Here is a 144179-nt window from a genome sequence, read left to right as displayed (position 1 = left end):
GGGTGAGATTTACGGTTAGGATGAGGGTGAGGGTTAGGCATAGGTTTGGAGTTAGGGTCAGGGTCAAGGTTAGAGTTAGGGTTACAGTTAGGGTGAGGGTGAGGGTAAGGGTTAGTTTTAGGAGTAGGCTTAGGAGTAGGGTTAGACTTAGGGTGAGGGTGAGGTTGAGGGTCAGATTTATGTTTAGGGTGTGGGTTAAGTTTATGGTTAGGGTTAGGGTGAGGCTGAGGGTGAGGGTTAGGGTGAGGGTGATGGTGAGGGGGAGGGGGACGGAGGGTGGGTTTAGGGTGAGGGGTAGGTTTATGGTTAGGGTGAGGATGAGAGTGAGGGTGAGGGTTAGGGTGAGGGTGATGCTGAGGTTGATGATTAGGGTTTGGGTGAGGTTTAGGGTGAGCGTGAGGGTTAGAGTCAGCGTTGGGTTTAGGGTGAGGGTTATGGTGAGGGTTAGGGTTAGGGTTAGGTTGAGGGTTAGAGTTAGGGTTAGGGTGAGGGTTAGGGTTGGGGTTTGGCTTAGGTTGAGGGTTATGGTGAGGGTGAGGTTGAGAGTGAGGTTTAGGGTTTAGGTGACAGTTCGGGTTAGGTTGAGGGTTAAGTTGACAGTGAGTGTTAGAGTGAGGGTGAGGATTAGGTAAATGGTTGAGGGTTAGTGTTAGGGTTAGTGTGATGATTTGGGTTAGGGGTATGGTTATGGTGAGGGTAAGGGTTAGGGTTAGGTTTAGTTTGAGGGTGTGGGTTAGGGTTAATGTGAGCGTGAGGTTTAGATTTAGCGTGAGGTTTAGAGATTGGGTTAGGGTTAGGGTTAGGGTGAGAGTTAGGGTTAGGATTTGGATTAGAGATTAGGTGAGGGTGAGGGTGAGGGTTAGGTTTAGGAATAGGGTTACGGTTAGGGTTAGGCTGAGGATGAGGGTGAGAGTGAAAGTGAGGGTTAAGTTTAGGATTAGGGTTAGGGTTAAGCTGAGGGTTAGGGATAGAGTTAGGGTTAGGGTGAGGGTTAAGTTTAGGGTTAGGTTTAGGGTTAGTATTAGAGTGAGGGTGAGGGTGAGAGTTAAGTGTAAGGTGAGGTTTAGGGTGAGTGTGAGGTTTAGGGTTATGGTGAGGGTGAGGTTTAGAGTTAGCATTAGGGTTATGGTGGGTTAGGTTGAAGGAGAGGCTTAGGGTAGGGTTACGGTGAGTGTGAGGTTGAGGGTTAGGGTTAGGGTTAGGGAGAGGGTGAGGGTTATGTTGAGGGTTAGTGTTAGGTTGAGGTTGAGGGTAATGGTTAGTGTGAGGACTAGGTTTAGAGTGATGGTTAGGGTGAGGGTTCATGTAAGGGTTAGTGTTAGGTTTAGGGTGAGGGTTAGGATTAGGATATGTGTGAGGATTAAGGTTAGGTTTAGGGTTATGGTGAAGGTAAGGGTTAGGGTGAGGTTTATGGTGACAGTGAGGTTTAGGGTTAGCATTAGTGTTAGAGTGATGGTTAGGGTGAGGGTTAGGGTTAGGTGAGGGTTAGGGATAGGTTAAGGTTTAGGGTGAGGTTCAGGGTTAGGGTTAGGTTTAGAGTTAGGGTGAGTTTGAGAGTGAAGATTTGGTTTAGGATAAGGGTTAGGGTTACGGTTAGGCTGAGGGTTAGGCTGAGGGTGAGGTTGTGGGTGAAAGTTAGGCTGAGGTTTAGGGTTAGGGTTAGAGTTAGGTTTAGGTTTACTTTTAGGGTTAGGCTGAGCGTTAAGGTGAGGTTTAGTGTTAGGGGTAGGATTAGGTTTAGGGTGAGTGTTAGGGTGAGGGTAAGGGTTAGAGTGAGGTTTAGGGTTAGAGTGAGGTTTAGGGATAGCATTAGGGTTAGGGTTAGTGTTAGGGTGAGGTTTAGGCTTAGGGTTAGATTTAGGGTGAGGGTGAGTTTTAGTGTTAGCATAAGGGTTAGGGTTAGGTTTAGGGTGAGGTTTAGGTTTAGGGTTAGGTTTAGGGTGAGGGTGAGCGTGAGGGTTAGTGTTAGGGTTAGGGTGAGGATTATGGTTAGGGTGAGGGTTAGGGTTAGGGTGAGGTTGAGGGTTAGAGTTAGGATTAGGCTTAGGTGTAGAGTTAGGCTTATGGTAAGGGTGAGGGTGAGGGTCAGATTTTGGTTTAGCGTTAGGTTTATTGTTATGGTTAGGGTTAGTGTGAGGGTGAGGGTGATTGTTAGGGTAATGGTGATGGTGAAGGTGAGGGTTAGGTTTAGGGTGAGTGTTAGGGTTATGGTTACGGTTAGTTTGAGGTTGAGGGTGAGGGTCAGGGTGAGGGTGATGGTGAGGTTGAGGGTGAGGGTGAGGGTTAGGGTTTGGGTGTGGGTTAGGGTTAGGGTTAGGATGAGAGTTCGACTGAGGGTAATTGTTAGGGTTAGGGTGAGGGTAAGTATTAGGGCGAGGCTGAGGTTTAGGTTTTGGATTACGGTTAGGGTTAGGTAGAGGGTTAGGCATAGGGTAAGGGTTAGGGTGAGGGTTTTGCTTAGGGTTAGGTTTAGAGTTAAGGTGAGGGTGAGGGTGAGTTTTAGGGTCTTGGATTAGGGTTAGGGTTAGGGTTAGGTTGAGGGTGAGGGTTAGGGTTAGTGTTAGGTTAGGGTTAGGCTTTGTGTTAGGGCTAAGGTCAGGATGAGGGTTAGGGTTAGGGTTAGGTTTAGGATGATGGTTAGGCTGAGGGTTAGGCTTAGTGTTCATGTGAGGGAAAGGGTTAGGGTGAGTGTTAGGGTGAGGGTAGTGTTAGGATTAGCCTTAGGGTTCGGATGAGGGTTTGGGTGAGGTTTAGTGTTAGTGTTAGGGTTAGGGTTAGTGTGAGGGAAATGGTGATTTTAAGGGTTAGCGTGAGGGTTAGAGTGAGGGTGAGGGATAGGGTTAAAGTGAAGGTAATGATTAGGGCGAAATTTAGGGTGAGGTTGAGGGTTAATGTTTGCATTAGTGTTAAGGTGAGGGTGAGAGTTAAGGCGAGGGTTAGGGTTAGGTTTAGGGATAGGGTGAGGATTAGTGTTAGGGTTAGGTTTAGGTTGAGGATTAGGCTGAGCAGTATGGTTAGGTTTAGGGTTAGGGTGAGGGTTAGGGTGAGGGTTATGTTTAGGGTTAGAGTTAGGCTGAGTTTCAGGGTGAAGGCAAAGTTTAGGGTGAGGTTTAGGGTTAGGTTAAGGTTTAGGGTTAGCATTAGGGTTAGGGTTAGGGTGAGGGTTAGGTTTAGGGTTAGGGTGAGGGATAGGCTGAGGGCTTAGGGTGAAGTTTAGAGTTAATGTGAGGGTTAGGGTTAGGGTTAGCGTTAGTGTGAGGATAAGTGGTAGGGTGGGGGTTAGGCTGAGAGTGAGGGTTAGGGTTAGCGTTAGGGTTAGGGTGAGGTTGAGGGTAATGGTTAGCCTGAGGACTAGGGTTAGGGTGATGGTTAGGGTGAGGGTTCGTGTTAGGGTTAGTGTTAGCGTTAGGGTGAGGGTTAGGTTTAGGATATGTGTGAGGATTAAGGTTAGGGTTAGGGTTATGGTGAGGCTAAGGGTTAGGGTGAGATTTATGGTGATGGTGAGGGTGAGGGTTAGCATTAGGGTTAGAGTGATGTTTAGGGAGAGGGTTAGGGTTAGGGTGAGGGTGAGGTTTACGGTTAGGTTTAGGGTGAGCGTTAGGGTTAGGGTGTGGGTTAGGGTTAGGTTTAGGTTTAGGCTGAGGTTCATGGTTAGGGTTAGGGTTAGAGTTAGGGTGAGGTTGAGGGTGAGGATTAGGTTTAGGATAAGGGTCAGGGTTAGGGTTAGGCTGAGGTTTAGGATAAGGGTGAGGGTGAAGGTGAGATTCAGGGTGAGGATTAGGGTTAGGGTTAGGGTTAGGATGAAATTTAGGCTGAGGGTTAGGGTTAGGGTTAGGGTGAGGGTTAGGTTTAGTCTGTGGTTTAGTGTTAGGATTAGGGTTTAGGTAAGGATGCGGTTAAGGGTTAGGGTGAGGGTGAGGATTAGGGTTAGGGTTAGGGATAGGGTCAGAGTGAGCGTTAGGTTGAGGGTTAGGGTTAGGTTTAGGGTTAGGGTGATGGGTAGGGTAAGGGTTATTGTTACTTTGAGGGTTAGGGTTAGGGTGAGGGTTAGGGTTAGTGTTAGGGTTAGAGTTAGGGTGAGGGTGGGGGTGAGGGTTAGGTTTAGGTTTAGGTTTAGTGTGAGGGCTAGGTTGAGGGTGACAATAAGGGGGAGGGTTAGGGGGAGGGGGAGGGTTTCAGTTAGGATAGGCGTAGGTTTAGGGTTAGGGTGAGGGTGAAGTTTAAAGTGAGGGTTAGGGTAAGGGTTAGGTGAGGCTGAGGGTTTTAGTTAGGAAAGTCTTAGGGTTAGGGTTAGGGTGAGGGTTAAGGTGATGGTGAGGGTTAGGGTGAGGGTGAGGGTAAGGATTACGGTGAGTATTAGTGTTAGGGTTAGGGTTAGGGTTATGGTGAGGGTAATGGTTAGAATGAGGTTTAGGGTGAGGGTGAGGTTTAGGGGTAGCGTTAGAGTTAGGGTGAGGGTTAGCGTGAGCGTTAAGCTTCGGGTTAGGCTTAGGGTGAGGGTGAGGGTTAGAGTTAGGGTTAGGTATAGAGTTAGGTATAGGGTTAGGGTGAGGGTTAGGGTGAGGGTTAGGTTTAAGTTTAGTGTTAGGGTGAGGGTTAGGTAGAGGTTTAGTGTTAGTGTTTGGGTTAGGGTTAGGGTGAGTGTTAGGCTGAGGGTAAGGGTTAGAGTGAGGGTTAGGCTGAGGGTTAGGGTTATGGTTAGGGTTAGGGTGAGGTTTAGGTTGAGGGTGAGGGTGAGTGTTAGGTTTAGGATTATGCTTAGGTGTAGGGTTAGTCTTCGGGTGAGGGTGAGGATGAGGGTCATAGTTAGGTTTAGGGGGAGGGTTAGGTTATGGATAGGTTTAGGGTTTGGATGAGGATGAGGGTGAGGGTGAGGGTGATGGTGAGGGTGAGAGTGAGGTTGAGGGTTATGTTTAGGATGAGTGTTACAGTTATGGTTAGTGTTAGGGTGAGGGTGAGGGTGAGGATTAGGGTGAGGGTAATGGTGAGGTTGATGTTGAGGGTGAGGGTTACGGTTTGGGTGAGGGTTAGTTTTAGGTTTAGGGTTAGGATGAGGTTTAGGCTGAGGGTTAGGGTTATGTTTAGGTTGAGGGTAAGGATTAGGGTGAGGGTTAGGGGAAGGGGAAGGGTAAGGATCAGGTTGAGGGTGAGGGTTAGGATTAGGATTAGGGTTATGGTTAGGGAGAGTGTTAGGGATCGGGTTATGGGTAGGGTGAGGGTTTTGGTTGTAGTTAGGTTTAGAGTTAGGGTAAGGGTGAGGGTGAGGTTTAGGGATTGGATTAGGTTTAGGGTTAGGGTTAGGCTGTGGCTGAGGTTGAGTGTGAGGTTGATGGTTAGGGTTAGGGTGAGTGTGAGCATTAGGGTTCATGTTGGCGTTACAGTTAGTTTGAGGGTTAGGGTTAGGTTTAGGATTAGGCTGAGGGTTAGGTTGAGGGTTAGGGTCTGGGTTTGAATGAGGGTAAGGGTTAGGGTGAGGGTTTCGGGTGAGTGTGAGGGTTAGGCTTAGGGTTAGGTGAGGGTAAGGGTTAGGGTGAGGGTTAGGATGAGGGTGAGGTTAGGGTTAAGGTGAGGTTAAGTGTAAGGGCGAGGTTTAGGGTGAGGTTGAGGGTTATTGTTAGCATCAGGGTTACTATGAGGGTGAGGGTAGGGAGAAGGTTAGAGTTAGGGTTAGGAATAGGGTGAGGATTAGTGTTGGGGTTAGGTGTAGGGTGAGGGTTAGGCAGAGGAATAGGGTTAGTGTTAGGGTTATTGTGAGGGTTAGGATGAGGGTTAGGGTTAGAGATAGGGTTAGGTTTAGGGTTAGGTAAGGGTGAGGGTTTGTGTTAGGGTTAGGGTTTGGGTGAGGGTGAGGGCTAGTGTTAGCATTAGGGTAAAGGTTAGGGTTAGGGTGACGGTTAGGGTTAGGGTGATGTTTAGGGTGACGGTGAGTGTTAGGGTGAGGGTGACAGTGAAGGTGACAGTGACGGTGAATATTGGGGTTAGGGTTAGGGTTACGGTTAAGGTGAGGATTAGGGTTAGGGTTACGATTAGTGTAAGGGATAGGATGAGGGTTAGGGCGAGGGTGAGGGTGAGGGTTAGCGTTAGGTTTTGGGTGAGGGTTAGGGTTAGGGTTAGGGTTAGGGTGAGGGTTAGGGTTAGGGTTATGTTGAGGTTTAGGTTTAGGATGAAGGGTGCAGTGAGGGTTAGGGTTGGTGTGAGTGTGAGGGTCAGGGTGAGGTTTTCGGTTAGGTAAGAGTTTGGGTTATGGTTAGTTTTAGAGTTAGGGCTAGGTGTAGAGTGAGGGTTAGGGTTAGGGTGATGTTTAGTGTGAGGCTGAGTGTTAGGGTGAGGGTGAGGGTTCAGGTGAGGGTTCTGGTTCGGGTTCGGGTTCGGGTTAGGTTGTGGGTTAGGGTTAGATTTAGGGTGAGGGTTAGGCTGATGGTGAGGGTGAGGGTGAGGGTTACGGTTATGTTGAGGGTTAGGATTAGGGTTAGGATTAGGGTGAGGGTGAGGGTGATGTTCTAGGTGAGGGTGAGTGTTAGGGTGAGGGTTAAGTTTCAGGTTAGCATGAGGTTTAGGGTGTGGGAGTGGGTTAGGTTTAGGGTGAAGTTTAGGGTGAGGGGTAGGGTTAGGGTTAGGGTTACGGTGAGGGTTAGGGTGAGGATGATGGTGAGCGTTATTGTTAGGGTAAGGGATAGGGTTAGGGTGAGTGTGACGGTTAGGGTTAGGGTTAGGGTGAGTGTTATGGTTAGTTTGAGGTTTAGGGTGAGGTTGAGTTTGAGGGTCAGTGTTAGGGTGACGGTAACAATGAGGGTGAGGGTTAGGGTTAGTATTAGGATTACGGTGAGTTTTAGGTTTAGGGTTAGGGTTAGGGTGAGGGTTAGGGTTAGGATTAGGGTTAGGGTTTGGGTTATTGTTAGGATTAGGGTTAGGGTTAGGGTAAGAGTGAGGTTTAGGGTTATATTTAGGGTTAGGTTTAGGTTTAGGGTGAATGCTATGGTGAGGGTGTGGTTTAGGGTGAGTGTGAGGGTGACGGTGAGGGTAAGGGTTACGATTTGGGTTAGGGTTAGGGTAAGGCTGAGGATGACAGTGAGAGTGAGGGTGAAGGTTAGGTTTAGGGTTAGGGTGAGGGTGAGGGTGAAGTTGAGGTTGAGGGTTAGGTTGAGGATTAGGGTTAGTGTTAGGGTTAGGCTGAGGGTGAAGGTGAGGGTGAGGGTGAAGATTAGGGTTAGGGTTAGGGTTAAGGTGAGGGCTAGCGTGAGTGTGAGTGTTACAGTGAGAATGAGGGTGAAGGCGAGGGTTTCGTTTAGGTAAGAGTTAGGGTTATTGTTAGGGTGAGGATTATTTTGAATGTGAGGGTTAGTGTGAGGGTTAGGGTTTGGGTGACTGTTAGGGTCAGAGTTAGGGTGAGGGTTAGGGTTAGGGTTAGGTTTAGGGTTATGGTGAAGGTGAGGGTTATGGTGAGAGGTAGGGTTAGGGTTAATGTGAGGGTTAGGGTTAGTGTGAGGGTTAGGGTTAAGGGTTAGGGTTAGGGTCAGGTTGAGGGTAAGGTTTAGGTTGAGGGTTAGGGTGTGGGTGAGAGTTAGGGTTAGCGTTAAGGTTAGGGTGAGGATTAATGTGAGGGTTAGGTTTAGGGTAGGGTTAGGGTGAGGGTGAGGGTAAAGGTGAGGGTTAGGTTAGGGTTAGGGTTAGGTTTAGGGTGAGGGGGAGGTTTAGGGTTAAGGTTAGGGTGAGGTTTAGGTTTAGGGTGAGGGCTACAGTGAGGGTGTGGGTTAGGGTGAGTCTGAGGTTGAGGGTGGGGTTTTCAGTTAGGTAAGGTTTAGTCTTAGGTTTAGGGTTATGGTTAGGGTGAGAGTAAGGGTTAGGGTTAAGGTTAGGTTTAGAGTGAGGTATAGGTTTAAGATTAGGCTGAGGGTGAGGTTTAGGATGAGGGGTAGGGTTAGGGTTAGGGTGAGGGTTTGGGTTAGGGTGAGGGTTAGGGTTAGGGTGAGGGTGAGTGTGAGGGTGAGGGCTAGGTTTAGGGTTAGTGTTAGGGTGAGGGTTATCGTGAGGGTTAGGGTTAGGGTTAGGGTAAGTCTTAGGGTTAGGGTGATGGTTAGGTTTAGGGTTAGGGTTAGGGTGATGGTGAGGGTGAGCGTAAGGGTTAGGGTTAGTGTGATGGTGAGGGTGAGGGTGAGGTTATAGATTAGGGTTAGTGTGAGGATAAGGGTTAGGTTGAGGGTGAGGCTTAGGTTTAGTTTTAAGTTTAGGGTGAGGGTTAGTGTTAGGGTTAGTGTTAAGGTGAGGGTTAGGGTGAGGGTGAGGGTTTGTGTTAGGGTTAGGGTTAGGGTGAGATTTAGGGTTTGGATTAGGGTTAGGATAAGGGTTAGAGTTAGGGTGAGGGTTATGATTATGGTTAAGGTTAGGGTTAGGTTGAGGATTAGAGTGAGGGTTAGGGTTAAGGTTAGGGTTAGGGTGAGATTTAGGGTTTGGATTAGGGTTAGGATAAGGGTTAGAGTTAGGGTGAGGGTTATGATTATGGTTAAGGTTAGGGTTAGGTTGAGGATTAGAGTGAGGGTTAGGGTTAAGGTTAGGGTTACGGTGAAGGTGAGGGTGAGGGTTAGTGTGACGTTTAGGTTTAGGGTGAGGGCTACGATGATGGTGAGTGTTCGGTTGAGTGTGAGCATGAGGGTGATTCTTTCCATTAGGTAATGGTTAGGGTTATGGTTAGGGTGAGGATTAGGTTGATGGTGTGGGTTACTTTCAATGTTAGGGTTATTGTGAGGCTTAGGGTTAGGGTTAGATTGAGGGTTATGGTTATGGTGATGTTTAGGGTGAGGCTGAGTGTTGCAGTCAGGGTGACTGTTGGGGTGAGGGTGAGGTTGAGGGTTAGGGTGTGGTTTAGGGTTAGGTTTATGGTGAGAGTTAGGGTGATGGTGAGTGTTAGGGTGAGGGTGAGGGTTAGGGTTAGTGTTAGGTTTAGAGTTAGGGTTAGGGTTATGTTTACGATGAGGGTTAGGTTGAGGGGTAGGATTAGGGTTAGGGAGAATGTTAGGGTTAGTGTGACGGTTAGCATTAGGGTTAGAGTTAGGGTTAGTATGAAGATAAAGCTTATGGTGAGTTTTAGGGTGAGCATGAGGGTAAGGTTTATCGTTAGGGTTACGGTGAGGGTTAAGGTTAGGGTTAGGTTTAGGGTGAGGGTTAGGGTTCGGGTGATGTTTACAGTGAAGTTGAGGTTTAAGCTGAGGGTGAAGTTGAGTGTGAGGTTTAGGATGAGGGTGAGGGTGAGGGTGAGGCTGAGGGTGACCTTGAAGTTTAGCTTGAGGGTGAGGATGAGGGTTAGTTTTAGGGTTAGGGTTAGGGCGAGGGTGAGGTGAGGATTAGGGTTAGTTTGAGGGTTAGGGGGAAGGTGAGGTTGACGGTGAATGTTAGGGTGAGGTGACAGTGAGGGTGTGGGTTAGGGTTAGGATTAGGTTTAGGGTGACTGTGAGAGTTAGGGTTAAGTTTAGGGTGAGGGTGAGGTTGAGGGTAAGGGTTAGGGTTAGGTTAGGGTGAGTGTAAACTTTAGGCTTAGGGTTAGGGTAAGCATTAGGTTTAGGGTGAGTATTAGAGTTAGGGTTAAGGTGAGGTTTAGGGTTAGGGTTAGGGTAAGAGTTAGGGTTAGGGTTAGGGTTAATGTTTGGTTTAGGGTGAGGGTTAAGGTTAGGTTTAGGTTTAGAGTGAGGTTTAAGGTTAGGGTTAGGGTGAGTGTGAGGGTTAGGGTTAGGTTTAGGGTTAGGGTGAGGTTTAGGGTTGGGGTGAAGTTTAGGGTGATGGTGAGGGTTAGGGTGAGGGTGAGGTTGAGGGTTAGGGTTAGGGTGAGGTTGAAGGTGATGGTGAGGGTTATTGTTAGGATTAGGGTTAGGGTGAGTGTGAGGGTTAGGGTTAGGCTTATGGTTTCGATAAGTGAGGCTGAGTGTGAGGGTGAGGGTGAGGGTTAGGGTTAAGGTTATGGTTAGGGTGAGGTTTAGGTTCAGGGTGAGGGCTACGGTGAGTGTGAGGTTTAGGGTGAGTGTGAGGGTGGGTATGAGGTTAAGGATTACGAATTGGGTTATGGTTATGGTAAGGCTGAGGGTGACCGTGAGGGTGAGCGTGAAGATTAGGGTTAGGGTTAGGGTTAGGTTAAAGGTGACGGCTAGCGTGAGTGTGAGTATTAGGTTGAGAATGAGGGTGAACGTGAGGGTTTCAGTTAGGTAAGAGTTAGGGTTATTCTTAGGGTGAGAATTAGGTTGAATGTGAGGGTTAGTGTGAATGTTAGGGTTAGGGTGAGTGTTAGGGTCAGAGTTAGGTTGAGGGTTAGGGTTAGGGTTAGGGTTAGGATTAGGGTGAGTTTACGATGAGCGGTAGGGTTAGGGTTAGTGTGAGGGTTAGTGTTAGTGTTAGTGTTAGGGTTAGGGTTAGGGTCAGGTTGAGGGTAAGGGTTAGGTTGGCGGTTATGGTGAGGGTGAGGGTTAGGGTTAGCATTAAGTTTAGGGTGTTTATTAATGTGAGGGTTAGGTTTAGTGTTAGGGTTAGGGTGAGGGTGAGGGTTAGGGTGATGTTGAGGGTTATTGTTAGGATTAGGGTTAGGGTGAGTGTGAGGGTTAGGGTTAGGATTAGGGTTTGGTTAAGTGTTAGGCTGAGTGTGAGTGTGAGGGTGAGGGTTAGGGTTAGGGTTAGGGTGAGGGCTAGGGTTAGGTTGAGGGTTAGGGTAGGGTGAGGTTGAGGGTCAGGGTTAGGGTGATTGTGAGAGTCAGGGTGAGGGTTAGGTTTAGGATTAGTGTCACTGTGAGTTTTAGGTATACGGTTAGGGTTAGGATTTGGCTTAGAATTAGGATTAGGGTTAGGGTTAAGGTTATTGTTAGGGTTAGGGTTAGGGTATGAATGAGGTTTACGGTTAGGTTTAGGTTCAGGGTGAGGGCTATGGTGAGGGTGAGGTTTAGGGTGAGTGTGAAGGTAAGGGTTACGATTTGGGTTAGGGTTATGGTAAGGCTGAGGGTGACGGTGAGGGTGAGGGTGAAAATTAGGGTTAGGGTTAGGGTTAAGGTGACAGCTAGAGTGAATGTGTGTGTTAGGTTGAGAATGAGGGTGAACGTGAGGGTTTCGGTTAGGAAACAGTTAGGGTTAATGTTAGGGCGAGGATTAGGCTGAATGTGAGGGTTAGTGTGAATGTTAGGTTAAGTTAGAGTGAGTGTTAGGGTCAGAGTTAGGGTGATGGTTAGGGTTAGGGTTCGGTTTAGGATTAGGGTGAGGGTGAGGGTGAGGGTTACGATGAGTGGTAGGGTTAGGGTCAGTGTAAGGGTTAGGGTTAGTGTGAGGGTTTGGGTTAGGGTTAGGGTTAGGGTCAGGTTGAGGGTAAGGGTTAGGTTGAGAGTTAGTGTGATGGTGAGGGTTAGGGTTAGAATTAGGTTTAGGGTGAGGATTAATGTGAGGGTTAGTTTTAGGGTTAGGGTTAGGGTGAGGGTGAGCATTAGGGTGATGGTTAGGGTTAGGGTTAGGGTGAGGGTGAGGGTGAGGTTTAGGGTTAGGGTTAGGGTGAGGTTTAGGTTTAAGGTGAGGGCTACGGTGAGGGTGTGGGTTAGGGGGAGTCTGAGGGTGAGGGTGAGGATTTCTGTTAGGTAAGGATTAGGGTTAGGGTTAGAGTTAAGGTGAGGGTAAGGGTTAGGGTTGGGGTTAGTGTTAGAGTGAGGTTTAGGTTTAGGGTTAGGCTGAGCGTGAGGGTTAGGGTGAGGGGTAGGGTTAGGGTTAGTATATAGGTTTGGGATAGGGTGAGGATTAGGGTTAGGGTGAGGGTGAGGATGAGGGTGAGGGTGAGGGTTAGGTTTAGGGTTAGGGTTAGGGTGATTGTTTTGTGAGGGTTAGGGTAAGGGTTAGGGTAAGTGTTAGGGTTAGGGTGAGGGTTAGGTTGATGGTGTGGGTCATGGTAAGGGTTAATGTTAGGGTGATGGTGAGGGTGAGGATTAGGGTTAGGGTGAAGTTTAGGGTGATGGTGAGGGTTAGTGTGAGGGTGAAGTTCAGGGTGAGGGTTAGAGTGAGTGTGAGGGTTAGGGTTAGGATTAGGGTTAGGGTTCGGGTTCGGGATCAGGTGAAGTTTAGGTTGATGGTGAGGGTTAGGGTGAGGGTGAGATTTAGGTTTAGGGTTAGGGTAAGGATTAGAGTTAGTGTGAGTGTTATCGTTAGGGTTAGTGTTATGGTTAGGGTGTGGTTTACGTTGAGGGTTAGGGTTAGGGTTAGGGTTAGGTTGAAGTTGATTGTAAAGTTTATTGTGACGTTTAGGCTTAGGGTGAGGTCTACGGTGATGGTGAGTGTTAGGGTGAGTGTGACAGAGAGGGTGAGGGTTTCCTTGAGGTAAGGGTTAGGGTTATGGTTAGGGTGAGGTTTAGGGTTAGGGTGAGGTTTAGGTTGAAATTTAGGTTTAGGTTGAGGGTTAGGGTGAGGGTGAGGGTTAGGGTAAGGGTTCGGGTTAGGGTTAGGGTTATGTTGAGGTTGATTGTGAGGTTTAGGGTAGGGGTTAGTGTGAGGTTTAGGTTTAGGGTGAGGGCTACGGTGAGGATGTGGGTTAGGGTGAATGTGAGGGTAAGGGTGAGGTTTTCAGTTTGGTAAGGATTAGGGTTAGGGTTAGGGTGAGGATTAGGTTGAGGGTGAGGGTTAGTTTGAGTGTTAGGGTTAGGGTGAGGGTTAGGGTTAGGGTTAGACTGAGGGTTAGGTTTAGGGTGATGTTTAGGGTGAGGCTGAGGCTTAGGGTGAGGGTGACAGTTCGGGTGAGTGTAAGGGTGAAGGTGAGGTTTAGGGTGTGGTTTAGGTTTAGGTTTATGGTGAGGGTTAGGGTGACGGTGAGGGTTAGGGTAAGGGTTAGGGTTAGGGTTAGGGTTAGGGTGAGGGTTAGGGTTACAATTAGGTTTAGGGTGAGGGTTAGGTTGGGGGGTAGGGTTACTGTTAGGGAGAGGGTTAGGATTAGTGTGACGGTTAGCGTTAGGGTTAGACTTAGGTTTAATATGAGGATAAAGCTTAGGGGGAGTTTTAGAGTGAGCATGAGGGTAAGGTTTATCATTAGGGTTAGGGTGAGCGTTAGGGTGAAGGTTAGGGTTAGGGTTAGGGTAAGTATTAGGGTTAGGGTGAGGGTTAGGGTTAGGGGTAGTTTGATGGTGAGGGTTAGGGTTAGGGTTAGGGTTAGTGTGAGGATAAGGGTTAGGGTGAGGGTTAGGGTGAGGGTGAGGGTTGGGTTTAGGTTTAGGGTTAGGTTGAGATTTAGGGTTAGGGTTAGGGTTAGGGTAAGGGTCAGAGTTAAGGTGCGGGTTAGGGTTAGGGTTAGGGTTAGGGTTAGGATGAGGGTTAGGGTGAGGGTTACTGTTAGGGTTAGGGTTAAGGTGAGGTTTAGGGTGAGGCTTTGGATTAGGGTTAGGGTAAGGGTTAGGGTTACGGTCAGATTTATGGTTAAGGTTAGGGTTAGGGTTAGGGTGAGATTGAGTGTGAGGGTGAGGGTTAGTGTGAGGTTAAGCTTGAGAGTGAGGGCTATGGTGATGGTGAGGGTTAGGGTGATTGTGAGGGTGAGGGTGAGTGTTTCCATTAGGTAAGAGTTAGGTTTATGGTTAGGGTGAGGTTTATGGTTAGAGAGAGGGTTAAGATTAGGGTGAGGGTTAGCGTGAGGCTCAGAGTTAGGGTGAGGGTGAGGGTTCAGGTGAGGGTGAGAGTTGCTCTGAGCGTGAGGGTTAGGGTGTAGGTTAGGGTTAGGTTTAGGGTGAGGGTTAGTGTGAGGGTGAGGATTAGGGTTAAGGTTAGGGTGAGGTTAAAGGTTATGTTTCGAGTGAGTGTGAGGGTTAGGGTTAGGTTTAGAGTAAGGGTTAGTCTGATGATAAAGGTTAGGGTGAGGGTTAGGTTTACGGTTAGGGTAAAGTTTACGGTTAGGTTGAGGGTTAGGGTTAGGGTGATGTTTATGGTGAGGTTGAATATTAGGCTGAGGGTGAGGTCGAGGTTGAGGGTTAGGGTTAGGGTGAGGGTGAGGGTGAGGGTGACGTTGAGGGTTATGTTTAGGGTGAGGGTTAAGGTTAGGATTAGCATTAGGTTTATGGCTAGGCTGAGGGTGAGTGTGAGGGTGGAGGTTAGGGTTAGGGTTAGGGTGAGGGTTCGGGTTAGTTTGAGGGTTAGGGTGAAGGTGAGTTTGAGGGTGAGGGAGATGGGGAGGGTGACCTTGTGGGTGAGGATTAGGGTTAGGATTATTGTTTGATTAGGGTTAGGGTTAGGGTTAGGTTTAAGGTTAGAGGGAGTGTGAGTTTGAGGGTTAGGGTTAGGTTTAGGGTGACTGTGAGGGTTATGATTAGGGTTTGGTTAAGGGTTAGGCTGAGTGTGAGGGTGAGGGTGAGGGTTAGGGTTAGGGGGAGGGTTAGGGCTAGTGTGAGTGTTAGGGTGAGGGTGAGGGTGAGGGTCAGGTTTAGGGTAATGGTGACACTGAGTGTGAGGATTAGGGTTATGATTAGGGTTAGGGTGAAGGTGAGGGTTTCGATTAGGTAAGAGTTAGGCTTATTGTTAGGGTGAGGATTAGGTTGAATGTAAGGGTTAGGGTTAGGGTGAGGTTTAGGGTTAGATTAGGGTGAGGTTTAGGGTTAGGGTTAGGGTTAGGGTGAGGGTGAGTTTTAGGGTGAGTGGTAGGGTTAGGGTTAGTGTGAAGGTTAGGGTTAGTGTGAAAGTTAGGGTTAGGGTTTGGGTTAGGGTCAGGTTGAGGGTAAGGGTTAGGTTGACGGTTAGGGTGAGGGTGAGGGTTAGGGATAGCGTTAAGGTTAGGGTGAGGATTAATGTGAGGGTTTGGTTTAGGGTTAGGGTTAGGGTTAGGGTGAGGGTGAGGTTTAGGGTGAGTGGTAGGGTTAGGATGAGTGTTAGTGTTAGGGTTAGTGTGAGGATAAGGTTTAGGGTGAGGGTTAGGGTGAGTGTGAGGTTTAGGTTGATGGTTAGGTTTAGGATGTGGGTGAGGTTTGGCTTAGGGTTAAGGTTAGGGTGATGGTGAGGTTTAGGGTGAGGGTTAGTGTTAGGGTTAGCCTTAGGGTGAGGGTAAGGGTTAGGGTAAGATTTAGGGTGAGGGTGAAGTTTAGGGTTAGGGTTAGGGTTAGGTTTTGGGTGAGGGTTAGTGTGAGGGGTGGGGTTCGTGTTAGGTTGAGGGTTAGGGTTAGTGTGAGGGTTATGGTTAGGGTTGGGGGTAGTATGAGGATAAGAGTTAGGGTGAGAGTTAGGTTGAGTGTGAGGGTTAGGGTTAGCATTAGGGTTAGTGTGAGGGTTAGGTTGAATTTTAGGGTTAGGGTGAGTGTTAGGGTTAGGGTTAGGGTGAGGGTTAGGGCAAGGGTTAGGATTAGGGTTAGGATTGGTGGTAGGGTGAGTTTTAGGGTTAGATTTAGTGTTAGTGTGAGTGTTAAGGTTAGGGTTAGAGTTAGGTTTAGGGTTAGGTTTAGGGTTAGGGTGAGGTTATGTTTAGGGTTAGGGTTTGTGTGAGGGTTAGGGTTACCGTTAGGTTTAAGATGAGGGTTTCGGTGAGGGTTAGGTTTAGGGTCAGGGTTAGGGTTAGGGTGAGGGTAAGCGTTAGGGATAGGGTTAGGTTGAGGGTGAGGGTGAGGGTTAGTGTTAGGGTTAGGGTAAGTGTGAGGGTGAGGGTGAGGGTGAGGGTTAGGGTTAGGGTTAGTATTAGGGTGAGGATGAGGGTGATAGTCTGAGGGTGAGGGTGAGGGTGAGGATTAGGGTTATGGTGAGGGTAAGGGTTAGGGTGAAGTTTAGGGTGAGGGTTAGGTTGAGGGTGAGAGGTAGGGTTATCATTAGAGTTAGGTTGAGGGTGAGGTTTAGGATGAGGGTTAGGGTGAGGGTTAGGTATAGCGTTAGGGTGAGGGTGAGGGTTAGTTTTAGGGTTAGGGTTAGGGTTAGTGTGAGGGTTAGGGTTAGGGTTAGGGTGATGTATATTGTGAGGGTGAGGGTTAGTGTGAGGGTGAATGTTAGGGTGATGGTGTGTGTGAGGGTTAGTTTGTGGTTGAGGGTTAGGGTTAGGGTGAGGGTTATGGTGATGGTGAGTGTTAAGCTGAGGGTGAGGTTTAGATTTAGTGTTAGTGCTATGGTGAGGTTTAGGGTTAGGGTTAGAGTTAGTGTGAGGGTGAGGGTGAGGGTTAGGGTTAGTGTTAGGGTGAGGATGAAGGTGAGAGTTAGGCTGAGGGTGAGGGTGAGGGTGATATTTACGGTTATGTTTAGGCTTAGGGTGTGGGTGAGAGTGAGGGTGAGGGTGAATGTTAGGGGTAGGATTAGGGTTAGGGTTAGGCTGAGGGTGAGGGTTAGCGTTAGGATTAGGTTTAGGGTTAGGGTGAGAGTGGGGTTGAGTGTTAGTGTTAGGATTAGGGTTAGGGTTAGGGTAAGACTGAGGGGGAAGGGGAGGGTGAGGGTCATTGTTATGGTTAGGGTTACGGTTAGGGTTAGGGTTATGGTTATGGTTAGGGTGAGGTTTAGACTGATGGTTATGTTTAAGTTTAATGTGAGGGTTAGTGGTAGGGATAGGATTAGGTTTATGGTGAGGGTTAGGGTTAGGTTTAGGGTTATGATAATTGTTAGGCAGAGGCTTAGTGTTAGGGTTAGTGTGAGGGTTAGGTTTAGGGTTAGGGTAAGTGTTAGGGTGAGGGTTAGGGTGAGGGTGAGGCTCAGGGTTAGATTGAAGGTTAGGGTTAAATTTAGGTTTATGGTTAGGTTTAGGGTGAGTGTTAGGGTGTGGGTAAGTGCTAGGGTGAGGGTTAGGTTGAGGGTGAGTGTTAGGGTTCGGGTGAGGGTAAGGGTAAGGGTGAGGGTTAGGTTTTGAGTGAGGGATAGGGTGAGGGTTTGGTTTAAGGTTAAGGATAGGGTGAGGATTTGGGTTAGGGTTAGATTTAGGTTTAGAGTTAGGCTGAGGGGTAGGGTTTGTTTAAGGGTGAGGTTTTGGTTTATTGTGACTGTTTGGGTTAGGGTTAGAGTGATGGTAATTGTTAGGGTGAGGGTTAGGTTGAGTGTGATGTTTAGGGTTAGAATTAGGTTTAGGGTTAGTCTTAGGATTATTGTTAGGGTTAGGTTTATGGTTAGGGTTAGGGTGAGGTCGAGGGTTAGGGTTAGGGTTAGTGTGAGGGTTAGTGTTAGGGTGAGTGCTAGGGTGAGGGTGAGATTTTGGTGGAGGGTAATGGTGAGGGTGAAGTTTTTGGTTAGGTAAGGGTTAGGGTTAGGTTTAGGGTGACTATTACGGTTAGGTTTTGGGTTAGGGTTATGTTGAGGGTGAGGGTGAGGGTGAGGGTTAGTGTTAGGATGAGGGTTAGGGTGAGGGTGAGGGTGAGGGTGAGGGTGAGGTTTAGGGTTAGGGTTAATATGCGGGTTAGGATTACGGTGAGGGTTAGGGTTAGGGTGAGGGTTAGAATTAGGGTAAGTTTTAGAGTGAATTTTAGTGTTAGGTTGATGTTTAGTGTGAGGGTTAGGGTGAGCGTGAGTGTTCAGGTCAGAGTTAGGGTTAGGGTTAGGTTTAGGGATAGGGTTAGGGTGAGGATTAGGGTGAGGGTGCTGATGAGGGTTAGTGTTAGGTTTAGGGTGATGGTTAGGGTGAGCGTTAGGGTTAGGGTCAGTGTTAGTTTGCGGGTTAGGGTGAGGGTAAGCGTTAGGGTGAGGGTTAGGGTGAGGGTTAGAGGTAGGGTTAGCATTAGAGTTAGGGTGAGGGTCTGGGTTATGGTGAGGGTCAGGGATAGGGTTAGGATTAGGGTTAGTGTGAGGTTTAGGGTTAGGTTTAGGGTTACTGTGCGGATAAGCGTTAGGTGAGGGTTAGGATCAGGGTGAGTTTTAGGGTTAGCGTTAGGGATAGGGTGAGCGTTAGGGTGAGATTTAGGTTCAGGGTTAGGGTTAGGGTTACGTTTAGGGTGAGGGTTAGGGTTAGGGTGATGTTTATGCAGAGGGTGAGTGTTAGGGTGAGAGTTAGGGTGAGGGTGAGTATTAGGTTTAGGGTTAGGGTTAGGGTTAATTTGAGGGTGAGGGTGAGGGTTAGGATTGGGGTTAGGTTTAGGATTAGTGTGAGTGTTAGGGTGAGGATGAGGGTTCGGGTGATGGTGAGGGTTAGGTTGTGAGAAAGGTGTAGGGGTAGGGTGAGGATTAGGGCTAGAGTTAGTGTTAGGGTTATGGTTAGAGTAAGGGTTCGGGTGAGGTTCAGGGTGAGGGTGAGGGTTAGTGTTAGGATTAGGTTTAGGGTTAGGGCGAAGGTTATGGTTAGTCTGAGAGTTAGTGTTAGGGTGATGTATATTGTGAGGGATAGGGTTAGTTTAAGGGTTAGGGTGAGTGTGAGGGTGAGGGTTTCGGTTACGGTTATTTTTAGGGTGAGGATTAGGTTACGGTTGAGGGTTAGTGTTAGTGTTAGGGTTAGGATGAGGTTTAGGGTTAGGATTTGGGTGAGGGTAAGGGTTAGGGTGATGTTTAGGGTAAGGGTGAGTTTTAGGGTGAGGGTTAGGGTTCGGGTGAGGGTGAGGGTTAGGGTGTGGGTGAGGGTTAAGGTTAGGTTGAGTGTTAGTGTGACTGTGAGGGTTAGGGTGAGGGTGAGGGTTATGGTTACGTTTAGGGTGAGGTTTAGGGTTAGTGTGAGGGTTAGAGTCAGGTTTAGGCTTAGGGTTAGGGTAATTGTTAGGGTTAGTGTGAGGGATAGGTTTAGGGTTAGGGTGAGGGTGAGGGTTACAGTTAGGTAAGGGTTAGGGTTAGGGTTAGGGTGAGGGGTAGGGTTAGGGTTACGGTGAGGTTTAGGGGAGTGTGAGGGTTAGGTTGAGGGTTAGGGTTACGATGAAAGTTAGTGTTAGGGTTAGGGTTAGCGTTAGGGTTTGTGTGAGGGTTAGCGTTAGGGTGATGTTTAGTATGAGGGTGAGGGTTACTGTTAAGGTTACCCTTAGGGAACGAATTAGGGTTAGCGATAGGGTTAGGGTGAGGGTTAGAGTGAAGGGAAGGGTTTGTGTTAGGGTTAGGGTGAATGTTAGGGTTAGGGTGAGGGTTAGGTTTAGGGTTAGGGTTAGAGTGAGGTTTAGTTTTAGGGTGAGGTCTAGGGTGACGGTGAGGTTTAGGATGAGGGTAAGAGTGAGGGTGAGGTTTTTGGTTAGGTAAGGTTTAGGGTCAGGTTCAGGGTTAGAATTAGGGTGAGGGTGTGGGTTAGTGTTAGGGTTAGGGTGAGGGTAAGGGTGAGTGTTAGGATGAGGGTTAGGGTGAGGTTGAGGGTGTTTGTGAGGGTGATGGTTGTGGTTAGGATTAGTGTGAGGGTTAGGGTTACGGTTAGGGTTAGTGTTAGGGTGAGGGTGTGGGTTAGGCTTAGGGTCAGGGTTAGGTTTGGGGTTTGGGTTAGGCTGAGGGGTAGGGTTAGTGTTAGTGTTAGGGATATGGTGAGGGTAAGGGTTAGGGTGAGTTTTAGGGTTAAGTTGAGGGTTAAGTTTAGCGTTAGGATTAGGATTAGGGCTAGGGTTTGGGTGAGGGTGAGGGTTAGGGTGAGGGTGAGGGTTTGGGTTAGTGTGAGGGTTAGTGTTAGTGTGAGAGTTAGGTTTAGGGTGAAGCTTAGGGTTAGGGTAAGGATTAGGGTGAGGATTAGGGTTAGGGTAAGGGTTAGGGTCAGAGTTAGGTTTAGGGCGAATGTCAGGGTGAGGGTTAGGGTTAGGTAGTGGGTTAGGGTTAGGCTGAGGGCTAGGATTAAGGTGATGTTTATTGTGAGGGTGAGGGTTAGGGTGAGAGGGAGTGTTAGGGTGAGGGTGAATGTTCGGGTTAGGGTGAGGGTTTGGCTGTGCTTGACGGTTAATCTTAGGGTGAGGGTTAGGGTGACAATGAGTGTTAGGGTGAGGGTGAGGGTTAGGTTTAGGGTTAGGGGTAGGGTTAGGGTTAGGTTTAGGGTGAGACTTATGGTTACTGTGAGGATAAGGTTTAGGGTGAGGGTGAGGGTGAGGGTGAGGTTTAGGGTTAGCGTTATTTTTAGGGTGAGGGTTAGGGTGAGGGTTAGCATTACGGTGATGCTTAGTGTTAGGGTGAGTGTTAGGGTTAGGGTGATGTTTAGGGTGGTGTTGATGGTAAGTGTGAGGGTGAGGGTGAGGGTTAGGGTGAGGTTCATTGTGAGGGTGAGGGTTACGGTTAGGTTTAGGGTCTGGTTGAGGGTGAGAGATAGAATTAGTAATAGTGTTAGGGTTAGCATTAGGCTGAGGCTGAGTGTCAGGGTGAGGGTGAAGGTTATGGTTAGGGTTAGCATTAGGGTTAGAGTGAGGATTATGGTTAGTGTGAGGGTTATGGTTATGGTTACGATTTGGGATAGGGTGAGGGTAAGGGTTAGGGTGAGTGTTAGGGTGAGGGTTAGGGTTAGGATTAGGGTGAGGTTTAGGGTTTGGGTGATGTTTAGGGTGAGGTTGAGGTTTAGGGAGAGGATGAGGGTTCGGGTGAGGGTGAGGCTGAGGGTGAGTGTGAGGGATAGGGTGTGGGTGAGGATTAGGGTTAGGGTGAGAGTTAGCATTAGGTTTAGGTTTAGTGTGAGGGTGAGGGTTAGGGGAAGGGTTAGGGTTAGGTTGAGGGTTAGGTTTAGGGTTAGGGCGAAGGGTAGGGTTAGGGTTAGGGGGAGTTGTATGGTGATTGTGAGGGTTAGGGTTGGGATGAGGATGAGGGTTAGGGTTAGGGTTAGGGTTTGGTTGATTTTGCGGGTGAGGGTTAGGTTTAGGATTAGGGTTAGGGTTAGGGAGAGTGTTAGGGTGAGTGTAAGGGTTCGGGTAAGGTTGAGAGTTAGGGTGCGGGTGAGGGTTATGTTTAGGGTCAGGATTAGGGTTGGGGTTAGGGTTAGTGTTATGGTCAGAGTAAGCGTTAGGGTGAGGTTTAGTGTGAGGATGAGGGTTAGGGTTAGTGTTAGGTTTAGGGTGAGGGTTAGGGTGAGGTTTAGTGTTTGGTTTAGGGTTAGGGTTAGGGTGAGGGATAGGGATAGGTTAGTGTTAGGTTTAGTGTGAGGGTTTGGGTGAGTGTTAGCGTTAGGTTTAGCATTAGAGTTAGGGTGAGGGTGAGGGTAAGTGGTAGTGTTAGGATGAGGGTTAGGGTGAGGGTGAGGGTGAGTGTGAGGGTTAGGGTTAGGGTTAATATGCTGGTTAGGATTACGGTGAGGGTTAGGGTTAGGGTGAGGGTTAGAATTAGGGTAAGTGTTAGGGTGAATTTTAGGGTTAGGGTGATGTTTAGTGTGAGGGTTAGGGTGAGCGTGAGTGTTCAGGTCAGAGTTAGGGTTAGGGTTAGGTTTAGGGATAGGGTTAGGGTGAGGGTTAGGGTGAGGTTGCGGATGAGGGTTAGTGTCAGGTTTAGGGTGATGGTTAGGGTGAGCGTTAGGGTTAGGGTTAGTGTTAGTTTGCGTGTTAGGCTGAGGGTAAGCGTTAGAGTGAGGTTTAGGGTGAGGGTTAGGGTGAGGGTGAGACGTAGGGTTAGCATTAGAGTTAGGGTGAATGTCTGGGTTAGGGTGAGGGTTAGGGATAGGGTGAGGATTAGGGTTAGGTTTAGGTTTAGTGTGAGGATAAGGGTTAAGTGAGGGTTAGGATCAGGGTGAGGTGTAGGGTTAGCGTTAGGGATAGGGTGAGCGTTAGGGTGAGATTTAGGTTTAGGTTTAGGGTTAGGGTTAGGTTTAGGGTGATGGTTAGGGTTAGGGTGATGTTTATGGTGAGGGTGAGTGTTAGGATGAGGGTGAGGATTAGGTTTAGGGTTAGGGTCAGGTTAAGGGTTATGTTGAGGGTATGGGTGAGGGTTAGGATTGGGGTTAGTTGTAGGGTTAGTGTGAGTGTTACGGTGAGGATGAGGGTTCAGGTGATGGTGAGGGTTAGGTTGTGGCCGAGGTTTAGGGTTAGGGTGAGGATTAGGGTTAGAGTTAAGGTTAGGGATATGGTGAGGGTAAGGGTTCGGGTGAGGTTTAGGGTGAGGGTTAGGGTGAGGGTGAGACATAGGGTTAGCATTAGAGTTAGGGTGAGGCTGAGGGTTAGGATGAGGGTTAGGCTGATGGTTAGGGATACGGTTATGTTTGAGGGGGAGTGTTAGGGTCAGGGTTAGTGTTAGGATTAGGTTTAGGGTTAGGGTGAGGGTTATGTTTAGGCTGAGGGTTAGTGTTAGGGTGATGTATATTTTGAGGGGGAGGGTTAGGGTGAGGGTGAGTGTTAGGGTGAGGGTTAGGGTTAGATTTAGGGTTAGGGTTATGGTGAGGTTTAGGGTTAGAGTTAGTGTTAGAGTGAGAGTTACGGTGAGGTGTAGGGATAGGGTTAGGTTGAGGGTTAGGGTGAGTGTGAGGGTGAATGTTTCGGTTAGGTAAGTGTTAGGGTTATTTTTAGGGAGAGGATTAGGTTGCGGTTGAGGGTTAGTGTGAGTGTTAGGGTTAGGGTGAGGGTTAGGGTTAGGATTTAGGTGAGGGTTAGGATTAGGGTGATATTTAGGTTTAGGGTGAGTTTTAGGGTGAGGGTTAGGGTTCAGGTGAGGGTGAGGGTTAGGGTGTGGGTGAGGGTTAGGGTTAGGTTGAGTGTTAGGGTTACTGTGAGGTTTAGGGTGAGGGTGAGGGTTCAGGTTACTTTTAGGGTGAGGTTTAGGGTTAGGGTGAGGGTTAGGGTGAGGGTTAGTGTGAGGGGCAGGGTTAGGGTTAGGGTGAGTGTTAGGGTTAGTGTGAGGGATAGGGTTAGGTTTAGGGTGAGGGTAAGGGTTAGGGTGAGGATTAGGATGAAGGTTAGGTTTAGGGTTAGGATGAGGGCTAGGGTGAGGGTGAAGGTTAGGTTGGGGGTGAGGGTTTCGGTTAAGTAAGGATTAGGGTTATGGTTAGTTTGAGAGGTAGGGTTAGGGTTATGGTGAGGTTTAAGGGAGTGTGTGGGTTAGGTTGAGTGTTAGGGTTAGGGGGAGGGATAGCGTTAGGGTTAGGGGGAGGGTTAGAGTGATGGGTAGGGTTTGCGTTAGGGTTAGGGTGAGGTTTAGTGTTAGTGTTAGGTCTAGGGTGAGGGTGAGGTTTAGGATTTGGGTGAGGGTGAGGGTGAGGTTTTTGGTTAGGTAAGGTTTAGGGTCAGGTTCAGGGTTAGAATTAGGGTGAGGGTGTGGGTTAGGGTTAGGTTTAGGGTTAGGGTTAGGGTGAGGGTAAGGGTGAGGTTTTTGGTTAGGTAAGGTTTAGGGTCAGGTTGAGGGTTAGAATTAGGGTGAGGGTGTGGGTTAGGGTTAGGGTTAGGGTGAGGGTGAGGGTGAGGGTGAGTGTTAGGATGATTGTTAGGGTGACGATGAGGGTGTTGGTGAGGGTGAGGGTTATGGTTAGGATTAGTGTGAGTGTTTGGTTAAGGTTAGTGTTAGGGTTAGGGTGAGGGTTAGGGTTAGGCTTGGGGTGTGGGTTAGTCTGAGGGGTAGGGTTAGGGTTAGGGTAATGGTGAGGGTAAGGGTTAGGGTGAGGTTTAGGGTTAAGTTGAGGGTTAAGGTTAGTGTTAGGATTAGGATTAGGGCTAGGGTTAGGATGAGGGTGAGGTGAGGGTGCGTGTTAGGGTTAGGGTTAGTGTTAGGGTTAGGGTTATGTGAGAGTTAGGTTTAGGGTGACGCTTAGGGTTAGGGTGAAGGTTAGGGTCAGGGTTAGGTTGAGGGTGAAGGTCAGGGTGAGGGTTAGGGTTAGGTAGTGGGTTCGGGTTAGGCTGAGGTGTAGGATTAGGTGATGTTTATTGTGAGGGTGAGGGTTAGGGTGAGGGGGAGTATTAGGGTGAGGGTGAATGTTCGGGTGAGGGTCAGGGTTAGGGTGTGCTTGAGGGTTAGGCTTAGGGTGAGGGTTAGGGTGAAGGTGAGTGTTAGGGTGAGGGTGAGGGTTAGGTTTAGGGTTAGGGGTAGGGTTAGGGTTAGGGTTAGGGTGAGACTTTTGGTTACTGTGAGGATAAGATTTAGGTTGAGGTTTAGGGTGAGGGTGATGTTTAGGGTTAGCGTTAAGGTTAGTGTGAGGGTTAGGGTGAGGGTTAGCATTACGGTGAGGGTTTGGGTTAGGGTGAGGTTTAGATTTAGGGTGATGTTTAGAGTGATGTTGATGGTAAGTGTGAGGGTGAGGGTGAGGGTTAGTGTGAGGGTCATGGTGAGGGTGAGGGTTAGGGTTAGGTTTAGGGTCTGGTTGAGGGTGAGAGATAGAATTAGGAATAGTGTTAGGGTTAGCGTTAGGCTGAGGGTGAGGGTCAAGTTGACGGTGAAGGTTAGGGTTAGGGTTAACATTAGGGTTAGAGTTATTAGGTTATGGTTAGTGTGAGGGTTATGGTTATGGTTATGATTAAAGATAAGGTGAGTGTAAGGATTAGGGTGAGGTTAGGGTGAGGGTTAGGGTGAAGGTTAGGATTAGGGTGAGTGTTAGGTTTTGGGTGATGTTTAGGGTGAGGCTGAGGGTTAGGGAGAGGATGAGGGTGAGGGTGAGGGTGAGGGTGAGTGTGAGGGTGAGGGATAGGGTGCGGGTGAGGATTAGGGTTAGGGTGAGAGTTAGTGTTAGGTTTAGGTTTAGTGTGAGGGTGAGGGTTAGGGGTAGGTTTAGGGTTAGGTTGAGGGTTAGGGTTAGGGTTAGGGAGAGGGGTAGCGTTAGAGTTAGGGGTAGATGTAGTGTGATTGTGAGGGCTAGGGTTAGGGTGAGGGTTAGGTTTAGGGTTAGGGTTAGGGTTTGGATGAGTTTGAGGGTGAGGGTTAGGTTTAGGAATAGGGTTAAGTTAGGGTTAGGGAGAGTGTTAGGGTGAGGGTAAGGGTTCGGGTCAGTTTGCGAGTTAGGGTGTGTGGGTGAGGGTTAGGGTTAGGGTGAGGATTAGGGTTAGGGCAAGGGTTAGGGTTATGGTGATAGTTAGGGTTAGGGTGAGGTTTAGTGTGAGGATGACGGTTACGGTTAGTGTTAGGGTTAGGGTGAGTTTTAGGGTGAGGGTTAGGGTTTGGTTTAGGGTTAGGGTGAGGGTGAGGTATAGGGAGAGTGTTAGGGTAAGGGTGAGGGATAGGGATAGGTTAGGGTTAGGGTGAGGGTTTCGGTGAGTGTTAGGGTTAGGTTTAGCATTAGAGGTAGGGTGAGGGTGAGGTTTAGGTTTAGGATTAGGGTTAGGATTAGAATTAGGCTGAGGGTGATGTGGAGGGTGTGGGTTTCAGTTTGGGTTAGGGTGAGGGTTAGGTTTAGGGCAGGGTGAGGGTTAGGGTTAGGGTTAGTATTAGGGTTAGGATGAGGGTTAGGTTGAGGGTTATGGTTAGGGTAAGGGTTAGCATTAGGTTTAGGATGAGGATAAAGGTCAGATTGAGTGTTAGGGTGAGGGTGAGGTTTAGGGTTAGGGTTAAGGTTAGGGTTTGGGGTAGCGTTAGGGTAAGGGTGAGGGTTAGGGTATGGGTAAGTGTTAGGTGCGGGTTAGTATGAGGGTGAGGGTTAGGGTTACGGTGAAGGTAAGTTTAGGGTGAGGTTTACGGTGAGGTTGATGGTTAGGTTTAGCATTAGGGTTAGGTGAGGGTGAGGGTTATGGTGAGGGTTTGGTTTATGTTTAAGGATAGGGTGAGGATTTAGGTTAGGTTTAGGTTTAGGGTGAGGGTTAGGTTTAGTGTGATGGTTAGTGTGATGGTGAGGGTCAGGGTGAGGGTGAGGGTTAGGATGAGGGTGAGGGTGAGGGTTAGGGTTAGGATTAGAATTAGGGTGAGTTTTAGGGTTATGGTTATGGTTAGGGCTAGGGTTAGGGTTATTGTTATGGTTAGGGTTAGGGTTAGGGTGAGGGTGCAGGTGAGGGTCAGTGTTAGGGTTAGGTTTAGGGTTAGGTTGGTGTTGTGTGTTAGGGTTAGGATTAAGGTTAGGTTTGGGGTAAGGTTGAAGGGGAATGGGAGGTTAGGATTTTAGGGTTAGGATTAGGGTTAGTTTTAGGGTGAGGGCTAGGGTAAGGGTGATGGTTAGGGTGAGGGTGAGGGTTTCGATTATGTATGGATTAGGGTGAGGGATAGGATTAGGGTGAGGGTGAGGGATAAGCTGAGCTTAGGTTTAGCGTGAGGGATAGGGTTAAGGTGAGGGTTAGGTTTAGAGTGATGTTTAGGGTGAGGATAAGGGTTAAGGTGAGTGTTAGGGTTAGGGTTAGGGTTAGGGTGAGGGTGTGGGTGATGGTTAGGGTTAGGTTTAAGTTCAGGGTGAGGGTGAGAGTGAGGGTGACGGTGTGGGTGAGGGTTAGGTTTAGGTTTAGTTTTAGGGTGAGGGTGAGGTTGAGGGTGAGGGTTAGGATTAAGAATAGGGTTAGGGATAGGTTTAGGCTGAGGGTGACGGTCGGGGTGAGGGTGAAGGTTAGGGTTAGGTTTAGGGTGAGGGTAAGGGTTACGGTTATTGTGAGGGTTATGGTTAGGTTAATGGTTAGGGTTAAGTTGAGGGTAAGGTTTAAGGTGTGAGTGAGGGTGAGGGTGAGTGTTAGGGATATGGTTAGGGTTATTGTTTGGGTTAGGGTTTGGGTGATGTTTAGGGTGAGGGTTCGGTTTAGGGTGAGGATGAGTGTTCGGGTGAGGGTTCGGTGAGGGTGAAGGTAAGGGTTAGGGTGTGGGTGAGGATTAGGGTTAGCGTGAGGGTTAGCGTTAGGTTTAGGGTTAGGGTGAGGGTGGGGTTGAGGTTTACGGTTCAGATTAGAGTTAGGGTTAGGGTAACGCTGAGGGGGAAGTGGAGGTTGATGGTGAGGGTTAGGGTTATGGTGAGGGTGAGGGCTAGGGTGAAGGTGAGGTTTAGGGTGACGGTGAGGGTTTCGGTTAGGTAAGGGTTAGGTTTTGGGTGAGGATTAGGGTGAGGGTGAGGGTTAAGCTGAGGTTAGGTTTAGGGTGCGGGTTAGGGTGAGGGTGAGGGTGAGGGTTAGGGTTTGGGTGATGTGTAGGGTGAGGGTGAGAGTGAAGGTTACGGTTAGGGTTAGATTTAGGGTGAGGTTGAGGGTGAGGTTTAGGATTAGGAATAGGTTTCGGGTTTGGGTTGGGCTGAGGTTGAAGGTCAGTGTGAGAGTGAAGCTTAGGGTTAGGGTTAGGGTTAGGGTGAGGGTTACATTTAGTGTGAAGGTTATGGTTAGGGTTAGGGTTAGTGTTAGGGTGAGGATATGGATTAGGGTGAGGTTTAGGTTGTGGATGATGTTTAGGGTTTAATCTTAGGGTTAGGGTGTGTGTTAGGTTATGGGAGATGTTCAGGGTGAGGGTTAGGCTTATTGTGAGGATGAGGGTGAGGGTGAGGGTGAGGGTGAGAATTCGGGTGAGGTTTAGTGGTGGGTTAGGATTAGGGTTAGGGTTAGGGTTAGGGTGAGGATTAGGGAGAGGGGAAGAAGTAGGGTAAGGGTGAGGTTTAGGATGTGGGTAAGTGTTAGGGTGAGGGTTAGGGTGAGGGTGAGGGTTAGGGTTAGGGTTAGGGTAAGGGTTAGTTTGAGAGTTAGGGTGAGGGTTAGGGTGAGTGTTTGGGTTAAGGTTAAGGATAGGGTGAGGATTAGGGTTGGGGTTTGGTTTAGGCTGAGGGTTAGGCTGAAGAGTAGCGATAGGGTTAGGGTGAGGTTTATGTTTAGTGTGAGGGTTAGGGTTAGGGTTAGGGTTATGGTGACTATAACGGTTACGATGAGGGTTAGTGTGTGAGGTTTAGGGTTAGCATTAGGTTTAGGGTTAGGGTTAGGATGAGTGTTAGGGTTAGGGATAGGGTTATGGTTAGGGTGAGGGTGAGGGTTAGGGTTAGGTTTAGGGTGAGGGTTAGTGTTAAGGTGAGGGCTAGGTTGAGGGTGAGGGTTAGGGTGAGGGTGAGGTTGAGGGTGAAGTTTTCAGTCAGGTAAGGGTTAGGGTTATGGTTAGGGTGAGGATTAGGGTGAGTGTGTGTGTTAAGGTTAGGGTTAGGGTTAGGATTAGGGTGAGTGTGAGGGTAAGGGTTAGGGTGAGGTTGAGGGTTAGTGTTAAGATTAAGGTTAGGGTTAAGGTTAGGGTGAGGGTGAGGGTGTGGGTGAGGGTTAGGTTTAGTGTTAGTGTGAGGGTTAGGGTTAGGGTGAGTGTTAGGTTTAGGGTGAGGGTTAGGTTTAGGGTAAGGGTTAGGTTAAGGATGAAAGTTAGAGTTAGGGTTAGGGTTAGGTTGAAGGTGAGGGTTAGATTTAGGATTAGGGTTAGGGTGAGGGTGAGGGTGATGGTGAGGGTGATATTTATTGTGACAGTGAGGGTTAGGGTGAGGATGAGTGTTAGGGTGAGGGTGAGTGTGAAGGTGAGTTGAGGGTTAGAGTGTGCTTGAGGGTTAGGTTTAGGTTTAGGGATAGGGTGAGGGTGAGGGTTAGGGTTAGGGTTAGCGTGAGAGTTATTGTGAGGTGTAGGGATAGGATTAGGTTGAGGGTTAGGGTGAGGGTGAGGGTTAGCGTTAGCGTTAGGGTTAGGTTGAGGTTTAGGTTTATGGTGAGGGTGAGGGTTAGGGTGAAGGTGATGGTGATGATTTCTGTTAGCTAAGGGTTAGCGTTATTTTTAGGGTGAGGATTAGGTTGAGATTGTGGGTTACTGTGAGTGTTAGGGTTAAGGTGAGGGTTGGGGTTAGGATTTGGGTGAGGGTTAGGGTGTGGGTGAGGGTTAGGTTTAGGTTGAGTTTTAGGGTGATGGTGAGCATTAGGGTAATTGTGAGGGTTAGGTATGAGTTTAGGGTGAGGGTTATTTTTAGCGTGAGGGTTAGGGTGAGTTTTAGGGTGAGGGGTATTGTTAGGGTTAGCGGGAGGGTTAGGGTTAGTGTGAGGTTTAGGGTTAGTGTTAGGGTTAGGGTTAGTGTGAGGATAAGGGTTAGGGTGAGGTTTAGGTTAAGGGTGAGGATTAGGATTATCGTTAGGGTTAGGGTAAGTTTAGGGTGAGGGTTAGGGTTAGGGTTAGGGTTAAGATGAGGGTGAGGGTTAAGGTTAGGGTGATGTTTAGGGTGAGGGTGAGGGTTAGGTTGAGGATGAGGGTGAGGGTTAAGTTGAGGGTGAGGGTGATGGTGAGGGATACAGTTAGGGTCAGGGTGAGGGTGAGGGTTAGGTTTAGGGTTAGGGTGAGGTTTAGGTTTATTTTAAGGATTAGGGTTATTGTTAAGTTTAGGTTTAGGGTGAGGGTGAAGGTTAGGGTTACAGTTAGGATGAGGTTAAGGTTTAGATTGAGGGTTAGGGTGAGGGTGAGGCTTAGGGTAATGCTTAGGTTGAGGGTGAGGGTAAGGGTTAGGGTGAAGTTTAGGGTTAGGGTGAGGGTGAGTGTTAACGTTAGTGTTAGGTTGAGCTTTAGGATTAGGTATACGTTTATTGTTAGGATTACAGTTAGAATGAGAGCTAGGGTGAAGGTGAGGGTTAGGGTTAGGTTTAGGTTAGGATGAGGGTTAGGTTTAGGTGAGGGTTAATGTTAGGTTAAGGGTGAGGGTTAGGGTTAGTGTGATGTTTAGTTTGAGGGTTCGGGTTAGGGTCAAGGTGAGGGTTCGGGTTAGGCTTAGGGTCAGGGTAAGTGTGAGGGTTAGTTTTAGGATTAGGGTTAGGTTTAGGGTTAGAGTTGCAGTGAGGGTTATGTTTAGTGTGAGGGTTAGGGTTAGGGTTAGGGTGAAGGTAAGTATTAGGGTGAGGGTTAGGGTGATAGTGAGGGTTAGGATTATCGTGAGTGTTAGTATGAGGGTTAGGGTGAGTGTTAGGTTAGAGTTAGAATTAGGGTGAGGGTGAGGGTTATGGCTAGTGTTAGTGTTAGGGTTAGGGTTAGGGTGAATGTGAGGGTGAGGGTTAGGGTTATTGTTAGTGTTAGGGTTAGGGTTATGATGAGGGTGAGTGTGAGGGTGAGGGTGAAGGTGAGGGTTAGGGTTAGTGTGAGGGTTTGGATTATTTTTAAAGTCAGGGTGAGGGTGAGGTTTCGGCGGAGGATGATGGTAAGGGTGAGAGTTAGGGTGTCTGTGAGGGTTAGGGTAAGGGTGTGGGTTCTGGTTAGGGGTAGCATTAGCATGAGGGTTAGGGATAGGGTTCATATTAGGGTGAGGTTTAGGGAGAAGGATGGGGAAAGGGTTAGGGTTACGGTTAGTGTGAGGATTAGGATTAGGGTTAGGTTTAGGGTGAGGTTTACAGTTAGGGTTAAGGTGACGGTTAGGGTTAGGGTTAGGATTAGTGTTAGTGTGAGTGTAAGGGTTAGGGTGAGGGGTAGGGTGAGAATGAGGGTTAGGGTTAGCGTGAGGGTTAGGGTGAAGGTTAGGGTGGGGGTTAGGGTGAGGGTTAAGGTTAGGGTTAGGGTTGGGGTTAGGTGAGGATTAGGGTGAGCCTAAGGTTTAGCATGAGACTTAGGGTGAGGGTGAGGTATAGGGTTATGGTCAGGGTAAGGGATAGGGCGAGGGTTAGGGTAAGGTTGAGGGTTAGGGTTAGCATTATTGTTAGGGTGAGGGTTAAGTTTAGGGTTAGGGTTAAGGATAGGGTGAGGATTAGGGTTAGGGTTACGTTTAGGGTGAGGGTTAGGCTGAGGGGTAGGGTTAGGGTTAGGGTTAGTGTGAGAGTTAGGGTGAGGGTTAGGGTTAGGGTTAGGGTTAGGATGAGGGTGAGGGTGAGGTTGAGATTAAGTTTTAGGATGAGGGTTAGTGTGAGGGTGATGTTTAGGGTTAGCATTAGGGTTAGAGTTAGGGTTAGGTTGAGGGTTAGCGTTATGGTTGTGGTTAGGGTGAGGGTGAGGTTTAGGGTTAGCATTAGAGTTAGGGTTAGGGTTAGGGTGAGGGTTAGGGTGAGGGTTACAGTGAGGGTTAGGGTTAGGTTGAGGGTTAGGGATAGGGTTGGGGTTAGTGTGAAAGTCAGCTTTAGGGTTAGGGTTAGAGTTAGGGTGAAGGTGAGTGTGAGGGTTAGGGTTAGGATTAGGGCTAGGGTTAGGGTTATGCTGAGGGTAAGTGTGAGGGTGAGGGTGAAGTTTAGGGTTAGGGAGAGGGTTAGGATTTAGGGTTAGTTTTAGGGTTAGGCTAAGGGTGATAGCGAGAGCGTAGGTGATGTTTAGGGTGAAGGTGAAGGTTAGGGTTTGGGTGAGGGTTAGGGTTAGGGTTAGGATGAGGGGCAGGGTGAGGGGTAGGGTTAGGGTTACGGTGAGGGTTACGGTAAGGTTTCGTGTTAGTGCTACGGTTAGGGTGAGGGTGAGTTTTAGGGATAGCATTAGGGTTAGGGTTAGCGTTAGGGTGAGGGTTGGGTTAGGGTAAGGGTGGGGGTTAGTGTTAGCTTGAGGGTTAGGGATAGGGTTGGAGATAGGGTGAGGGTGAGGGTTAGGGTTAGGGTTAGAGTTAGGGTGAAGGTGAGGGTGAGTGTGAGGGTGAGGGTGAGGTTTAGGGTTAGGGTGAGGGATAGGTTGAGGGTTAGAGATAGGGTTAGGTTGAGGATTAGGGTTAGGGATAGGAAGAGAGTTTGGCTGAGGGTTACTTTTAGGGTGAGGGTTTCGGTTAGAGTAAGGGTTAGGATTAGTGTTAGGGTTAGCATTAGGGTAAGGGAAAAGTTTAGGGTCAGTGTTAGGGTGACTGTAGTGTTAGGGTTGGGGTCAGGTTTAGGGTGAGGGTTAGGGTTATTGTTAGGTTTAGGTTTAGGGTTAGGGTGAGGGTTAGGATGAGGTTTAGTTTCAGTGTTAGGGTTAGAGTTAAGGTGAGGGTAATGGTTAGAGTGAGGGTTAGGGTGAGGGTGAGGTTTAGGGATAGCATTAGGGTTTAGGTTATAGTTAGGGGGAGTGTTAGGTTTACGGTTCGGGTTAGGGTGAGGGTGAGGGTGAGGTTTATGTTGAGGGGTAGGGTTAGGGTTAGGGTTAGTGTTAGGGTGAGGGTTAGGTTTAGTGTGAGGTTTAGGGTTAGGAAAAGGGTTATTGTGAGGGTAAGGGTTAGGGTGAGGGTTAGGGTGAGTGTGAAAGTTAGGGTTAGCTTTAAGGTTAGGGTGAGGGTTAGGGTGAGGGTTAAGTTGAGGGTTAGGGTTAGTATGAGGGGGAGCGTTAGACTTAGGTTTAGGGTGAGGGTTAGGGTTAGGGCGAGGTTTAGGTTTAGGGTGACGGTTAGGGTTTTGGTGTGGGTAAGGGTTAGAGTGAGTGTTAGGTTGAGGGTGTAGGTTAGGGATAGCTTTAGGTATAGGTTTAGGGTTAGGGTGAGGGTTAGAGTTACCGTTAGGATTAGGTTGAGGGTGAGGGTTATGTTGAGGTGTAGGGTTAGGGTTAGGTTTAGGGTTAGGGTGAGGGTTAGTTATAGGGTTAGGGTGAGGGTGAGGGTTAGAGTTATGGTGAGAATTAGGGTTAATGTTAGGGTTAGAGTGATGGTGAGGGGAAGGGTTAGGGTGAGGACTAGGATAAGTTTCTGGTGAGTGTGAGGGTTCGGGTGAGGGTGAATTTTAGGGTGTGGGTTACTGTTAGGTTAAGGGTGAGGGTTAAGGTGACGGTGAGGGTTAGGGTGAGGTTGAGGGTTAGGTTTGCGGTGAGGATTACGGTTAGGGTTATGGATAGGGTTATGGTAAGGGTAAGGGTTAGGATGAGGTTTAGGGTGAGGGTGAGGTTTAGGGATAGGTTAGAGTTAGGGTGAGGGTGAGGGTGAGGGTTAGAGTTAGGGTTAGGATTAGGGTCAGTGTTAAGGATAGCATTAGGGTTAGGGTTAGTGTTATGGTGAGGTTTAGTGTTACAGTTAGGGATAGGGTTAGGGTGAGGGTTAGGGTTAGGGTTAGGGTTATGGTGAGGGTGAGGGTTAGGGTTAGGAAGACGGTTTGGCTGAGGGTTAGGGTTAGGGTTAGGATGAGGGATAGGGTTAGTGTGAGGGTTAGGGTTAGGTTTAGAATTAAGGTGAAGGAATGGTTTAGGGTGAGGGTTTGGGTGACGGTGAGTGTTAGGAATAGGCTGAGCGTTAGGGAGAGGGTTAGGATTAGGGTGAGGGTTAGGGTGAGGTTTAGTTTTATGGTTAGGCTTAGGGTTCGGGTGATCGTAAGGGTTAGAGTGAGATTTAGGGTGAGGGTCGGGGTTAAGGATAGCATTAGGGTTATGGTGAGGTTTAGTGTTACGGTTAGGGATAGGGTTAGGGTGAGGGTGAGGGTTAGGGTTAGGGTTAAGGTGAGGGTGAGGGTTAGGGTTAGGCTTAGGGTGAGGGTTAGGGTTACCGTTCAATTAGGTTGAGGGTGAGGGTTATGTTTAGGTGTAGGGTGAGGTTTAGGTTTAGGGTGAGGTTGAGGGTGAGGGTTAGGTTTAGGATTAGGCTTAGGTTTAGGGTTAGGCTTAGGATGAGGGTGAGGTTGAGGGTCAGAGTCAGGTTTAGGGTGAGGGTTAGGGTTAGGGTGAGGGTGAGGGTGAAGGTTAGGGTGAGGGTGATGATGAGGATGAGGGTCAGGTTGAGAGTTAGGTTTAAGTTTAGGGTTATGTTTTGTTTTAGGCTTAGGGTTAGTGTGAGGGCTAGGGTGAGGATGAGGTATAGGGTTAAGTTTAGGATTAGGGTGAGGATTAAGGTTAGGGTGAGTGTTAGGGTGAGGGGTAGGGTTAGGGTTAGGGTGAAAGTGAGGGTGAGGGTTAGGGTTAGGGTGAAGGTTAGGTTTAGTTTGAGGATTAGGTTTAGAGTGACAGTGAGGGTAAGGGTTAGGTGAGAGCTAGGGTTAGGCTTAGGGTTAGGCTGAGTTTTAGGTTTGGGTGAGGGTGAGAGTGAGGGTTAGGTTCAGTATTAGGCTTAGTTGTAGGGTTAGGCTTAGTTTGAGGTTGAGGGTGAGGGTCAGAGTTAGGTTTAGCGTGAGGTTTAGGGTTATGGTTAGGGTTAGCGTGAGGGTGAGGGTGAGGGTTAGGGTGAGGGTAATGGTGAGGGTGAGGGTGACGGTTAGGATAAGTGTGTGGGTTAGTTTTATGGTTAGGGTTAGGGTGAGGGTGAGTTTGAGGGTGAGTGTGAGGGTTAGGGTGAGGGTGAATGTGAGGCTGAGTGTGAGGCTGAGGGTTAGGGTTTGGTTGAGGGTTAAGTTTAGGGTTAGGGTTAAGGTTAGGGTGAGGGTTAGTGTTAGTGTCAGGGTTAGTATGAGGGTTAGGCTGAGGGTTAGGCTTAGGGTTAGGGTGAGGTTAAGGGTTAGGTTCAGGATTAGGTTTAGGGTTAGGGTGAGGGGTAGGGATTGAGTTAGGGTTAGCATGTGGGTTTTGGTTATGGTTAGGTTTAGAGTTATGGTGAGGTTGAGGATTAGGGTTTGAATAGGTTTAGGGTTAGGGTTAGGGTTAGGCTGAGGTTGAGCTTGAGGCTGAGGGTGAGGTTTAGGCTTAGGGTGAGGGTTAGGGTGGGGGTGAGGGATAGGTTTAAGGTGACGGTAAAAGTTAGGGCGAAGTTTAGGCTGAGGTTGAGGCTTAATGTTAGCATTGGATTTATGGTGAGAGTGAGTGTTAGCGTGAGGGTTAGGGTTAGGTTTAGGTATAGGGTAAGGATTAGGGTTAGGGTGAGGGTTAGGGGAGGGTTAGGGTTAGGGTTAGTTTTAAGGTTAGGTTGAGGTTGAGTTCGAGGGTAAGGGTTAGGGTGAGGGTTAAGGTGAGGTTGCGGTTGAGGGTTAGCATTAGGGTTAGGCTTAGGGTAAGGGCTAGGGTTAGGGTTAGGTTTAGGTTGAGGGTGGGGGTGAGATTGATGGTGAGGGTTATGGTGAGGGTTAAGGTGAGGGTGAGGGTTAGGGTTAGGGTGAGTTTAGGGTAACGGTGAGGGTTAGCGTGAAGGTGAGGGTTAGGGTTAGGGTTAGGGTGAGGTTTAGGGTTAAGGTTAAGGTGAGGACTAGGGTAAGGAGTAGTGTTAGTGTTAGGGTGAGGGTTAGGTTTAATGTGAGGGTTAGGGTTAGTGTGAGGATAAGGGTTATGGTGAGGGTTAGGGTGAGATTGAGGGTTAGGGTTAGCGTTAGGGTTATGGTGAGGGTTAGGGTGAGGGTTAAGGTGAGGGTTAAGGTTAGTATGAGGGTGAGTTTTAGAGTTAGGTTTAGGGTGAGGTATAGGGTAAGGTTATGGTGAGGGTGACGGTTCGGGTGAGGGTGAGTTTTAGGGTGTGGGTGACAGTTAGGGTTAGGGTGAGGGTTAAGGGGACGGTGACGGTTAGGGTGAGGGTGAGGGTTAGGATTGCGGTAGGATTTGGGTTAGCGTTAGGGTTATGATGAGTTTAAGGGTTAGAATGAGGTTTAGGGTCAGAGTGAGGTTTATGGACAGCTTTAGAGTTTGCGTGTGGGTTAGAGTGAGGGTTAGTGTTCAGGTTAGGGTTAGGTTGAGGGTGAAGGATAGAGTTAGGGTTAGGGTTAGGATTCGGGTTAGTGTAAGTTTTAGGGTGAGGTTTAGGGTGAGGGTGAGGGTGAGGGTTAAGTTGAGGGTTAGGGTGGGTGTTAAGTATAGTGTTAGGTTTAGGTTTAGGGTTAGGGTGAGTGTTAGGGTGAGGTTTAGTGTTAGTGTTAGTGTGAGGGTTAGGGGGAGGGTTACGGTGAGGGTAAGGGTTAGATGAGGGGTAGGGTGATGGTGAGGGTTAGGGTTAGCCTTAGGGTTAGGGTTAGAGTTAGGGTGAAGTTTAGGGTTAGGGTTAGGTTCAGAGTAAGGGTTAGGATAAGGGTAAGGGATAGGGTTGGTGTTAGAGTGAAAGTCAGCGTTAGGGTTAGGGTTAGAGTTAGGTTGAGGGGGAGTGTGATGGTTAGGATTAGGATTAGGGTTAGGGTTAGGTTTATGCTGAGGGTGAGGGTGTGTGTGAGGGTGAGGTTTAGGTTTAGGGTGAGGGTCAGGTTTAGGGTTAGTGTTAGGGTTAGGATGACGGTGAGGATGAGGGTGTAGGTGAGGGTTAGGGAGACGGTGCAGGTTAGGGTTAGGGTTAGGGTTAGGGTGAGGTGTAGGGTGAAGGGTAGGGTTAAGCTTAGGGTGAGGGTTAGCGTTAATGTGCGCGTTTGGGTTAGGGTTAGGGTTACTGTGAGAATAAGGGTTAGTGTGAGGATTACGGTGAGAGTGACGTATAGGGTTAGCGTTAGGGTTAGGTTGAGGGATAGGGTGAGCATTAGGGTTAGGGTTAGGTTTAGGTTTAGGGTTAGGCTGAGGGTTAGGGTGAGGGTAAGAGTTAGAATGAGGGTAAGGGTGAGGGTGAGGGTTAGGGATAGCATTAGGGTTACGGTTAGGGTTAGGGTGAGGGTTAGGGTAAGGTTAAGGGTGAGGGTTAGAGTTAGGTTGAAGGTTAGATATAAGGTTGGGGTTAGAGTGAGGGTCAGGGTTAGGGTTAGGGTGAGAGTTAGGGTGAGGGTGAGTGTGAGGGTTCAGGTTAGGATTTGTGTTAGAGTTAGGGTTAGGCTGAGGGTGAGGGTGTGGGTGAGGGTGAGGTTTAGGGTTATTGTGAGAATTAGGTTTACGGTTAGGGTTAGGATGAGGGTTACGGTTTGGGTTAAGAAGAGGGTTTGGCTGAGGTTAGGGTTAGGGTTAGGGTGAGGGATAGGGTTAGTGTGAGGGTTAGGCTTAGGGTTATGGTTAGGATTAGGGTGAGGGAAAGTTTTAGGTTGAGGGTTAGGGTGATGGTGAGTGTTAGGGTGAGGGTGAGCATTAGGGTGAGGTTTAGGGTTAGGTTTAGGGTTAAGGTGAGTGTTAGGTTGAGGTTTAGTTTTAGGGTTAGGGTTAGTGTTAGGGTGAGGATAAGGGTTAGAGTGAGATTTATGGTGAGGGTGAGGGTTAAGGATAGCATTAGGATTAGGGTTAGGGTTAGGGTGAGGTTTATGGTTACTGTTAGGGTTAGGGTGAGGTTGCGGGTTATGTTGAGGTGTAGGGTTAGGTTTAGGTTTAGGCTTAGGGTGAGGGTTAGGGTTAGGGTGAGGATGAGGGTGAGGCTAATGGTTAGGGTTAGGGTGAGGGTTAGGGTTAGGGTGAGGGTTAGAGTGAAGGTGAGAGTAACGGTTAGGTTGAGGGCTAGGTTTAGGGTTAGTGTTAGGGTGAGGTTTAGATTTAGGTTGAGAGTGAGGGTGAGCGTAAGGTTTTGGACTAGGCTTAGGTTTAGGGTTAGGCTTATGGTGAGGGTGAGGGTGAGGATGAGGGTCAGAGTTAGGTTTAGGTTGAGGGTTAGGGTTATGGTTAGGGTTAGGGTGAGGGTGAGTGTGAGGGTTAGTGTGAGGGTGATGGTGAGGGTGAGGGTGAGGGTGAGAGTTAGGTTTAGGTTTAGGGTTATGGTTAGTTTTAGGTTTAGGTGTAGGGTGAGGGGTAGGGTGAGGTTGAGGTCTAGGGTTAAGTTTAGGATTAGGGTGAGGGTTAGGTTTAGTGTGAGGGTTAGGGTTAAGGTTAGGGTTAGGGTGAGGGTAAGAGTTAGGGTGAGGTTTAGGGTGAGAATGAGGGTTAGGGTTAGCCTGAGTGTTAGGGTGAGGGTTACGGTGAGGGTTAGGTTTAGGGTTAGGGTTAGTGTTAAGGTTAGGATGAGGGTGAGAATTATGGTTAATGTTAAGGTGAGGGTTAGGGTTAAGGTGATGTTTAGGTTGAGGATGACAGTTAGGTTGAGTGTTCGGTTTAGGGTTAGGGTGAGTCTTAGGGTGTGGGTGATGGTTAGGGTTAGAGTGAGAGTTAGGGTGACAGTGAGGGTTAGGGTGAGTTTGAGGTTTAGGGTTAGTGTTAAGGTTAGGGTGACGATTAGGGTTAGGTTTAGGTTAAAGTTAGGGTCAGGGTGACGTTTACGGTTATGTTTAGGGTGAGGGTTAGCGTTAGTGTGAGGATTATGTTTAGGGTTAAGGTAAATGTTAGGGTGAGGGTTAGGGTTAGGGTTAGGGTTAAGATGAGGGTGAGGCTGAGGGTTAGGTTTAGGGTGAGGGGGAGGGTAAGGGTAAGGGTGAGGGTAATGTGAGGGTTAAGGTTAGCCTTAGGTTTAGGGTGAGGATTAGGGTGAGGGTTAATGTTAGGGTTAGGGTTCGGGTTAGGTTAAAGTTAGCATTATGCTGACATGTACTGTTAGGTTTAGGGTGAATGTTAGGGTTAGTGTGAGGATTAGGGTTAAGGTTAGGGTTAAGCTTAGGGTGAAGTTGAGGGATAGGGTTAAAGTTAGGGTAAGGGTTAGTGCGAGGTTTAGTGTGAGGTTGAGGGTTAAATGTTAGCATTAGTGTTACGGTGATGGGGAGGGTTAGGGTAAGGGTTAGGGTTAGGTTTAGCTATAGGGTGAGGATTAGGGTTTGGGTTAGGTTTAGGGTGAAGGTTAGGCTGAAGGGTAGTGTTAGGGTTAGGGTTAGGGTAAATGTTAGGGAGATGTTGGGGGTGAGTGTAAGTGTTAGTGTGAGTGTTAGGGTGAGGTTTCGGTTCAGGGTTATCATTAGGTTTAGGGTGAGGGTTAGGGTTAGGATTAGGGTTAGGGTGGGGGTGTGGGCTAGTGTTAGCATTTGGGTTAGGGTTAGGGTTAGGTTTAGTGTGAGGGTGAGGGTGAGGTGAGGTTTCGGGTTAGGTTTAGGATTAGTTTTAGGGTTAGGGTTAGGCTGAAGGTGGGGGTGAGGTTGAGGGTGAGGGTGAGGGTTTCGGTTAGGAAAGGCTTTGGGTTAGGATTAGGGTGAGGATTAGGATGAAGGTGAGGTTTAAGGTGAGGGTTAGGGTTATGTGAGGATTAAGGTTAGGTTTAGAGTGAGGGTTAGGGTTAGGGTGATGTTTAGGTTGAGGGTGAGTGTTAGGGTGAGGGTGAGGGTGAGGGTTAGGGTTTAGGTGAGGGTTAGGGTTGGGTTGAGCATTAGGGTTATGGTGAGGGTTATGGTGAAGGTGAGGGTTAGGGTTAAGTTTATGGTTAGGGTGAGGGTTAGGATTATGGTGAGGGTATGGGTTAGGATGAGGTTTAGGGTGAGGGTTAGGTTTCGGGATAGTGTGAGAGTTAGGGTGAGGGTTAGAGTTCAGGTTAGGCTTAGGGTGAGGGTGAGGGCTAGAGTTAGTGTTAGGGTTAGTGTTAGGGTGTGGGTAAGTTTTAGGGTGAGGTTAGGTTTAGGGTGAAGTTTAAGGTTAAGTTGAGGGTTAGGGTGAGCCTTAGGGTGAGGGTTAGGTTTAGGTTTAGGGTTAGGGTGAAGGTTAGGGTGAGGTTTAGTGTTAGTGTTAGTGTTAGGGTGAGGGTGAGGGTTAGGGATAGCATTAGGGTTAGGGTTAGAGTTAGGGTGAGGGTTAGGGTTAGATTAAGGATGAGGTTTAGTGTTAGGTTGAGGGTTAGGGATAGGGTTGGATTTAGGGTGAGGGTCAGGATTAGGTTTAGGGTTAGAGTTAGGGTGAGGGTGAGTGTGAGGGTTAGGGTTAGGACTAGGGTTAGGGTTAGGGTTAGGCTGAGGGTGAGGGTGAGGGTGAGGGTGAGGTTTAGGGTTAGCGTGAGGGTTAGGTTTAGGTTTAGGTTTAGGGTTAGGTTGAGGTTTAGGGTTAGGATTAGGTTGAGGTTTGTGGTTAGGGTTAAGAAAAGGGTTTGACTGAGGGTTACTGTTAGCGTTCGGGTGAGGGTTAGTGTTAGAATGAAGATTAGGATTAGGGTTAGGGTTAAGATTAGGTGAGGGAAAGGTTTAGGGTCAGTGTTAGGGTCACTGTGAGTGTTAGGGTTAGGGTGAGCATTAGGGTCATTGTTAGGGTTAGGTTTAGGGTTAGGGTGAGGGTTAGGATGAGGTTTAGATTTAGGGTTAGGGTTAGGGTGAGGGTAAGGGTTAGAGTGAGGGTTAGGGTGAGGGTGAGGTTTAGGGATATCATTAGGTTTTACGTTAGAGTTAGGGGGAGGGTTAAGTTTACGGTTAAGTTTAGAGTGGGGGTGAGGGTGAGGGTTATGTTGAGGGTTAGGGTTAGGGTTAGGATTAGGGGTTTGGTGAGGGTTAGGTTTAATGTGAGGGTTAAGGTTAGGGTTAGGGTTATGTTGAGGGTAAGTGTTATGATGAGGGTTAGGGTGAGTGTGAGGGTTAGGTTTAGCGTTAAGTTTAGTGTGAGGTTTAGGGTGAGGATTAAGTTGAGGGTTAGTGTTAGTATGAGGGTGAGCATTAGAGTTAGGTTTAGTGTGAGGGTTAGGGTTAGGCTGGGGTTTAGGGTAAGTTTAGGCTGAGGGTGAGGGTTCAGGTGAGCATGAGTTTTAGGGTGTGAGTGACAGTTAGGGTAAGGGTGAGGGTTAATGTGACAGTGAGGGTTAGGGTGAGGGTGAGGCTTAGGCTTGTGGTGAGCATTAGGCTTAGGGTTAGTGTTAGGGTTGTGGTGAGGGTAAGGGTAAGGATGAGGTTTAGGGTGAGGGTGAGGTTTTGGGATAGCGTTAGATTTAGGGTGAGGGTGAGGGTAAGGGTTATGATTCAGGTTAGGCTAAGGGTGAGGGTGAGGGTTAGATTTAGATTTAGGGTTAGGAAGAGCTTTGGCTAAGGGTTAGGGTTAGGTTTAGGGTGAGGGATAGGGTTAGTGTGAGGGTTTGGCTTAGGGTTAGGGTTAGGATTACGGAATGGTTTAGGGTGAGTGTTAGTGTGACAGTGAGTGTTAGGATTAGGGTGAGGGTTAGGGTGAGCGTTAGGTTGAGGGTTAGTGTTAGATTTAGGGTTAGGGTTAGAGTTATGGTGAGGTTTAGTTTTAGGGTTAACGTTAGGGTTAGGGTGAGGGCAAGGGTTAGAGTGAGATTTAGGGTGAGGTTCAGGATTAATAATAGCACTAGGTTTAGGGTTAGGGTTATGGTGAGGCTTAGGCTTATGGTTAGGGTGAGGGTGAGGTTGAGGGTGAGGGTTATGTTGAGAGTTACAGTTAGGGTGAGTGTTAGGGTTAGGGTTAGGGTTATGGTGAGGATGACGCTGAGGGTTAGGGTTAGGGTTAGGGTGAGGTTTAGGTTTAGGGTGAGCGTGAGGGTGAGCATTAGGTTTGGGATTAGGCTTAGGTTTAGGGTTAGGCTGAGGATGAGGGTGAGGGTGAGGGTCAGAGTTAGGTTTAGGGTGAGGGTTAGGATTATGGTAAGGGTTAGGGTGAGGGTGAGGGTGAGGATTAGGGTGAGGGTGATGGTGAGGATGAGGGTGAGGGTAAGAGTTAGGTTTAGGGTTAGGGTTATTGTTAGTTTTAGGTTTAGGGTTTGGGTTAGTGCTAGGGTGAGGCTGAGGTCGAGGGTTATGGTTAGGATTAGGGTGAGGATTAAGGTTAGGTTGAGTGTTAGGGTGAAGGGTAGGGTTAGCGTTATTGTTAGGGTGAGGGTCATGTTTAGTGTGAGGGTTAGGGTTAGGGTTAGGTTTAGGGTTAAGGGTAAGTGTTAGGGTTAGGTATAGGGTGAGGATTAGGGTCAGGGTTAGTTTTAGGGAGAGGGTTAGGCTGAGGATTAGGGTTAGGTTTAGGGTTAGTGTGAGGGTTAGGCTTAGGGTGAGGGTAAGGGTTTGGGTTAGGGTGAGGGTAAGTTTTAGAATGAGGGTTATAATGAGGGTGAGGGTTAGAAATAGCATTAGGGTTAGGGTTTGGGTTAGGGAAGGCTTACGGTTGCGGTTAGGGTTAGCGTGAGGGTAAGGGTGAGGGTTATGTTGAGGGTTAGGTTTAGGGTTAGGAACAGGGTTAGGGTGAGGTTTAGGGTTAGGGTTAGGGTTAGGGTAAGGGTGAGGATTAGGGTTAGGGTGAGGGTTAGGGTGACAGTGAGGGTAAGTGTTAGGGTGAGGGCTAGGGTTAGGGTTAGTGTGAGGGTGAGGGTGAAGGTTATGGTTAGGTTGAGGATTAGGTTATGTTGAGGATTAGGGTTAGGGTGACAGTGATGGTAAGGGTTAGGTGAGTGCTAGGATTAGGCTTAGGGTTAGGCTGAGTTTTAGGTTTGGGTTAAGGTGAGGGTGAGGGTTTGGTTTAGGATTAGGATTAGGTCTAGGGTTAGGCTTAGGGTGAGGGTGAGTGTGAGGGTCAGAGTTAGGTTTAGGGTGAGGTTTATAGTTATGTTTATGGTTAGGTTGAGGGTGAGGGTGAGGGTTATAGTGAGTGTCATGTTGAGGGTGAGGGTGATGGTTAGGTTTAGGGTGAGGTTTAGGGTTATGGTTAGGGATAGGGTGAGGGTGAGTGTGAGGTGGAGTGTGAGGTTTAGGATGAGTGTGATGGTGAGATTGAGGGTGAGGGTGAGGTTTAGAGTTTGGTTGAGGGTTAGGGTTAGGGTTAGGGTTAAGGTTAGGGTGAGGGTTAGGGTTAGGGTTAGGGTTAGTATGAGGGTTAGGCTGAGGGTTAGGGTTAGGGTTAGGGTGAGGGTAAGGGTTAGGGTGAGAGTGAGGTTTAGGTTTAGGATTAGGTTTAGGGTTAGGGTGAGCTTTAGGCATAGAGTTAGGGTTAGCGTGAGTGTTTTGATTAGGGTTAGGTTTAGAGTTAGGGTGAAGGTGACGGTTAGGGTTTGAATACTTGTTAGGTTAGGGTTAGGCTGAGGTTGAGCTTGAGGCTGAGGTTGAGGTTTGGGTTAGGGTGAGGGTTAGTGGTAGGGTTAGGGTTAAGGTTAGGCTGATGGTTATGGTTAGGATTCGGGGGAGGGTAAGGTTTAGGGTGAGGGTTAGGCTGAGGTGTAGGGTTAGGGTTAGGTTTAGGATGAGTGTTAGGGGAGGGTTAGGGTTAGGGTTAGTGTTAAGGTTAGGTTAAGGTTCAGGTTGAGGGTAAGGGTTAGGGTGAGGGTTAGGGTGAGTTTGAGGTTTAGGGTTAGCATTAGGGTTAGGGTTAGGGTGAGGGTTAGGGTTAGGGTTAGGGGTAGGTTGAGGGTGGGGGTGAGGTTGACGGTGAGGTTAGGTTTAGGGTTAGTTTTTGGGTGAGGGCTAGGTTGAGGTTGAGGGTTAAGGTGAGGGTTAGGGTGAGGATGAGGGTTTTGGTTAGGAAAGGCTTAGGGTTAGGGTTAGGGTGAGGATCAGGGTGAGGGTGAGATTTATGGTGAGGGTTAGGGTTAGGGTGAGGATTAGGGTTATGGTTAGGGTGAGTGCTAGGGTGAGGGGTAGGGTTAGGGTTAGGGTGAGGGTTAGGGTTAATGTTTGGGTTATGGTTAGGGTTAGGGTTAGTGTGAGGATAAGGGTTAGGGTGAGGGTTAGGGTGAGATTGATTGTTAGGGTTAGCATTAGGGTTAGGGTGAGAGTTAAGTTGAGGGTTAGGTTTAGTATGAGGGTGAGTGTTAGATTTAGGTTTAGGATAAGGGTTAGGATTAGGGTGAGGTTTAGGGTAAGGTTATGGTGATGGTGAGGGTTCGGTTGAGGGTGAGTTTTAGGGTGTGGGTTTCAATTAGGTTTAGGGATAGGGTTAAGGTGACGGTGAGGGTGAGGGTGAGGGTGAGGGTAAGGGTTGTGATAGGATTATGGTTAGGGTTAAGGTTAGGGTTATGGTGAGGGTCAGGGTTAGGATGAGGTCTAGGGTGAGGGTGAGGTTTAGGGACAGCATTAGTATTAGGGTGCGGGTTGGGGTTCACGTTAGGGTTATGTTGAGGTTGAAGGTTAGAATTAGGGTTAGGGTTAGGGTGAGGTTTAGGATTAGAGTTAGGGTGAGGGTTAAGGTTAGGGATAGGGTTCGTGTTAGGGTGAAAATCAGCGTTAGGATTAGGGTTAGAGATAGGGTGAGGGGGAGTGTGAGGGTTAGGGTTAGGATTAGGTTCCGGTTAGGGTTAGGCTGAGGGTGAGGGTGTGGGTGAGGGTGAGGTTTAGGGTTAGGGTGAGGGTCAGGTTTAGGGTTTGGGTTAGGGTTAGGCTGAGGGTGAGGGTGAGGGTGTAGGTGAGGGTTAGAGTGAAGGTGAGGGTTAGGGTTAGGATAGGGTGAGGGTTAGGTTTAGGGTTAGGGTGAGGGGTAGGGTGAAGGTTAGGATTACTGTTAGGGTGAGGGTTAGCGTTAATGTGCGGGTTAGGGTTAGGATTGCTGTGAGGAAAAGGTATAGTGTGAGGATTAGGGTGAAAGTGAGGGTTAACGTTATCGTTAGGTTTAGGTTGAGGGATAGGGTGACCGTTAGGTTGAGGGTTAGGTTTGGTGTAGGGTTAGGGTGAGAGTAAGAATTAGAGTGAGGGTTAGGCTGAGGGTGAGGTTTAGGGATAGCATCAGGGTTAGGGTTAGGGTTAGGGTGAGTGTGACGGTTAGGGTTATGATTAGGGTTAGGGTTAGGGTTAGGCTGAGGGTGAGGGTGAAGGTGAGGGTGAGGTTTAGGGTTAGGGTGAGAATTAGGTTTAGTTTTAGGGTTAGGGTTAGGTTGAGGATTAGGGTTAAGGTTAGGAAAAGGGTTTGGCTGAGGGTTAGGGTTAGGGTTAGTGTGAGGGATAGTGTTATTGTGAGGGTTAGGCTTAGGGTTAGGGTTAGGATTAGATGAGAGAAAGTTTTCGGTTGAGGGTTAGGGTGACGTTGAGTGTTAGTGTTAGGTTGAGGGTTAGGGTGAGCGTTAGGGTGAGGGTTAGGGTTAGGTTTTGGGTTAATGTGAGGGTTAGGTTGAGGTTAATTTTGGGGTTTGGGTTAGGGTTAGGGTGAGGGTAAGGATTAGAGTGAGATTTAGGGTGAGGGTGAGGGGTAAGGATAGCATTAGTGTTAAGGTAATGATTAGGGTGAGGGTTAGGGTTAAGGTGAGGGTTAGGGTGAGTGTGAGGTTGAGGGTTATGTTGAGGGTTAGGGTTACGGTTAGGGTTAGTGTTAGGGTGAGGGTTAGGGTTACGGTTAGGTTTGCGATGAGGGTTATGGTTAGGGTGAGGGTTAGAGTGAAGGTGCGGGTAAGGGTTAGGGTGAGGGATAGGGTTAGGGTTAGGGTTAGGGTGAGGTTTAGATTTAGGGTTAGGGTTAGGGTTAGGGTGAGGGTAAGGGTTAGGGTTAGGTTTAGGGTTAGTTTTAGTGTGAGGATTAGGGTGTGGCTGAGGTTTACGGTTAGAGTGAGGGTTAGGGTGACAGTGAGGGTTAGGGTGAATTTGAGGGTTAGGGTAAGGGTTAGGGTGAGGGTTAGGGTTAGGGTTAGGTTAAAGTTAGGGTTAGAGTGTTGTGTACAGTTAGGTTTAGGGTGAGGGTTAGAGTTAGTGTGAGGTTTAGGGTTAGGGTTAGGGTTAAGGTTAGGGTGAGGGTTAGGGTTAGGGTTAGGGTTAGGATGAGGGTTAGGCTGAGGGTTAGGGTTAGGGTTCAGGGGAGGGTAAAGGTAAGGGTGAGTGTAATGTGAGGGTTAAGGGTAGGCTTAGGTTTAGGGTGAGGATTAGGTTGAGGCTTAGTGTTAGGGTTAGGATGTGGGTTAGGGTTAGGTTAAAATTAGCGTTAGGGTGACATGTACAGTTAGGTTTAGGGTTAGTGTGAGGATTAGGGTTAGGGTTAGGGTTAAGCTTAGGGTGAAGGTGAGGGAAAGGGTTAAGATGAGGGTAAGGGTTAGGGTGAGGTTTAGGTTGAGTTTGAGGGTTATTTATTAGCATTAGGGATACGGTGAGGGGGAGGTTTTGGGTGAGGGTGAGGGTTAGGTTTACCTATACTGTGAGGATTAGGGTTACGGTTAGGTTTAGGGTGAGGTTTAAGCTGAGGCGTATTGTTAGAGTTAGGGTTAGGGTGAGGGTTAGTGTTAGGGTTAGGATTAGTGTTAGTTTGAGGTTGAGGGTGAGGTAAGGGTTAGGGTGAGCGTTAGGGTGAGGTTTAGGTTTACGGTTAGCATTAGGTTTAGGGTGAGGGTTAGGGTTAGGATTAGGGTTACGGATGGGGTGAGGGCTAGTGTTAGCTTTAGTGTTAGTATTGGGATTAGGGTTAGGGTGAAGGTGAGTGTGAGGGTTAGGGTTAGGTTTAGGATTAGGTTTAGGGTTAGGGTTAGGCTGAAGTTGGGGTTGAGGTTGAGGGTGAGGGTTAGGGTTAGGGTTAGTTTTAGGGTGAGGGCTTGGGTGAGGGTGAGGGTTAGGGTGAGGGTCAGGGTGAGGGTGAGGGTTTTATATTAATAAAGGCTTCGGGTTAGGTTTAGGGTGAGGATTAGGTTGAGGGTGAGGTTTAATGTGAGGGTTAGGGTTATGTGAGGATTAAGGTTAGGGTTAGGGTGAGGGTTAGGGTTAGGGTGATGTTTAGGGTGAGGGTGAGTGTTAGGGTGAGGGTGAGCATTAGGGTGAGCGTAAGGGTTAGGGTTAGGGTGAGGGATAGGGTGAGACTGAGTGTTAGGGTGAGCTTTAGGGTTAGGGTGAGGGTTAAGTTGAGGGCAAGAGTTAGTATGAGGGTGAGGGTTAGAGTTAGGTTTAGGGTGAGGGTTAGGGTTAGGGTGAGGATTAGGGTAGGGTTAGGGTGAGGGTGAGGGTTCGGCTTAGGGTGAGTTTTAGGGTGTGGGTGGTGGTTAGGGTTAGAGAGAGGTTTAAGGTCATGGTGAGGGTTAGGGTGAGGGTGAGGGTTAGGGTTTTGGTTAGGATTAGGTTTAGGGTTAGCTTTAGGTTTACGGTGACAGTAAGGGTTACGATGAGGTTTAGGGTGAGGGTGAGGTTTACGGATATGGTTAGAGTTAGGGTGAGGGTTAGGGTTCAGGTTAGGCTTAGGGTTAGCATGAGGGTAAGGGATAGGTTGAGGGTGAGGATTAGGGTTATGGTTAGGGTTAGGTTGGGGGTGAGGGTGAGTTTTAGGATGAGGGTGAGGGTGAGGTTGAGGGTGAGGGTGAGGGTTAGGGTTTGGGTGAGGATTAGGGTTAGGGTTAAATTTAGGGTGAGAGTTAGGGTTAGGGTTAGGGTTAAGATGAGGGTTAGACTTAGGGTTAGGGTGAGGGTAAGGGTTAGGGTGATTGTGAGGGTTGGGTTTAGGATTAGGGTTAGGGTTAGGGTGAGGATTAGGCACAGGGTTAGGTTTAGGGTTAGGGTGAGAGTTTTGGTTAGGGTTAGGATTAGAATTAGGGTGAGGATGCGGGTTAAGGTTTGAATAAGTGTTAGGTTTAGGGTTAGGCTGAGGTTTAGGTTGAGGGTGAGGGTGAGGGTTAGGGTGAGGGTGAGGGATAGGTATATGGTTATGGTTAAGGTTAGGGTGAGGATTAGGGTTAGGGTTAGGTTTAGGATGAGGTTTAGGGTGAGGGCTAGGTTTAGGGTTCGTGGGAAGGTAAGGGTTAGGGTTAAGGTTAGGGTGATGGTGAGGAATAGGGGTAGCCTTAAGGTTAGGTTTAGGGTAGGGTGATGGTTAAGGTTAGGCTTAAAGTGAGGATGAGGATGAAGGTTAGCGTTAGTGTTAGGGTGAGTTTATGGGTTAGGGTGAGGGTTAGGGTTAAGGTGAGGTGTGGGTAAGGGTTAGGGTGAGGGCTAGGGTTAGTATTAGGTTTAGGGAGAGGTTTAAGTTTAGGGTTGGGGTGAATGTGATGTTTAGGTTTAGGATTAGGCTTAGGTGTAGGGTTAGGCTTAGGGTGAGGGTGAGGGTCAAAGTTAGGTTTAGGGAGAGGGTTACGCTTATGTTTTTTGGTTAGTGTGAGGGTGAGGTTGAAGATTAGGGTGATGGTAATGGTGAGGGTGAGGGTGAGGGTTAAGTTTAGGGTAAGGTTTAGGGTTATGGTTAGGCTTAGGGTGAGTTTAAGGTTGAGGGTTATGGTGAGGGTGATGGTGAGGTTGAAGGTGAGTGTGAGGGTTAGGTTTAGGGTTAAGGTTAAGGTGAAGTTTAGGGGTAGGGTTAGGATGAGGGTTAGGCTAAGGGTTACGGTTAGGGTTAGGATGAGGGTTAGGGTTAGGGTGAGGGTTATGGTAAGGTGAGAGTAAGGGTTAGGGTGAGGGTGAGGATTAGGATTAGGATTAGGGTTAGGGTTAGGGTGAGGGTTAGGGGTAGGGTAAGGGTTAGGGTGAGGGTTTTGGTTAGAGTTAGGTTTAGAGTTAGGGTGAGGGTGAGGGTGAGTTTGAGGGTTTGGATTAGGTTTAGGGTTAGGGTTCGTCTGAGGCTGAGGTTGAGTGTGTGGGTGAGGGTTAGGGTAAGGGTTAGGGTTAGGGTGAGGTTGAGGGCTAGAGTTAGCATTAGGGTTAGGGTTGTGGTTAGGGTTAGGGTTAGGGTGAGGGTGAAGGTGAGGGTTAGGGTTAGGGCTAGGATTAGGTTTAGGTTTAGGGTTCGGCTGAGTGTGGGGGTGAGGTTGAGTGTGAGGGTGAGGGTTAGGGTTAGTTTTAGGTTGAGGGCTAGGGTGAGGGTGAGGGTTAGCATGAGGGTTAGGGTGAGGGTGAGGGTTTCGGTTAGGAAAGGCTTAGGGTTAGGTGTAGGGTGAGGATTAGCGTGAGGGTGAGTTTAAGGTAAGGGTTGAGTTAGGGTGAGGATTAGGCTTAGGGTTAGGATGAGGTTTAGGGTGATGTTTAGTTTGAGGGTGAGGGTGAGGGTTAGGGTGAGGGTTAGCGTTTAGGTGAGGGTTAGGATTAGCGTGAGGGATAAGGTGACGGTGAGGGTTAAGTGAAGGTGAGAGTTAGGGTTACTTTCAGGGTGAGTGTTAGGGTGAGGCTTAGTGTGAGTATTAGGGTTAGGTTTAGGGTTATGGAGAGGGTAAGTTTTAGGGTGAGGTTGAGGGTTAGGGTTAGCTTTAGAGTAAGGGTGAGGTTTAAGGTGAGTGCTAGGGTTAGGGTGAGGGTGAGGATTAGGGTTAGGCTGAGGGTTGGGGTTAGGGTGAGGGTCAGGGTTAGTGTTAGTGTTAGAGTTAGGTTGATGGTGAGCGTTAGGGTTCAGATTAGGGTTAAGGTTAGGGTTAGTTTGAGTGTTAGGGTTAGGGTTAGGAAGAGGGTTTGGCTGAGGGTTGGGTTAAGGGTTAGGGTTATGGTGAGGGTAAGGTTTAGGGTGAGGGTTAGTGTCAAGGTGAGGTTTAGGGTTAGGGTTAGGGTGAGGGGTACGCTGAGGGGTAAGGTTAGGGTTATCGTGAGTGTTAGGTTTAATGTAAGATTTTTGGTTAGGATTCGGGTTAGTGTGAGGATACGGGTGAAGGTGAGGTTTAGGTTGAGAGTGAGGGTTAGGGTTAGCGTTAGGTTTAGGGTGAGGGTTCGGGTGAGGGTTAAGGTGAGGGTTAGGGTTAGTATGAGGATGAGGGTTAGAGTTTGGTTTAGTGTGAGGGTTAGGTTTAGGGTGAGGTTTAGGGTAAGCTCATGGTGAGGGTGAGCTTGAAGGTGAGGGGGAATTTTAGGGTGTGTGTGACGGTTAGGGTTAGGTTTAGGTTTATGGTGACAGTGAGGGTTAGGGTGAGGTTGAGGGTTAGGGTTGTGGTGAGGATTAGGGTTAGGGTTAGGGGTAATGTTATGGTGAGGGCAAGGGTTAGTATAAGGTTGAGGGTGAGGGTGAGGTTTAGGGATAGCGTTAGAGTTAGGGTGAGGGTTAGGGTGAGGGTTTCACTTACGGTGAGGTTGAGAGTTAGAGTTAGGATTAGGATTAGCGTTAGGGTGAGGGTAAGTTTTAGGGTGACGGTTAGGTTGAGGGTGAGGTTTAGGGTTAGGTTTAGTGTTAGTGTTAGGGTTAGGGTTATGGTGAGGGTTAGGGTGAGGGTAAGGGTTAGAGTGAGGGTTAGGGTGAGGGTGAGGGTTAGGGATAGCATTAGGGTTAGGGTTATGTTTAGGGTGAGGGTTAGCATTAGGCTAAGGGTGAGGGTTAGGGTGAGGTTTAGGGTTAGGGATAGGGTTGGGGTTAGTGTGAAAATCTGCTTTAGGGTTAGGGATAGAGTTAGGGTGAGTGTGAGTGAGAGGTTTAGGGTGAGGATTAAGGTTAGGCTGAGGGTGAGGGTGAGGGTGAGGGTGAGGTATAGAGTTAGGGTGAGAGTTAGGTTTAGGGTTAGGTTTAGTGTTATGCTGAGGATGAGGGTGAGGGTGTAGGTGAGGATTAGGGTGAAGGTGAGGGTTAGGGTTAGGTTTAGAGTGAGGGTTAGGGTTAGGGTTAGGGTGAGGTTTAGGTTGAGTTGTAGGGTTAGGGTTAGGGATAGGGTGAGTTTTAGCTTTAATGTGCAGTTTAGGGTTAGGGTTAGGTTTAGTTTGAGGATAAGGGTTATGGTGAGGCTTAGGGTGAGAGTGAGGCTTAGGGTTAGCATTAGGGTTAGGGTGATGGTTAGGGTGAGGGTTTAGGTGAGCGTTAGGTTTAGTTTGGGGGTGAGGGTTAGAGTTAGGTTTAGGGTGAGGGTTAGGGTTAGGTTGAGGTTTAGGGTATGGTTAGGGTGAGTGTGAGGGTTTAAGTGAGGGTGAGTTTTAGGGTGTGGGTGAAGGTTAGGGTTAGGGTGAGCGTTAAGGCTACGGTGAGTGTTAGGGTGAGGGTGAGGGTTAGGGTTGCGTTGAGGATTAGGATTAGGGTTAGGGTTATGGTCATGGTGAGGGTAGGTGTTAGGATGAGGTTTAGGGTGAGGCTGAGGTTTAGAGATAGCATTAGAGTTAGGTGAGGGTTAGAGTTCAGGTTAGGCTTAGGGTAAGGGTGAGGGTTAGAGTTAGTGTTAGGGTTAGTGTTAAGGTGAGGGTAAGGTTTAGGTTAAGTGTTAGGTTTAGGGTAAGAGTTAGGGTTAAGTTGAGGGTTAGGGTGAGCGTTAGGGTGAGGGTTAGGTTTAGGGTTAGGGTTAGGGTGAGGGTTAGGGTGAGGTTTAGTGTTAGTGTTAGGGTTAGGGTGAGGGTGAGGGTTAGGGATAGCATTAGGGTTAGGGTTAGGGTTAGGGTGAGGGTTAGGGTTAGGGTAAGGGTGAGGGTTAGTGGTAGGTTGAGGGTTAGGGATAGGGTTGGAATTAGGGTGAGGGTCAGGGTTAGGTTTAGGGTTAGGTTCAGGGTTAGGGTGAGGGTTAGGGTTAGGGTGATGTTTAGGTTGAGGGTTAGGGTGAAGATGAGGGTTCAGTTGATGGTGAGGGTTCGGAAGAGGGTGAGGGTTAGTGTGTGCGTGAGGATTAGGGTTAGGGTGAGGATTAGTTTTAGGTTTAGGCTTAGTGTGAGTGTGAGGGTTAGGGGAAGGGTTAGGGTTAGGTTGAGGACTAGGCTTAGGGTTAGGTTTAGGGTGAGGTTTAGGGTGAGTGTGTGGGTTAGAGTCAGTGTTAGGGTTAGGGTGAGGGTTAGGGTGAGGGTTAGGTTCACCCTCACCCTCACCCTAACCCTCACACTCACCCTAAAACTGACCCTAACCCTAACCCTTCCCCTCTCCCTGACCCTAACCCTAACCCTAACTCTCAACCTAACCGTAAACCTAGCACTAACCCTCACCCTCATACTAAACCTAAAACTCTCAGCCTCACCCTCACCCTAAACCTCACCCTCACCCTGACCCTCAACCTAACCCTCACCCTCACCCTCACATTAACCATCAACCTCACCCTAAACATCACCCTAACCCTAAACCTCACCCTAACCCTGAACCGAACCCTCACCCTCACGCTAACCCTCACCCTAACCCACTCTAACCTTAACGCTAACCCTAACCCTCACTCTCACCCTAAACCTCACCCTAAACCTTATCCTCACAATAAACCTAACCCTAAGCCTAACTCTCACACTAACCCTAACCCTCACCCTAACCCTATCCCGACACCTCACCCTAAATCTCACCCTAACCATAACCCTAACCCTAAATCTCAACCTAACCCTAACTCTAGACTTAACCCTCACCCTCACCCTAACCCTCACCATCACCCTAACCCTCATCCTACCACTAACCCTCAACCACACCCAAACCCTCACCCTAACCCTAACGCTAACCCTCACACGAACACTCACCCTCACCCTAACCATCAACCTGATAATAAACATCAGCCTAACCCTAACTCTCACCCTAACCCTAACCCTAACCCTTACCCTAACCCTAACCCTAAACCTAACCCTCACCCTAACACTAACCCTCACACTAACCCTAACCCTAACCCTCACCCTCACCCTAAACTTAACACTCATCCTAACCCTAATGGTAAACCTAATGCTAAACCTAAACCTCATCCTCACCCTAACCCTCATCCTAACCCTAACCCTACCCCTCAGCCTAACCCTGGCCCTAAACCTAACCTTAACCCTAATCCTCAACCTAAACCTAACCTTTACCATAACCCTCACCCAACCCCTCACCCTAACCCTCATGCTAACCCTAACCCTCACCCTCACACTAACCCTCACCCTAACCCTTACGCTCACCCAAAACCTAAATCTCACCCTCATCCTAACCCTGACCCTAACTCTTACCTACATCCTAACCCTCACCCTAAGCCTAACCCTAAACCTAACACTCACCCTAACCCTCACTGTAACCCTAAACATAACCCTAACCCTCACCTTACCTTTACACTCAACCTAACGCAAACCCTAACCCTAAACCTAACACTCACACTAACCCTAACCCTAACCCTCAGCCTAACCCTTATCCTAAACCTAAAACTAAGCGTAACCCTCACACTAACCCTAACCCTAACCCTCAGCCTAACCCTCACCCTAACCCTAACCCTAACCCTAACCCTGACCCTCACCCTCACCCTCTCCCTAACCCTAAACCTAACCCTAACACTAACCCTAAACCTCACCCTTACCATTACCCTCACCCTCAGCCTAACCCTAATCCTTAACCTAATCCTAACCCTCACCCTCACCCTAACTCTACACCTAACACTCACCCTCACCCTCACCCTAAACCTATCCCTAACCCTCATCATAAGGCTAACCCTCACCCTATACCTCAACCTCAACCTAACCCTAAACCTTAACCTAACCCGCACCCTAACCCTAAAACTAACCCTAAACCTCATCCTCACACTATACCTCACCCCAACCCTTATCTTCACCATAACCCTAACCCTAACCCTAACCCTAACCCTAATTCTAACCCTAACCCTAACAGTCAACCACACCCTAACCCTCAGTCTCACCCGAACCCTCACCCTCAACCTAACACTCAACCTAATCCTAACACTAACCCTAATCCTAAACCTAACCATCACCCTCAAACTTACCCTAACCCTAACACTAACCCTCACCCTCACCCTCACAATAACCCTCACCCTCTCTCTAACTCTCACCCTAACCCTAACCCTCAACCTAATGTTAACCCTATCCCTAACCGTCACTCTCCCACTAACCCTAACGCTAACACTAACCCTCACCCGATACCTAATCCTCACCCACACAATAACCTTCTCCCTCAAACGAACCCTCACCTTTCCCCCAACACTCATCATCAACCTAACCTCAACCTCACCCTAAACTTTCACCCAAACCCTAACTCTTACCCAAAACCTAACCCTAACCCTCACCCTAACCGTAAACCTCAACCTAAATCTCAACCTCACGCTAATCCTCACCATAACCGTAACCCTTAGTTAAAAGAATCCCTCACCCTAACCCTCACACTGACCCTCAACCCTCACCTTAGCCCTCAGCGTAAACCTATCCCTAACCCTAACCCTCACCCTTAAACTTAACCTCACCCTACCCCTTACCCTCACCCTAACCCTAAACCAAACACTAATCATAATCGTCACACTAACCGTAACCCTCACCCTAACCCTAACCCTAACCCTAACCCTAAACTTCACCCTCAACCTGACCCCTACCCTCAGCCCAACCCTAACCCTAACCCTATTCCTAATCCTAACCCTCACACGCACCCTCACGCTAAACATCACCCTAAACCTAACCCTCACCCCAAGCCTAAGCTGAACCGTCCCACTAACCCTAACCTCAGCTTAACCCTCTCCCTCAACCTAATCTTCGCCCTAACCCTAACCCTAAGGTAAATGAAACCCTCACCCTCACCCTCACACTAAACATCACCCTCACCCTAGCCCTCAACCTAAGCCTGACCCTAACACTTACCCTCAACGTCACCCACCCAAACCCCCTCAGCTTAAACCTAACCCTTACCATAACCCTAACCCTAACTCTCACCATCACTCAAACGTTCACCCTAACCCTTACCCTCACCTTGACCCTAACCCTAAAATTAAACCTCACCCTTACCCTCACCCTAATACTAACCCTAACACTATCCCTAACCCTCAACCTAATCCTAACCCTAACATTAACCCCAACCCTCACCCTCACCCTAAACCTCACCCTAACACTTACCCTCACCCTCAACCTAAACCTAACCCTAACCCTAACCATAACTATAACCCTCAACCTAAACCTAACCCTCACCCTAAACCTAACCCTCTCCCTCACCCTAAACATAATCCAAACCCTAACAATAAACCTAACCCTCACCCTCACCCTAACCCTCACACTAACTCTTACACTGACCCTCATCCTTACCAGAATCCTCACCCTCACGATCACCCTAAACATAACCCTCACAATAAACCTAAGCTTCATCCACACCCTAAACGTCACTCTCACCCTCACCATCACCCTTAACCTTACCCTCATCCTAAACCTAACCCTAAGACTAACCCTCACCCTCATCCTAACCCTTAACCTCATCCGAAAAATCACCCTAAACCGAAACCTCACCCTCACAATAAGCATCACCCTAATCCTAACCCTCAACCTAATGCTAACCCTAACCCTCACCCTAACCCTAACACTCACCCTAACCCTAACTCTCAACTTGAAACTCACCCTAAACCTAACCCTAACCATAACCCTCACCCTAACACTTACCCTAAACCTAAGCCTCACCCTAAACCTAGACCTCACACTTACCCTAACCCTAACCATCACCCTCACCCTCACCCTCACCCTAAACCTTACCCTTACCCTAAACTTCAACCTTACCCTGACCCTTACACCTCAGCCTAACACTAACCCTAACCCTATTCCTAATCCTAACCCTCACACGCACCCTCACCCGAAACCTAACCCTAACACTAACCCTCAACCTCACCCTCACCATCACCCTCACCCTCACCGAAAGCTCACCCTCACCCTAAACATCACCATCACCCTAAAACTGACCCTAAGCCTAAGCCTAAGCCTCATCCTAACCCTAACCTCAACTTAACCCTCACGCTCAACCTAATCTTCACCCTAACCCTAACCCTAAGGTAAATGAAACCCTCACCCTCACCCTCACACTAAACCTCACCCTCACCCTAGCCCTCACCCTAACCCTAAACCTAACACTTACCCTCAACCTCGCCTTTCCCCTCCCGCTCAGCCTAAACCATAACCATAACCATAACCCTAACCGTAACCATCACGCAAAACTTTACCCTAATCCTTACTCTCACCCTGACCCTAACCCTAACCCTAAACCTCACACTCACGGTCACCGTAATACTAACCTTAACACTAACCCTAACCCTCACCCTAATCCTAACCCTAACACTAACCCTAACACTAACCCTAACCCTCACCCTCACCCTAACCCTCACCCTAACCCTTACCCTCACACTCAACCTAAACGTAACCCTAAGCATAACCCTCAAACTAACACTAAACCTCTCATTCTCCCTCACCCTAATCCAAACCCTAACAATAACTCTAACACTCACCCTCACCCTAACCCTCACCCTAACTCTTACACTCACCCTCACCCTTATCATAACCCTCATCCTCACAATCACCCTAACCCTAACCCTTACCCTCACCCTAACCATAACCCTAACCCTAAACCTAACCCTCACACTAATCCTAAGCTTCACCCACACCCTAACCGTCACTCTCACCCTCACCCTCACACTAAAGCTTACTCTCACTCTAAACCTAACACTAACCCTAACCCTAATCCTAACCCTAACGCTCACCATACCACTCACACCAACCCTAACTCTAACAATAAACCTCACACTCATCCTAACCTTCACCCTCAGCCAAAAAATCACCCTAACCCTAAACCTCACCCTCACAATAAACATCAACATAACCCTAACCCTCAACCTAATGCTAACCCTAAACCTCACCATAAACCTAACCCTCACCCAAACCCTAACACTCACCCTAACCCTAACTCTCACCTTGACCCTCACCCTAACCCTAACCCTCACCCTAAACCTAAACCTCACCCTAAACCTAGCCCTCACACTTACCCTAACCCTATCCCTCACCCTCACCCTCATCCTCACCCTATCCCTAACCCTTACCTTGATTTTATCACTAACCTTCACCCTCACCCTCACCCTAACCCTCACATTCACCCTAACCCTAATCCTAACCCTCATCCTAAACTTCACCCTAAACCTAACCATTACCCTAAGCCTAACCCTCACCATAATCCTCACCGTAACTATAAACCTCACCCTCATCCTAACCCTCACCCTAAACTTTACCCTCAACCTAATCCAAACCCTAAGCCTAAACCTAACACTCACACTAACCCTAATCCTCATCCTCAGCCTAACCCTTATCCTAACCCTCAACCTAACCCTAATCCTAACCCTCACCATAACCCTAACCCTAACCCTAACCCTAACCGTCACACTAACCCTAACCCTAACCCTCAGCCTATCGCTAATCCTATCCCTAGTCCTCATCCTAACCCTCACCCTAACCCTAAACCTAATTCTCACCCGAACACTCAACCTCACCCTAACCCTCACCCTCACACCAAAAATCACCATAACCCTCACCCTCACCCTAAACCTAACACTCACACGAACCCTAACCCTAACCCTCACCCTAAACCTAAACCTAACACACATCCTCACCCTAATCCTCACCCTAACCCTAACCCTAACCCTAACTCTTACCTAACCGAAAACCTCACTCTCACCCTCACCCTCACCCTAAACCTCAACCTCACACTAGCCCTCACCCTAATTCTAACCCTCACCCCAGCCTTAACCCTAACCTTCACCTTACCCCTCCCCCTAAAACTAATCCTAACCCTAACCCTAATCCTAACACTAACTCTAAACCTAATACTAACCCTAAAACTCACACTCACCCTAACCCTCACGCTAAACCTTACCGTCACCCTAACCCTAACCCTAAACCTCACACTAAACCTAACCCTCAAACTAACTCTAAACCTGCCCCTCGGCCTAACCCTCACCCTCAACCTAACCCTAACCCTACTCTTCAACCTATCCTTAACCATAACCAAAACCTTCACCCTAAACCTCACCCTCACCCTAACCCTAATGCTAACCCTAACCCTCAACCTCACCCTAACCGTCACCCTAACCCTTACTCTCACCCTAACCCTAAACCTCACCCTCAACCTAAACCTCACCCTAACACATACCCACACCCTAACCCTCAACCTGACCTTTACCCTCACCCTAACCCTTAGCCTAACCCTGAAACTAACCCTACACTAACCCTAAACCTAACCCTCAGCCTAAACCTTATGCTAACCCTAAACCTAACCCTAACCCTCTCCCTAAACCTAACCCTAACCCTAACCCTTACACTAACCCTAACCCTTACACTAACCCTAACCCTTACACTAACCCTAACCCTAACCCTCAACCTAACCCTAATCCTAATCCTAACCCTCACCCTCATCCTGCCCTAACCCTATCCCTCACCCTAAACCTAACTCACACTCATCCTCCCCATCACCCTCAGCCTAACCCTAATACTAACACTAATCCTAACCTTGATTCTCACCCTCACCTTAACCTTAACCCTATCCCTATCCCTCACCTTTACCCTAACCCTCACCCTATACCTCACCCTCACCTTAACCCCAAACCAAACCCTAACGCTCACCCTAACCTTCACGCTAACCCTAACACTAACCTTACCCTCATCCTCACATTACACCTCATTCTAACCCTTACTCTCACCATAACCCTAACCCAAATCCTTACCCTAAACCTAAACCTCTCCAACACCCTAACTCTCAACCTCACCCTCACGCTCACCCTCACCCTAAAACTCTCCCTAACCCTAACCCTAACCCTAAACCTAAACGTAACCCTCACCCTCAAACTCACCCTAACCCTAACCCTAACCTTCACCCTCACCATCACCCTAACCATCACACTCACCCGAAAATTCACCCTAAACCTAACCCTACCACTCTCCCTAACCCTAAACCTCAACAAAAACCTAACCCTCCCCCTAAACCTCACCCTCACAAGAAACCTAAATCTAAAGCTAATCCTCACCCACACCCTCACTCTCACCCTCACCCGAACCATCAGCCTCTCCCTAACCGTCAACCCCACCATAAACATCACCCAAACCCTAACCCTCACCCTAATCCTAACCCTAACACTAACCCTCATCCTAACCCTCACCCTAATCCTTACCCTCAACCTATCCCTAATCCTAACCCTAACCATAACCCTCACACTAAACGTAATCCTCACTCTAACCCTAATCCTAAACTTAAACCTAAACTTCACCCTCACCCTGACCCGCACCCTCAGCCTAACCCTAACCCTAACACTATACCTAATTCTAACTCTCAGCCTCACCTTCATCCTAATCCTAACCCTTACACTAACCCTCACCCTGACCCTCACACCAACCTTCACCCTCACCCTCACATTAACCATCAACCTCACCCTAAACATCACGCTATCCCTACACCTCACCATAACCCTAACCCTAACCCTCGCCCTAACGCTAACCCTCAGCCTAACCCTCACTCTAACCCTAACGCTAACCCTAACCCTCAACCTCACCCTAAACCTTATCATCAAACTAACCCCAAACCTAAGCCTAACCCTCACACTAACCCTAACCCTCACCCTAACCCTATGACGACACCTCACCCTAACTCTCACCCTAACCATAACCCTAAACCTAAACCTCAACCTAAACCTAACTCTAGACATAACCCTGACCCTCACCCTAACCCTCACCGTCACCCTAACCCTCACCCTATAACTAACCCTCAACCACACCCAAACCCTCACCCTCACCTTCACCCTAACCCTCACACGAACACTCACCCTCACCCTAAACCTCAACTTTATAATAAACATCACCCTAACCCTAACTCTCACCCTACCCCTAACCCTACCCCTTACCCTAACCCTAACCCTCAACCTAACATTAAGCCTCACTCTGACCGTCACCCTAACCCTAACCCTCACCCTATCCCTTACCCTAACCCTAACCCTCACCCTAAACCTAACCCTCATCCTAACACTAAACCTCACACTAACCCTAACCCTAACCCTCACCCTCACCCTAAACCCAACCTTCATCCTAACCCTAACGGTAAACCTAATGCTAAACCTAAACCTCATCCTCACCCTAACCCTCACCCTAACCCTAACCCTCAACCTCACCCTAAGCCTAACCCTCACCCTAACCTAACCCTCACACTAAACCTAAAACTCACCCTAACCTCACCCTACCCATCAGCATAAAACTCACCCTAACCCTAACTGTAACCCAAATCGTCACCCTAACCCTTACCTTTTCCATAACCCTCACCCAACCTCTCACCCTAACCCTCATGCTAACCCTAAACCTCATCCTCACACTAACCCTCACAATAACGTTTCCCCTCACCCTAACCCTAAACCTCACCCTCATCCTAACCCTCACCCTAAACCTTACCTACACCTTAACCCTCACCCTAAGCCTAACCCTAAAACTAACCCTCACCCTAAACCTCACCCTAACCCTAAACATAACCCTAAACCTCAGCCTCACCCTAACCCTCACCCTAAACTTTACCCTCAACTAACCCAAACCCTAACCCTCAACCTAACACTCACACTAACACTAACCCTAACCCTCAGCCTAACCCTTATCCTAATCCCAAAACTAACCCTAACCCTCACTCTAACCCAAACCCTAACCCTAACCCTAACACTCACACTAACCCTAACCCTAACCCTCAGCCTAACCCTCACCCTAACCCTAACCCTGACCCTCACCCTCATCCTATCCTAACCCTAAACCTAACCCTCACCCTAAACCTTACCTTCACCCTTAGCATCACCCTCACCTTCAGCCTAACCCTAATCCTTACCCTAATCTTATCCCTCACACTCACCCTCACCCTAACACTAAACCTAACACTCACCCTCACCAGGACCCTAACCCTATCCCTATCCCTCACCATAACGCTAACCCTCACCCTATACCTCAACCTCACCCTAACCCTAACCCTAAACCTAACCCTCACCCTAACCCTCACCCTAACCCTAACCCTCATCCTCACACTATACCTCACCCTAACTCTTACATTCACCATAACCCTAACACTAAACCTACCCCTAATTCTCACCGTAACCCTAACACTAACCCACACCATAACCCTCACTCTCACCCGAACCCTTACCCTCAACCTAACACTCAACCAATACTAACCCTAACCCTAATCCTAAAACTAAGCATCACCCTCAAACTCACCCTAACCCTAACCCTAAGCCTCACCCTCACCCTCATAATAACCCTCACCCTAACCCTAAAGCTAACCCTAATAGTAACCCTAACCCTCATACTAAACATTACCCTTACGCTAACCCTCACCCTAACCCCAACCCTCACCCTAACCCTAACCCTCAACCTAACCCTCACCCTCCCCTAATCCTCACCCTAACCCTAACCCTAACCCTTACCTAAACGAAACACTCACCCTCATCCTCACCCTCAACCTAACCCTCAACCTAAACCTTACCCTCAACCTAAACCTAACCCTAACACTCACGCTAACCCTAACCCTCACCCTAACGCTAAACCTATCGCTACCCCTAACCCTCATCCTCACCCTAACCATCACCGTCACCCAAACACTCAACCTAACCCTAACCCTCACCCACACCCTAACCCTCACCCTCACCTGAACTCAAACCCTCACCCTAACCCTAAACCTCACCCTAAACATCACCCTAAGAATAACCCTCACCCAAATCCTAACCCTAACCCTCACTCTAACACTAAAGATCACACTAAACCTCAATCTCAACATAATAGACACCTTAAAAATAACCCTAACCCTTACCTAACAGAAACCCTCACTCTCACCCTCACCCTCACCCTAAACCTCACCCTCACCGTAGCCATCACCCTAACCTTAACCCTAACCCAATCCCTAACGCTAAACCTATCCCTTACCATCATTCTACCCTCACCCACACCCTAAATCTAACCCTCACCCTAACAGTCACCCTATCCCTAACTCTAACACTAACCCTCACCCTCATCCTAACCCTCACCTTAACCCTATCCCTACACCTCACCCTAACTCTAACCCTAACCCTAACCTTAAACTTCACCCTAAACCTAACCCTAAACCTAACCCTCACCCTCACCCTAAGACTCACTGTCACCCTAACCCTAACCCTCAAGCACACCCTAACCCTCACCCTCAGCCAAACCTTCACCCTCACCCTAACACTCTCCGTCACCCTAACCCTCACCCTCACAATAAACATCACCCTAACCCTACCCCTCAGCCTAAACCTAAACCTCTACCTAACTCTAACCATCACCCTGACTCTCACCCTAACCCTAACCCTAACCTTCACCCCAACCCTTAGCCTAACCCTAAGCCTCACACTAAACCTAGCCCTCACCCTAACCCTAACCCTCACCTTCACCCTCACCCTCATCCTAACCCTAATCCTAATCCTAACACTAACCCACACCCTCACCCTGACCCTCACTCTAAACCTAACCCTAACCTTAACGCTAACCCTCATCCTAACACTAATGCTAACCATAACCCTCACCTTAACCTAAACCTCACCCTAACCCTCACCCTCACCATAACCCTAACCCTAACCCTAACCCTAATCCTCACCCTAACCCTAACCCAAGCCCACATCCTAAACCTCACCATTACTCAAACGCTCATCCTCACCCTAACACTCACACTGAACCTAATCCTTACCCTAATCCTAAACCTAACCCTCAACCTCACCCTCACCCTAAGAATAAACCTAGTCCTAACCCAAAACCAACACTCACCCTCACCCTAAACCTAACCCTCACCCTAACGCTCACCCTAACCCTAACTCTAACCCTACACCTGACCCTCACCCTAACCCTCCCTCTAAACCCTTATCCTCACACTAACTAAAACACAAATACTAACCCTAACCCTCACACTAAGTGTAATCCTCCCCCTATCCATAACCCTAACCCTAACCCTCACCCTCACCCTAAGTCTAATGCTAACGCTAACTCTCACCCTCACCCTAATCCTCACTCGAAACCTTACCCTCATCCTAAACCTAACCATCTCCCTCACCCTAAATCTCATCCTAACCCTCAAACTAACCCTAACCCTAAACCCAACGCTCACCCTAACCCTCACCCTAACCCTAACCCTAACCCTAACACTCATCATAACCCTAACCCTCACCCTCACCCTAAGTCTAATGCTAACGCTAACTCTCACCGTCACCCTAATCCTCACTCGAAACCTTACCCTCATCCTAAACCTAACCATCTCCCTCACCCTAAATCTCATCCTAACCCTCAAACTAACCCTAACCCTAAACCCAACGCTCACCCTAACCCTCACCCTAACCCTAACCCTAACCCTAACACTCATCATAACCCTAACCCTCACCCTCACCCTAACCCTTACCCTCACACTAACCCGATCCCTGTCCCTAACCCTAACTCTCACCAGAACACTCACCCTCAACTTAACACTCACTCTCACTCTAAATATCACCCTAAACCTAACACTCACCCTAAGCCTAACCCTAAACCTCACCCTAACCCTAAACCTCACCGTAAACCTACTCCTCACCCTAACCCTAACCCTCACACTCACCCTCACCCACACCATTACCCTAACCCTAACCCTCATCCTAGCACTCACCCTCACCCACACACTCACGCTAACCCTAACCCTAACCCACAAACTCACCTTAATTCTCACCCTAACCCTAACCGTAACCCTCACCCTAATTCTCATCCTAACACTAACGCAAACCCTAATACTCACCTTCACCCTAATCCTCACCCTAAACCTTACCCTCACCATAACCCTAACCCTAACCCTAACCCTAATCCTCACCCTAACCCTAACTTTTGCCCACATCCTAAACCTCACAATTACCCTAACTCTCATCCTCACCCTAACACTCACACTAACCCTAACCTTAATCCTAATCCTAAACCTAACCCTCAACCTCACCCTCACCCTAAGCCTAAAACTAGCCCTAACCCTAAACCTAACCCTCACCATCACCCGAAACCTAACCCTCACCCTAATGCTCACCCTATCCCTAACGCTAACCCTACACCTAACCCTCACCCTAACCCTTATCCTCACACTTACCCTGATCCTCAACCTATTCCTAACTCTCACCCTAACCCTCACCCTCACCCAAACACTCATGCTAACCTGCCTCTCACCCTCCCCCTAACCCTCACCCTAAACCTCACCCTAAACCTTACCCTCACCCTAACCCTTAAAATAACCCTAAACATAACCCTAACGCTCACCCTTTCCCTCACCCTAACCCTAACCCTAACCCTCACCCTCACCCTCACCCTAATCCTCACCCTAACCCTATGCCTAACCATAAACCTAACCCTAACTCTGACCTGAACACTCACGCTCACCCTAACCTTCACACTAAACATCACCCTATCCCTAACCCTCACCCTATTCCCTACCCTAATCCTAACCCTCACCCTAACCCTAATTCTCACCCTCAACCTGACCCTAAAGCTTATATAACCAAAAACCTCACCCTCAACCTCATCCTCAACCTAAATCTCACCCTCACCCTAGCGCTCACCCTAACCCTAACCCTCACCCTAACCTTAATGCTAAAACTACCCATCACTCTAACCCTCACCCTAACCCTAACCCTAACCCTTACCTAACCGAAAACCTCACCCTCACCCTCAACCTCAACCTAACCCTCACCCTCATCCTAGCCCTCAACCTAACACTAACCCTACCCCTCACCCTACCCTCACCCTAACTCTAACACTCACCCTAACCCTAACCCTAACCCTCACACTAACCCTAACGCTCATCTTAACCCTAACCCTACCCCTCACCCTAACTCTCACCCTAACCCTCACCCTCACCCTAAACCTAACCATAATCCTCACCCTAACCCTAACCATAACAGTCACCCTAACAGTCAATCTAATCCTAACCCTCACCCTAACCCTAAACCTCACCCTAAACCTCACCCTAACCCTAACCCTAACCCAAATCCTAACCCTGACCCTCACACTCACCCTAACCCTCACCCTATCCCTAACGCTAAACCTAACCCTCACCCTCACACTAACCCTCACCCTAATCCTATCCATACACTTCACCGTAACTCTCACCCTAACCCTACCCTAATCCTAAACCTCACCATAACCGTAAACCTAAATCTAACCCTCACCCTCACCCTAACCCTCACCGTCACCCTAACCCTCACCCTAAACCTAACCCTCAACCACACCCTAACCCTCACACTCAACCGGACCCTCACCCTCACCCTAACACTCAACCTCACCCTAACTCTCACCCTGACAATATACATCCCCCTAACCCTAACCCTCAGCCTAACCCTAACCCTCACCCTAACACTAACCCTAATCTTAACACTAAACCTTACCCTCACGTACACCCTCACCCTAACCCTCACCCTAAACCTAACCCGAACCCGAACCCTCATCCTAACCCTCACCCTCACCCTAACTCTAATGCTAACCCTACCTCTCACCCTCACTCTAAACCTCACCCTAAACCTCACCCGAACCCTTACCCTCACCATAACCCTAACCCTAACTCTAACCCTAATCCTCACCCTAAACATAACCCTCGCCCACACCCTAACCCTCACAATAAGCTGAACCCTACCCTCACTCTAACACTCACACTAACCCTAACATTAACCCTCAACCTAAACCTAACCCTCAACCTAACTCTCACCCTATCCCTAACGCTAACCCTACACCTCACCCTCAACCTAACACTCACTCTAACCCTTATCCTCACACTAAACCTAACCCTAACCCTCACACTAAGCCTAATCCTCACCCTATTCCTAAACATCACCCTAACTCTCACCCTCACCCTAAAACTCATGCTAACCCTACCTCTCACCCTCAACCTAACCCTCACCCTAAACCTCACCCTAAACATTACCCTCAGCCTAACCCTTAAAATAACCCTATACCTAACCCTAACGCTCACCCTATCCCACACCCTAACCCTAACCCTAACCCTCACCCTCACCCTCACCCTAACCCTAGCCCTAACCCTAACCCTAACCGTAACTCTGACCTGAACACTCACGCTCACCCTAACCCTCACACTAAACATCATCCTATCACTAACCCTCACCCTAAACCTTACCCTAATCCTAACCCTCACCCTAACCCTAAAAATCACCGTAACCCTAACCCTCACAATAACCCTAACCCTAACGCTCACCCTCACCCTCACCCTCACCCTAACCCTCATCCTAACCCTCATCCTAACACTAACCCCCCCCTCACCCTCAAACTAACCCTAACACTTACCCTACCCTAACCCACACCCTTACACTAATACTCCCCCTAAACCTAGCCCTAACCCTTACATAACCAAAAACTTCACCCTCACCCTTACCCTCACGCTAACCCTCGTCCTCACCATAGCACTCACCCTAACCCTCACCCTCACCCTAACCCTAACCATAAACCGAACCCTAACACTCATCCTAAACCTAAGCCTAAACCCAATTCTAACCCTAAACCTCACACTCACTCTAACCCTCACCCTAAACCAACCCTAACCCAAATCCTCACCCTATCCTTAACCTTAACCCAAAACCTCACCCTGTCCCTCACTCTCACCGTAATCCTCACCCTTACCCTTACCCTCACCCGAATCCTAACACTCACCCTTACCCTAACCCTCACCCTAACACTTACCCACAACCTAACACCCACCATAAACCTAACTATAAACCTAACTTTCACCTTACCCTCAAACTAACCCTCAGCCTCACCCTCAACCTAACCCTCACGCAAACATTTACCCTCACCCTAACTCTTACGCTAACCCTAAACCTAACCCTTACCCTCATCCTAACCCTAACCCTCACCCTCTCCCTCTCCATCACCCTCAGTCTAACCATAATCCTAACCCTAATCCTAACCCTCACCCTCACCCTCACTCTTACTCTAACCCTAAATCTAACCCTAACAGTCACCCTCACTCTCACCCTAACCCTAAACGTATCCCTAACCCTGACACTAACTCTAACCCTCACCCTGTACCTCACCTTCACCCTAATCCTAACCCTAACCCTCATCATCACACTAAACCTCACTCTAACCCTTACCCTCACCATAACCCTAACTCTAACCCTAACACTAATCCTCACCCTAACTTTAATCCTCATTCACACCCTATCTTGAACCCTCACCCGAACCCGAACCCATACACTGACACTCACCCTAACACTAACACTAATCCTAAACCTAACCCTAACCCTCAAACTCACCCTAAACCTAACCCTAAACCTAACCCTCCCCATCACCCTCACCCTCACCCTCACACTCACCCTAAACCTCACACTAACCGTACCCGTAACCCTCTCACTACCCGTCTCCCAAACCCCAACCCTAACCCTAACCCTAAACTTAACCTTAACCCTACCCCTAACCCTCACCCTCACACTAACCCTAAACCTAAAGCTAACCCTCACCCTAGCCCTAATCCTCACCCACATCCTAACCCTCACACTCACCCGAACCCGAACCCGAACCCGAACCCTCATCCTCTCACTCACCCTCACCCTCACCCTAAACATCACCCAAACCGTAACCATCACCCTAATACTAACTCTAACCATAACCCTAACCCTAACCTTAACCCTAACCCAAACCCTAAACATAACCATAACGCTCACACTAACCATAACCCTCACCATAACCCTAACCCTAACCATAGCCTAACCCTAACCTTCACCCTCACCCTGACCCTCACCTTCAGCCTAAACCTAACCCTAACTCTAATCCTAACCATAACCCTCACTCTCACCCTCACCCTCATTCTAACCCTCACTCTCATCCTGATCCTCAAAATCACACTTACCCTCACAATAACCCTAACCCTCACCCTAACCCTAACACTAAACCTCACTCTCACTTTCACCCTCAACTTCAGCCTAACTCTAACCCGAATCCTAACCCTAAGCCTAACCCTCACCCTCACCCTCACAATCACACTAAACCTCACCCTAAACCTAAACCTCACCCTTACCCTAACCCTAATTCTAACCCTAACTATCACGCTCACCCTAACCTTCACACTAAACCTCCCTCTAACCCTTACCCTAACCATATCACTAACCCTAACTCTAACCTAATCCTCACCTTAACCCTAACCCTCACCCACAGCCTAACCCTCACCATCACCCGAACACTCGTCCTCACCCTAACCCTCACACTAACCCTAACCCTAATCCTAAACCTAACCCTCACCCTCACCCTCACCCTCAACCTAAACCTAACCCTAAACCTAAACCTCACCCTCACCCTCACCCTCACACTAACACTCACCCTCACCATAAACATCACCATAACCCTAACTCTCAACCTAACCCTATCCCTAAAGCTTACCATCACCCTAACTCTCACCCTAACCTTAACACTAACCCTAACCCTCACCCCAAACTAAACCTCACCCTAAACTTAACACTAGCCCTCTCCCTAACCCTCACACTAACCCTAAACCTAAGCCTAACCCTCAACATAACCCTAACCCTTCGCCTAAATCTCACCCTCACACTAACCCTAAACCTAACACTAACCCTCAACCTAACCGTAATCCTCAACCACACACTAACCCTCACCCTCATCTCAACCCTCACCCTCACCTGAACCCTCATCCTCACACTAAACCTCACCCTAAACATCACCCAAACCCTAACCCTCACCCTAACCCTTACCCTCACCCTAAACCTCATCCTCAACCTAACCCTCACCCTAACCCTTACCCTCACCCTAACCCTAACCCTCACACTCACCCTAAACCTGACCCTAACACTACCCCTATCCCTCTCCCTAACCCTACCCCAATACCTAACCATAACCCTACCCGTAACCCTCACCCTCACAATAACACTAAACCTAACGCTAAACCTCACCCTAAACATTACCCAAACCCTAACTCTCACCCTAACCCTAACCCTATCCCTAACCCTCACCCTAACCCTCACCCTAAAACTTATCCTCACCCTAACTCTAACCATAACCTTCACCGTCACCCTGAACCTCAGCCTCAGACTAAAACTAATCCTAACACTATTCCTAACCCTAATCCTCACCCTCATCCTAATCCTAACCCTAACCCTAACCCTAATCCTCCCCCTCCCCCGCACCCTCACCTTAAACCATACCCTCACCCTCACCCTCAAACTATCCCTCAACCTCACCGTAAACATCACCATAAACCAAACCCTCACCCTCACCCTAACGCTAACCCTAACCCTCACCCTCACCCTAACCTACACCCTAAACCTAATCCTCACACTTACCCTCACCCTAAACCTAACCCTAACCCTCACAATAACCCTAAACCTCACCCTAACCCTATCCTGACACCTCACCCTAACTCTCACCCTAAACAATCCCTAACCCTAAACCTCACCCTAACCCTAACCCTAAACCTACCCCTCAGCCTCACTCTAAACCTCAACGTCACCCTTACCCTCACCCTAACCCTAACCCTCAACCACACCCTAACCCTCACCCTCACCCCAACCCTCACCCTCATCCGAGGACTCGCCCTCACCCTAACCCTCACACTCACAATAAACATCACCCTAACCCTAACTCTCACCTTAATATTCTCCCTAATCCTCACCATAAAACTAAACCTCAACTTAACCATAACCCTCACTCTGACCCTCACCCTAACTCAACCCTAATCCTAACACTCATTCTAACACTCACCCTAACCCTAATCCTAAACCTTATCCTTAACCTAACTCTCACCCTAACCCTTACCCTCATCCTTTCCCTAACCCAACCCTCACCCTCACCCTAACCCTATACAAACAATAACCCTAACCATCACCGTAACCCTAACCCTCACCCTCACCCAAACCCAAACCTTAACCGTAACCCTCACCCTCACCCTCAACCTAAACATCAAACTCACCCTCAACCTAACCCTCACCCTCACCCTATACATCAACCTAAACCTAATCCTCACATTAACCCCAACCCTAACCCTCACCCTAACCCTAACGATAAACCTAACCCTCACACTCAACCTAACCCTCATCCTAACATTTATCCTCACACTAACCCTAACTCTAACCCTAACCCTTACCCTCACACTAACCCTAACCCTCACCCTAAACCTAAACCTACCTCTAACCCTAACCCTCACCCTAACCCTAACCCTAACCCTTTCCCTAACGCTAACCCTAACATTAACACTCACCCTCATACAAAACATCACTCTAACGCTAACCCTCACCCTAACCCTAACCAAAACGCTCACCCTATCCCTACCCCTCAACCTAACCCTCACCCTCACCTAATCCTCACCCAAACTCTAACCCTAACAATTACCTAAACGAAATCCTCACCCTCACCCTCACCCTCAACTTAACCCTCACCATTAACCTTACCCTCACCCTAAACCTAACTCTAACCCTCAGCCTAAACCTAAACCTCACCCTAACCCTAAACCTAACCCTCACCCTAACCCTCATCCTAACCCTCACCCTAAACCTAACCCTAACCCTCAACCTCACCCTAATCCTCACTGTCACCCTAACACTTAACCTAGCCCAAACTCTCACCAAACCCTAAACCTTACGCTAACCCTAAACCTCACCTTAAACATCACCCAACACTAACCTTCACCCTCACCCTCACCCTCACAATAAACATCACACTAACCCTACCCTCAGCCTAACCCTAAACCTCTACCTAACCCCAAACCTCAACCTGACCCTCACCCTAACCCTAACCCTCACCCTAACCCTTAGCCTAAAATTAACCCTCAACCTAAACCTCACCCTCACCCTCACCCTCACCCTCACAGTAACCCTAAACCTAACCCTAATACTAACATTGAACCTCACCCTAACCCTAACCCTAAACCTAAACCTTACGCTCACTCTCATCCTAACCCTCACTCTCACCCCAAACCTCACCCTAACCCTACCCCTACCCCTCTCCCTAACAATCATCCTAACCCTAACCCTAACCCTAACCCAAACCCTAACCTTACCCCTAACCCTAACCGTCACACTAACTCTAAACCTAATGTTAACCCTAAACCTAATCCTCACACACACCCTAACCCTCAAACTCACCTGAAGCCTCACCCTCACACGAACCCTCAGCCTCACCCTAAACCTCTCCCTAAACATCACCCAAAACCTAGCCCTCACCCTAACCCCAACCCTAAGTCTCACCCTCACCCTAACCCTCACCTTAACCCTTATCCTCACCCTAACCCTAACCCTAACACTAACCATAACCCTCACATTAGTGGTAAACCTTACCCTAACCCTAACCCTAAACATAACCTTCACCCTCACCCTCACCCAAAAACTAACCCTAACCCTCACCCTCACACTCACCCTCACCCTCGCCCTCACCCTCAACCTAACCTACACCATCACCCTTTACTATAACCCTAACCCTAACTCTCACCACAACCCTACACCTCAACCGAACTCTCACCCTCCCCTAACCCTCACACTAAACCTAACCCTCACCCTAACCCTAACCCTAACCCTAATCCTAACTCTCACCCTCACTTTCACCCTCACTCTAAGCCTAAGCCTAACCCTAACCCTAATCCTAACCCTAACCCTAAACCTCACCATAACCCTAACCCAAACCATCACCCTCAACCTCACCCTCACCCGCACCCTCAACCTAACCCTCACCCTCACACTCACCCTTACCCTAAACCTCAACCTCACCTTAAACATCACACTAACCCTAACCCTCACCCTATCCCTAAACCTCACCCGCACCATAAACCTAACCCTAACCCTAAGGCTAAACCTAAACCTCACCCTCACCCTAACCCTAACCCTAAACCTTATCCTCACACTAACCCTAACCCTAACCCTAACCTTCACCGTAAACCTATCCCGACACCTCAACCTAACTCTCACCCTAAACCTAACCCTAACCCTCACCCTCACCCTAACCCTCACTCTAACCCTTATCCTCACCCTAACCCTAACACTAACACTAACCATAACCCTCACACTAGCCGTAAACCTTACCCTAACCCTAACCATAACCATAACCTTCACCCTCAACCTCACCCTAAAACCAACCCTAACCCTAAACCTCACCCTCACCCTCGCCCTCACCCTCACCCTAACCTTCACCGTCACCCTAAAAATTACCCTAACCCTCACCCTCACCCTAATACTAACCCTCACCCTCACTTACACCCTAACTCTAAGCCAAACGCTAACCCTAACCCTAATCCTAACCCTAACCCTAAACCTCATGCTAACGCTAACCCAAACCATCACCCTCAACCTCACCCTCAGCCGCAACCTCAACCTAACCCTCACGCTCACACTCACCCTTACCCTAACCCTCAAAATCACTTTAAACATAACCCTAACCCTAATCCTCACCCTAAACCTAACCTTAACCCTCACCCTAAACCTAACCCTAACCCTAACGCTATTCTTAAAACTTACCCTCACCCTAACCCTAACCCTAACCTTTATCCTCACACTAACACTAACGCTAACCCTCACCCTCACCCTCTCCCTCACCCTAACCCTCAACCTAACCCTAAGCCACCACCATAACCATAACCCTAACACTCATCCTCACCCTAACCCTAACTCTAACCCTAAACTTCACCCTAACCCTCACACTAACCCTCACGCAAATCGTAACCCTCTATCTCACTCTCACCTTCACCGTAATATTTACCCTCACCCAAACTTAATCCTAACCCTCGCACAAAACCTCACCCTAAATCTAACCGTAAACTTAACCGTAATCCTAAACCTCACCCTCACCCTCACCCTATGCCTAACCCTCACCCTCAAACTCACCGTAACACTTACCCTCAAACTTTAATATCACGCTAACCCCAACCCACATCCTAACACTAACCCTAACCGTAATTCTAACCCTAAACCTTACACTCACCCTAACCCTCACCCTAACCCTTACTGTCACCTTAACCCTAACTCTAACCCTCACATTAAATCTAACCCAAACACTAACTCTAACCTTACCCCTCAGCCTAACCCCCATGCTAAACCAAACCATAACCCTAATCCTCATCCTGTCCTTAAACTTAACACAAACACTCACCCTAACCCTCACCCTCACCCTAACCCTAAGGCTAAAACAAACCCTCACCCTCACCCTAATCCTCACCATAAACCCTTACACTCAACCTAACACTAACCCTCACTATCAACCAATCCCTCACCCTAACACTTACCCACACCCTAACCCTAACAATAAAACAACATTCACCCTAATCCTCAGCCCAACCCTAACACTCACCCTCACCCTAACACTCACCCTAACCTTAACCCTCACCCTACCCCTTAACCTAACACTAAACCTAACCCTCACACTAAACCTAACCCTAACCCGTATCCTAACCCTAACCCTCACCCTCACCATCCCCATCACCCTCAGCCTAACTCTAACTCCAACACTAAACCTAACCCTAACACTCACCCTCACCCTCACCCTAACCCTCACCCTAACCCAAACCCTAACCCTAACAATAACCCTCACCCTAACCCTCACCTTAATCCCAATGATAAACCTAACACTCACACTCAACCTAATTCTCACCCTAACACTTATTCTCACACTAATAATAACTCTAACCCTAACCCTTACCCTCACAATAACCCTAAACCTCACCCTAACCCTAAACCTACCGCTCACCCTAACCCTCACCCTAACCCTAACCCTAACCCTTTCCCTAACGCTAACCCTAATAGTAACTCTCACCCTCATACTAAACATCAAACTAACGCTCATCCTCACGCTAACCCTAACGCTAACCCTCACCCTAACCCTACCCCTCAACCTAAACCTTACCCTCCCCTAATCCTCACCCTAACTCTAACCCTAACCCTTACCTAAACGAAGACCTCACCTTCACCCTCACCCTCAAGCTAACCCTCACCATCACCTTATCCCTCACCCTAAACCTAACCATAACCCTCACCCTCACCCCAAACCTCACCGTCACCCTAACACTCAACCTAACACAAACCCTCACCCACACCCTAACCCTCACACTCACCCGAAGCCTAAAACTTACCCTAACCCTAAACCTCACCCTAAACATCACCCAAACCCTAACCCTCAACCGAACCTTCATCCTCACCCTAACAGTCACCCTCACCCTAAACTTCACCCTCACAATAAACATCACCCTAACCCTACCCCTCAGCCTAAACCTAACCCACTACCTAAACCTAACCCTCACCCTGACCCTCACCCTCACCCTAACCTTAACCCTAACTCTCACCCTAACCCGTACCCTAACCCTAACCCTCACACTAAACCTAACCCTAACCCTTACCCTAACCCTAACCCTCACTCTAAACCAACCCTAACCCTTACACTCACCATAACCCTAAACTTAACCCTAACCCTAACGCTAACCGTAACCCTCACCTTCACCCTAATCCTCACACTGACCCTTACCCTCACCATAACCCAAACCGTAACCCAAGCCTAAGGCTCACCGTAAACCTAACCCTCGCCCACAACCTAACCCTCACCATCACACGAACCCTCATCCTCACCCTAACACACACTAACTCTAACCCTAACCCTTATCATAAACTTAACACTCACCTTCACCCTCACCCTAAGCCTAATCCTAAACCTAACCCTTAACCTAACCCTCACCCTCAACCTAAACCTAACCCTCACCATAACGCTCACCCTATCCCTAATGCTAAACCTACTCCTCACCCTCACCCTAACCCTCACCCTAACGCTTATCCTCACCCTAACCCTCAACTTAACACTAACACTAACGCTCACATTAAGCCTAATCCTAACCCAATACCTCACCCTAACACTAACCCTAACCCAAAACCTAACCCTCACCCTCAGCCTCAACCCAACACTCACCCTCACCATCAAGATCACCCTAACCCTAAACCTCATCCTAAATCGAACCCTAACCCTCACCCTAAACCTAAACCTAACCCTCACCCTAATGTCACCCTATCACTAACGCTAAACCTATACCTCACCCTCACCCTAACCCCCACCATAACCCTTATCCTCACACTAATCCTAACCATAACCTAACCCTAAACCTCACACTAACCCTAATCCTCACCCTATCGCTAACCCTAAACCTAAACCTCACCCTCACCCTAACTCTAATGCTAACCCTAACTCTCACCCTTAGCCTAACCCTCACATTAACCCTTACCCTCACCCTAAACCTAACAATCCCCCTCACCCTAAATCTCACCATAACCCTCACACTCTCCCTAAACCTAACCCTAACCCTAACCCTCATCCTAAACCTAACCCTCACACTCACCCTAACCTTCATCCTAACACTTACCCTCAACCTAACCCTATCCCTAATCCTCACCGTAACCCTAAACCTCAACCTAAACCTGACCCTCACCCTAACCCTAACCCTAAACCAAACCCTTACACTAAACCTAAACCTCACCCTAAACATAACCCTCAGCATAACAGTAACCTTCACACTAACCCTAACATTAAGCCTCACCATCACCCTCACCCTCACCCTCACACTAACCCTAACCCTCATACTAACCCTAACAGTAAACCTAATGCTAACCCTAAAACTCACCCTCACCCTAACCCTCACCCTAACCCTTAGCCTCACCCTAACCCTAACTCTAACCCTCACACTAAACCTAACACTAAACCTCACCCTAAATCTAACTCTAAATCTAATCCTCACCCTATCCCTAAACTTAACCCTAACCCTCACCCTCACCCTCACCCTCACCCTAACCCTTACCCTCACCCGAAACCCAAACCTCACCCTTATGCTAACCCTCACCCTAACCCTTACATACATTCTAAACCTCACCCTAAGCCTAACCCTAAACCTAACCCTCACCCTAACCCTCACCCTTACCCTAAACATAATCTAACCCTAACCCTCAGCCTAATCCTCACGCTAACCCTAACCCTCACACTCACCCTAACCCTCACCCTAAACTTTACCCACAACTTAACCCAAACCCTAACCCTAAAACTAACAGTCCCACTAACCCTAAACCTAACCTGCAGCCCAACCCTTATCTTAAAACTAAAAATAACCCTAACCCTCACCCTAATCCAAACCCTAAGCCTAAACCTAACCCTCACACTAACCCTAACCCTAAGCCTCAGCCTAACCCTCACCCTACCTCTAAACCTAACCCTAACCCCCACCCTCACGCTCACCCTAAACCTAACCCTAAACCTAACCCTCACCCTAACCCTAACCCTAACCCTTAATGTCACCCTCACCTCACCCTAACCCTCACCATAGCGCTAACCCTCACCCTATACCTCAACCTCACCCTAAACCTAAATCTAACCCTAAGCCTCACCCGAAACCTCACCCTAATGCTAACACTAACCCTAACCTTCATCCTCACACTATACCTCACCCTAACCCTTACCTTCACCATAACCCTAACCCTAACCCTAACCCTATTTCTCACCCTAATTCTAACATTCACCCACACCCTCAACCTCACCCTCAACCAAACCGTCATCCTCAACGTAACACTCAACCTAACCCTGACCCTAACCCTAATCTTAAACCTAACTTTAACCCTCACCCACACCTTCACAATACCCCGCACCCACACACTAACCTCACCATAACACCATCCCTAACCCTAACGCTCAACCTAATGCTAACCTTATCCCTAACCCTCACCCTTCCACTAACCCTAACCCTAACACTAACCCTCACCCTAACCCTAATCCTCACCCACACCCTAACCCTCTCCCTCACCAGAACCCTCACCTTTCCCCGAACACTCATCCTCACCCTAACCCTCTGCCTCACCCTAAACGTCACTGAAGCCCTAAGCCTTACCCTAGACCTAACCCTAATCATCATCCTAACCGTAACCCTCAACCTAACTCTCAATCTCACGCTAATCCTCACCATAACCCTAACCCTTACCTAAAAGAATCCCACACCGTAACCCCCACACTAACCCTCTCCCTCACCCTAGCCATCAGCCTAAACCTATCCCTAACCCTAACCCTCTCCCTCACCCTTAACCTCACCCTATCCCTTACCCTCAGCCTAACACTATCGCTAACCCTATTCCTAATACTAACCCTCTCATGCACCCTCAACCTAAACCTAACCCTAACACTAACCCTCAGCCTCACCCTCAACCTCACCCTCATAGAATGCTCACCCTCACCCTAAACATCACCCTAATCCTAACCCTCACCCTAATCCTAATCCTAACCCTCACCCTAACCCTAACCTCAGCTTTACCCTCACACTCAACCTAAACTTCACCATAACCCTAACCCTAAGGTAATTGAAACCCTCATCCCCACTCTCACACTAACCCTCACAATCACCCTAGCCCTCACCCTAACCCTAAACCTAATCCTTACCCTCAACCTCCCCCTCCCACTCCCACTCAGCCTAAACCTAACCCTAAACATAACCCTAACGCTAACCCTCACCATCACCCAAACCTCCACCCTAACCATTACCCTCAAAATTACCCTAACCCTAACACTACCCCTCCCCCTCACTGGCACCCTAATCCTAACCCTAACCCTAACCCTAACCACTAACCCTCTCTGTCACCCTCACCATAATCCAAACGCTAACAAGAACCCTAACCCTCACCCTCACTCTAACCCTCACCCTAACACTTACACTTACCCTCACCCTTACTGAAACCCTCACCCTCACCCTCACCCTAACCCTAACCCTTACCCTCACCATAACCCTAAACCTAACCCTAAACCTAACCCTCACACTAACCCTAATCTTCACCCACACGCTAAACGTCACTCTCACCCTCACCCTCACCCTAAAACTTACCATCACCCTAAAAATAACCCTAACCCCTCACCCTAACCCTAACTCTAACACTTAACCCTCATCCTCATCCTAACCCTCAAACTCACCCGAACAATCATCCAAACCCTAACACTCACCCTCAAAATAAATATCACCCTAACCCTAACCCTCAACCTAACGCTAACCCTAAACCTCACCCTAACTCTAAAACTCACCCTAACCCTAACACTCACCCTGACCCTCGCCCTTACACTAACCCTAACCCTAACCCTCACCCTAACCCTCACCCTCACCCTAACCGTCACCCTCAACCTAAACATCACCCTAACCCTAACACTAACCCTCACCCTAAGCCTAACTTCAGCTTAACCCTCACCCTCACCCTAATCCTCAACCTAAACCTAACCCTAACCCTAACAATAACCATAACTCTATATCTAACCCTAACCTTAAAACTCAAACTGAACCTAATCCTAACCCTAAACTTCACCCTCACACTCACCCTGATTCTAACCCTCACTCTCACCCTTACCCTCAACATCACACTAATCCTCACACTAACCCTAACCATCACCCTAACCCTAACCCTCACCCTCAGTTCACCCTCACCCTCAGCCTAACCCTAACTCTAACTCTAATCCTAACCCTAACCCTCACCCTCACCCTAAACCTCAACCTAACCCTTACCTTCAACCTAACCCTAACCCTCATCCTCACACTAACGCTCACACTAACACTTACCCACACCCTATACCTCACCATAACCCTAACCCTAACCCTCACCCTCACCCTAACCCTAAGCCTCACCCAAACCCTAACCCTAACCCTCACCCTGATGCTAACCCTAACCCAACCCCAATCCTAACCCTCACCCTAACCCTTACCCTAACCCTAACACTCACCCTAAACCTAACCCTCACTCTAACACTAACCCTCAAATTAAACCTAAACCTAACACTCATCCTCACCCTCTACCTCAAACTCACCCTCACCCTAACCCCCATTCTTACCCTAACCCTAAACCTAATGCTAACCCTAAAACTCACCCTCAGCCTAACCCTCACCCTAACCCTTACCCTCAACCTAACCCTAACCCTAACCCTCAGAGTAAACCTAACCCTCACAATAACCCTAACCCTAAACCTCACACTAAACCTAAACTCAAACTAATCCTAACTGTACCCCTCAACCTAACCCTCACCCTAAACCTAACACTAAACCTAATCCGCACCCTATCCCTAACCTTAACCCAAACCCTCACCCTCATCCTAACCCTCACCCTAACACTTACCCACACCCTAAACCTCACCCTAACGATAACCCTAAACCTAACCCTCACCCTAACCCTCAACCTAACTCTACCCATAACCCTAAACCTAAACCTCACCCTAACCATCACCCTAATCCTAACCATCACCCTCACCCTAACCCTCACCCTAACCTTTACCCTCAACCTAACCCAAACCCGAACCCTAAACCTAACACTCACACTAACCCTAAACATAACCCTCAGCCTAACCCTCACCCTAACCCTAACCCTCACCCAAACCTAACCCTAACCCTCAGCCTAACCCTCGTCCAAACCCTAAACCTAACCCTAACCCTCACCCTCACCCTAACCCTAACCCAAACCCTAACCCTCACCTTAACCATAACCTTCACATTCACCTTAGCCTTCATCCTAACACTTACACTCAACCTAACCTTATCCGTAACCCTAAACCTCAACCTAACTCTTGCTCAAACACTCACCCTCACCCTAACCCTCACCCTCACAGTAAACATCACCCTAACCATAACCCTCAAACTAACCCTAACCCTAACCCTCACCCTAACCCTAACCTCACCATAACCCTAACCCTCAAACTAACCCTAACCCTAACCCTCACCCTCACCCTAACCCTAACCCTAAACCTAACCCACAGCCTCACCCTAGTTCTCACCATAGTCGTAACCGTAACCTATACCTAACCAAAAACCTAACCTTCACCCTCAACCTCACCCTAACCCTCACCCTCACCCTAGCCCTCACCCTAACTCTAACCCTCACCCTAACCCTAATCCTAACCCTCAGCCTCACCCTCACCTTAAACTTCATCCTAACCCAACCCTCATCCTAACACTAACCCTAACCGTAATTCTAACCCTAAACCTTACACTCACCCTAACCCTCACCCTAACCCTTACTGTCACCTTAACCCTAACCCTAACCCTCACACTAAACCTAACCCAAACACTAACTCTAACCCTACCCCTCAGCTTAACCCTCACGCTAAACCAAACCATAACCCTAATCCTCACCCTGTCCTTAAACTTAACACAAACACTCACCCTAACCCTCACCCTCACCCTAACCCTAATGCTAAACTGAACCCTCACCCTCACCATAATCCTCACCATAACCCTTACACTCAACCTAACCCTAACCCTCAACCTCAACCAATCCCTCACCCTAACACTTACCCACACCCTAACCCTGACCCTAACCCTAACAATAAACCAACATTCACCCTAATCCTCAGCCCAACCCTAACACTCACCCTCACCCTAACCCTCACCCTAACCTTAACCCTCACCCTACCCCTTAACCTAATACTAAATCTAACCCTCACACTAATCCTAACCATAACGCTCAGCTTAACCCTTATCCTAACCCTAAACCTGAACTTAACCCTGACCCTAACCCTAACTCTCACACTAATTCTAACCGGAACCGTCAGCCTCACCCTTATCCTAACAATAACCCTAACACTAACCCTCACCGTAACCCTAACCCTAACCCGTATCCTAACCCTAACCCTCACCCTCACCATCCCCATCACCCTCAGCCTAACCCTAACTCCAACACTAAACCTAACCCTAACACTCACCCTCACCCTCACCCTAAACCTAACCCTAACCCTCACTCTAACCCTAAACCTCACCCTATACCTCACCCTCACCCTAAACCTAACCCTAACCATAAACCTCACCCTAACCCTCACCCGAGCCCTAATACTAACCCTAACCCACGTCCTCACACTAAACCTCACCCTAACCCTTACCCTCACCATAACCTTAACCCCAACCCGAACCCTAATCCTCAACCTAACCATAACGCTCACCCACAACCTAAACCTCACCCTCAGCCAAACACACACCCTCACCCCAACACTCTCTCTAACCCTAATCCTAAACCTAAACCTAACCTTCACCCTCACTCTGAACCTCACCTTCAGCCTAACCGTAACCCTAACTTTATTCTTAATCCTAACCCTCACCCTTACCCTCACCCTAACCCTAAACATCACACTAACCCCAAACCTCACCCTAACCCTAACCCTATGACTCAACCTAAACGTAAACTCAGCTTAACCCTCACCATCACCGGAATCCTCACCCTAACCCTATCCCTTACATAACTGAAATCCTCACCCTAACCCTTACCCTAACCCTCACCCTCATCCTAGCCCTCACCCTAAACCTAACCCTAACCCTAACCCTCACCCTCAACCTAAATTTCCCCGTCAGCCTTACACTAAACCTAACCCTAATCCTAAACCTAAACCTCAACCCCAACCTCACTCTAACCCTAACCCTAACGCTAACTCTAAGCTTCACACTCACCCTAACCCTAACCCTAAACCTAACCATAACCCTAACCCTAAAACTCACCCTAACCCTAATCCTAACCCTAACCCTCATCCTCACCCTGACCCCCACCATCACACTAACCCTCACACTAACACAAACCCTCACCCTAACCCTAACCCTAAACCTCACCCTTCACTTTGAACCTCACCCTTAGCCTAACCCTAACCCTAACCCTAATCCTAACTTAAACCTCACCCTCACCTTCACCCTAACCCTAAACCTAAGCCTCCCCCTCCCCCTCCCCCACATCTCAAACCTCAGACTCAACCTCACCCTCACACTAACACTCAACCTCAACCTAAACCTCACCCTAACCCTAACCCTCACTCTAACACTAACCCTAACACTCACCCTAATGCTAACCCTCACCCTAAACCTTTACCCAAACCTAAGGCTAACCCTAAACCTCACCCTCATCCTAAACCTCACCTTAAACCTTATCCTCACTCTATCCCTAACCCTAACCCTAACCCTCACACTAACCCTAACCCTCACCCTAACCCTATCCCTAAACCTCACTCTAACTGTAACCCTAATGAGCACCCTAACCCTAACTCTAAACCTAACCCCAACACTCACCCTAACCCTCACTGTCACCCTAACCCTCCCCCACATCCGAACCCTCACCCTGACCTGAACCCTCATCCTCACCATCACCCTAAATATCATCCAAACGCTACGCCTCACCCTAAACCTAAACCTAACCCTAAAGCTCACCCTCACCCTAAACCTCACCCTAACCCTTATCCTCACACTAACTCTAACCCTAACACTAACCCTCACCCTAACCCAATCCCGACACCTCAAGCTCACTCTCACACTAACCCTAAACCTAACCCTAACGCTCACCCTTACCCTAAACCTAAACCTAAACCTCACCCACACCCTAAAACTCACCCTAAGCCTAACCCTCAACCACACCCTAACCTTCACCCGAACCCGAAACCTAACACGAACAATCACCCTCACCCTAACTCTCACCCTCACAATAAACATCACACTAACCCTAACTCTCACACTAACACTATCCCTAACCCTCACGCTAACCCTAACCTTCATCCTAACCCTAACTCTCACCCTGACCCTCACCGTAACCCTAACCCTAACCCTAACCCTCACCCGAAAATTTACCCTAACCCTACCCCTCACCCTAAACCTAAACCTCACCCTAAACCTAACCCTCACACTAACACTAACCCTAACCCTCACCCTCACAATACCCCTAAACCTAACCCTAATCCTAGCACTAATCCTCACCCTCACCCTCACCCTCACCCTAACCCTAACTCTCATTTTAACCCTCATCCTAACCCTAATGCTAACCCTAAATCTCACCTTCACCCTAAACCTCACACTAAACCTTACCCGCACCATAACCCTAACCGTAACCCTAACCCTAAACCTCACTCTAACCCTGACCCTCGCCCAGACCCTAACCCTCGTCATCACCCTAACACTCACACTAACCCTCAACCTAACGCTCCCCCTATCCCAAATGCTAACCCTACAGCTCACCCTCACCCTAATCCTCAGCCTAAACCTAAACCTAACCCTTACCTAAACACAAACCTCACCTTCACCCTAACCCTCATCCTCATCCTAGCCCTTAGCCTAACCCTAACCCTAAAACTAACCCTAACTCTAACCCTCACCCTCACCCTAACTCTAACCATACACCTAACCCAGCACTCATCCTAACCCTAAACCTAAACCTAATGCTAACCCTAAAACTCACTCTCACCCTAAATCTCACGCTAAACCTTACTGTCACCCTAACCCTAACACTAACACTCACACTAAACATAACCCTCACCCTAACCCTACCCCTACCCCTCAGCCTAACCCTCACCCTTAACCTAAACCTAACCCAAATCCTCACCCTATCATTAACCTTAACCCAAACACTCACCCTATCCCTCAACCTCACCCTAACCCTAAACCTAATCCTCACCCTATCCGTAACCCTAACCCTAAGACTCACACTCACCCTAGCCCTCACCTTAACCAAACTCTAACCCTATTCCTAACCCTAAATCTCACCCTCAACTTAACCCTCATTCTAACCCTTACCTAATCCTAACCCTAACCCTAAAACTAACACTACACTAACCCTCACAATAACCCTAACCCTACTCCACAACCTAACCCTCATTCTAAACCTAACCCTAACTCTAACCCTCACACTCAACCTCACCCTAACGCTAACCCTCACCCTCACCTTCACACCACCCTTAGCCTAACCCTAAACCTAACCCTAATCCTAAACCTACCCCTCAGCCACACCCTCACCCTAACCCTCACACTCCCCCTCACCCTCACCCAAACCCTCACCCTCACCCTAACGCTCACACTCACCCTATGCCTAATCCTAACCCTAACCCTCTCCATAACCCTAATCCTCACACTCACCCTCACATCACACTCACTCTAACTTTCACCTTCACCCTCACCCTAACCCTAACCCTAAACTAACCCTCACGCTAACCCTAATCCTAACATTCCCCCTCACTCGAACCTCCACCTTGCCCTAAACATCACCCTATCCCAAACACTAACCTTAAACCTCATCCTCACCCTAATCCTCATCCTAACCTAACCCTAAACCTTAACTAAACTAAACCCTCACCCTAAAACTCACCCTAAAACTCACCCTCACCCTAGACGTTACCCTAACCCTAACTCTAAACGTAACCCTCACCCTCACCCTAACTCTAACCCTAACCCTCACCCTAATCCTAACCCTCACACTAACCCTAACCTTCACACTCACCCTCACCCTAATACTAACCCTAACACTAACCCTAACCCTCACCCTCACCATAACAATCACCCTAACCCTAACTCTAACACTAACCCTCACTATAATCCTAACCCTCACCCTAAACCTAAACTTCACCCTCACCCTCACCCTAAACCTAACCCTAACACTAACATAAAACCTCACCCTCCCCCTAACCCTCCCCCTACCCTTATCCTCACCCTAACCCTAACCCAAACCCTAATCCTAACTCTCACACGAACCCTAACCTTCACCCTAAACCTAACCCTAATCCAAACCCTCAGCCTAGCCTCAACCTAATCCTAAACCTTACCCTCACCGTAACCCTACCCATAACCCTAACCCTCACACTAACACTAACCCTCACACAAACCCTAACCCACATCCTCACCTGAAACTTCAACATCACCCTAACCCTCACCCTCACAATAACCCTCACCCTAACCCTAATCCTAACCCGAAACCTAACCCTCATATTAAACCTAATCCTCACCCTAACCCTAAACCTAACCCTAACCCTCACACACACCCTTGCCCTCACACTCACCTCACCCTAACCCTAAAACTAACCCTTACCCTAACCCTAACCCTAAACCTCACATGAACCCTAACACTCAACCTAACCCTTACCCTTACCTTAACCCTAACCCTTACCCTAACCCTAACCCTAAACCTCACACTAACCCTAACCCTCACCCTAAACCTGACCCTACCACACAGCTTTGAACCTCATCCTAAACCAAACCCTAAACATTACCCTCACCCTAACCCTAACCCTAACCTTAACCCTAACCCTCACCCTAACCCTAACCCTCACTCTCACCCTCAGCCAAACCCTAACCCTAATCCTAAACCTAACCTTCACGCACACCCTCACCCTAACTATAACCCTAACCCTAACATTAATCCTCACCTGCACCCTCACCCGTACTATCACCCTCACCCGAACTATCACCCTCACCCTAAACCTCACCCTAATCCGCACACTCACCCTAACCATCACCCTGTTATCCTCACACTAAACCTAACTCTAATCCTAACCGTAAACCTCACACTAACCCTAACCCTCACCCTAAACCTAACCCTCACCCACAACCTAAAGCTACTCCTCACCCTAACACTCACCCTTATCCTAATCCTAACCCTAAACCACAATTTCGACCTAACCCTAACCCTAACCCTCAGCCTCACTCTAACCCTCACGCTAAACCTAACCTTCACACACACCCTCACCCTCACCCTCACTCTCACCCTAACCCTCACCCTCACCCTGACCCTCAGCCTAACATTAACCCAAACCCTAACCCTCACACTAATCCTCACCCTCACCCTAACCCTAAGCCTCACCCAAACCCTAACCCTAACCCTCACCCTCATGCTAACCCTAACCCTAAACCTAACCCTCACCCTAACCCTTATCCTAAACCTAACACTAAACTCAACCCTCACTCTGACCCTAAAGCTCACCCTATCCCTAACCCTATCCCTAACCCTAATCCTCACACTAACCAGAACTGTAACCCTAAACCTAACCCTCCCCCTAACCCTAACCCTCACCCTCACCCTAACCCTCAACTCACCCTAAACCTAACACTCAGCCACGCCCTAATCTACACCCTCACCTGAAACCTCACCCTCGTCCTAACCCTCACCCTCACCCTCACCTTCAGCCTAAAATTCACTCTAGCCCTAACCCTCAAAGATACCCTTACCCTCAACTTCACCTGAACCCTCACCCTCACACAAACGCTCACACTCACCCTAAAACTCACACTCACCTTAAACCTCACCCTAAACTTAAACTTAACCCTCAGCCAAAAACTAACCCTCACCCTCACCATCAACATCACCCTAACCCTAACCCTCCCCCTAACCCTGACCTCACACTAACCCTAACGCTAATCCTAACCCTAACAGTAAACCTAAACATCACACTAACCCTAACACTACCCCTCAGCCTAAACCTCACCCTAAACCTAACCATAAGCCTAATCCTCACCCTATCCCAAGCCCTAACCGGAGACTTCACCCTAACCTTACCATCACCCTAACACTAATGCTAAACCTAACTTTCACCTTAACCCTAAACCTCAACCTCAACCTAACCCTCATCATAAGCCTTACCATTGCCCTAAGCTTAACCCTAACCCTCACCCTAATCCTAACCCTCACCCTTCCCCTAGCCCTGACCATAACCCTAAACTTAACCCTAACACTAACCGTCACCCTCAACCTCACACTCACCCTCAGCCTAACCCTAACCTAACCCTAACACTCACCCTAACCCTCACTCTCACCCTCACCGTAACTCTAACCCTAAACCTAACTCTCACCCTCACCCTCACCCTAACCCTAAACCTATCCCTAACCCTCACCCTAACCCTAACCCTCACCCAAACCCTAACCCTAACCCTCACCCTCACCCTAACCCTAAGCCTCACCCAAACCCTAACCCTAACCCTCACCCTCATGCTAACCCTAACCCTAACCCTAAACCTAACCCTCACCCTAACCCTTATCCTAAACCTAACACTAAACTCAACCTTCACTCTGACCCTAAAGCTCACCCTAAACCTTACCTTCACCATATCCCTAACCCTATCCCTAACCCTAATCCTCACACTAACCAGAACTGTAACCCTAAACCTAACCCTCACCCTAACGCTCACCCTAACCCTAACCCTCACCCTCACCCTAACCCTCAACTCACCCTAAACCTAACACTCAGCCACACTCTAATCTACACCCTCACCTGAACCCTCACCCTCACCCTAACCCTCAGCCTTACCCTAAATGTAACCCTAATCCTAAACCTAACCCTGACCCTCATCCTCACCCTAACCCTAACCCTAACCCTAAGCCTAACCCTATCTCTAAACCTAACCCTCACCCTAACCCTCACCTTAAACCTAATGGTAACCCTAACACTCTCCATCACCCTAAACCTCACCGTAACCCTTATCCTCACCCAAACCCAAACCCTAACACTAACCCTGACCCTCACAGTAACCCTAACCCTCAGCCTAACCCTAAACCTAACCTCACCCTAAACATCCCCCTAACACTTACCCTCACCCTAACGGTAACCGTAATCCTAAACCTCCCAAAACCATAACCCTCATCATCGACCTAACACTCACCCTAAGTCTAACCCTCACCCACAACCTAACCCTAATCCTCACCCTCACGCTAAACATCACCCTAACCCTAACCCTCACCATAAACCTAAGACTAATCCTCACCCTAAACCTAACCCTCACCCTCACCCTAAGCCTAAGCCTAACCCTAACCCTAATCCTAAACCTACCCTTCACCCTCACTCTCACCCTAAGCCTAACCCTAGCCCTAACCCTAATCCTAAACCTAACACTCACCCTCACACTCACCCTAAGCCCAACCCTAACCCTAACCCTAAACCTAAAGCTAAACCTCACCCTCACTGTCACCCTAAAGCTAACCCTAATCCTAACCTTCACCCTCACCCTCACCCTAAACCTAACCCTAACAATAACCCTCAGCCAAACCCTCACCGTAACAACAACCATAACCCTCACCGTAACCCTAAAGCTAACCCTAAACCTCACCCTCACCCTAACCCTCACCCTAACACTTATTCTCATACTAACCCTAACCCTAACCCTTACCCTCACCCTCACCCTCACCCTCAGGCTTACCATAACCCTAAATATAGTCCTAACACTAAACTTCACCCTCACCCTCACCCTTACCCTAACCCTAACCCTAACGCTAACCCTCACCCTCACCCTAACCTTCACCCTAACCTTAACACTCAACCTAACCCTAACCCTCAACCTAAACCTAACCCTCCCCATCACACTCACCATCAGCCTAAACCTCACCATTAACCTAACCCTCACCCACACCCTATAACCCTCACCCTCTCCCGAACCCTCACCCTCACCTGAAACTTCACCCTAAACCTAACCCGCATTCTAACCCTAACCCTAACCCTTACCCAACCGAAACCCTCACCCTCACACTCACACTCACTGTAACCCTCACCCTCACCTTAGATCTCACCCTAAAACTAAACCTCACCCTAACCCTAAACCTAACCCTCACCCTAACACTAAGCCTAACCTAACCTTCACCCTAAACCTCACCCTAACCCTAATCCTAACCGTAACCCTAAACCTCATCCTAACCTTCAGCCTCACCCTAACCCTAACGCTAACCCTAACAGTCACCCTCACCCTAAACCTCAACCTAACGCTTACCCTCAACGTGACCTTAACCCTAACCCTAACCCTAACCCTCATTCTAACCCTTACTCTAACCCTAACCCTCAACCTAACTCTAACTCCAACTTTCAAACAAACACTAACCCTCACACTAAACCTCACCCTCAACCTCAATATCACCCTAAAACTTATCCTAACCCTAGTCATCACCCTAAACCTAACCCTAACCCTAATCCTAATTTCCAACCTCACCCTCCCCTGACCCGAACACTAACCCTAATCCTAACCCTAAACCTCAACTTCACCTTCACCCTCACTCTCACCCTAACCGTAACCTTAACCCTAACCCTCACGCTAAACCTAACCTTCATTCTTACGCTGACCCTAACCCTAACCCTAACCCTAACAATAACCCTAACCCTAACCCTATCAATAACGTAACCCTAAACCCTAAACGTAACCCTAACCCTAATCCTAACACTAACCCTTACCCTAACCCTAAAACTCACCCTAACCCTAATCCTAAACCTAACCCTCACTCTCACCGTAACTCTCACCCTAACCCTGACCCTCAACCTCACCCTAACATTAACTCTCACACTAACCATAACCCTCACCCAACGCCTAACCCTAACCCTCACCCTCACCCTCAAGCTCACCCTCATCCTCATCCTAATCCTTACCCTAAAACTAATCCTAACCCTAACCTACACCCTCACCCTAAACCTCACCCTAAACCTTAACCTCACACTAACCCTAAACCTAACCCTCACCCTCACCCTCACCCTAAACCTAATCCTAAACTTAACCCTCACTCTAACCCTAACTCTTACCCTAAACCTAACCCTCACACTAACCCTCATCCTAACCCTTACCCTAACACTAAACCTAACCCTAACCCTCAACCTCAACCTCACCCAAACTCTAACCTTAACCTAACCCTCACACTAACCTAACCCTTACCCTAACCCTAACCATTACCCTCACACTGACCCTCACCCTTACCCTAACCCTAACCCTACCCTTCACCCTAACCCTCGCCCTCACCCTCAGACTAACCCTAAACCTAACACTAACCCTAACCCTAATGCTCACCCACACCCTCACTCTAATCATAAACCTAACCCTAATCCTCACCCTCATCTTCACCCTAACCCTAACCCTAACCCTCACACTCACCCTAATCCTAACACTAACCCTAAACCTAAACTTCACCCTCACCCTAACCCTCACCCTAACACTTACCCTCACCCTAACGCTAACCCTAAAACTAACCCTCAACCTAACCCTCACCATCACCCTCACCCTAAACCTCAAAATCACCCAACCTTCATACTAACCCTCACTCTAACCCTAACCCTCAACCACACCCTAACCCTCACCCTCACCTGAACCCTCACCATCACCCTAACCCTCACACTTACACTAACCCTAACCCTAAACCTAAACCTAAACCTCACCCTCATCTTTACCATAACACTAACCCGAACACTAACACTCACCCTAAACCTAAACCTTACCCTAAACCTAACCCTCACCCTAACCCTCAACTTAAAACTAATGGTAACCCTAAACATCTCCCTCACGTTAACCCACACCCTAACACTCACCCTAACCCTTATCCTCACACTAACCCAAACCCTAACACTAATCCTAACCCTCACAATAACCCTAAACCTCAGCCTAACACTAAACTTAACCTCACTCTAACTCTCACCGTAACCCTTACTCTCACAATATCGCGAACCCTAACCATAAACCTCCCCTCACCTTAACCCTCACCATCGCCCTAAACCTCACGCTAAGCCTAACCCTCACGCACAAGCTAACCCTAATCATCATCCTCACCCTGAACATCATCCTAACCCTAACCCTCACCCTAAACCTAAGCCTAATCTTCATCCCTCAACCTAAACCTTAACCTCAACCTAACCCTAAGCCTAACCCTAATAATAACCTTAATCCTAAACCTATTCCTCACCCTCACTCTCAACCTAAGCCTAACCCTTACCCTAACCCTAATCCTAAACCTAACCCTCACAATCACACTCACCCGAAGCCTATCACTAAACCTAACCCTAATCCTAAACCTAACCCTCACCCTCAACCTCACCCTAAATTTAACCCTAACCCTAACTTTCACCTTCACCCTCACCCTAACATTAACCCTAGCAATAACCCTCACCTTAACCCTCACCCTAACTGTAACCCTAACCCTCACGGAACCCTAACACTAGCCCTAAACCTCATCCAAACCCTAACCCTTACCCTAAACTTTATCTTCACACTAACCCTAAACATAACCCTTACCCTCCCTGTCACCGTAACCATAACCCTAACCCTTCACCTCACCCTAAACCTCACACTAACCCTAACCCTCAGCGTAACCATTACACTAACCCTAACCCTAACCCTCACACTAAACCGAACCCTAACTCTAACCCTCACCCTCATCCTAAACCTCACCCTAACCCTTATCCTCTCACTAACCCTAATCCTAAACCTCACCCTCACTCTCACCCTAACCCTAACCTAAATTTAACCCTCACTCTAACCCTAACACTTACCCTAACCCTAAACCTAACCCTCACACTAACCCTCACCCTAACTCTTATCCTCACTCTAACCCTAACCCTAACCCCAAACATCACCCTCACCCTAACCCTAACCCTGAAACTAACCCTCACACTAACCCTAACCCTTAACCTAACCCTAACCCTACACCTCACCCTAACTCTCACCCTCACCCTAACTAAAATCCTAAGCCTCACCCTAAACCTAAACTTAACCCTAATCCTCACCCTAACCCTAACCCTAACCATCAACCTATACCAAAGCCTAACCCTCACCCTAACTGTAATCCTCAACCTAACCCTAAACCTAAATCTCACCCTAAACCTAACCCTTACCCTAAACCTAACCCTAATCTTAACCCTCACCCTAACCCAAACGCTAACCCTAATGCTCACCCTAACCCTTACCCTAACCCTAACTTTAACCCTAAACTTCACCCTTACCCAAACCCTAACCCCAACCCTCACCCTCACCATCACCCTAAACCTAACCCTCACCCTATGCTAACCCTAATCCTAACCCTAACCCTCACCCTCACAGTCACCCTCAACCTAACCCTCACCCTTAAACTCACCTACCCCCTAACCCTCAAACTAACCCTACCCTAAACCCCACCCTCACCCTCACTCTCAAACTAACCTAAACCTAACACTAATCCTAACCCTAACCCTCACCCTCACCCTAAACATAACCCTCACCGTCACTGTCACCCTCAGCATCACCCTAACCCTCATCCTCAACCTCACCCTCACCCTAACATTCACCTTCCCCCTAAACATCACCCTAACCCTCACCCTAAGGCTAACCTTAGCCCTAACCCTAACCCTAACCCTCACCCTAACCGTTATCTTCAGACTAACCCTTACTCTAAACCTAACCATAACCCTCACATTAACCCAAAAACTCTCCCTAAGCCTAACCCTACACTTCACCCTAACCCTTCCCCTAACCCTAAACCTCACGATAATCCTAACCCTAATCCTCACCCTCAACCTAACCCTCATCTTCACTCTAAGCCTCACCATAAACCTAACACTAACCAACCCCATAAACCTCACCCTCAATCGAAACCTCACCCTCACCTGAACCCTCACCCTCACCCTAACCCACAGCCTCACCCTAAACCTCACCCTAATCCTAACCCTCAACCTAACCCTCACCCTAACCCTAATCCTCACCCTAAACCTCACCATAACACTAACACTTACCCTAACCCTAACCCTCACCCTAAACCTAACCCTAACACTAAGCCTAACGCTCACCCTAACAACCCAAACCCTTACCCTAACCCTCACCCTACCCCTCAACCTAACCCTCACCCTCACCCTAACCCTAAACCTCACTCTAAACCTAACCCTAACCCTAACCCTCACCCTAACCCTAACACTAACCCTAACCCTTACCCTAAATCTTAACCTAACCCAAATACTAACCCTAATGCTCACCCTTAACCTAACCCTTACCCTAACCCTAACCCGAACACTTACCCTATCCCTCAAATTTAACCTAATCCTAACCCTAACAATAACCCTAACTCTTACCTAACTGAAACACTCACCTTCACCCTCATTCTCACCCTAACCCTCACCCTCACCTTAGACGTCACCTTAACCCTAACCCTAACCCTAACCATAAACTTCACCCTCACCCTCACTGTCACCCTCAAGCCTTACCATAACCCTAACCCAAATTGTAACCCTTACCCTAACCCTCACACTCACACTCACCCTAAACCTCACCCTCAGCGTAGTGCTCAACCTAAACCTAAACCTCACCCTAATCCTAACCCTAAACCTCACTCTTACACTAACCTTAATCCTAACTCTAACAATAACCCTAACCCTAACCCTAATCCTAACCATGACCCTCACCCTAACCCTAACCCTAAAACTCACGCTAAACTTAATCCTAAACCTAACCCTCACCCTCACTCTCACAGTCACCCCAAACCTGACCCTCAAACTCACCCTCACCCTAACCCTCACACTAACCTTAACCCTCACCCTAACCCAAACCCTAACCCTCACACTCACCCTCACACTCAGCCAAACACTTAACCAAACCCTAATCCTAACCCTAAACCTCACACTCACCCTAGCCCTTACCCGAACAATAACGGTCAAAATTACTCTCACCCTCACACTTACCGTAACCCAAACCCTAAACCTAATTCTAACCCTAAACCTCACACTAACCCTAAACCTAACCCTATAACTCACCCTAGCCCTAACCCTAACCCTCACCCTCACACTAACCCTCACCCTAAGCCTACCCCTAACCATCACCCTAAACTTCACCCTAATCATAACCCTCATCCTAACCCTAAACCTAACCCTCACCCTAACCCTCACCCTAAACCCAACCCTATCCCTCAAACTAACCCTCACCCTAAACCTAACCCTCACCCTAACCCTCACCCTCCCCTCAGCCTAACCAAAACCCTAACCCTAATCTTAAACCTAACCTTGACCCCCTCCCTCACCCTAATCCTAACCATAACTCTAATGCTAAACCTCACACTCACACTCAACTTAACCCTAACCCTAACCCTAACAATAACTGTAACCTTAACCCTAACCCTAATCCTAACCCTAACCCTCACCCTCAACCTCACCAAAATTCTAACCCTAACCCTAATCCTAAACGTAACATTCACCCTCAACCTATCCTTAAACCTAACCCTTACTCTAATTCTCAACCTAACCCTATTGCTAACCCAAAATCTCACCCTCACCCTAAACCTCATTCTAACTCTAAAGCTCACTATAACCCTAACCCTAACCCTAATCCTCACCCTAACCCTAACCCTCAACCACACCCTAACACTCAACCTCACCCGAACCCGAACCCTCAGGTTCACACTCACTCTAAACCTAACCCTAACCCTAACACTACACTTAACCCTCACCCTCACCCTCACCGTCACTCTAAACCTAACCCTAACCCTAACCCTCTCTCTCACCCTAAATATCACCCTAACCCTAAACCTAACACTAACCCTAACCCTCACCATAACCCTCACCCTAACCCTAACGCTAAACCTAACCCTCACCCTCACCCTAACCCTCATCCACCAACTAAGCCTAACCCTATACCTAACCCTAACCCTGACACTAACCCTATCATTCACCCTAAACCTCACGCTTACCCAAAGACTAACGCTAACCCTCACCCTAATCCTAAACATATCCCTAACCCTCAACCTCACCCTAAAACTCACCCGAAACCTAACCCTTACCCACACACTAACCCTCACCCCCACCCGAACCCTCACCCTCACCCTAAACCTCACCCTCAACCTAAACATCACCTTAAACCTAACCCTCACTCTAACCCCAACCCTAACACTCACCCTCACCCTAACCCTCACCCTCAATCTAATCCTCATCCTCACACTAATCCTCACCCTAACCCTATCCCTTACCTAACCAAAAACCTCAACCTCACCCTCACACTAACCCTAACATTAATGCTAACCCTAACCCTGACCTTCACCCTAACCATCAACGTAACCCTTACCCTTACCCTAACACTAACCCTCACCCTCACCCTAACATTTATCCTCACACTAACACTAACCCTATACATAACCCTAACCCTCACACTAACCCTAACACTACCCCTCACCCTAATGCTCACCCTAAACCTAATCCTAATCATCACCCTAACCCTAACACTCACTGTCACCCTCACCCTCAGCCCCAGCTTAACGCTAACTCTAACCCTAATCCTAAAACTAACCCTCACCCCCTCACTCACCCTAACACTAACCGTAACCCTAATGCTAACCCTCACCCTCATCTCAACCTAACCCTAACCCTAAACCTAACAATAACTGAAACCCTAACCCTAACCCTAACCCTCACCCTCACCCTAAATATCATCCTAACCCTAACACTAATACTAACCCTAACCCTCACCGTAACCCTCACCCTAACCCTAACACTAACCCTAACCCTCACCGTAAACCTCACCCTAACCCTAACACTAACCCTAACCCTATACCTAACCCTAACCCTCACACTAAACCTGACCCTCACCCTAACCCTAACCCTACCACTCACCCTAAACCTCACACTTACCCTAACACTAACACTAACCCTCACCCTAATCCTAAACCAAACCCTAACCCTCACCCTCACCCTAACACTCACCATCACCCTAAAACTCACCCGAACCCTAACACTTACTCACACACTAACCCTCACCCCCACCCTCACCCTCACCCTCACCCCAACCGTCACCCTCACCCAAAACCTCATCCTCAACCTAAAAGTCACCGTAAATCTAACCCTCACCCTAACCCCAACCCTAACCCTCACCCTAACCCTAACTCTCACCCTCAATCTAACCCTCATCCTCACACTAATCCTCAGCCTAACCCTATCCCTTACCAAACTGAAATCCTCAACCTCACCCTCACCCTCACACTAACCCTAACCTTAATGCTAACCCTAACCCTGACCCTCACCCTAATCATCACAGTACCCATTATCCTTACCCGAACACTAAACCTCACCTTCAACCTAACCCTCACCCTAACCCTTATCCTCACACTAACACTAACCCTATACATAACCCTAACACTCACACTAACCCTACCCCTCACCCTAACCCTAAACCTCAACCTAAACCTCACCCTCACCCTAATCCTAACCCTAACCGTCACACTAACCCTCAACTTCACCCTCACCCTCACCCTAAGCCTAACCCTAACCCTCACCCTAAACCTCACCCTAACCCTAACGCCAACCCTAACCCTCACCATACTCCTAACCCTCACCATATCCCTTATCCTCACACTAACCCTAAACCTAAACCTAACCGTAACCCTAACACTAACCCTAACCCTCACCCAAAGCCTAACCCTACGCCTCACACTATCCCTCACCCTAACCCTAACTAACTCTAACTCTCACCCTAAACATAACCCTAAGCCTCACCCTCACCCTAAACCTCATCGTCACCCTAACCTTCACCCTAACACTAACCCTCACCAACACCCTAACCCTCACCAGAAACAGAACCCTAACCCTCACCCTAACACTCCCCCTCACCCTAAACCTCACCCTAACACTAACGCCAACCCTAACTCTCACCCTAATCCTAAGCCTCACCATAAACCTTATCCTCACACTAACCCAAACCCTAAACGTAACCTTATCACTAACCCTAACCCTCACCCTAACTCTAACCCTACACCTCACCCTAACCCTCACCATCACCCTAAAACTAACCTAACCCTCACTCAAAACCTAACCCTAACCCTCACACTCAACCTAAAACTAACCTTCACACTAACCCTCAGCGTAACCCTAACTCTCACACACACCCTAACCCTCACACTTACCCAAAACCTAACCCTCACCCTAACCCTCCCCCTCACCCTAAACATCACCCTAACCCTACCCCTCAACCTAAATATAAAGTTTACCCTCACCCTAACCCTAACCCTCACCCTCAACTTAAACCTCACTCTAACAATTTTCCTAAATCTTACCTAACTGAAACACTCACCCTCACTCTCACTCTCACACTAACACTCAGGCTCAACCTAGCCCTCACCCTCACCCTAAACCTAACCCTTACCCTCACTCCCACCCTCGCCCTCAGCCTAAACCTAACCCTAACACTAAATCTCACCATCATCGTCACCTTAACCCTAAACCTAAATGTAACCCTCACCCTCAAACTCAACCTAACCCTAACCCTAGCGCTAACAATGACCCTAACCCTAACTCTAAACCTAATCCTAACACTAACCCTCACCCTAACCCTAAACCTCACCCTAAACTTTAACCTCAAACTAACCCTAACTCTATCCCTAAACCTAATCCTCAAACTAAAACCAGCCCTCACCCTAACCCACACACTAACCCTCACCCTCGCCCTCAGCCTAAGCCTAACCCTTACCCTAACCCTCACACTAACCCTCACCCTAAACCTCACCCTAAGCCTCACCCTAATCCTAACCCTCACCATAACCCTTATCCTCACACTAACCCTAACCTTAAACCTAACCCTCACACTAACCATAACCCTCACCCAAACCCAAACCCTATCCCTCACCTTATCCCTCACCCTAACCCTAACATTAACACTAACTCTCACCCTAAACATAACCCTATCCCTCACCCTCAACCTAACCCTCACCGTCACCCTAACCTTCACCCTAACACTAACCTTCACACACACCCTAACCCTCACGTGAAACCGAACCCTAACCCTCACCCTAAACCTCACCCTCACCCTAAACATCACATTAACCATAATGCTCACCCTAACCCTCACACTAAACCTCAACCTCAACCTAATCCTCACCCTAACCCTAACCCTAACCCTAACCCTTACCCTCAACCCCACCCTCGCCCTCAGCCTAACCCTAACCCTAAACCTATCACTCACCGGCAACCTCACCATAACCCTAAACCTCACCCTCACCCTAGCCCTCACCCTAACCCTAACCCTAATCCTAACCCTAACACTAACCCTCAGCTACTCCCTCAGCCTAACCCTAACCCTAACCGTAATCCTAATAATAAACCTCACCCTCGCCCTAACCTTAACCCTAACCCTAACCCTCACCGTCACCCTCACCCTCACACTCACCCTAACCCTCACCATCACCCTCAACCCTCACCCTCACCCTCAACCTAACCCTAAACATCACCCTAACCGTAACACTCACCCTAACCCTAACCCTCTCCCTAAACCTCACAATAACCCTAACGATAACCCTAACCCTCACTCTCACCATAACCCTTATCCTCACACTAAACCTAACCCTAACCCACACACTAACCCTAACCCACACACTAACCCTAATCCGAACCCTCACCCTAACCCACACCCTAACCCTAACCTTAACGCTAACCATCTCCTTAAACATAATGCTAACCCACACCCTCACCCTAACCCTCACTGTCACCCTAACCTTCACCCTAACGGTCACCCATAACCTAACCCTCCCCTGAACCTGAACTCTAACCCAAACCCTAACTCTCACCCTCACCCTAAACATCACCCTAAACCTAACCTTCACCCTAACTCTTATCCTAACCCTCACCCTAACCCTAAACCTCACACTAACCCCCACACTCAACCTAAACTTCACCCTAACAATAACCCTAAGCCTTACCTAAACGAAAACCTCACCCTCACCCGAGCCCTCACCTTAAACCTCACCCTTACTTTAACCCTACCGCTCAACCTAACCCTCACCCTAACAATGACCCTAACACTAACCCTAACCCTCACGTCACCCTAACCCTCAATGTCACCCTTACCCGAAACTAACCCTAAAACTGAACCAAACCCTAAACCTCACCCTCACCGGATCCCTCACACTCACCAGAAACCTCACACTCATCCTAACCCTCACCCTCACCCTAAATATCACCCTAACCATAACCCTCACTGAAAACCTAACCTCAACCCTACCTTAACCCTAACCCTGAACCTAACCCTAACCAACACACTAACCCTCACCCTAAACTTTAACCTCACACTAACCCTAACCCTAACCCTAACCCTCACACTAACCCTAAGGCTCACTCTAACCCTAACCTTTCACCTTAACCTAACCCTCAAACTAATATTCACACTAACCCTAACCCTAAACCTCACCCTCACCCTAACCCTCACCTTCACCCTAACCTGACCCTAACCCTAATCCTAAAACACACCCTAACCCTCACAATCAACTGAACGCGAACCCTCACCCTCACCCTAATCCTCACCCTAACGCTAACCCTAAACCTAATCCTAAACCTTACACTAACACTAACCCTAACTCTAACCCTCACCCTATCCCTAACCCTAACCCTAACCCTCACTAACCCTCATCCTAAGCCTAACGCTAATCCTAACTCTCACTCTCACCCTAACCTTAACCCTACTCCTAACCCTCACCCTAACCCCTAACCCTCAACCTAACCCTCACCCTAAACCTAATCCTCACCCTAAACCTAACCCTAACCCTTACTTAACCCTAATCCTAACCGTCAAACTCACCCTCAAACTAAACCTAACCCTAACCCTGAACCTCACCATAACCCTAACCCTAACACTAAATCTAACCCTAAACGTCTCCCTCACCCTAACTCTCACCCTCACGATGAACATTACCCTCACCCTAACCCTCACCCTACACCTAACACTCACCCTAACCCTCACCCTAACCCTAACGAAAACCCTAACACTCACCTTCACCCAAACCTTTAACCATACACTAACCCTTAGTCTAACCCTAACCCTCAAAGTAACACTAACAATCATCCTAACTCTAACCCTACCACTCACCCTAACCCTCATCCTAAGCCTAAACCTAACCCTAACACTAAGCTCACCCTAAACCTCACCCTAACCCTAACCCTCATCCTCACCCTCAACTTCAGCCTAACCCAAAACCTAACAATAATCCTAACCCTAACCCTCACATTCACCCTAAACCTAACCCTCACCGTCACCCTCACCCTCACACTCACCCTCAACCTCACCCTCACCCTAACCCTCACCCTCGCCCTAAACATCACCTTAACCCTAACACTCACCCTAACCCTAACCTTAACCCTAACACTAACCCTAACCCTCACCCTAATCTTTATCCTCATACTAACCCTAACTCTAACCCTATCCCTAACCATAATACTAACACTAACCCTAACCATAACCCTAATCCTAACATTAACACTCACTCTAACCCTAACCCTAACACTCACCCTCACACTCACCCTAACCCTCACCCTAACCCTAATCCTCACCCTAACCCTAACCCTAATCCTAACCCTAACCCTCACCCTCACCCTAACCCTTATCCTCACACTAACATTAACCCTATACATAACTCTAACTTTCACACGAATGCTAACCCTCACCCTAAGCCTAACACTACCCCTCACCCTAACCATAACATTAACCCTAACCCTCATCCTCACCCGAATACTCACCGTCACCCTAAAACTCACCCGAACACTACCCCTCACTCACACCCTAACCCTCATCCTCAGCGAACCTGAACCTGAACACGAACCCTCACCTTCACCCTAACCGTCACCCTCAACCTAAACATCACCCGGACCCTAACCCAAACCCAAACCCTCAACCTAAACCTCACCCTCACCCTACCCCTCACCCTAACCCTAACCTTCAACTCACCCTCACCTCACGCTAAGCCTAACCCTAACCCTAACCATAATCCTAAACCAAAACCTCACCCTCACCCTAACCCTAAACCTAACCCTCACCTGCACCCTCAATTTAACCCTCACCCAACTCTAAACCTTGCCCCAAACCTCACCCAACCCCTAAAACTAACACACACCCTAAACCTCACAATAACCCTCACACTAACCCTAACCATCACCCTAACCCTAACCCTCACTCTCAACCTCACACTCACATTCACCTTCATCCTAACCCTACCCCTAACTCTAATCCTAACCCTAACCCTCACCCTAACACCCACCCCTAACCCTAACCCTAACCCTGACCCCAACATAAACCTAAACCTAACCCCCACCTGAACCCTCACCCTCAACTGAACCCTCACACTCACCCGAACCCGAACCCTCACCCTAACACTAGGCCTCACCTTAAAGATCACCCTAACCCTAACTCTCACTCTAACCCTAAACCTAAACCTAAACCTAAACCTAACCCTCAACGTAACCCTCACCCTCACGCTAATCCTCAGCCTAACCCTAACCCACACCCTAACCCTAAACCTTACCCTAACCCTAACCCTAACTCTAACTTTCACCCTCACCCTAACCCTCACCCTAACCCTTGCCTTAACCCTAACCCTAACCCTAACACTCACTTCACCCCAAACCTAAACCTAACCCTAACCGTCAAATAATTCTAATCCTTCCCCTAAACCTAACCCTAAAACTAACCCTCACCCTAACCCTAAACCTAACCCTAACTCTCAACCTAAAGGTCACCCTATCCCTAAAGCTAACCCTAACCCCACTTCACTCTAACCCTAATCCTAACCCTAACCCTCACCCTAACCATAAACCTTACCCTAAACCTAACCCTAACCCTCACCCTCACCCTAACCCTCATCCTAACACTTATCCTCACACTAAAACTAACCATAACCCTAACCCTAACCCTCACATGAACCCTAACCCTGACCCTAACCCTAAACCTCCCCCTCACCCTAAACCTCCGCTTTACCCTAACCCTAACCCTCACCTGAAACCTAACCCTAACCCGTACACTGACCCTAATGCTCACCGTCACCCTAAACCTCACCCTAATCCTCACCCACACCCTAACCCTCACTCTCAAATGAACCCTAACACTCACCCTAACTCTTACCCTCACCCTAAACATCACCTTAACCCTACCCCTCACCCTAACTCTAACCCTAACCCTCACCATAACCCTAACCCAAACACTAGCACTCAACCTCAAGTTAAACCTCACCCTAACAATAAACCTAACCCTTACCTAACCGAGACCCTCACCCTCACCCTCACTCTCACCCTAACTCTCACCCTCAAACTAGCCCTCACCCTAAACCTAACCCTTTCCTAACCAAAACCCTCACCCTCACCCTAACAATCACCCTCACTGATGCCTCAACCTAAACTTAACCCTCACCATAAACCTAACCTTCACCCTAAACCTAACGCTAACCCTAACCCTCACCCTAACTTAAACCTGACCATAAACCTTACCTGCACCATAACCCTAACCCTAACCCTAATCCTCACACTAACCCTAACCGTAATCCTCAACCTAAAGCTCACCGTAAACCTAACCCTCACCCTCACCCTAACCCTCACCGTCACCTTTAGCTCACCCTAACCCTAACCGTCACCCACACCCTAAAACTCACACTCACCCAAACCCTCACCCTCACGCTAACCCTACCCTAAACCTCACCCTAACCCTAACCGTCACTCTATACCTAACTCTAACCCTCACCCTAATCTAACCGTCCAACTAACCGTCACCCTCAACCTAATCCTCTCCCGAACACTAACACAATCCCTTACATAACCGAAATCCTCACCCTTACGCTCACCCTAACCCTGACCCTAACCCTGACCCTCATCGTCATCCTAACACTAACCCTAAACCTAACCCTCACCCTAACCCTCACTCTAACCCTAATCCTAAACCTAAGCCTCACCCTAAACCTCACCCTAATACTAATGCTAACCCTAACGCTTACCCTAACCCTAACACTCACTCTAAACCTTACCCTCAAACTAACCCTATCCCTAACAGTAATCCTAACCCTCACACTAACCCTAACACTCACCCTAAACCTAACCCTAACCCTACCTCTCACCCTAACCATCACCCTACCCCTAACCCTAACCCTAACCCTCACCCTAAACCTATCCCTAACCCTCACATTCACCCTAACCCTCACCGTTACCCTATACCTCAAACTCACCCACAACCTAACGAGCAACCTCACCAGAACCCTAACCATCACCCAAAATCTTACCCTCACCCTAAACCTCACACTAATCCTTACCCTCACGAAAACCCTTACCCTAACACTCACTCAACCCTAACTCTCACACTGACCCTCACCCTCATTCTAATCCTCACCCAAACAATAACGCTAACCCTTACCTAACCGAAACACTCACCCTCACCTTCATCCTCACCCTAACTTTCACCCTCACCCTAACCCTCATCCTAACCCTAACCCTAAACCTCACCCTTTTCCTCATCTCTCCCTCAGGATAACCCAAACTCTAACCTTAATCCTAAACCTACCCCTCACCCCCACCCTCACCCTAACCCTATCCCTAACCCTAACACTAACACTCACCATAACCCTAAACCTCACCCTAAACCTAACACTAAACCTCACACTCACCCTAACCCTAAACATAACCATAAACTCAGCCTAAAAAAAATCCTAACCCTATTCCTCACCCTAACTCTAAACCTCACCCTAACTCTAACCCTAACAATCACCTTAAACCTAAAACTCAATCTAACCCTCACCCTAACCCTAACGCTAACCCTAACCCTCACCCTCAACCTAACCCTTATCCTCACACTAACCCTAACCCTAACCCTAACCTTCACTCTAACCCTAACCCTCACCCTAACCCGAACCCTACCCCTCACACTAACCCTCACACTAACTTTTACCCTAATCTTAACCTTCACCCTAACCCTAACCCTAACTCTCACACTCACCCAAGCACTCAACCTCACCCTAACCCTCCCCCTCACCCTAAACATCACCCTAACCCTAACCCTCACCCTAAACTTAACCCTAACACTCACCCTAATCCTCACCATAACCCTAACTCTAACCCTAACCCTCAACCTAAGCGTCACCCTATCCCTAACGCTAACCCTAACACTCAGCCTCACCCTACCCCTCATCCTAACACTTATCCTCACACTAAACCTAATAATAATCATAACACTAACCCTCACATTAACCCTAACCCTCACACTAACCCTAAACCTACCCCTCACCCTAAACTTCACCTTCACCCTAACCCTAACCATAACCCTCACCCCAAACTTAACCCTAACCCGCACACTCACGTTAACGCTCACTGTCACCCTAAACCTCACCCTATTGCTAACCCTCACCCACACCCTAACCCTCACTCTCAACCGAACTCTAACCCTCACCCTTACCCTTACCTTCAACCTAAATATCACCCTAACCCTAACCCTCACCCTAACTCTAACCCTAACCCTAACCCTCAACCTAACTCTAACCCTCAAACTAACCCTCACCCTCAACTTAAACATCACCCTAACAATAACCCTAACCCTTACCTAACCAAAATCCTCACCCTCACCCTCAATCTCACCCTAAGCCTCACCCTAAACCTAACCCTTACCCTCAACCTCACCCTCGCCCTCAGCCTAACCCTAACCCTAACCCTAACCCTAACACTCACCCTCACCCACACGCTCACCCAACCCCAAACCCTAACTCTAACCCTAACCCTAACCCTCACAGTAAACCTAACCCTCAACCTAACCCTAACCCTACCCCTCACCCTAACCCTCACTCTCAACCTAACACTAACCATAACCCTCACCCTAACCCTAACCCTCACCCTCACCCTAAACCTAACCCTAACCCTTACCCTTACCCTAACCTTCACACTAACCTTCACATTCATCCTAATCCTCACCCTAACAATAACCCTAACTCTTACCTGACTGAAACCCTCAACTTCACCCTCATTCTCACCCTAACCCTCACCCTCACCCTAGCCTTCACCTTAACCCTAACCCTAACCTTCACCCTCATCCTCCCTGTCACCCTCAGCCTAACCCTAACCCTAACCCTAATCCTAACCCTAATCCTCAACCTCACCCTCAACCTAACCCTAACCCTCACCCTAACCTTCACCCTCACCCTCAGCGGCACCCTCAGCATTACCATAACACTAACGGAATTCGTAACCCTTACCCTCACCCTCACCCTCACACTCACCCTCACCATAGCCCTCATCCTAAACCTAAACCTCACCCTAACACTAACTCTAAACCTCACTTTTACCCTAACCCTAACCATAACCCTAACCCTCACCCTAACCCTAACCCTACCCCTCACCCTAACCCTCATCCTAACCCTAACCCTAACCCTCATCCAAACCCTAACCCTAACCCTCACCCTCACCCTCACCCTCAGCCTAACACAAACCCTAACCCTAATCTTAAACCTAACCCTCAACCCCTCCCTCACCCTAATCCTAACCATAACCCTAATGCTAACTCTCACACCCACACTCAACTTAACCCTAACCCTAACCCTAACAATAACTGTAAATCTAATCCTAACCCTAACCCTCACCCTCAGCCTCACCAACACCCTAACCCTAACCCTAATCCTAAACCTAACCCCCACCCTCACCCTATCCCCAATTCTAACCCTTGCCCTAATCCTTACCCTAACCCTATTGCTTCAACCTTCAACCTCACCCTCACCCTAAACCTCACTCTAACTCTAAAGCTCACTATAACCCTAACCCTAAGCCTAACCCTAATCCTCATACTAACACTAACACTAACCCTAAGCTGTGGAGAGCTTCGGGAGCCGTGACCAAAGATGGCGTGCCCGTAAGGCGCAGCCACAAAAGCAACATTGTAGCTCCTTGGTAAGATGGTGCTGGCTCCGCCTTCCGTCTTCCCGGTGATGAGTTCTCTCTCTAAAAACAACTCCTTATATGGCTATGACTTGGCTCCTGGTTTGCTTCCGTGTTTGTGACCCTATCGGTATATGTCACGTGGCGCTTCGGGATTGGCCATCCAGGAGTCTTATAACCGGAGCGCCGGGGGGGGGGGGGAGGGGGGGGAGCAGAGAGAAGTGGGAAGAAGCAGGCAGGAGAGAAGCAGGAGAGAAGTGTGTAACAAGGTCCTGAATAAACTGCATTTAGAAGAATCCGGGTCGAGTCTTCCTTGCTGGTCAAGGTGGTCGCTACAGCTGGCCGCCCTTCCGGGGAATTCAGAACTGTCTTCGGTCAGGGTGGTGCACTGGTAAGTTCCCAGGAAAAGGGAGAATCTGCGACAAGAGCGGGGGTAAGGTCCCAGGTGCATTGGAAATCCGCGATTAAACCGGGCATAATACGGGGCTCTTCTCTGTAGATAAAAGAGAGAGCAGAAACCCGGGAAGAAATAAAATACAGGCCTAAAGTGAAAGTAACAAAAAATAAAATTTTTAATAACTATGATGGGCACCGCGATGTCACATCCAATTTTTCTGGCCCTGGAAGAGGTACTATGCTCAAAATGACTAAAGTTAAAGAAGGGTACTTTACAGAGGTTCCTTGAAGAATGCAACATTGTACCTCCTTGGTTCATAGTGTCTGGGAGCCTTACAATAGCTTCATGGGAAAAATTAGGCAGGGATTTGGACTTTGCCTATGAACAGGGCACATTAAAGCAGGAGTCCGCCCCATTTGGAGATTGATTAGTGGCTGCCTGGAAGTTCAGAGCTGCTGTGAGATTATAGAAAATGGACAGTCCACACTGGAGCAGTTACAGGAGGACAGTGAGGGTTAGGGTTAGGGTTAGGGTTAGGGTTAGTGTGAGGATAAGGGTTAGGTTGAGGGTTAGTTTGAGGGTGGGGGTTAGGGTTACCGTTAGGGTTAGGGTGAGGGTTAGATTGAGTTTTAGGTTTAGGGTGATTGTTAGGGTTAGGGTTAGGGTGAGGTTTAGAGTTAGGGTGAGGAATAGGGTTAGGATTTTTGTTAGGCTGAGTTTTAGGGTTATGTTTAGGGTTAGGGTGAGTGTGAGGTTTAGTGTTAGGTTTAGGGTGAGGTTTAGGGTTATGGTGAGTGTTAGTGTTAGGGTTAGGGATAGGGTTAGGGTGAGGGTGGGGGTGAGGAGTGGGTTTAGGATTAAGGTTAGAGTTTGGGTTATCCTGAGGGAGAGATGAGGATGAGGGTGAGGTTTAGGGTTAGGGTTAGGATGAGGGCTAGGGTGAGGGTGAAAGTTAGGGTGAGGATGAAGGTGAGGGTGAGTGTTTCGGTTAGGTAAGGGTTAGCGTTATTGTTTGGGTGAGGATTAGATTGAGGGTGAGGGTCAGTGTGAGAGTTAGGGTTGAGTGAGTGTTAGGGTAAGGGTTTTCGTGAGGGTAAGGATTAGTGTGAGGTTTAGGGTGAGGGTGAGATTTGGGGTGATGGTTAGGGTTCTGGTGAGGTTGATCGTTAGGGTGTGGGTGAGTTTGAGGTTTAGGGTGACGGTGAGGGTGAATGTGAGGGTTAGGGATAGGTTTAGCGTGAGGGTTAGGGTTAGGGGTAGGGTGATGGTTAGGCCCCTGTCCCCAGGGCGCGCAAATGTATGGGGCAATGGAGAGCCCAAATGAGGAAATTTCCCAAGAATGATGGCCTACCCTGAAGCAGCCCAAGAACCGCGGAGAGCCACTACAGGCTCGGCAGGACTGGACCTCCACACTACCACCAGACTCGTACTAACCCTGCAAATGGGCTTTAAGTTAATAGAGTCAGATTTTCAAGGTCCTCTAGAACGGGGCACAGTGCGGTTACTACTTGGCGGGTCTTCCATTACTCTTAGAGGGCTTAAAATTCACCCAGCAGTTATTGACCCAGATTATACAGGTATAGTTAAAATCATGGTAGAAGCTCCAAAAGGTATTGTAGCAATTTCCCCTGGAGACAGAATTGCCCAATTGTTACTCCTGCCTAGCCCACATGAAAAATTTCCTGCCATACAGTCTGAGAGAGGTAAAAAGGGTTTTGGCTCCTCCGGAATTGAGTCAGTGTACCTAGCCCTGGATTTAGACCAGAGACCCACGCTTAAGCTGGAGATTGAAGGAAAAAGGATTATAGGACTGTTAGACACAGGGGCCGATCATAGCATTATTGCCAAAAAGGATTGGCCGAGAGGGTGGCCTCAGAACATTACAGGCCTCAGAACAAACCCTGAGAGTGTTGGGCTATGCCAAAGCCCCTGACATAAGTGCAAGACCCCTCAACTGGAAGGATGGAGAGGGACACTCTGGAAACATCCAGCCTTATGTTTTAGAATTGCCTGTCTCCTTGTGGGGTCGAGATTTACTCAAAGAGATGGGGTTTTGCCTTAGTAATGAATATTCTCCTACCTCAAAGGAAATGATGTTACAAATGGGCTACTGCCCAGGGCATGGACTGGGGAAAAACTTACAAGGCTGTAAAGAGCCTATTGATGTTCACCAAAAACTTCATAGACATGGGCTGGGTTTTTCATAGGGGCCGCTGAGAATCAAGTTCCCATTACCTGGAAGACGGAGGAACCGGTATGGGTAGCTCAGTGGCCTCTATCCTCCGAAAAGCTTTTAGCCACTCATAAACTGGTAGAAGAACAAGTATCCCTGAGCCATGTGAGACCCTCAGTTTCACCATGGAATACTCCAATATTTGTGATAAAAAAGAAGTCGGGTAAATGGCGATTACTTCATGATTTGCGTGCCATAAACGCACCAATGCAAATTATGGGCCCTGTACAAAGAGGGTTACCTTTGCTTTCCGCACTCCCTGACCATTGGCCTATTATGGTAATAGATATATAAGATTGTTTCTTTTCTATCCCCTTGCATTCTGCTGATTGTGAGCGTTTTGCCTTTACTGTGCCCTCCTGTAACCATGAAGAACCTGACCAAAGATATGAGTGGGTCGTGCTGCCTCAGGGTATGGCCAACAGCTCCACTATGTGTCAGCTGTTTGTCTGCAGGGCTATAGCTCCTGTTAAAGAACAGCATCCTAAACTCAGGGTGGTCCATTATATGGATGACATTTTGATAGCTCATAAGGAAGAAGCTGGGTTACAAAAGGCCTATGCAGAATTGGTTTTTGCCTTAAGGGAACAGGGTCTTTATCCAGCACCAGAAAAAATACAAACAGGCAGAGTGGTGGAGTACCTGGGAGCTAAGATACATCCCAGGTCGATCATGCCCCAAAAATTGACCGTGAGAAAAGATAACTTAAAGACTTTAAATGATTTTCAAAAATTGTTGGGGGATATTAATTGGATAAGGGGGTATTTGAAATTGCCAAATTATGAATTAAAACCCTTTTTGATATGTTAAAAGGAGATATAGATTTAAACTCCCCACGAGACCTGACTGAGAGCGCCCGATTTGCTCTCAAAAGGGTGGAGGAGGCTTTAAGTGCCGCCTGTTTAAACAGGCTACAAGATGGCCAACCCTTTGAATTATGCATTCTTCCCACTGAGACCCAACCAACTGGGGTACTTTGGCAAGAGGGGCCGTTGATGTGGTTATACTCTCATGTTTCCCCCGAAAGGAGCTGGAATATTACCCTGAGGCGGTTTCGGGCTTAGCTCTGCAAGGAGTTCAACAGAGTTTACAATTTTTTGGAATTTATCCGCACTCCATCATTGTTCCCTACAATGCCTACCAAGTTCAGACTTTATGTGCCACTATTGATAATTGGTCCATTTTGAGATGCATGTTTCCAGGAGATATTGATAATCATTTGCCCAAAGACCCCCTACTGAGATTTGTAAAGGAACATCCAGTGATTTTTCCAAAGGTAACTGCCCAAAAGCCTATTGGAGGGGCTATAAATATTTTTACGGATGGTTCCAAAACGGGATGCGGGGTATATGTCGCAGGTAACCAAGACCCCGTGCAGCATCAATTTGTCCCTGGTAACCCACAGATTGTTGAGTTGATGATTGTAATTGAAGTATTTAAAGCTTTCCCCTGTGCCTTTAATTTAATATCAGATTCAGCCTATGTAAAAAATGCTTTAAAGATATTGGAAGCGGTTGGTACAATAAAGGCTACCAGTTCTGTTCTAGCTCCTTTTATCTTGCTACAATCCCTTATATGGGAACCCAAGGAACCCTTTTTTCCAATGCATATTCGAGCACATACGGGCCTCCCAGGACCACTGACAAAGGGTAATGCCCTGGCTGATGCACACACTCGTGCTGAGTGGGCGCTCCATGCTTCTTCTGTTGACTTAGGAAAAGATTTTCATGCCAAATTTCATGTAAACGCCAGGACTTTACAAAGCCGTTTTTCCCTTTCTAGAGCGGATGCACGTCAAGTGGTAAAGGAGTGTCCCCGATGTATTATTTACCATAAGCCCCCTACGTTTGGAGTTAATCCACGTGGTTTAAGACCCTTACAAGTATGGCAAATGGATGTAACTCATGTACCAGAATTTGGCCGCTTAAAATATCTACATGTTTCTGTTGACACCTTTTCGGGTGTTATACTTGCCACCCCCCTGTCAGGGGAAAAGGCTACTGATGTAATATCTCACTGCCGGAAGCGTGGGTGGCCTGGGGAATGCCAAAACAGCTAAAAACTGATAATGGACCGGCCTATACTGGGCAGCGCTTTGTTTCCTTTTGCACTCAAATGGGTGTTACTCTGGTGCATGGACTGCCCTATAACCCTCAAGGACAAGGAATTGTGGAAAGAACTCATCGTACTATCAAGGAAATGTTAATAAAACAAAAAGGGGGAGTTGGACCCCTGATGGCTACAGCAAGACAAAGAATAGCCATGACACTTTTCACCCTAAATTTTTTGAATTTGGATAACGCTGGTCGCTCAGCAGCGGATAGGCATAACTGTTCCACTCCTTCGCCCTTAGGATCGGCTTTGTGGAAGGATGTGCTCACCGGCCTCTGGAACGGGCCTAACCCCGTGCTGGTATGGGCACGAGGATCTGTTTGTGTTTTTTCCTCAGAATCGTTCAGATCCAGTGTGGGTGCCCGAACGACTTGTGCGGTGAGTCCAAGGTGAACGGAACACGGAAGAAACAAAAGATTGCGTTGCTGATCATACAGCTCCTGATGATCCAACAGGGGCAGACGGTAGCCAGATGGGGGATACTGTCTGCATTCCCGAGGCCCATGCCCGTGAGACATGAAGCCTCTATTTTCCCTAGATTTTTCACTACAAATAGGACTCTTAACCTTCCCTTTTACCCAGAGGATAAACAAATAGCATGGATAGGTGAAGCTAGAAATATTAGCTTGATGGGCATGCTATGCTTTTGCTTAAGTGATGTGACCCTTAATGGTAGTTGCATGGCCTTGACTCGTTCCCCGGCCGCTTATTTTAGATATTGGTATGGGAATCCGGGATCAACTGAGGTTTGGGCAAATGCTACTGGATTTGTTAGTACTGTCTTAGGCAGATATTATGAAAGCTTAAAGTTAAGTACTGACCCGTGGATTGTAAAGCAACCTAAATGGGCCCCTTTTAGCTAGCCTGACCGTATGGGGGAGGCTTGGCCTTGGACAGGTTGTCAATCACAATGCGCTGTTTGGGCTGATGAGTCTGAGCGTTTTTCATTCTCCCCTAGTGTTTTGTCCAATGCTAGTGTACAATACTGGGCTGGAATTAATCCCTTTAATAATTGGCTGTTATGTGGTCTTAATGGAAGTTGCTTGCAGGCCGAACCTATAGTTATGCTGCAAGGAGGTCACTTTTTTATAGCAAACATGACTTGCAATTTGACTAGTACTGCCCGAACTGTGGGTGCCAATTGTCATTTTAGTAAGAATTATACGGTATTTAGCTATCAGCCTACACCCGTGTGTGTGGTTTCCCCTTTTGTGTTTTTGGTAATTAACAACACCTCTGTATGCTCAGATGATGTATGTGCTTGCACTAATGAAACCTGCTATTATGCTACCTGCTGGAGTTCTCAGTATCCCTTAGCTATAGTTGCACGGATCCCACGTTGGGTGCCTGTGCCAGTAGATGCTTCTCAAGCTGTAACCTTGTTTAGGCATAAGAGAGATTTTGGCATCACTGCGGCCATTGTAACTGCTATAGGTGTGACTGATGCGGGTGCAACAGCTGCCGCTGTCGCCATGTCACATACTGTGCAGACGGCTCAAACTTTAAATAACTTGTCGGCTACTACAGCTAGAGCTATGGATTTATAACAAGCGGCCAATGCACAATTAAAAGGAGGACTGATGATGTTAAATCAAAGGGTTGACCTTGTGCAGGAGCAGGTTGATATCCTGTGGCAGTTGGCTCAGCTGGGATGTGTTCAAAAATATGAATGGCTTTGTATTATTGCTATTCAGTATTATAACTCTACCCAAGCAGCAAATTTGTCTAAACAACTGTCAAGTTATCTTTTAGGCAACTGGACGGAGGAATTCAAACAATTGATGTTGCAGCTACAATCGGCCATTGTCGCGATAAACTCTACCCGCATGGATGATGCCCTGTTACAAGATGTTTCCTCCTGGATTTTGACAGCTGTGGATCATTTGAAGGAGTGGGCAGGAATGGGCTCCCTTATTGGTATCCTGGCATTGGTGATCTTGCTGTGCCTTTGGTACATATACCGGATTAGGAGCTTGCAGGGCAGGAGTATGGCTACGGTGGTCCAGGCCTTCACTGCCATTGAGGCCGGACAGTCCCCCTACGCGTGGCTTGCCACGTTAAAGGAATAGCACAGGGTGCGAGGCAAACGCACTGCACTTGGGAATCACTCCCTGGCGTGAGCCCAAGAAGAGCATGTTGGGTTGCAAGTGGGTTGATGCCCAAGATCCCACCTCTGCAAAAAAGGCATCGGACAGGCCTGGTCATCACTGGGGAAGGCGCCCCTCAGGCGAAGACCAGTGCAAGGTCCTCTCATTAATGTTTTAGACAGAGGCCCAACCTCTACTCTTACCTTTGCTTAATAAAACAAAAAATGGGGAGCTGTGGAGAGCTGCGGGAGCCATGATCAAAGACGGCGCGGCCGTAAGGCGCGGCCGCAAAAGCAACATTGTAACTCCTTGGTAAGATGGCGCTGCCTCCCACTTACCATCTTCCCGGTGACAAGTGCTCTCTGTAAAACAACTCCTTATATGGCTATGACTTGGCTCCTAGTTTGCTTCCGTGTTTGCAACCATATCGGTATATGCCACTTGGCGCTTAGGGATTGGCCATCCAGGAGACTTATAACTGGAGCACGGGTGCAGGGGGCAGAGAGAAGCGGGAAGAAGCAGGCAGGAGAGAAGCAGGAGAGAAGCTTGAAACAAGGTCCTGAATAAACCGCATTAATAAGAATCCTGGGTCCCGTCTTCCTTGCTGGTCGAGGTGGTCGCGACACTAACCCTACACCTAACCCTCACCCTTACTCTCACCCTCACCCTAACTCTAACCCTATCCCTAACCATAACACTCACCCTAACCCTAAAACTCACCCTAACACTAACGCTAACCCTAACCCTCAGCCTCAACCTAACCCTCACCCTAACCCTTATCCTCACACTAACCATAAACCTAACCCTAACCCTCACACTAACCCTAACCCTCACCCTGACCCGAACCCTACCCCTCACACTAAACCTCACCCTAACCCTAACCCCAATCCTAACCTTCACGTTAATCCTAACCCAAACCCTCACCCTCATACAAACCGTCACCCTCACTCTAATGCTCCCTCTCCCCCGAAACATCACCCTAACCATAACCATCACCCTAAACCTAACCCTAACACTAACCCTAATCCTAAACCTTAAACTAAACCTCACCCTCACCCTAATCCTCACAATAACCCTACCCATAACCTAAACAAAACCCTCACCCTCAGCCTTACCCTCACGCTCACCCTCACCATCTGCCTAACCCTCACACTAACCTTAACCCTCCCCCTAACCCTACCACTCACCCTAACCCTCAGCCTAAACCTAACACTAACCCTAACCCTCAACCTAACCTAAACCTCACCCTAACACTTACCCTCACCATAACCCTAACCCTAACCCTAATCCTCACACTAACCCTAAACCTAACCCTCACCCTAACGCTCTCCCTAAAACAAATTCTAACCCTCACCCTCATACTAACCCTAACCCTCACCTTATCCCTCACCCTAAAACTCACCCTAACCCTAACGCTAACCCTAACCCTCACTCTCAACCTAACCCTCACCCTAACCCTTATCCTCACCCTAAAACTTACCCTAACCCTAATCCGCACACTAAACCTAACCCTAACCCTCACCAGAACCCTAAACCTCTCCCTCATCCTATCCCTCAACATCACCACAACCCTCACCCTAACCCTAACCATCATCCACACCCTAAAACTCACCCTCACTTGAACCCTCACACTGACCCTAACCCTACCCTAAACCTCACCCGAAACCTAACCCTCACCCTAAAACTAATTCTAATCCTCACAATCATACTAACCCTAACCCTCACCTTATCCCTCACCCTAAACCTCACCCTAACACTAAAGGCTAACCCTAACCCTAACTCTCCACCTAACCCTAACCCTAACCCTTACCCTCACACTAAACTTAAGCCTAACCCTAACCCTCACATTAAACCTAAATCTCACCCTAACACTTACCCTACCCCTCACTTAAACCCTCAACCAAACCCTAACCCTCAACCTCACTCTAACCCTAATCCTAACTCTCACTTTCACACTAACAGTCACCGTCACCCTAACCCTCACCCTAAACCTAACCATCACCTACACGCTAATCTGCACACTCGCCCTCACCCTAACTCACACCCTCACCCTAAACATCATCCTAACAGTAACCCTCACCCTAACCCTAAATTTAATCCTCACCCTAACCCTAAACTTCATCTTCAACCTCAACCTCACCCTAACCCTCACGTCATCCTAGCCCTCACCCAAAAACTAACCCTAACCCTCACCCTCACCCTCACCCTCATCCCCAAACTCAACCTCACCCTAACCCTCACCCTAACACTCACCCTAACCCTAAACCTCACCCTAACCCTCAGCCTCACCTTAACCCTAACCCTAACACTCACCCCAACTCTAACCCTAACCCTAACCCTCAACCTCAGCCTACCCCTCAACCTTACCCTCACCCTCACCCTAACCCTCAACATAACCCTTATCCTCACAATAACCCTAACCCTAACCCTAACCCAAACATTCACCCTCACCCTCACCCTAACCCTAACACTAACCCTAAACCTAACACTAACCCTCACCTCACCCACACACTAACTCTAACCCTAACCCTAACCCTCAACCTCAACCTCACCCTAACTGTAACCCTAAACCGAATCCTATTTCTAATCCTCACGGTCACCCTCAATCTAACCCTAACCCTAACCCTATACCTCAACCTCACCCTCACCCTAACCATAAACCTAATCCTAACCCTCAACCTAACCCTCACCCTCAACCTAATCCTCACCCTAACCCTAACCCTTACCTAAACGACACCCTCACCCTCACCCTCACCCACACTCTCACCCTAACCCTTACCCTAAACCTAACCATAACCCTCACCCTCACCCTCAGCCTAAACCTAACCCTAACCCTCACCCTAACCCTCACAATAACCCTAAATCTAACCCAAACCCTAACCCTCAATTTAACCCTCACCCTAAACCTAATGCTAACCCTAAACCTTACCCTCACCCTAACTCTCACCCTAACCCTTACCCTCACCCTAACCCTCACGCTGACCCTTACATTCAACCTAATCCTAACCCTACCCCTAACCTTCAAACTAATCCTAACCCTCACCCTAACCCTAACCTCACCCTAAACCTCACCCTAACTTTAACCATAACCCTAATTTTCACCCTAAATCTAACCCTAACCCTAACAGTCAACCTAATCCTCACCGATACCCTAAACCTCTCCCTAAACCTAACCCTCACCCACACCCTAATGCTCAACCTCACCCGAACCCTAAGGCTCACCCTAACACTCACCTCACCCTAAACCTCACCCTAACCATAACCCTCACCAAAACGCTAACCCTAACACTCAACCCAACCCTAACCCTCACCCTCAACCTAATCCTCACCCTGACAATAACCATAACATTTACCTAACAGAAACCCTCATGCTCACCCTCACCCTCAACCTCACCCTTGTCCTAAGCCTAACTCTAACCCTAACCCTAATCCTAAACCTACCCCTCACCCCCACCATCACACTAACCCTAACGCTAACCGTACCCTCTCCCTCACCCTAACCCTAACACTAAACCATACAATAACCCTAACCCTAACACTAAAACTCAAACTAAACCACACCTTCACACTAAACAACACCCTAACCCCAACCCTCACCATAAAACTAAACCTAACCCTCAACCTCAACCTAACCCTCAACCTAAACCTCACCCTCAACCAAATCATCATCATAACCCTAACCCTAAACCTTACCTAACCGAAACACTCACCCTCACCCTCACCCTCATTCTAACCAACACCCTCATCCTAGCCTTCATCCTAACCTTAACCCTCACCCCAACCCTAACACTATCCCTCACCCTCACCCTAATACTAAACCTAACCCTAACCCTCACTCTAACCCTAACCTTAAACCTAACCCTCACCCTAAATCTCATCCTAACCCTAACCCTCACCTTAACACTAACCCTAACCCACACAATAACCCTAACCCTCAACCTCTCCCTAACCATCACCATAACCCTTATACTCACAGTAACCCTAACCCTAACCCTAACATTTACCCGTATCCTCATCCTAACCCTATCCCTAACCCTAATACTAACACTGAACCTCACCCTCACTCTCACCCTAACTCTAATCCTAACCCTCACCCTCATCCTAATTCTAACCCTAACCCTAATCCAAATTCTCACCCTCAGTCTGACCCACACCCTAACTCTATCCCTAACCTTAACCCTATCCCTCACCCTCACTCTCACCCAAAACCTAAAACTCACCTTAACCTGCACCTAACACTAACCCTCACCCCAACCCTAATGCTAACCGTAACCCTCAACCTCACCCTATCCCTTAAACTCACCCTAACCCTAAACCTAAAACTAACCCTAATCCTCTCCCTAACCCTAACTCTCACCCAAAACCCAAAAGTAAACATCACCTGAAACCTCACCCTCACCCTTACACTCACCCTAACCCTAATACTAAACTTAACCCTCACCCTAACCCTAACCCTAACCATCACCCTCACACTAACCCTCACCATCACCCAAAATATCACCCTAACCCTAAACCTCACACTAACCCTAACACTCACCCTAACACTAGCCCTCAGCGTAACTCTCACCCTAACCGTAATGCTAAATCAAACCCTAATCCTCACCATCAACCTAACACTCAGCCGAAACCTAACCCTCACCCACACTCTAAACCTCACCCTCACCAGAACACTCACCCGAACCCTCAACCTCACCCTAACCCTAAACCTAACAATCACCCTAACCCTAATCCTAACCCTAAACCTAACCCTAACACTCACCCTAAACCTAACCCTAACCCTAATCCTAAAACTGAACCTCACCCTCACTCTCACCGTAACTCTAATCCTAACCCTAAACCTCACCCTCACCCTAACTCTATCCATAACCCTAATCCAAATTCTAACCCTACACTCACCCTCACCCTAACACTAACCCTAACCCTAACCCTAAACCTCACCCTCACCCTAACACTCTCTTTCACCCTAACACTGCTCTGTAACCTAATCCTCACCCACAACTTAATCTTCACCATCTCCATAACACTCACACTCACCGAACACTCAACTTCACCCTAACCCTAATCCTCACCCTAAACATAACCCTAACCCTAACCCTGAACCTCAACCTCGCACTTACCGTCATCCTAACCCTAACCCTCAACCTAATCCTAACCCTCAAACTAACCCTCACCCTCAACTTAATCCTCAACCTAACTCTAACCCTAACACTTACCTTATCAAAACACTCACCCTCACCATCACCCTAGCCCTCAACCTAACCCTAACCCTAACCCTCAGCCTCACCTTCAACCTAACCCTAACCCTTATCCTCAGCCTTACCTTCAACCTAACCCTAACCCTAACCCTAAACCTCACCCTAACCCTAATGATAACCCTATCCCTAATCGGAAACCTAACCATCCCCCTCACCCTAACTCTAAACGTAAACCTAACCCTCACGCTAACTCTCACCCTAACCCTAACGTTATTCCTAACCCTCAACCTCCCCCTCACCTTCACCCTAACCCTCATCCTCAACCTAACCCTAACACTACCCCTCACACTATCCCAGATCCTAACCCTCACCCTCACCCTAGACCTCACCCTAATCTTAACCCCCACCCTAACCCTAACACTAACCCTCACCCTCACCCTAAACCTAACCCTAACCCTAGCCCTCACCCTAACCCTCACCATAACCCTAATCCTAACCCTAACCCTCACTCTAACCCTCACCCTATCCCTAATCCTCAACCTAACCCTCACCCTCACCCTAATACTCACCATAACCTTAAATTTAACCCTTACCTAAACGAAACCTTCACACTCACCCTCACCCTAACCCTCATCCTCAACATAGCCCTCACCCTAAACTTAATCCTCAACCTAACATTAACCCTCACCCGAAACCTATCACTAACCCTCACCCTCTCCCTAAACGTAAGCCTAATCATCACCCTAACACTGACACTAAACCTCACCCTAATGCAAACCCTCTCCCTAACACTTATCCTCACAGTTAACCTAACCTTAACCCTCACACTAACCCTAATCCTCTACCTATCCCTAACTCTAACCCTAACCCTCACCCTAACCCTCACTCTCCCCCTAACCCTAATGCTAACACTAACACTCAACTTTACCCTAACTCTTATTCTCACATTCAAACTAACCCTAACCCAATCCCTAAATCTCACCCTAACCCTAACCCTAAACCTATCACTAAACTGAACCCTAACCCTCACTCTCACTCTAACTCAAAACCTAAAACTAACCCTCGCGCTAACCCTCACCCTAACCCTAAAGTTATCCCTAAACCTCACCCTCACCCTCACCCTCATCCTCTCCCTAACACCCTCAACCTAGCCCGCACCTAACCCTAACCTTAACCCAAAACCTCCCACTCCACCTCACCCTCAGCCTAACCCTAACCCTAATCCTAAACCTACACCTCACCCCCACCATCACCCTAACCCTAACCCCACTCTCAACCTAATCCTCAACCTAACCAGCACCCTCACCCTAATCCACACCATAACCATAACCCTAACCCTTACGTAACTGAAACCCTCACACTCACTCTCACCCTAACCCTCCCTCTAACACTTTTCCTCACACTAAACCTAACCCTAACCCTCACACTAACCCTAATGCTCACCCTATCCCAAACCCTAACCCTAACCCTCACCCTAACCCTCACACACACCCTAACACTAATGCTAACCCTAACCCTAAACCTAACCCTCCACCTAACCCTAACTTTAAACCTCACCATCACGCAAAACCTAAACCTAACCCTAAGCCTCACACTAACCCTCACCCTAACCCAAACGCTAACCCAAAACCTCAACCTCACACTAAACCACACCCAAATACCCTCACCATAATCCTAACCCTAACACTATTCCTCACCCTAAAACTAACCTTCAACCACACCCTAAAATTCACCCTCACCGGAATACTCACCCTCACTCTAACACTCACCTAACTATAAACAAAATCCTAAACCTAACACTCAACATTACCCTCACCCGCACCCTAACGCTAACCATAACCCTAAAACCTCAACCTCATCCTCACCCTAACCCTCACCTCACCCTAAACATCACCCTAACCCTAACCCTCACCCTAACCCTTACCCTAACCCTAACGATAAACCTAACCCTCAGCCTCACCCTAACCCTCACCCTAAACTTTAACCTCACACTAACCCTAACTCTAACCCAAACCCTCACACTAACTCTAACCCTCAACCTAACCCAAACTCTACCACTCACCCTAACCCTCAACCTAACCCTAACTCTAAACCTAACCCTAACCCTAACCCTCACCCAAACCCTCACCCTCACCCTAGCCCTCAACATAATCCTAACCCTCAACCTAACCCTAAACCTAACCCTCACCCTCAACTTCAACCTCACCCTAACCCTAACCCTAAACCTCACCCTAACCCTCACCCTCACCCTCTCCCGAACCCTCACCCGAACCCTAACACTCAGCCTCACCCTAAACATCAACCTAACAATAACCCTCACTCTAACCCTAAGACTAACCCTCACCCTAACCCTAACCCTCAACCTAACACTTACCCTCACCCTAGCCCTCACCGTAATTCTAACCCTAAACCTAACCCTAAACCTAACCCTCAAACTCTGCCTCCCCCTCAGCCTAACCATAACCCTAATCCTAAATATAACCCTCACCCCAACCATCACCCTAAACCTAACCCTAACCCTAATGCCCACCCTCACCGTCACCCTAAACCTAATGCTAACAATAACCATAACCGTAAATCTAACCTTAATCCTAACCCTAACCCTTACCTTAACCATAACCCTAACACTATAACTCACTGTAACTCTAATCCTAACCCTAACCCTCACACTAGCACTAACCCTCACTCTAACCCTCACCCTAACCCTCAACCTACACCTAACCCTAAACCTAACCATCAACCTTAACCTAACCAAAACGCTCACCCTCAAGCTAAACTTCACCCTAACCCTAACACTCACCCTAACCCTCACCCTAACCCTAACACTCACCCCAAACATAACGCTAACCCTAACCTTCACCCTCAACCTAACCCTCACCGTAACTCTTATCCTCACACTAACCCTAATCCTAAATCTAAACTTTATCCTCACACTAAGCCTAATCCTAAACTTATCCCTAACCCACACACTAACCCTAGGCCTCACCTAAAAGTAAACCTACCACTCACATTAACCCTAACCCTAACCCTAAAATTAATCCTAACCCTCAACCTAACAATAACCCTCACCCTAATCCTCAACATTACCCAAACCCTAAACCTCACCTAATGGAAACACTCACCCTTAGCCACACCCTAATCCTCACACTAACCCTAGTCCTCACCTTAACTTTAACCGTCACCCTCACCCTAACACTATCCCTCACCTTATCCCTAAACCTAACCCTGAACCTAACCCTCACCCCAACCCTAACCCTAACCAAACCCTGAACCTAAACCTAACCCTAAACCTCACCCTCCACCTAACTTTCATCCTAACCCTAACCCTCACCATAACCCTAATGCTAACCGTAAACCTAACCCTAACCATAACCATCACCCTCAAACTAACCCTCACCCTAACCCTTATCCTCACCCTAACCGTAAACCTAACCCTAACCCTAACCCTCACAATAACGCTAAACCTCACCCTAACCCTAAAACCCTACCTCTCACAATAACCCTCACCCTAACCCTCAAACTAACCCTAACCTTCAGGCTAAGCCTCACTCTCACCATAATCCTCACCATAACCCTAACCCTAACCCATACCTAACCGAAACCTCACCCTCACCCTAACCCTCACAATCAATCTCACCCTCACCCGAAAACTAACCCTCACCCTCATCCTCACTATCTCCCTAACTCTAACCCTAAACCTAACCCACAACCTCACCCTCACCCTAACACTCATCCTCACCATAAATACACCCTAACCCTAACCCTCACCCTAACCCAAACCCTCACCCTAAACCTAACACTCAACCTCACCCTAAACATCACCCTAAACCTAAACCTCTCCCTAACCCTTACCCTAACCCTCACCCTTATCCTAACCCTCAACCTAACCCTCACCCTCACCCTAATCCTGACCAAAACCCTAACCCTAAAACTTACCTAACCGAAACCCTCACCATCACCATAACCCTCACCATCACCCTAGCCCACACCCTAAACTTAACCCTCACCCTAACCCTAACACTAACCCTCACCCTCACCCTAAACCTATCCCTAACCCTAAACCTCACACTAACCCTCACCCTAACCCTAACCATAACCCTAACCCTAACCCTCACCCTAACCCTCACCATAACCCTAACCCTCAACATAAACCTCACCATCATGCTAATCCTCACCATTACCCTAACCCTAACCCTTACCTGACCAAAACACTCACACTCACCCTCACCCGAAACCTTACCCTCCCCTGAGATCTCAACCTAACCTTAACCCTCACCCTAAACTTAACCCTCACCTTAAACCTAACAGTAACGCGCACCCTCACCCGCATCTGAACTCTAACCCTCTCCCTCACCCTCACTCTCACCCTAACCCTAAACCTAACCCTAAACCTAAACCTCAACCTCACCCTTAGCCTAACACTCACACTCACAATAAACACACCCTAACCATCACCTCACCCTAACCCTAATGATAACCCTCAACCTCACACTAACCCTCACACTAATTCTTACACTCACCCAAACCCTAACCTTAACCCTCACCCTAACCCTAACTCTAACCCTCACACCAACACTCACCCTTACCCTAACGCTAACCCTAAACCTCAGCCTCACCCTAAACCTCACCCTAAGACTTACCCTCACCATAACCCTAACCCTAACCCTAATCCTCACCCTAACACTAACCCTAACCCTTACCCTCACCATCACTCTCACCCTAAACCTAACCCTAACACTAACCCTCATCCTCACCTTCACACTAACACTCACCCTCACCATAAACATCACACTAAACCTAATACTCAACCTAAATATAACCCTAACCCTCACCCTAACCCTAACCCTCACCCTAACGCTCACCATAACCCTAAGGCTAACCCTAACCCCCACACTCACCATAACCCTCACGCTAACCCTTATCCTCACAGTAACCCTAACCCTAACCCTCACACTAACCCTAAACCTCACCCTATCCCTAATCCTTCCTCACAGTAACCCTAACCCTAACCCTCACACTAACCCTAAACCTCACCCTATCCCTAATCCTAACACTAACGCTAACCCTAACCCTCATCCTCACCCTAATCCTCAACCTAACCCTCATCCTCACACTAACCCTAACCCTAACCCTAACCCTCACACTACCACTAATCCTCACCCTATCCCTAATTCTAACCCTAGTCCTTTCCCTCACCTTAACCCTCACCCTCACCCTAAACATCACGCTAAACCTAACCCTCACCTTATGCCTAACGCTAACCCTCACCCTAAACCTAACCCTCAATCTAACCCTCACACTCAACCTAATCCGCACCGTAATCTAAACATAACCGTTACCTAACCAAAACCTTCACCTCACCCTCACCTTTACCCTAACCCAAACCCTAACTCAAACCCTCAAACTAACAGTAACCCTAATCCTCACCCTCACCCTCACCCTAACCCACAGCCTAATCCTTACCCTCATCCTAACTCTAAACCTAACCCTAATCCTCACACTAAAACTAACCCTCACCCTAACCCTTACCCTACCCCTCAGCCTAACCCTCACCCTAACTCTAACCCTAACCCTAATCCTAACCCTATCCCTATCCCTAAACCTCACCCTAAACCTTACCCTGACACTAACCCTAACCCTAACCCTCACAGTCACCCTAAACCTCACTCTAACCCTAACTCTCACACTAACCTTCAACCTCACCCTAATCCTCACCCTAACCATAACACTTACCTACCCGAAACCCTCACCCTCACCCATACACTAGCCCTCACCCTAACCCAAACCCTAAACGTAAACCTCACCCTCAGCCTCACCCTCACCCTCTTCCTCAGCCTAACCCTAAACCTAAACCTAATCCTAACCGAACCCTCAACCTCACCCTCACACTAACCATTGAAAGACCCCAGACTCCTGGGATACTTTCGTCAACGGGAGGGTGCCCCAGAAACTCAGACTCCAGGCCGGGAGATGCAATAAGCAAGAGGAGTTTATTTGATGTTTGCGCAAACGGACTCTCTGTCCAGAGCAGACAGGGAGACCGGAGCAGCGGTTACAAGCTTTCTTTTAAAGGCAAATACCACAAGATTATTGCATAACACAAAGCATCCCATGATTGGTCCATTTAACGGTCCTCATATACTCCAACAATCACGTTGCCACGCGGGAAATTTTGTAACACTCTTTGTAAAATGACTGGCCCATGGTTGGTTTAAGGGGGGGTTTACCTGGTTACAGGCCTATGATTGGTTGACATTTGGCTTAGCTTGTGGTCTTGCCAGGTGGTCGTTATCTCAAGGTCCTGTCTGGGGAATTTCTAAATGGGAACTGAGGAACACGTACTCTCTGTTCTTTATCTACGACCACTGACCTTGTCCTGGGGCCGACACATGGGCTCTGAGACTTTACCCAATTCCTTGTTTCAGGCGGGGGGGGGGGGGTTGGTGTTAGCTCAAGCAAGCAAGTTTACAGAAGCAGAGTCAGCAGTTAGTAAATTGTAAAATGGACGCAGCCCTAATTTTTTTAATTCATCATTCCTCACTTCTTCTCTGGAGTAATTTTAACCTTAAAATTTAGGGTGTCTCTATATTATTTTGTGGGGTGTCAGTTGTTCTCACTGCTTGGTATTGAGACCTCAGAACTAATAGATGGACTGTGCTGATTTTTTTCTTTTAGAAAAGACATCAGTCTGTTGTGTATACAAGGTCCGATTGTAACAAAAGTAAGAGTACCAGAGCCCCTTACATTTTTTTACCACTCCTCCCTCCGTGTATCACAGTTAATTTTATACCAGTTGTACTTGTAAGCTCCAATTTTAAGACATACTCATACCATTTGCGACATACTCATACCATTTGCGACTTACTCATACCATTTGCTACATACTTAAACTTTCTCAAGTTTGTCTTCTTTCCCTTTTCCAAACAATTAAGGACAATCCTTACTTTTTAAATCCTTTCTTATCTAAAGGGGATACCAATTTTTACCCAATTCTCTTCCCAAGGCTTTCTTTACTACCCCCCTCTCCTTTATAATTCCTTTTCCAAGGCTTTCTTTACTACCCCCCTCTTCTTTACAATTTTCATGATAACACACTCAGGTTATTACCATACCAGAGCCAAACTAGGCTGTGACCTAGAGTGGATTTTCAGTCACTATGCACTGAAGTGACTAAGACAAGCAAGCCAGTGATATCCTTGTCCTCAATATCCACTGTGGGAAGAGAGGGTTTCTGGATATCACCCAAAAGAATGTCCCACAAGATCTTAGATTTAGCAGAAGTCAACCAGGAAGCAGACTCAGGTGATGGAATCAGGCAGTAGTTTCTCCAGGTGGCTGTCAGGCCGTCTTTGAACTTTACCCATTAGGGTATGCAGCAGCAGCAGCAGCAGCAGCAGCAGCAGCCGCAGCAGCAGCAGCAGGATCTCTCAGTGGCTCCAAGGGACTGTCACACCTCATGCTCGGCTGTAAATTCCTACACAGACTGGTTAAAAATACATAGCATAGGGTTGGCAGGCTTTGATCCTGCTGATTTTTAAGATCTTTAAACAATAGTCCAGGACAATTTACCAAAATCACAACTTTTTTACTAACCAGATATTTTTGTAAATAGACACAGAAGGCTCAGAAGGCTTAGTCTTGTAGCCATCTCTGACAGATGCAGTCTTTACACCTTGTACACTGACAACTGTTAACACTATTTTTATGCCTTTTTTAAAAAATTATTTTATCTATTTTGCCTCATTTCTCCAAAACTGACTCTGGACCCTTGATCTTAAAATGGGGGTAGAAGGGCGAAGGTCCATCTTCTGTAACTTGTTGATCTTACCTACAGGAACCTATAACCTTAGCCTATTTTACAAAGAGGCCATCAGGGTTAGATGTCATTTAGAACAATATTTAACTTTTGACAACTGCACAGACCTTTTTTCCGGCTACAGCAGCGTAGCTTGTTTAGCACTCTGGTTTGCAAAAGCATCTTTCTAGATGGCTTAGGAATGTGATCTCTAATGATCCCAAACAATGCCTAAGTTACCTTTGCAGGCCTTTAGACAGATATCAAATAGAAACACACTCTCAGGTTTACAAACGTTTTCCTGAGCAGATGAACTTCATGTAACTAGTGTCAGCTCAATTAGAGCTTTTGGCACATAAAGGGGTTGAGATTTAAACTATCCCCCACATTGTATAACATTGGCTTTTACTATCACAGAGGTCTGGCAAGTTCCTGTCCCTTACAAGGTAGATAGTCATGGACATTTGGCATGCTTATAAACTCTTTTTATGACCTCCCGGCTCTGACCAGTTTTGAAGGGCCACGCACAAGTGACTCTAGGATCTAAAATTTCTGCCATCCAAGCAGTGGCTGCCTGCCTCTGGATGCTCCTCCATTGCTTTTGTCCCAGGAGTGTCTTCTTCACATTGGGAAAAATGCCTCATTGGCATTTCCCTTTAGCTGGTCGCTGGACATGAACTCGGGGCCTGAGCACTGTCCCTCAGCTCTACAGCTCAAGGCTAGCACTCTGCCACTTTGAGTCCCAGACTAAGGGCTTGAATGTTGTCCCCTAACTCTTCAGTCCAGGGCTAGTACTCTGCAACTGTGAGTCTCGAGCTTGGGGCTTGAGTACTGTCCCCTGACTCTTCAGTCCAGGGCTAGTACTCTGCTGGCTGAATAGAGGTGACAGTCTCACAGGAACCTTTTTGTGCCCGGGCTGGCTTTGAACCAGTTTGCATATCAGTGAGTCTTATAAAAGGTCATTTTACTCCAATTAAAAGCAACAAGGTGGTCCACATAGAAGTAGCTTTTAAGCATGCTCTTACCTGAAACTTATTAAGAGTCAAAGTTACATCTGACAAACTTTTAAGAATCCTCTGTGCTTTGCTCTGGGCTTGCTGGAAACTTAAAAAAAAAGACAACCTGTCGGGCGCTGGTGGCTCACGCCTGTAATCCTAGCTAATCAGGAGGCTGAGATCTGAGGATTGCGGTTCAAAGCCAGCCCGGGCAGGAGAGACCATGAGACACCACCAGAAAACCGGAAGTGGGGCTGTAGCTCAAGTGGTAGAGCACTCGCCTTGAGCTGAAGAGCTGAGGGACAGCGCCCAGGCCCAGAGTTCAAGCCCCACGGCCGACCAAAAAAAAAAAAAAAAAAAAAAACAACCTATAAGAGCAAACTGGAATCGCAATTATTTTGGTAATCCTAATTTTTTCCTTTGTGTACATTGAGGCCAATGTTAAGAACAATTTTACATTTAAACTTTATATCCAAAAATCCATTCCTAATTTTTTTTAAAACCTCTTATTTGCATTTTGAAAAGATCCCTTGAAATCTTGAGGCCAAGTGTCACTCATTGCCTCTTAGTTGCTTGTTTTAAAACAGACACACATTAAGATTTTTAAACTCAAATGACAATTTTTCCTTAATGCGAAAATAACAATCATCATAACTGAACCAAAAAGCTAGACTTGGTGTATTTATGGCTTTTAAAAACATCCTAATTGTAAAACATTAAAAGCAAGTCACATTATATAAATAACTTTTTAACCCCTTTTTTTAAAGGCCTTTCTAATTTTAATGTTAACACATCCAAGGGGAAGTTTTAGCAATACTAATCAGATCATCACATCACTCATTTTAACCATCATGTTTTTAGTGTCTATCTGCAGGGAAAAGAAAGAACAAAGATGGGCCACTCAGCCCCTTCTATGGAATGGGTACGCACCCAGTCCGACTCTTTAGGGTTAGATGAACTTCGTTTGTGCCAGCTTGCCCTCTTTCACCATGCATGGACTCTTCCCAGGACCTGTCCCACCATGCATGACTAGCTGAACTGCACTTCTGCTTGTTCACCCCTTATCCCTAAAGATAGGTCTTCTGTTGGCTTCTAAGTTTTTCCCCGTCTCTTTTCTTGGTTCTTGAATGAAATACACAGTTTTTAGACAGACAGACAGAACACGTAACATCTTTGACAGTGTTAAACTAACCTTTACATTTAAATTTTTAATATTTATCCCAAATTTTAGCCAAGGGAACCAGATCCCCAACAGCCAATGCATTTTGTTATGCCAGATAACTTGATTACAGTATAAACAGTCTTATGCATTTAAAATATTAGTTTTTTAAAATACCAGATGTTCTAATTTGCAAGCTAAAAAAAATCTTTAAAAAGTCATTTAAAACAATGTGAAGATTTTTTTTAGAATTTTTTTAATGTCCAAACCTCATAACCTTTTGAATTTTAAATTTAAACTCACCCAATTGTTACAGCATGCTGACAATTCTTATCTTTGAATACATTCACAGACACACACAAAACACTCACACAGATAGACAAGAGCACTTTACAAATTGTTACATTGTCAGGACTAGCTGAAAAAGTCCAAACTAGACAGAAAGCCTTCTACACCCTCCCTGCTGGCAGCCTCCATGAGGAGTAAATGCAGCCTGAGGCTTGAAGGGAACCAAACTAGCCCAGTAACCTTCCATGCCTCAGGGGGGGATGGGCGTAGCAGGTCTGTGACCAAGCCCCGCTGGAACTTTTATTTCCCCAGAGATGTTCAAATAAATAACAAAAACACAGATAAACACAAAAACCAAGGATCCACATTTAAAATTGGTACCAATTCTAAAACAGAACTAGACAAGAACTGAAGGCTGACTTCCCTACTCCAGAAAACATAAAACAAGCACACACACTAAAGTAAACAAGACAAATAAGTGGCCACAAAGACAAAACCAGGTCTCAGTGAATGGGGCGACATCTCACCACCATTCACTTACCAGGGTACTCAACACCCCTACTCACCTCCGGAGGATTTTTCTCTTAGATTCCTGCAGACGTTGACCCAGGGGCCTTCCAAGGCTGAGGAGAATTGCCAGTCATCTTGGGGCAAGGGAAAGAAGTCCCTAGCGGCCATCCCCTCAGACTGACAGGTTCTCCCCCACGTTTAGACCCCCCCGAGCCAAGGCCCGAGGCTGAGATCTAACTGAGGCCACTCGCAGGTGGTCAGTGGCAGATTCATAATTGACAAACAAGCAAGTTACAAAAGCAGAACAAGCGGTTTTTGTTTTTAAATGAACTAGGACAAGGTCTCAGGTTTCCTAGGAGTGTACTCGCTTGTTGACCCATTTCCTTGAAAGTCACAAAACAAACACCAAAGACAATTAACGTCAGACAGACACAGACAAGACTAGACAAACGCCACGCGGTCCCCGAGTGAGCACAAATGAGGAGAGAAACTTCAGAAGGGAGAGGCCGGCCATGCCTTAACTCCCACGAACACAGAAACACTCGGATCTCGTCCCCCCTCCACGCGACCCTGGAGTAGGACTCCAGGGTGGGACTAGGGTAGTGGGCACGTCTGCTTTTCCCTCTAGTCCACCACAAATTCACGCACCCTGGGGTAGAAGCACAGGGCGGGACCAGGGTAGTGTGCACGTCTGCTTTTCCCTCTGGTCCACCACACATGTCCTGTACAGGCACTTTTGGATCCCCAAAACATGAAACGAACACGACAAACACGAAAGACAAGAGCTCTATCTTACCTCCTGCCGGTCCTGGAATCTGGGGTTGGGGGAGCCTGGTTCCCGGCCAACGCACCAAATGAAAGACCCCAGACTCCTGGGATACTTTCTTCAACGGGAGGGCGCCCCAGAAACTCAGACTCCAGGCCGGGAGATGCAATAAGCAAGAGAAGTTTATTTGACGTTTGCGCAAACAGACTCTCTGTCCCGTGCAGACAGGGAGCCCCGAACAGTGGTTACAAGCCTTCTTTTAAAGGCAAAAACCACAAGATTAATGCATAACACAAAGCATCCCATGATTGGTCCATTTAAAGGGCATCATATACGCCAACAATCACTTTACCATGCGGGAAATTTTGTAACACTATTTGTAAAATGACTGGCCCATGGTAGGTATAAGGGGGGTTTACCTGGTTACAGGCCTATGATTGGTTGACATTTGGCTTAGCTTGTGGTCTTGCCAGGTGGTCGTTATCTCAAGGTCCTGTCTGGGGAATTTCTAAATGGGAACTGAGGAACAAGTACTGTCTGTTCTTTATCTACGACCACTGACCTTGTCCTGGGGCCGACACGTGGGCTCTGAGACTTTACCCAATTCCTTAATTCGAGGAGGGGGGGGTTGGTGTTAGCTCAAGAAAGCTAACAGAAAGTTTACAGAAGCAGAGTCAGAAGTTAGTAAATTGTAAAATGGACGCAGTCCTAATTTTTCTAATTCTTCACCATAACCTTAACCCTAAGCCTAAACCTCATCCCTACCCACACCCTCACACTAACCCTAACACAAACCCTCACCCTAACCCTCACCCACACCCTAAACCTAAAATTAACCCTCACCCTCGCCCTTGCCCTCACCCTCACCATAACCCTAACCCTAACTCTAAACCTCACCCTAAACCTAACCCTTACCCTAAACCTAAACCTAACCCTAACACTCACCCTAAACCAAATCCTAAACCTCACCCTAACCTTAACCCTTACCCTAACCCTCACCCTAACCCTAACCATCACCCTAACCCTAACCTTAACCCTCATCCTCACACTCACCCTATCCCTAAACCTTACCTTAACCCTCACCCTAACCCTAAACCTTACCTTAACACTAACCCTAAACCTTGCCCTCACCCTAACACTAACCCTAACCCTAACACTCACCTTAGCCCTCACCCTAAACCTAACGCTTAGCCTAACCCTCACCCTAACCATTATCCTCACACTAACCCTAACCCTAACCCCATCCCTAACCCTCACAATAACTCTAACCCTCACGCTAACAGTAAATCTAACCCTCACCCTAAGCCTCACCCTCACTCTAACCCTAACACTATCCCTCACCTGAAACCTAACCCTAACCATCACAATCACCCTAACTTCACCTTCACCCTAACCCTCACCCTAAAAGTAACCCTCACTCTAACCCTAACCCAAACCTCACCCTCACCCTAAACCTAACCCTAACCCTAATCCTAAACCTCACCCTAAACCTAACCCTCACCCTCACCCTCAACCTCACCCTCACCCTAAACCTCACCCTCAACCTAACGCTCAATGTAACCCTAAATCTAACCCTAACCCAAAACCTCACGCTAACCCAAAACCTCTCCCTCCCCCTCAGCCTAAACCTACCCTAATCCTAAACCTAACCCTCACCCACACCCTCACCCTAACCTTAACCCTAACCCTAAGACCAACCCTCACCCTCACTCTCACCCAAACCCTAACCCTAACCCTAAAAATAACCCTGACCATAACCCAAACCCTAATCCTAAACCTAACCCTCACACTAAACCTAACCCTAGCTCTAACCCTCACCCTCAACCTAAACCTCACCCTAACCCTTATACCCACACTAACCCTAAACCTAATCCTAACACTAACGCTAAACTTAACCCTAACCCTCACACTAACCCTAAACCTCACCCTAATCCTAACGCTACCCCTCACCCTAACCCTCAACCTCACCCTAGACCTCACCCTAACCTTAACCCCCATCCTACCCCTAAAACTAACCCTCACCCTCAACCTAAACCTAAACTTAACCCTAACCCACACCTTAACCCTAACCCTCACCTCACCCTAAACATAACCCTAACCCTAATCCTCACCCTAACCCTCACCCTCAGGCTAAATAGTACCCTAAACCTAACTCTCAAGCTAACCCTAAACCTAACCCTCACGCTAACCCTCACCCTAACCCTAACTCTAACCAAAACCCTCACACTAACCCTAACCCTCACCCTAACCTTAACTCTACCATTCACACTAGCCCTCAACCTAACCCTAACCCTCAACCTAACCCCAACCCTGACCCGCACCTTCAACTACAACCTAACCCTAAACCTAACCCTAAACCTTACCATAACCCTCACCCTAAACCGAAATCTAATCCACACCCTAAACCTCACCCTCCCCCTCCCCCTCACCCTCACCCGAACCCTCACACGAACCCTAACACTCAGCCTCAACATAAACATCAACCTAACCCTAAACCTCACTCTAACCCTTACCCTAACCCTCACCTTAACCCTAACGCTCAACCTAACGCTCACCCTAGCACTCACCGTAACTCTAAACCTAACCCTAACCCTAAATCTCACCCTTACCCTCTGCCTTCCTCTCAGCCTAACCATAACCCTAATCCTAAACCTACCCTTCACCTCCACCATCACCCTAAACCTAACCCTAACGCCAACCCTCACCCTCACCCTCACCCTCTCCTTAACCCTAACAATAACAATAACCATAAACCTAAATCTAAATTTAATCCTAACCCTAAACCTTACCCTAAACATAACCCTAACCCTAAAACTCACTGTAACACTAATCCTAAACCTAACCCTCACCCTAACACTAACCCTCACTCTAACCCTCACCGTAACCCTCACCCTAAACCTAACCCTAACCCTAACCATCAACCTAAACTTAACCCTAAGGCTCACCCTCAACCTAAACCTCACCCGAACCCTAACACTCACCCTAACCCTCACCATTACACTAACGCTAACCCCAACCCTAACGCTAACCCTAAACTTCAACCTCAACCTAAACCTCACCCTAACCCTTATCCTCACACTAACCCTAATCCTAAACTTAACCCTAACCCTCATACTAACCCTAACCCTCACCCTAACCCTAACCCTAACCCTCACCCTCACCCTAGACCTCACCCTAAATTTAACCCCCACCCTAACCCTAACAATAACCCTCACACTAACCCTAACTATTACCCTCACACCAACACTCACCCTTACCTTAATGCTAACCCTAAACCTCAACCTCACCCTAAGACTTACCCTCACCATAACCCTAACCCTAACCCTAATCCTCATCCTAACCCTAACCCTAACCCTCACCCTCAACCTGACTCTCACCCTAAACCTAACCCTAACCCTAACCATTATCCTCACCCTCACACTAACACTCACCCTCACCATAAACATCAAACTAAACCTAATCCTCAACCTAACCATAATCATATCCCTCACCCTAAACCTAAAACTCACCCTAATGCTCACCGTGACCCTAAGGCTAACCCTAACCCTCACCCTCAACATAAACCTCACCCTAACCCTTATCCTCACAGTAACCCTAAACCTAACCCTAACCCTAACCCTCACACTAACCCTAATCCTCACCCTATCCCTAACCCTAAGCCTAACACTAACCCTAACCCTCACCCTCAACCTAATGCTCAACCTAACCCTCATCCTCCCACTAAATCTAACCCTAACCCTAACCCTCACACTAACACGAATCCTCACCCTATCCCTAATTCTAATCCTAATACTTTCCCTCACCTTAAACCTCATCCTCACCCTAAACATCACACTAAACCTAACCCAAACCCTAACCCTAACCCTCAATCTAACACTCACCCTCAACCTAATCATCACTCTAACCAAAACATAACCCTTACCTACCCGAAATCCTCCCCTCAACCTCAGCCTAACCCAAACCCTAATCCTAACCCTCAACGTAACAGTAACCCTAATCCTCACCCTCAACCTCACCCTAACCCTAAAGCTAATCTTAACCTTTACCCTAACCCTAACCTTAATGCTAAACCTAACCCTTACCCTCACCATAACGCACACCCTAATCATTACCCTGACACTAACCCTAAGCCTAACCCTAATCCTCACACTAAACCTAACCCTCACCCTAACCCTTATCCTACCCCTCAGCCTAACCCTCACCCTAACTCTAACCCTAACCCTAATACTAACCCTATCCCTAACCCTAAACCTCACCCTAAACCTCAATCTCACCCTAACCCTAATGCTAATCCTAACCCTCACCAGCACCCTAACCCTCACCCTAATCCTTACCCTCACCCTAACCCTAACCCTAACCCTAACCCAGACAGTCACCCTATCCCTTACCCTAACGCAAACTCTCACACTAAACGTCACCCTCACCCTAATCCTCCCCCTAACCCTAACACTTACCTAACCGAAACCCTCACTCTCACCCATACACTAGCCCTCATCCTAACTCAAACCCTAAACATAAACCTCACCCTCAGCCTCACCCTCACCCTCTCAGCCTAATACTAAACCTAAACCTAATCCTAACCCTAACCCTCAACCTCACCCTCACACTAACCATAACCCTAACCCTAACCCTAACCCTCATCCTTACCCACACCCTCACACTAATGCTAACACTAACCCTCACCCTAACCCTCACCCACACCCTAAGCCTAAAATTAACCCTCACCCTCACCCTTACCCTCACCCTCACCCTAACCCTAACCCTAACCCTAACCCTCATCCTAACCCTAAACCTAAACCTAACCCTAACAATCACCCTAACCCAAACCCTAACTCTCAGCCTAACCCTAACCCTTACTATAACCTTCACCCTAACCCTAACCATCAACCTAATCCTAACTCTAACCCTCACCCTCACACTCACCCTATCCCTAACCCTTACCCTAACCCTCACCCTAACCCTAAACCTTACCCTAACACTAACCCTAAACCTTACCCTCACCCTAACAATAACCCTAACCCTAACACTCACCCTAACCCTAACGCTTAACCTAACCCTCACCCTAACCATTATCCTCACACTAAACCTAACCCTAACCCCATCCCTAACCCTCACACTAACTCTAACCCTCACCCTAACACTAACGCTACTCTCACCCTAAGCCTCAACCTCATTCTAAACCCAACCCAAACCCTCACCCGAAACCTAAAATTAACACTAACACTCACCCTAACCCTCACCGTCACCCTAAACCTCACTCTAACCCTAACCCTCACACTAACCCTAACCCAACCCTCACCCTCATTCTAACATTAACTCTAACCCTAATCCTAATCCTCACCCTAAACCTAACCCTCTCCTTCACCCTCACCCTCACCCTCACCCTAACCCAAACCCTAACCCTAACAATAACTCTAACCCTAAATGTCACCTTAATCCTAACCCTAACCCTTACCCTAACCATGACCCTAACCCTAAAACTCACAGTAACACTAATCCTAACACTAAGACTCACCCTAACACTAACCCACACTCTATCCCTCACCCTAACCCTCACCTTAAACCTAACCCTAACCCTAACCATCAACCTAAACCTAACCCTAACGCTCACCCTCAACCTAAACCTCAACCTAACCCTAACACTCACCCTAACCCTCACCCTAACCCTAATGCTAACGCTAAACTTAACCCTCAATCTAACCCTCACCCTAAACCTTATCCTCACACTAAACCTAATCCTAAACCTAACCCTAACCCTCACAATAACCCTAACCCTCACCCTAACCCTAACCCTACCCCTCACACTAACCCTAACCCTAACACTAAACCTCATCCTAACCCTAACCCTAAACCTAAACCTAATCCTCACCCTCACCCGAACCCTCACCCTCACCTTAACCCTCAACCTCACGCTAAACATCACTTAACACTAACCCTCACCCTAACCCTAACCCTCACCCTTACCCTTAACATAACCTGCAACCTAAGCCTCACCCTCACCCTAATCCTCACCATAACCCTAACCCTAAACCTTACCTAACGGAAACACTCAGCCTCACCCTCACCCTAATCGTCATGCTCACCGTAGCCCTCACCTTTACTTTAACTCTCACCCTAACACTAACACTAACACTCACCCTCAACCTAAACCGAACCCTAACCCTAACCCTCACACTAACCCTCACCCTAACCCTAATCCTAACCCTAAACCTCACCCGAACCCTAACACTCACCCTATCCCTCAACCTAAACCTAACCCTAACCCTCACCCTCATCCTAAACCTAAACCTAACCCTACCCCTCAAACTAACCCTAACCCTCCCACTAACCCGAACCCTCACCCTAACCCTAACCCTACCCCTCACACTAACCCTCACCCTAACCCTCACCCTAACCCTATCCCTCAAGCTAACTCTCACTCTCTGCCTAATCCTCACCATAACCCTAATCCTAACCCTTACCTAACCAAAACCCTCACCCTCACCTTCACTCTAGCCCTTACCCTAACCTTATCACTCACCCTAACCTTAACCCTCACTCTAACCCTCTCACTAAACCTCCCCTCTCCCTAACCCCAACCCTAGCCCTAACCTTCACTCTAAACCTATCCCTAACACTCACCCTAAAGCTAACTCGCCCCCAAACGCTAACCTTAAACCTAATGCTAAACATAACCCTCACCCTCACCTAACCCTCCACCTAAAACTTATCCTCACACTAAACCTAACCCTAACCCTCATACTAACCCTAATCCTCACCCTATCCCAAACCCTAACCCTAACCCTCACTCTAACAGTCACTCTCACCCTAACCCTAATGCTAACTCTAACACTCAAACTCACCCTAACCCTCACCCTAACCCTTACCCTCATCCTAACCCTAAACCTAAACCTTACCATCACCCGAACTCTAAACCTCACCCTCCCAGTAACCCTAAACCTAAACCTAACCCTCACAATAACCCTCACCGTAAAACAAAACGCTAACAAAAAACCTCAACCTCACCCTAAACCTCACCCTAATACTTATCCTCACCATAACCCTAACCGTAACCCTAATCCTCACCCTAAACCTAACCCTCACCCACACCCTAAAATTCACCCTCACACGAATCCTTACCCACAACCAAACACTCACCTTACTCTAAAACTAATCCTAAACCTAACCCTCAAGATAACCCTCATCCGCACCCTAAACATAACCCTAATCCTAACCCTCACGCTCATCCTCACCCTAACTCTCACCTCACTCTAAACATCAACCTAACCCTAACCCTTACCCTAATCCTCACCCTCACGCTAAACAGTACCCTAACCATAACTCTCACCCTAACCCTCACCCTCACCCTAGCTCTCAACCTAAACCTAACCCTCACCCTAACCATAACGATAAGCCTAACCCTCACACTTAGCCTAACCCTCACCCTAAACTTTAACCTCACACTAACCCTAACTCTAACCCAAACCCTCACACTAAACCTAACCCTCACCCTAACACTAACTGTACCACTCACCCTAACCATCACCCTAACCCTAACTCTAAACCTATACCTCACCCTAACCCTCACACTCACCATAGCCCTCAACCTAACCCTAACCCTCAACCTAACCCTAAGCCTAACCCTCACCCTCACCTTCAACCTAACCCTAACCCTAACCCTAAACCTCACCCTAACCCTATCCCTAAGCCACACCTAAACCTCACCTTCACCCTCACACTCACCCTCACCTGAAGCCTCATCTGAACCCTAACACTCAGCCTCACACTAAACATCAACCTAATCCTAACTCTCACTCTAACCCTAACACTAACCCTCAACCTAACCCTAACCCTCAACCCAACCCTTACCCTCACCCTAGCCCTCACCGTAACTCTAAACCTAACCCTAACCCTAAACCTCACCCTCACACTCTGCCACCACCTCAGCCTAACTATAACCCTAATCCTAAACCTAACCCTCAACCCACCATCACTCTAAACCTAACCCTAGCCCTAACACCAACCCTCACCCTCACCCTCACCCTAACCCTAATCCTAACAATAACCCTAACCCTAAATCTAACCTTAATCCTAACCCTAACATTTACCCTAACTTTAACGCCAACCCTAAAACTCACCATAACCCTAATCCTAACCCTAACCCTAACCCTAACACTAACCCTCACTCTAACCCTCAACCTAACCCTCACCCTAAACCTAACCGTAACCATAACCATCAACCTAAAACTAACCCTAATGCTCACCCTCAACCTAAACCTCACCCTAAACCTAACACTCACCCTAACCTTCACCATAATCCTAACGCTAACCCCAACATTAACGCTAACCCTAACCTTCACCCTCAACCTAACCCTCTCCCTAACCCTTATCCTCACACTAACCCTAATCCTAAATCTAACCCTAACCCTCATCATAACCCTAACCCTAACCGTCACCCTAACTCTCAAACTAACCCTAACCCGAACCCTTATCCTAAATGTAACCCTCACCCTTACCCTAACGCTAGGCCTGACCCTCACCCTAACCCTCACCCTGAACCTCAACCTCACCCTCACCCTAACCCTCACCTCACCCTCACTCTCATCCTAAACGTAAACCTAACCCTAACCCTAACCCTAACCCTCATCCTCACCCTCACCCTAACACTCACTCTCACCATAAACATCACACTAATCCTAATCCTCAACCTAACCCTAAACCTAGTCCTCACACTAACACTAATCCTCACCCTATCCCTAATTCTAACCCTAAACCTTTCCCTCACCAAAACACGAACCCTAACCCTAATCCTCGCCCTCACACCCAAAAATTCACCCTCACCCAAAACCTTAGCCTCACCCTAACATTCACCCTAACCCTAACCCTAACCCTAAACCTAATCCTAACCCTCACACTCACCTTAACCCACACTCTCACCTTAAACATCACGCTAAACATAACTCTCACCTTAAGCCTAACCCTAACCCTCACCCTAACGCTAACCCTCAATTTAACCCTCACCCTCAACCTATTACTCAGTCTAACCTAACCATAACACTTACCTAACCAAAACCCTTTCCTAACCCTCACCCTCACCCTAACCCAAACCCTAACTCTAACCCTCATCCTAAACCTAACCCTAATCCTCACCCTCACCCTAAACCTAACCCTAATCCTAACCCTCACCCTAACCCTAAACCTAACCCTAACACTCACCGTAACCCTCCTCCTAACCCTAACGCTAACCCTATCCCTCATCTTCATCCTAAACCTCACCCTAACGCTTACCCTCACCATAACCCTAACCCTAAACCTTACCCTAATCCTCACCTTAACCCTAAACCACGCGTATACCCTAACCCTCACCATCACCCGAACCCTCATCCTCACCCTAACACTCACACTAACCATAACCATAAAGCTAATCCTAAACCTAACCCTCAACTTCACCCTCACACTAACCCTAACCCTAAACCTAACCATCACCCTCATCCTCACTCTAACACTCACCCTTACAATAAACATCACCCTAACCCTAACCATCACCCTAAACCTAACCATAACGCTCACCCTACACCTCACCCTCACCCTAACCCTCACCCTAACCCTTATCCTCACACTAACCCTAATGCTCACATTATAAGTAACACTAACCCTAACGCTCACCCTAACCCTCACCCTCACCCTAACTCTAATGCTAACCCTAACTTTCACCCTCACCCTAACCCTCACTCTATCCCTTACACTCAACCTATCCCTCACCCTCATACTAACCCTCACCATTACGCTTACGCTCACACTAACCCTGTCCCTAACCCTAACCCTAACCATAACCATAACCCTAACCTGCAAACTAAACCTAATCCTAACCATAACGCTCAACCTAACCTTCACCCTCACGTTCACCCTAATCCTTACCCTAACCCTAATCTTAACACTAACCCTCACCCTCAACCTCACCCTAATCCTAACCCTAACCCTAACACACACCCTAACCCTCATCCTAAACCTAACGCTAACCCTAACCCTAATCCTCACCCTAACCTATCCCTCGCCTACAACCAACGCTCACCATCACCTGAAACCCCATCCTCACCCTAACACTTACACTAACCATAACCATAACGCTAATCCTAAACCTAACCCTCACCCTCACCCTCACACTAACCCTAAACCTAAACCTAACCCTCAGCCTCACCCTCACCCTAACACTCACTCTTCCCATAAACATGACAGTAAAGCTAACCCTCATTCTAAACCTAACCCTAATCCTCACCCTAAACATAACTCTCACCCTAACACTCACCCTATCCCTAACGCTAACCCTACACCTCACCCTCACCCTAAACCTCACCCTAACCCTTAGCCTCATGCTAACCCTAAAGCTCACCCTATGCCTCAGCCTAACCCTAACGCTAACTCTAACCTTCACCCTCACCCAAACTCTAATGCTAACCCTAACTCTCACCCTCACCCTAACCCTCACCCTAACACTTACACTCACCCTAACGCTAACCCTCACCCTCAACCTAAACATCAACCTAACCCTTACCCTCACCCTAATCCCCCAACTAAACCTAATCCTAACCCTAACATTCACCCTATCCCTCACCCTCACCCTCACCCTAACCCTAACCCTAACCATCACCTAAAACCTAAACCTCACCCTCACCCTAACCCTCACCCTTACCCTTACCCTCAAACTAACCCTATGCCTAACGCTAACCATAACCCTAACTCTCACCAGATCACTCACTCTCACCCTCACACTCACACTCACACTAAACATCACCGTAAACCTAACACTCGCCATAACCAAAACCCTAACCCTCACCTTAACCCTAACCCTAATTGTAACTCTAACCCTCACACTAACCCTAACCCTAACCCTCACACTCACACTTACCCTAACCCTCTCCCTCACGATCACCGTAATCCTCAACCTAACCATAACCTTAACCCACACCCTTACCCTAATCCTCACCCAAACAATAACCCTAACCCTTACCTAATCGAAAACCTCACCCTCAACCTCACCCTCACCGTAACCCTCACCCTCAACCTAGCCCTCACCTTAACACTAACCATCACCCTAACCCTAACCCTAAACCTCACCCTCACCCTAACCCTAACCGTAAACTTAACCCTAAGACTCATCCTAACCCTAACCCTAAACCTAATGCTAACCTTAAACCTCACACCCTAATCCTCACCATAACCGTTACCAACACCCTAACCCTAACCCTAAACCTCACACTAAACCTAACCCTCACCCTAACCCTAAGGCTAACCCTCAGCCTAAACCTAACCTTAACCCTAATCCTCATCCTATCCTTAACCTTAACCCAAATACTCAACCCTAACCCTCACCCTAACCCTCAACCTAACCCTTACCCTCACCCTAAACCTAAAACTCACCCTCAAACTAACCCTCACCCTAACACTTACCCATGCCCTAAACCTCAGCCTAACCCTACCCCTACCCCTCTCCCTAAACCTCCCCCTAACCCTAACTCTAACCCTAATCCTAACCCCTCCTAAACCTAACCCGAACCCGAACCTTCACCCGAACCCTCATCCTCACCCTAACCCGCACGCTCACCCTGAACATCACCCAAACCCTAATACTCACCCTAACCCTAACACTAACCCTAAATATCATCCTCACCCTAAACCTCACCCTAACCCATATTCTCACCCTTACCCAAACCCTACACCTAACCATAACCTTCACACTATCCGTAACGTTAACCCTAACCCTAACATTAACCCTAACCCTAAGCTTCACACTCACACTGAGGTTCACCCTCAGCCCAACCCAATCCCTAAACCTGTTCCTAATCCTAACCCTCACCCTCACCCTAAACCTAACCCTAACCCTAACCCTCACCCTCACCCTCACCCTCACCCTCACCCTAAACCTAACCCTCACCCTCACCCTAAACATCACCGAAAACCTCACCCTCACCCTAACCCTGACCCTTACCTAACCGAAACCCTCATCCTCAACCTCACCCTAAACCTCACGTTCACCCTAGCCCTCACCCTAACACTTAGCCTCACACTAACCCAAACCCTAACCTAACCCTCACCCTAACTTTATCCCAACACGTCACCTTAACTCTCCACCTAACCCTAACCCTAACCCTCACCCTAAACCTAACCCTAAACCTAAACGTCCCCCTCACCATAACCCTCAATGTCACCCTAACCCTCACCCTAAACCTAACCCGGAAGCACAACCTAACCCTCACATTTACCCGAACCCTAACCCTTACCCTAACACTCACCCTCACCCTAACCCTAATCCTCAAAATAAACATAACCCTAACCCTAACTCTCCCTAACACTAACACTAACCCTCACCCTAACCCTAACTCTCAACCTAACCCTTAACCTAACCCTAACCCTCACCCTAAATCTAACCCTCACCCTAACACTTACCCTCACACTAAAACTAAACCTAACACTCACCCTCACCCTCAACCTCAACCTCACCCTCACCTTAACCCTAACCCTCATCCTCACCCTAACCCTAAACCTAATGGTAACCCTAAACCTCACCCTCACAGTAACCGTCACCCTAACACTTACCCTCACCCTAACCCTAACCCTAACCCTCACACTAAACTTAACACTCACCCTAACCCTAACCCTGAACCTCACACTATATCTTACCCTCACCCTAACCCTATACAAAACCCTCAGCCTAACCCTCACCCTAAACCTAAACCTAACCTAACCCTAATCCTCACCCTATCCCTAACCTTAACCATAAACTTCACCCTAACAAACATCCTCACCCTAACCCTAATGCCAAACCTAACCCTCACCTTAACACTCACCCTAAACCTTACCCTCACCCTAACCCTAACCCTATACCTAACCCTCTCCCTAATCCTCACGCTAACTCTAAACATAACCCTAACCATAAACCTCACCCTAAACTTTACCCTCAAACTAACCCAAACCCTAACGATAAACCTAACCCTAACCCTCACCCTAACCCTAACCCTCACCCTAACCCTAACCTTAACCCTAATACTAATACTAACCCTCACCCTAACCCTCACCCTAATCCTCACAATCCCCCAAACCTCATCCTAACCCTACCCCTACCCCTCTCCATAACCCTCACCCTAACACTAAACGTCAACCTAAACCTAACTCTAACCGTAAACCTTACCTTCACACTAACCTTAAACCTAACGCTAACCCTCATGCTAACCCTAATTCTCACCCACAACCTAAACCTCACCCTCACCCTCACCCTCACCCTCACCCTCAACCTAAACCTAAACCTAACTTTCACCAACACCCTCACCCTGACCCTCAAATTAACCCTAACCCTAATCCTCACCCTACACATCACCTTAAACCTAACCCTAACCCTATCCCTCACCCTAAACTTAACCTCAGCTTAACCCTCACCCTCACCATACTCCTCTCCCAAACCCGAACCCTTACCTAACCGAAACCCTCACACTCACACTAATCATCACCCTCACCCTATCCCTCACCCTAAACCTAATCCTATTCCTAACCCTCACACTCAACCTCCCCTTCCCCCTCCGCCTTACCCTGAACCTAACCCTAACCCTAACCCTAACCCTAACCCTAACCCTAACACTACCCCTCACCCTCACCCTCACCTAAACCATAACCTTAACAATAACCCTAACCCTAGCCCTAACCCTAACCCTAACCCTAAAACTCACTCTAACCCTAACCCTAACCCTAACCCTCACCCTCACCCTCATCCTAAACCTAATGCTAACCCTAACCCTCAACCTCACCCTAAACCTCACCCTAACCCTTACCCTCAACATAACCCTAACCCTCAACCTAAAACTAACCCTCGCCCTAACACTTACCCATAACCTAACCCTCACCCTAACCCTAATGCTTACCCTCACCCTAACCTTAACCCTAACCCTAAACCTCACCCTCACCCTAAACCTCACCCTGACTTTTACCCTCATACTAAACCTAACCCTAACCCTTACCCTAACATTCAAACTAACCCAAAACCTAATCCTCATCTTAAACCTAATCCTAATCCTAACCCTAACCCTCACCCTGCCCTAACCCTAACCATCACCCTAACCCTAACCCACACCCTCAACCTCCCAATGAACCTCAGCCTAATCCTAACCCTAATGCTAAACCACACCCTCACCCTCATCCTAACTCTAATGCAAAACCTAACCCTAAAACTCACCCAAACAATCACCCTAACCCTAACTATCACTAACCATAACCCTCACCGTATACCTCACCCTCACACTAACCCTAAACCAAACCCTTACCCTCACCCTAAACCACACCCTAACTCTAACACTAACCCTAACCCTCATCCTCACACTAAACCTCACCCTAAAACTTTCTCTCACCATAACCCTAACCCTAACTGTAATCCTCATCTTAACCCTAACACTCAACCATACCCTAACTCTCAACCTCACCCGAACTCGAACCTGAACCCTAACATTCTCCCGATCCCTAACCCTAACCCTAATCCTAAACCTAACCCTCACCATCAAACTCATCCTAAACCTAACCCTAACCCTAAACTTCACCCTCACCGTCACCCTAACCGTCACACTCAACCTAAAACTCACCCTAACCCTAACCCTACCCCTCTCCCTAACACTACCCCTAACCCTCAACCTAATGCTAACCCTACCCCTAACCCTTACCCTCACACTAAACCTAAACCTAACGATAACCCTAACCCTACACTTAATCCTCACCCAAAACCTATCCCTCACCCTCACCCTCAACCTCACCATCACCCAAACCCTCATCCACTCCCTAACACTTAACCTCACCCTAAACATCACCCAAACCCTAACCCTCACCCTAATCCTAACCTTAACCCTAACCCTCACCCTAACCCTCACCCTTACCCTCACTGTAAAGGTAACCCTCTCTCTAACCCTCACCCTAACCATAACGCTAACCCTAAACCTCACCCTCACCCTAACTGTAACCTGAAACCTTATACTCACACTAACCCTAACCCTCACCCTAACACTTACCCTAACCCTAACCCTCACCCTAACACTATCCCTCACACTAAACTTAACCCTAACACTCACCCTCACCCTCAACCTCACCCTCACCCTAATACTAACCCTAGGCCTAACCATAATCCTTACTTTAATCCTAATCCTAACCCTCACCTTCACCCTAACCCTAACACTAACCCTAACCCACACCCTAACCCTTACACTCACATTCACCCTAACCCTCACCCTAACTGTTACACTCATCCTAACCCTATCCCTAACTCTAAACCTAAACCTAACTCTCACCCAAACACTCAAATTCACCCTAACCCTCACCCTCACATCAAAAATCACCCTAAACCTAACCCTCACTCTCACCTTAACACTAACAATAACCCTCACTCTAACCCTAACCCTCATCCTAACACTAACCATAACCTAATGCTAGCCCTAAACCTCACCCTCACCCTAACCCTCAACCTAACCCTTATCGTCACTCTAACCCTAACACTCACCCTAACCCTAATGCTAACACTCACCCTAACATTAACCCTAATCCTAAACCTCACACTCATCCTCTCACCCTGACCTTTACCCTCACACTAACCCTTATCCTAACCCTAAAACTAACCCTCACACTAACCCTAACCCTAACCCTAACCCTCAACCGAACCCTCATCATAACCCTAATCCTAACCCTAACCCACTCCATCACCATGCCCTATACCTAACCCTAACCCTAACCGTAAACCACACTCTCACCTTCCCCATCACCCTCAGCTTTATCCTAATCCTAACACTAATCCTAACCCTGACCCTCACCCTCACCCTAACCCTAATGCTAAACCTAACCCTAACACTCACCCACACCCTCACCCTAACCTTAACCCTATCCCTAACCCTCACTCTAAACCTAAACCTCAACCTATACCTCACCCTCACCCTAACCCTAAACCAAACCCTAACACTCACCCTAACCCTCACCCTAACCCTAACACTAACCGTAACCCTCATCCTCACCCTAGACCTCACCCTAACCCTTACTCTCACAATAACTCTAAGCCTAACCCTAACCCTCACCCACACCCTAACTCTCAACCTCATCCTCACCCTTACACTCAACCTAACACGCTCCCTAACCCTAACTCTAACCCTAATCCTAAACCTAACCCTCACCCTCAATCTCACCCTAACCCTAACCCTAACCCTCACCCTCACCCTCACTCTAACCCTCACACTCACCCTAAAACTCACCTTAACCGTAACCCTAGCCCTCTCCCTAACCCTAACCCTAACCCTCAATCTAACCCTAACAATACCCCTAACCCTCTCCCTCACACTAAACCTAAACCTAATGCTAACCCTCACCCTAACACTAATCCTCACCCACACCCTAACCCTCACCTTCAAGCGAACCGTCACCCTCACCTGAACCTTCAATCTCACCCTAACCCTCAATCTTATCCTAAACATCATCCAAACTCTAAACCTCACGCTAATCCTAACCCTAAACCTAACCCTCACCCTAACTCTCACCCTAATCCTTACCCTCACACTATCCCTAATCGTAAACCTAACCAAAACCCTCACACTAACCCTAACCCTCACTCTAAATCTAATCCTAACCCTAACCCTAACCTTCACCCTCATCCTCACCCCCACCCTCAGCCTAACCCTAACCCTAACATTATATCTAATTCTAACTCTCACCCTCACCATCACCCTAAACTAATCCTAACCCACACCATCACCCCTACCCTCACCCTAACCCTCACCCTCACCCTCACACTAACCATCAACCTCAACCTAAACATCACCCTAACCCTAACCCTCACCCTAACCTTAACCCTAACCCTCACCAGAACGTTAACCGTCACCCTAAACCTCAGCCTAAACCTTATACTCACACTAACCATATACCTAAGCCTAACCCTCACACTAACCATTACCCTAAACCC

The sequence above is a fragment of the Dipodomys merriami genome, unplaced genomic scaffold (genome assembly GCF_024711535.1).
Source record: "Dipodomys merriami isolate MVZ:Mamm:240054 unplaced genomic scaffold, mDipMer1.0.p SCAF_107, whole genome shotgun sequence".
Classification (NCBI taxonomy): domain Eukaryota; kingdom Metazoa; phylum Chordata; class Mammalia; order Rodentia; family Heteromyidae; genus Dipodomys; species Dipodomys merriami.
This window is presented reverse-complemented; position numbering follows the sequence as displayed.